Genomic DNA, 144179 nt, shown 5'->3' with positions numbered 1-144179 from the left:
GTTATTGTCATGGGACATGTAATTAACCTAGTTAGAGTGTTATTGTCATGGAACATGTTATAAACCCAGTTAGGGTGTTATTGTCATGGGACATGTAATAAACCTAGTTAGAGTGTTATTGTCATGGGACATGTTATAAACCCAATTAGAGTGTTATTGTCATGGAACATGTTATTAACCCAGTTAGAGTGTTATTGTCATGGAACATGTTACAAACCCAATTAGGGTGTTATTGTCATGGAACATGTTATAAACCCAGTTAGAGTGTTATTGTCATTGGACATGTAATAAACCTAGTTAGAGTGTTATTGTCATGGAACATGTTATAAACCCAGTTAGGGTGTTATTGTCATGGAACATGTTATAAACCCGGTTAGAGTGTTATTGTCATGGAACATGTTATAAACCCAATTAGAGTGTTATTGTTATGGAACATGTTATAAACCTAGTTACAGTGTTATTGTCATGGAACATGTTATAAACCTAGTTACAGTGTTATTGTCATGGAACATGTTATAAACCCAGTTAGGGTGTTATTGTCATGGAACATGTTATAAACCTAGTTAGAGTGTTATTGTCATGGAACATGTTATAAACCCAGTTAGGGTGTTATTGTCATGGGACATGTTATAAACCCAGTTATGGTGTTATTTTAATGGAACGTGTAATAAATTCAGTTAGAGTGTTATTGTCATGGAACATGTTGTAATCCCAGTTAGGGTGTTATTGTCATGGAACATGTTATAAACCCGGTTAGGGTGTTATTGTCATGGAACATGTTACAAACCCAATTAGATTGTTATTGTCATGGAACTTGTTATAAACCCAGTTAGAGTGTTATTGTCATGGAACTTGTTATAAACCCAGTTAGAGTGTTATTGTCATTGGACATGTAATAAACCTAGTTAGAGTGTTATTGTCATGGAACATGTTATAAACCCAGTTAGGGTTTTATTGTCATGGAACATGTTATAAACCCGGTTAGAGTGTTATTGTCATGGAACATGTTATAAACCCATTTAGAGTGTTATTGTCATGGGACATGTAATTAACCTAGTTAGAGTGTTATTGTCATGGAACATGTTATAAACCCAGCTAGGGTGTTATTGTCATGGGACATGTAATAAACCTAGTTAGAGTGTTATTGTCATGGGACATGTTATAAACCCAATTAGAGTGTTATTGTCATGGAACATGTTATTAACCCAGTTAGAGTGTTATTGTCATGGAACATGTTACAAACCCAATTAGGGTGTTATTGTCATGGAACATGTTATAAACCCAGTTAGAGTGTTATTGTCATTGGACATGTAATAAACCTAGTTAGAGTGTTATTGTCATGGAACATGTTATAAACCCAGTTAGGGTGTTATTGTCATGGAACATGTTATAAACCCGGTTAGAGTGTTATTGTCATGGAACATGTTATAAACCCAATTAGAGTGTTATTGTTATGGAACATGTTATAAACCTAGTTACAGTGTTATTGTCATGGAACATGTTATAAACCCAGTTAGAGTGTTATTGTCATTGAACATGTTATAAACCCAGTTAGAGTGTTATTGTCATGGAACATGTTATAAACCTAGTTAGAGTGTTATTGTCATGGAACATGTTATAAACCTAGTTACAGTGTTATTGTCATGGAACATGTTATAAACCCAGTTAGGGTGTTATTGTCATGGAACATGTTATAAACCTAGTTAGAGTGTTATTGTCATGGAACATGTTATAAACCCAGTTAGGGTGTTATTGTCATGGGACATGTTATAAACCCAGTTATGGTGTTATTTTAATGGAACATGTAATAAATTCAGTTAGAGTGTTATTGTCATGGAACATGTTGTAATCCCAGTTAGGGTGTTATTGTCATGGAACATGTTATAAACCCGGTTAGGGTGTTATTGTCATGGAACATGTTACAAACCCAATTAGAGTGTTATTGTCATGGAACTTGTTATAAACCCAGTTAGAGTGTTATTGTCATGGAACATGTTATAAACCCAGTTAGGGAGTTATTGTCATGGAACATGTTATAAACCTAGTTAGAGTGTTATTGTCATGGAACATGTTATAAACCCAGTTAGGGTGTTATTGTCATGGGACATGTAATAAACCCAGTTAGGGTGTTATTGTCATGGAACATGTTACAAACCCAGTTAGGGTGTTATTTTAATGGAACATGTAATAAACTCAGTTAGAGTGTTATTGTCATGGAACATGTTATAAACCCAGAGAGTGTTATTGTCATGGAACATGTTATAAACCCAGTTAGAGTGTTATATTCATGGAACATGTTATAAACCCAGTTAGGGTGTTATTGTCATGGAACATGTTATAAACCCAGTTAGAGTGTTATTGTCATTGGACATGTAATAAACCTAGTTAGAGTGTTATTGTCATGGAACATGTTATAAACCCAGTTAGGGTGTTATTGTCATGGAACATGTTATAAACCCGGTTACAGTGTTATTGTCATGGAACATGTTATAAACCCAGTTAGAGTGTTATTGTCATGGGACATGTAATTAACCTAGTTAGAGTGTTATTGTCATGGAAAATGATATAAACATAGTTAGAATGTTATTGTCATGGAACATGTTATAAACCCAGTTAGGGTGTTATTGTCATGGGACTTGTAATAAACCCAGTTAGGGTGTTATTGTCATGGAACATGTTATAAACCCAGTTAGAATGTTATTGTCATGGAACATGTTATAAACCCAGTTAGGGTGTTATTGTCATGGGACATGTAATAAACCTAGTTAGAGTGTTATTGTCATGGAACATGTTATAAACCCAGTTAGGGGTGTTATTGTCATGGGACATGTAATAAACCTAGTTAGAGTGTTATTGTCATGGGACATGTTATAAACCCAATTAGAGTGTTATTGTCATGGAACATGTTATTAACCCAGTTAGAGTGTTATTGTCATGGAACATGTTACAAACCCAATTAGGGTGTTATTGTCATGGAACATGTTATAAACCCAGTTAGAGTGTTATTGTCATTGGACATGTAATAAACCTAGTTAGAGTGTTATTGTCATGGAACATGTTATAAACCCAGTTAGGGTGTTATTGTCATGGAACATGTTATAAACCCGGTTAGAGTGTTATTGTCATGGAACATGTTATAAACCCAGTTAGAGTGTTATTGTCATGGGACATGTAATTAACCTAGTTAGAGTGTTATTGTCATGGAAAATGATATAAACATAGTTAGAATGTTATTGTCATGGAACATGTTATAAACCCAGTTAGGGTGTTATTGTCATGGGACTTGTAATAAACCCAGTTAGGGTGTTATTGTCATGGAACATGTTACAAACCCAGTTAGAGTGTTATTGTCATGGAACATGTTATAAACCCAGTTAGGGTGTTATTGTCATGGGACATGTAATAAACCTAGTTAGAGTGTTATTGTCATGGAACATGTTATAAACCCAGTTAGGGGAGTTATTGTCATGGGACATGTAATAAACCTAGTTAGAGTGTTATTGTCATGGGACATGTTATAAACCCAATTAGAGTGTTATTGTCATGGAACATGTTATTAACCCAGTTAGAGTGTTATTGTCATGGAACATGTTACAAACCCAATTAGGGTGTTATTGTCATGGAACATGTTATAAACCCAGTTAGAGTGTTATTATCATGGAACATGTTATAAACCCAATTAGAGTGTTATTGTCATGGAACATGTTATTAACACAGTTAGAGTGTTATTGTCATGGAACATGTTATAAACCCAATTAGGGTGTTATTGTCATGGAACATGTTATAAACCCAGTTTGAGTGTTATTGTCATGGGACATGTAATAAACCTATTTAGATTGTTATTGTCATGGAAAATCATATAAACATAGTTAGAATGTTATTGTCATGGGACATGTAATAAACCCAGTTAGGGTGTTATTGTCATGGAACATGTTATAAACCCAGTTAGAGTGTTATTGTCATGGAACATGTTATAAACCCAGTTAGGGTGTTATTGTCATGGGACTTGTAATAAACCCAGTTAGGGTGTTATTGTCATGGAACATGTTATAAACCCAGTTAGAGTGTTATTGTCATTGGACATGTAATAAACCTAGTTAGAGTGTTATTGTCATGGAACATGTTATAAACCCAGTTAGGGTGTTATTGTCATGGAACATGTTATAAACCCGGTTAGAGTGTTATTGTCATGGAACATGTTATAAACCCAATTAGAGTGTTATTGTTATGGAAGATGTTATAAACCCTAGTTACAGTGTTATTGTCATGGAACATGTTATAAACCCAGTTAGAGTGTTATTGTCATGGAAGATGTTATAAACCCAGTTAGAGTGTTATTGTCATGGGACATGTAATAAACCTAGTTAGAGTGTTATTGTCATGGAACATGTTATAAACCCAGTTAGGGTGTTATTGTCATGGGACATGTAATAAACCTAGTTAGAGTGTTATTGTCATGGGACATGTTATAAACCCAATTAGAGTGTTATTGTCATGGAACATGTTATTAACCCAGTTAGAGTGTTATTGTCATGGAACATGTTACAAACCCAATTAGGGTGTTATTGTCATGGAACATGTTATAAACCCAGTTAGAGTGTTATTGTCATTGGACATGTAATAAACCTAGTTAGAGTGTTATTGTCATGGAACATGTTATAAACCCAGCTAGGGTGTTATTGTCATGGAACATGTTATAAACCCGGTTAGAGTGTTATTGTCATGGAACATGTTATAAACCCAGTTAGAGTGTTATTGTCATGGGACATGTAATTAACCTAGTTAGAGTGTTATTGTCATGGAAAATGATATAAACATAGTTAGAATGTTATTGTCATGGAACATGTTATAAACCCAGTTAGGGTGTTATTGTCATGGAACATGTTATAAACCCAGTTAGAGTGTTATTGTCATGGAACATGTTATAAACCCAGTTAGGGTGTTATTGTCATGGGACATGTAATAAACCTAGTTAGAGTGTTATTGTCATGGAACATGTTATAAACCCAGTTAGGGTGTTATTGTCATGGAACATGTTATAAACCCAATTAGAGTGTTATTGTCATGGAACATGTTGTAAACCCAGTTAGGGTGTTATTGTCATGGAACATGTTATAAACCCAGTTAGGGTGTTATTGTCATGGAACATGTTACTAACCCAGTTAGAGTGTTATTGTCATGGAACATGTTATAAACCCATTTAGAGTGTAATCGTCATGGAACATGTTATAAACCCAGTTAGGGTGTTATTGTCATAGAACATGTTATAAACCTAGTCAGAGTGTTATTGTCATGGAACATGTTATAAACCCAGTTAGGGTGTTATTGTCATGGGACATGTAATAAACCCAGTTAGGGTGTTATTGTCATGGAACATGTTACTAACCCAGTTAGAGTGTTATTGTCATGGAACATGTTATAAACCCATTTAGAGTGTAATCGTCATGGAACATGTTATAAACCCAGTTAGGGTGTTATTGTCATAGAACATGTTATAAACCTAGTCAGAGTGTTATTGTCATGGAACATGTTATAAACCCAGTTAGGTGTTATTGTCATGGGACATGTAATAAACCCAGTTAGGGTGTTATTGTCATGGAACATGTTATAAACCCAGTTAGGGTGTTATTTTAATGGAAAATGTAATAAACTCAGTTAGAGTGTTATTGTCATGGAACATGTTATAAACCTAGTTAGAGTGTTATTGTCATGGAACATGTTATAAACCCAGTTAGAGTGTTATTGTCATGGAACATGTTATAAACCCAGTTAGGATGTTATTTTAATGGAACATGTAATAAACTCAGTTAGAGTGTTATTGTCATGGAACATGTTATAAACCCAGTTAGAGTGTTATTGTCATGGGACATGTAATAAACCTAGTTAGAGTGTTATTGTCATGGAACATGTTATAAACCCAGTTAGAGTGTTATTGTCATGGAAGATGTTATAAACCCAGTTAGGTGTTATTGTCATGGGACATGTTATAAACCCAGTTATGGTGTTATTTTAATGGAACATGTAATAAATTCAGTTAGAGTGTTATTGTCATGGAACATGTTGTAATCCAAGTTAGGGTGTTATTGTCATGGAACATGTTATAAACCCGGTTAGGGTGTTATTGTCATGGAACATGTTACAAACCCAATTAGAGTGTTATTGTCATGGAACTTGTTATAAACCCAGTTAGAGTGTTATTGTCATGGAACATTTTATAAACCCAGTTAGAGTGTTATTGTCATGGAACATGTTATAAACCCATTTAGAGTGTAATCGTCATGGAACATGTTATAAACCCAGTTAGGGTGTTATTGTCATAGAACATGTTATAAACCTAGTCAGAGTGTTATTGTCATGGAACATGTTATAAACCCAGTTAGGGTGTTATTGTCATGGGACATGTAATAAACCCAGTTAGGGTGTTATTGTCATGGAACATGTTATAAACCCAGTTAGGGTGTTATTTTAATGGAAAATGTAATAAACTCAGTTAGAGTGTTATTGTCATGGAACATGTTATAAACCCAGTTAGAGTGTTATTGTCATGGAACATGTTATAAACCCAGTTAGGATGTTATTTTAATGGAACATGTAATAAACTCAGTTAGAGTGTTATTGTCATGGAACATGTTATAAACCCAGTTAGAGTGTTATTGTCATGGGACATGTAATAAACCTAGTTAGAGTGTTATTGTCATGGAACATGTTATAAACCCAGTTAGAGTGTTATTGTCATGGAACATTTTATAAACCTAGTTACAGTGTTATTGTCATGGAACATGTTATAAACCCAGTTAGAGTGTTATTGTCATGGAACATGTTATAAACCCAGTTAGAGTGTTATTGTCCTGGAACATGTTATAAACCCAATTAGAGTGTTATTGTCATGGAACATGTTATAAACCTAGTTACAGTGTTATTGTCATGGAACATGTTATAAACCCAGTTAGAGTGTTATTGTCATGGAACATGTTATAAGCCCAGTTAGAGTGTTATTGTCATGGAACATGTTATAAACCTAGTTAGAGTGTTATTGTCATGGAACATGTTATAAACCTAGTTACAGTGTTATTGTCATGGAACATGTTATAAACCCAGTTAGGGTGTTATTGTCATGGAACATGTTATAAACCTAGTTAGAGTGTTATTGTCATGGAACATGTTATAAACCCAGTTAGGGTGTTATTGTCATGGGACATGTTATAAACCCAGTTATGGTGTTATTTTAATGGAACATGTAATACATTCAGTTAGAGTGTTATTGTCATGGAACATGTTGTAATCCCAGTTAGGGTGTTATTGTCATGGAACATGTTATAAACCCGGTTAGGGTGTTATTGTCATGGAACATGTTACAAACCCAATTAGAGTGTTATTGTCATGGAACTTGTTATAAACCCAGTTAGAGTGTTATTGTCATGGAACTTGTTATAAACCCAGTTAGAGTGTTATTGTCATTGGACATGTAATAAACCTAGTTAGAGTGTTATTGTCATGGAACATGTTATAAACCCAGTTAGGGTTTTATTGTCATGGAACATGTTACTAACCCAGTTAGAGTGTTATTGTCATGGAACATGTTATAAACCCATTTAGAGTGTAATCGTCATGGAACATGTTATAAACCCAGTTAGGGTGTTATTGTCATAGAACATGTTATAAACCTAGTCAGAGTGTTATTGTCATGGAACATGTTATAAACCCAGTTAGGGTGTTATTGTCATGGGACATGTAATAAACCCAGTTAGGGTGTTATTGTCATGGAACATGTTATAAACCCAGTTAGGGTGTTATTTTAATGGAAAATGTAATAAACTCAGTTAGAGTGTTATTGTCATGGAACATGTTATAAACCTAGTTAGAGTGTTATTGTCATGGAACATGTTATAAACCCAGTTAGAGTGTTATTGTCATGGAACATGTTATAAACCCAGTTAGGATGTTATTTTAATGGAACATGTAATAAACTCAGTTAGAGTGTTATTGTCATGGAACATGTTATAAACCCAGTTAGAGTGTTATTGTCATGGGACATGTAATAAACCTAGTTAGAGTGTTATTGTCATGGAACATGTTATAAACCCAGTTAGAGTGTTATTGTCATGGAACATGTTATAAACCCAGTTAGGGTGTTATTGTCATGGGACATGTTATAAACCCAGTTATGGTGTTATTTTAATGGAACATGTAATAAATTCAGTTAGAGTGTTATTGTCATGGAACATGTTGTAATCCAAGTTAGGGTGTTATTGTCATGGAACATGTTATAAACCCGGTTAGGGTGTTATTGTCATGGAACATGTTACAAACCCAATTAGAGTGTTATTGTCATGGAACTTGTTATAAACCCAGTTAGAGTTATTGTCATGGAACATTTTATAAACCCAGTTAGAGTGTTATTGTCATGGAACATGTTATAAACCCATTTAGAGTGTAATCGTCATGGAACATGTTATAAACCCAGTTAGGGTGTTATTGTCATAGAACATGTTATAAACCTAGTCAGAGTGTTATTGTCATGGAACATGTTATAAACCCATTTAGAGTGTAATCGTCATGGAACATGTTATAAACCCAGTTAGGGTGTTATTGTCATAGAACATGTTATAAACCTAGTCAGAGTGTTATTGTCATGGAACATGTTATAAACCCAGTTAGGGTGTTATTGTCATGGGACATGTAATAAACCCAGTTAGGTGTTATTGTCATGGAACATGTTATAAACCCAGTTAGGGTGTTATTTTAATGGAAAATGTAATAAACTCAGTTAGAGTGTTATTGTCATGGAACATGTTATAAACCTAGTTAGAGTGTTATTGTCATGGAACATGTTATAAACCCAGTTAGAGTGTTATTGTCATGGAACATGTTATAAACCCAGTTAGGATGTTATTTTAATGGAACATGTAATAAACTCAGTTAGAGTGTTATTGTCATGGAACATGTTATAAACCCAGTTAGAGTGTTATTGTCATGGGACATGTAATAAACCTAGTTAGAGTGTTATTGTCATGGAACATGTTATAAACCCAGTTAGAGTGTTATTGTCATGGAACATGTTATAAACCCAGTTAGGTGTTATTGTCATGGGACATGTTATAAACCCAGTTATGGTGTTATTTTAATGGAACATGTAATAAATTCAGTTAGAGTGTTATTGTCATGGAACATGTTGTAATCCAAGTTAGGGTGTTATTGTCATGGAACATGTTATAAACCCGGTTAGGGGTGTTATTGTCATGGAACATGTTACAAACCCAATTAGAGTGTTATTGTCATGGAACTTGTTATAAACCCAGTTAGAGTGTTATTGTCATGGAACATTTTATAAACCCAGTTAGAGTGTTATTGTCATGGAACATGTTATAAACCCATTTAGAGTGTAATCGTCATGGAACATGTTATAAACCCAGTTAGGGTGTTATTGTCATAGAACATGTTATAAACCTAGTCAGAGTGTTATTGTCATGGAACATGTTATAAACCCAGTTAGGGTGTTATTGTCATGGGACATGTAATAAACCCAGTTAGGGTGTTATTGTCATGGAACATGTTATAAACCCAGTTAGAGTGTTATTGTCATGGAACATGTTATAAACCCAGTTAGAGTGTTATTGTCATGGAACATGTTATAAACCCAGTTAGGATGTTATTTTAATGGAACATGTAATAAACTCAGTTAGAGTGTTATTGTCATGGAACATGTTATAAACCCAGTTAGAGTGTTATTGTCATGGGACATGTAATAAACCTAGTTAGAGTGTTATTGTCATGGAACATGTTATAAACCCAGTTAGAGTGTTATTGTCATGGAACATTTTATAAACCTAGTTACAGTGTTATTGTCATGGAACATGTTATAAACCCAGTTAGAGTGTTATTGTCATGGAACATGTTATAAACCCAGTTAGAGTGTTATTGTCCTGGAACATGTTATAAACCCAATTAGAGTGTTATTGTCATGGAACATGTTATAAACCTAGTTACAGTGTTATTGTCATGGAACATGTTATAAACCCAGTTAGAGTGTTATTGTCATGGAACATGTTATAAGCCCAGTTAGAGTGTTATTGTCATGGAACATGTTATAAACCTAGTTAGAGTGTTATTGTCATGGAACATGTTATAAACCTAGTTACAGTGTTATTGTCATGGAACATGTTATAAACCCAGTTAGGGTGTTATTGTCATGGAACATGTTATAAACCTAGTTAGAGTGTTATTGTCATGGAACATGTTATAAACCCAGTTAGGGTGTTATTGTCATGGGACATGTTATAAACCCAGTTATGGTGTTATTTTAATGGAACATGTAATACATTCAGTTAGAGTGTTATTGTCATGGAACATGTTGTAATCCCAGTTAGGGTGTTATTGTCATGGAACATGTTATAAACCCGGTTAGGTGTTATTGTCATGGAACATGTTACAAACCCAATTAGAGTGTTATTGTCATGGAACTTGTTATAAACCCAGTTAGAGTGTTATTGTCATGGAACTTGTTATAAACCCAGTTAGAGTGTTATTGTCATTGGACATGTAATAAACCTAGTTAGAGTGTTATTGTCATGGAACATGTTATAAACCCAGTTAGGGTTTTATTGTCATGGAACATGTTATAAACCCGGTTAGAGTGTTATTGTCATGGAACATGTTATAAACCCATTTAGAGTGTTATTGTCATGGGACATGTAATTAACCTAGTTAGAGTGTTATCGTCATGGAACATGTTATAAACCCAGTTAGGGTGTTATTGTCATGGGACATGTAATAAACCTAGTTAGAGTGTTATTGTCATGGGACATGTTATAAACCCAATTAGAGTGTTATTGTCATGGAACATGTTATTAACCCAGTTAGAGTGTTATTGTCATGGAACATGTTACAAACCCAATTAGGGGTGTTATTGTCATGGAACATGTTATAAACCCAGTTAGAGTGTTATTGTCATTGGACATGTAATAAACCTAGTTAGAGTGTTATTGTCATGGAACATGTTATAAACCCAGTTAGGGGTGTTATTGTCATGGAACATGTTATAAACCCGGTTAGAGTGTTATTGTCATGGAACATGTTATAAACCCAATTAGAGTGTTATTGTTATGGAACATGTTATAAACCTAGTTACAGTGTTATTGTCATGGAACATGTTATAAACCTAGTTACAGTGTTATTGTCATGGAACATGTTATAAACCCAGTTAGGGTGTTATTGTCATGGAACATGTTATAAACCTAGTTAGAGTGTTATTGTCATGGAACATGTTATAAACCCAGTTAGGGTGTTATTGTCATGGGACATGTTATAAACCCAGTTATGGTGTTATTTTAATGGAACATGTAATAAATTCAGTTAGAGTGTTATTGTCATGGAACATGTTGTAATCCCAGTTAGGGTGTTATTGTCATGGAACATGTTATAAACCCGGTTAGGGTGTTATTGTCATGGAACATGTTACAAACCCAATTAGATTGTTATTGTCATGGAACTTGTTATAAACCCAGTTAGAGTGTTATTGTCATGGAACTTGTTATAAACCCAGTTAGAGTGTTATTGTCATTGGACATGTAATAAACCTAGTTAGAGTGTTATTGTCATGGAACATGTTATAAACCCAGTTAGGGTTTTATTGTCATGGAACATGTTATAAACCCGGTTAGAGTGTTATTGTCATGGAACATGTTATAAACCCATTTAGAGTGTTATTGTCATGGGACATGTAATTAACCTAGTTAGAGTGTTATTGTCATGGAACATGTTATAAACCCAGCTAGGGTGTTATTGTCATGGGACATGTAATAAACCTAGTTAGAGTGTTATTGTCATGGGACATGTTATAAACCCAATTAGAGTGTTATTGTCATGGAACATGTTATTAACCCAGTTAGAGTGTTATTGTCATGGAACATGTTACAAACCCAATTAGGGTGTTATTGTCATGGAACATGTTATAAACCCATTTAGAGTGTTATTGTCATGGGACATGTAATTAACCTAGTTAGAGTGTTATTGTCATGGAACATGTTATAAACCCAGTTAGGGTGTTATTGTCATGGGACATGTAATAAACCTAGTTAGAGTGTTATTGTCATGGGACATGTTATAAACCCAATTAGAGTGTTATTGTCATGGAACATGTTATTAACCCAGTTAGAGTGTTATTGTCATGGAACATGTTACAAACCCAGTTAGGGTGTTATTGTCATGGGACATGTAATAAACCCAGTTAGAGTGTTATTGTCATGGGACATGTTATAAACCCAATTAGAGTGTTATTGTCATGGAACATGTTATTAACCCAGTTAGAGTGTTATTGTCATGGAACATGTTACAAACCCAATTAGAGTGTTATTGTCATGGAACATGTTATAAACCCATTTAGAGTGTTATTGTCATGGGACATGTAATTAACCTAGTTAGAGTGTTATTGTCATGGAACATGTTATAAACCCAGTTAGGGTGTTATTGTCATGGGACATGTAATAAACCTAGTTAGAGTGTTATTGTCATGGGACATGTTATAAACCCAATTAGAGTGTTATTGTCATGGAACATGTTATTAACCCAGTTAGAGTGTTATTGTCATGGAACATGTTACAAACCCAATTAGGGTGTTATTGTCATGGAACATGTTATAAACCCAGTTAGAGTGTTATTGTCATTGGACATGTAATAAACCTAGTTAGAGTGTTATTGTCATGGAACATGTTATAAACCCAGTTAGGGTGTTATTGTCATGGAACATGTTATAAACCCGGTTAGAGTGTTATTGTCATGGAACATGTTATAAACCCAATTAGAGTGTTATTGTTATGGAATATGTTATAAACCTAGTTACAGTGTTATTGTCATGGAACATGTTATAAACCTAGTTACAGTGTTATTGTCATGGAACATGTTATAAACCCAGTTAGGGTGTTATTGTCATGGAACATGTTATAAACCTAGTTAGAGTGTTATTGTCATGGAACATGTTATAAACCCAGTTAGGGTGTTATTGTCATGGGACATGTTATAAACCCAGTTATGGTGTTATTTTAATGGAACATGTAATAAATTCAGTTAGAGTGTTATTGTCATGGAACATGTTGTAATCCCAGTTAGGGTGTTATTGTCATGGAACATGTTATAAACCCGGTTAGGGTGTTATTGTCATGGAACATGTTACAAACCCAATTAGATTGTTATTGTCATGGAACTTGTTATAAACCCAGTTAGAGTGTTATTGTCATGGAACTTGTTATAAACCCAGTTAGAGTGTTATTGTCATTGGACATGTAATAAACCTAGTTAGAGTGTTATTGTCATGGAACATGTTATAAACCCAGTTAGGGTTTTATTGTCATGGAACATGTTATAAACCCGGTTAGAGTGTTATTGTCATGGAACATGTTATAAACCCATTTAGAGTGTTATTGTCATGGGACATGTAATTAACCTAGTTAGAGTGTTATTGTCATGGAACATGTTATAAACCCAGCTAGGGTGTTATTGTCATGGGACATGTAATAAACCTAGTTAGAGTGTTATTGTCATGGGACATGTTATAAACCCAATTAGAGTGTTATTGTCATGGAACATGTTATTAACCCAGTTAGAGTGTTATTGTCATGGAACATGTTACAAACCCAATTAGGGTGTTATTGTCATGGAACATGTTATAAACCCAGTTAGAGTGTTATTGTCATTGGACATGTAATAAACCTAGTTAGAGTGTTATTGTCATGGAACATGTTATAAACCCAGTTAGGGTGTTATTGTCATGGAACATGTTATAAACCCGGTTAGAGTGTTATTGTCATGGAACATGTTATAAACCCAATTAGAGTGTTATTGTTATGGAACATGTTATAAACCTAGTTACAGTGTTATTGTCATGGAACATGTTATAAACCCAGTTAGAGTGTTATTGTCATTGAACATGTTATAAACCCAGTTAGAGTGTTATTGTCATGGAACATGTTATAAACCTAGTTAGAGTGTTATTGTCATGGAACATGTTATAAACCTAGTTACAGTGTTATTGTCATGGAACATGTTATAAACCCAGTTAGGGTGTTATTGTCATGGAACATGTTATAAACCTAGTTAGAGTGTTATTGTCATGGAACATGTTATAAACCCAGTTAGGGTGTTATTGTCATGGGACATGTTATAAACCCAGTTATGGTGTTATTTTAATGGAACATGTTATAAACCCAGTTAGGGTGTTATTGTCATGGGACATGTAATAAACCCAGTTAGGGTGTTATTGTCATGGAACATGTTACAAACCCAGTTAGGGTGTTATTTTAATGGAACATGTAATAAACTCAGTTAGAGTGTTATTGTCATGGAACATGTTATAAACCCAGAGAGTGTTATTGTCATGGAACATGTTGTAATCCCAGTTAGGGTGTTATTGTCATGGAACATGTTATAAACCCGGTTAGGGTGTTATTGTCATGGAACATGTTACAAACCCAATTAGAGTGTTATTGTCATGGAACTTGTTATAAACCCAGTTAGAGTGTTATTGTCATGGAACATGTTATAAACCCAGTTAGGGAGTTATTGTCATGGAACATGTTATAAACCTAGTTAGAGTGTTATTGTCATGGAACATGTTATAAACCCAGTTAGGGTGTTATTGTCATGGGACATGTAATAAACCCAGTTAGGGTGTTATTGTCATGGAACATGTTACAAACCCAGTTAGGGTGTTATTTTAATGGAACATGTAATAAACTCAGTTAGAGTGTTATTGTCATGGAACATGTTATAAACCCAGAGAGTGTTATTGTCATGGAACATGTTATAAACCCAGTTAGAGTGTTATATTCATGGAACATGTTATAAACCCAGTTAGGGTGTTATTGTCATGGAACATGTTATAAACCCAGTTAGAGTGTTATTGTCATTGGACATGTAATAAACCTAGTTAGAGTGTTATTGTCATGGAACATGTTATAAACCCAGTTAGGGTGTTATTGTCATGGAACATGTTATAAACCCGGTTACAGTGTTATTGTCATGGAACATGTTATAAACCCAGTTAGAGTGTTATTGTCATGGGACATGTAATTAACCTAGTTAGAGTGTTATTGTCATGGAAAATGATATAAACATAGTTAGAATGTTATTGTCATGGAACATGTTATAAACCCAGTTAGGGTGTTATTGTCATGGGACTTGTAATAAACCCAGTTAGGGTGTTATTGTCATGGAACATGTTATAAACCCAGTTAGAATGTTATTGTCATGGAACATGTTATAAACCCAGTTAGGGGTGTTATTGTCATGGGACATGTAATAAACCTAGTTAGAGTGTTATTGTCATGGAACATGTTATAAACCCAGTTAGGGTGTTATTGTCATGGGACATGTAATAAACCTAGTTAGAGTGTTATTGTCATGGGACATGTTATAAACCCAATTAGAGTGTTATTGTCATGGAACATGTTATTAACCCAGTTAGAGTGTTATTGTCATGGAACATGTTACAAACCCAATTAGGTGTTATTGTCATGGAACATGTTATAAACCCAGTTAGAGTGTTATTGTCATTGGACATGTAATAAACCTAGTTAGAGTGTTATTGTCATGGAACATGTTATAAACCCAGTTAGGGTGTTATTGTCATGGAACATGTTATAAACCCGGTTAGAGTGTTATTGTCATGGAACATGTTATAAACCCAGTTAGAGTGTTATTGTCATGGGACATGTAATTAACCTAGTTAGAGTGTTATTGTCATGGAAAATGATATAAACATAGTTAGAATGTTATTGTCATGGAACATGTTATAAACCCAGTTAGGGTGTTATTGTCATGGGACTTGTAATAAACCCAGTTAGGGTGTTATTGTCATGGAACATGTTATAAACCCAGTTAGAGTGTTATTGTCATGGAACATGTTATAAACCCAGTTAGGGTGTTATTGTCATGGGACATGTAATAAACCTAGTTAGAGTGTTATTGTCATGGAACATGTTATAAACCCAGTTAGGGTGTTATTGTCATGGGACATGTAATAAACCTAGTTAGAGTGTTATTGTCACGGGACATGTTATAAACCCAATTAGAGTGTTATTGTCATGGAACATGTTATTAACCCAGTTAGAGTGTTATTGTCATGGAACATGTTACAAACCCAATTAGGGTGTTATTGTCATGGAACATGTTATAAACCCAGTTAGAGTGTTATTATCATGGAACATGTTATAAACCCAATTAGAGTGTTATTGTCATGGAACATGTTATTAACACAGTTAGAGTGTTATTGTCATGGAACATGTTATAAACCCAATTAGGGTGTTATTGTCATGGAACATGTTATAAACCCAGTTTGAGTGTTATTGTCATGGGACATGTAATAAACCTATTTAGATTGTTATTGTCATGGAAAATCATATAAACATAGTTAGAATGTTATTGTCATGGGACATGTAATAAACCCAGTTAGGGTGTTATTGTCATGGAACATGTTATAAACCCAGTTAGAGTGTTATTGTCATGGAACATGTTATAAACCCAGTTAGGGTGTTATTGTCATGGGACTTGTAATAAACCCAGTTAGGGTGTTATTGTCATGGAACATGTTATAAACCCAGTTAGAGTGTTATTGTCATTGGACATGTAATAAACCTAGTTAGAGTGTTATTGTCATGGAACATGTTATAAACCCAGTTAGGGTGTTATTGTCATGGAACATGTTATAAACCCGGTTAGAGTGTTATTGTCATGGAACATGTTATAAACCCAATTAGAGTGTTATTGTTATGGAAGATGTTATAAACCTAGTTACAGTGTTATTGTCATGGAACATGTTATAAACCCAGTTAGAGTGTTATTGTCATGGAAGATGTTATAAACCCAGTTAGAGTGTTATTGTCATGGGACATGTAATAAACCTAGTTAGAGTGTTATTGTCATGGAACATGTTATAAACCCAGTTAGGGTGTTATTGTCATGGGACATGTAATAAACCCAGTTAGAGTGTTATTGTCATGGGACATGTTATAAACCCAATTAGAGTGTTATTGTCATGGAACATGTTATTAACCCAGTTAGAGTGTTATTGTCATGGAACATGTTACAAACCCAATTAGGGGTGTTATTGTCATGGAACATGTTATAAACCCAGTTAGAGTGTTATTGTCATTGGACATGTAATAAACCTAGTTAGAGTGTTATTGTCATGGAACATGTTATAAACCCAGTTAGGGTGTTATTGTCATGGAACATGTTATAAACCCGGTTAGAGTGTTATTGTCATGGAACATGTTATAAACCCAGTTAGAGTGTTATTGTCATGGGACATGTAATTAACGTAGTTAGAGTGTTATTGTCATGGAAAATGATATAAACATAGTTAGAATGTTATTGTCATGGAACATGTTATAAACCCAGTTAGGGTGTTATTGTCATGGAACATGTTATAAACCCAGTTAGAGTGTTATTGTCATGGAACATGTTATAAACCCAGTTAGGTGTTATTGTCATGGGACATGTAATAAACCTAGTTAGAGTGTTATTGTCATGGAACATGTTATAAACCCAGTTAGGGTGTTATTGTCATGGAACATGTTATAAACCCAATTAGAGTGTTATTGTCATGGAACATGTTGTAAACCCAGTTAGGGTGTTATTGTCATGGAACATGTTATAAACCCAGTTAGGGTGTTATTGTCATGGAACATGTTACTAACCCAGTTAGAGTGTTATTGTCATGGAACATGTTATAAACCCAGTTAGGGTGTTATTGTCATGGAACATGTTATAAACCCGGTTAGAGTGTTATTGTCATGGAACATGTTATAAACCCAATTAGAGTGTTATTGTTATGGAACATGTTATAAACCTAGTTACAGTGTTATTGTCATGGAACATGTTATAAACCCAGTTAGAGTGTTATTGTCATGGAACATGTTATAAACCCAGTTAGAGTGTTATTGTCATGGAACATGTTATAAACCTAGTTACAGTGTTATTGTCATGGAACATGTTATAAACCCAGTTAGGGTGTTATTGTCATGGAACATGTTATAAACCTAGTTAGAGTGTTATTGTCATGGAACATGTTATAAACCCAGTTAGGGTGTTATTGTCATGGGACATGTTATAAACCCAGTTATGGTGTTATTTTAATGGAACATGTAATAAATTCAGTTAGAGTGTTATTGTCATGGAACATGTTGTAATCCCAGTTAGGGTGTTATTGTCATGGAACATGTTATAAACCCGGTTAGGGTGTTATTGTCATGGAACATGTTACAAACCCAATTAGAGTGTTATTGTCATGGAACATGTTATAAACCCAGTTAGGGAGTTATTGTCATGGAACATGTTATAAACCTATTTAGAGTGTTATTGTCATGGAACATGTTATAAACCCAGTTAGGGTGTTATTGTCATGGGACATGTAATAAACCCAGTTAGGGTGTTATTGTCATGGAACATGTTACAAACCCAGTTAGGGTGTTATTTTAATGGAACATGTAATAAACTCAGTTAGAGTGTTATTGTCATGGAACATGTTATAAACCCAGAGAGTGTTATTGTCATGGAACATGTTATAAACCCAGTTAGAGTGTTATATTCATGGAACATGTTATAAACCCAGTTAGGGTGTTATTGTCATGGAACATGTTATAAACCCAGTTAGAGTGTTATTGTCATTGGACATGTAATAAACCTAGTTAGAGTGTTATTGTCATGGAACATGTTATAAACCCAGTTAGGGTGTTATTGTCATGGAACATGTTATAAACCCGGTTAGAGTGTTATTGTCATGGAACATGTTATAAACCCAGTTAGAGTGTTATTGTCATGGGACATGTAATTAACCTAGTTAGAGTGTTATTGTCATGGAAAATGATATAAACATAGTTAGAATGTTATTGTCATGGAACATGTTATAAACCCAGTTAGGGTGTTATTGTCATGGGACTTGTAATAAACCCAGTTAGGGTGTTATTGTCATGGAACATGTTATAAACCCAGTTAGAATGTTATTGTCATGGAACATGTTATAAACCCAGTTAGGGTGTTATTGTCATGGGACATGTAATAAACCTAGTTAGAGTGTTATTGTCATGGAACATGTTATAAACCCAGTTAGGGTGTTATTGTCATGGGACATGTAATAAACCTAGTTAGAGTGTTATTGTCATGGGACATGTTATAAACCCAATTAGAGTGTTATTGTCATGGAACATGTTATTAACCCAGTTAGAGTGTTATTGTCATGGAACATGTTACAAACCCAATTAGGGTGTTATTGTCATGGAACATGTTATAAACCCAGTTAGAGTGTTATTGTCATTGGACATGTAATAAACCTAGTTAGAGTGTTATTGTCATGGAACATGTTATAAACCCAGTTAGGGTGTTATTGTCATGGAACATGTTATAAACCCGGTTAGAGTGTTATTGTCATGGAAAATGTTATAAACCCAGTTAGAGTGTTATTGTCATGGGACATGTAATTAACCTAGTTAGAGTGTTATTGTCATGGAAAATGATATAAACATAGTTAGAATGTTATTGTCATGGAACATGTTATAAACCCAGTTAGGGTGTTATTGTCATGGAACATGTTATAAACCCAGTTAGGTGTTATTGTCATGGAACATGTTATAAACCCAGTTAGGTGTTATTGTCATGGGACATGTAATAAACCTAGTTAGAGTGTTATTGTCATGGGAACATGTTATAAACCCAGTTAGGGGTGTTATTGTCATGGAACATGTTATAAACCCAATTAGAGTGTTATTGTCATGGAACATGTTGTAAACCCAGTTAGGGTGTTATTGTCATGGAACATGTTATAAACCCAGTTAGGGTGTTATTGTCATGGAACATGTTACTAACCCAGTTAGAGTGTTATTGTCATGGAACATGTTATAAACCCAGTTAGGGTGTTATTGTCATGGAACATGTTATAAACCCGGTTAGAGTGTTATTGTCATGGAACATGTTATAAACCCAATTAGAGTGTTATTGTTATGGAACATGTTATAAACCTAGTTACAGTGTTATTGTCATGGAACATGTTATAAACCCAGTTAGAGTGTTATTGTCATGGAACATGTTATAAACCCAGTTAGAGTGTTATTGTCATGGAACATGTTATAAACCTAGTTACAGTGTTATTGTCATGGAACATGTTATAAACCCAGTTAGGGTGTTATTGTCATGGAACATGTTATAAACCTAGTTAGAGTGTTATTGTCATGGAACATGTTATAAACCCAGTTATGGTGTTATTTTAATGGAACATGTAATAAATTCAGTTAGAGTGTTATTGTCATGGAACATGTTATAAACCCAGTTAGAGTGTTATTGTCATGGAACATGTTATAAACCCAGTTAGGATGTTATTTTAATGGAACATGTAATAAACTCAGTTAGAGTGTTATTGTCATGGAACATGTTATAAACCCAGTTAGAGTGTTATTGTCATGGGACATGTAATAAACCTAGTTAGAGTGTTATTGTCATGGAACATGTTATAAACCCAGTTAGAGTGTTATTGTCATGGAACATTTTATAAACCTAGTTACAGTGTTATTGTCATGGAACATGTTATAAACCCAGTTAGAGTGTTATTGTCATGGAACATGTTATAAACCCAGTTAGAGTGTTATTGTCCTGGAACATGTTATAAACCCAATTAGAGTGTTATTGTCATGGAACATGTTATAAACCTAGTTACAGTGTTATTGTCATGGAACATGTTATAAACCCAGTTAGAGTGTTATTGTCATGGAACATGTTATAAGCCCAGCTAGAGTGTTATTGTCATGGAACATGTTATAAACCTAGTTAGAGTGTTATTGTCATGGAACATGTTATAAACCTAGTTACAGTGTTATTGTCATGGAACATGTTATAAACCCAGTTAGGGTGTTATTGTCATGGAACATGTTATAAACCTAGTTAGAGTGTTATTGTCATGGAACATGATATAAACCCAGTTAGGGTGTTATTGTCATGGGACATGTTATAAACCCAGTTATGGTGTTATTTTAATGGAACATGTAATAAATTCAGTTAGAGTGTTATTGTCATGGAACATGTTGTAATCCCAGTTAGGGTGTTATTGTCAAGGAATATGTTATAAACCCGGTTAGGGTGTTATTGTCATGGAACATGTTACAAACCCAATTAGAGTGTTATTGTCATGGAACTTGTTATAAACCCAGTTAGAGTGTTATTGTCATGGAACTTGTTATAAACCCAGTTAGAGTGTTATTGTCATTGGACATGTAATAAACCTAGTTAGAGTGTTATTGTCATGGAACATGTTATAAACCCAGTTAGGGTTTTATTGTCATGGAACATGTTATAAACCCGGTTAGAGTGTTATTGTCATGGAACATGTTATAAACCCATTTAGAGTGTTATTGTCATGGGACATGTAATTAACCTAGTTAGAGTGTTATTGTCATGGAACATGTTATAAACCCAGTTAGGGTGTTATTGTCATGGGACATGTAATAAACCTAGTTAGAGTGTTATTGTCATGGGACATGTTATAAACCCAATTAGAGTGTTATTGTCATGGAACATGTTATTAACCCAGTTAGAGTGTTATTGTCATGGAACATGTTACAAACCCAATTAGGGTGTTATTGTCATGGAACATGTTATAAACCCAGTTAGAGTGTTATTGTCATTGGACATGTAATAAACCTAGTTAGAGTGTTATTGTCATGGAACATGTTATAAACCCAGTTAGGGTGTTATTGTCATGGAACATGTTATAAACCCGGTTAGAGTGTTATTGTCATGGAACATGTTATAAACCCAATTAGAGTGTTATTGTTATGGAACATGTTATAAACCCTAGTTACAGTGTTATTGTCATGGAACATGTTATAAACCTAGTTACAGTGTTATTGTCATGGAACATGTTATAAACCCAGTTAGGGTGTTATTGTCATGGAACATGTTATAAACCTAGTTAGAGTGTTATTGTCATGGAACATGTTATAAACCCAGTTAGGGTGTTATTGTCATGGGACATGTTATAAACCCAGTTATAGTGTTATTTTAATGGAACATGTAATAAATTCAGTTAGAGTGTTATTGTCATGGAACATGTTGTAATCCCAGTTAGGGTGTTATTGTCATGGAACATGTTATAAACCCGGTTAGGGTGTTATTGTCATGGAACATGTTACAAACCCAATTAGATTGTTATTGTCATGGAACTTGTTATAAACCCAGTTAGAGTGTTATTGTCATGGAACTTGTTATAAACCCAGTTAGAGTGTTATTGTCATGGGACATGTAATAAACCTAGTTAGAGTGTTATTGTCATGGAACATGTTATAAACCCAGTTAGGGTTTTATTGTCATGGAACATGTTATAAACCCGGTTAGAGTGTTATTGTCATGGAACATGTTATAAACCCATTTAGAGTGTTATTGTCATGGGACATGTAATTAACCTCGTTAGAGTGTTATTGTCATGGAACATGTTATAAACCCAGCTAGGGTGTTATTGTCATGGGACATGTAATAAACCTAGTTAGAGTGTTATTGTCATGGGACATGTTATAAACCCAATTAGAGTGTTATTGTCATGGAACATGTTATTAACCCAGTTAGAGTGTTATTGTCATGGAACATGTTACAAACCCAATTAGGGTGTTATTGTCATGGAACATGTTATAAACCCAGTTAGAGTGTTATTGTCATTGGACATGTAATAAACCTAGTTAGAGTGTTATTGTCATGGAACATGTTATAAACCCAGTTAGGGTGTTATTGTCATGGAACATGTTATAAACCCGGTTAGAGTGTTATTGTCATGGAACATGTTATAAACCCAATTATAGTGTTATTGTTATGGAACATGTTATAAACCTAGTTACAGTGTTATTGTCATGGAACATGTTATAAACCCAGTTAGAGTGTTATTGTCATTGAACATGTTATAAACCCAGTTAGAGTGTTATTGTCATGGAACATGTTATAAACCTAGTTAGAGTGTTATTGTCATGGAACATGTTATAAACCTAGTTACAGTGTTATTGTCATGGAACATGTTATAAACCCAGTTAGGGTGTTATTGTCATGGAACATGTTATAAACCTAGTTAGAGTGTTATTGTCATGGAACATGTTATAAACCCAGTTAGGGTGTTATTGTCATGGGACATGTTATAAAACCCAGTTATGGTGTTATTTTAATGGAACATGTAATAAATTCAGTTAGAGTGTTATTGTCATGGAACATGTTGTAATCCCAGTTAGGGTGTTATTGTCATGGAACATGTTATAAACCCGGTTAGGGTGTTATTGTCATGGAACATGTTACAAACCCAATTAGAGTGTTATTGTCATGGAACTTGTTATAAACCCAGTTAGAGTGTTATTGTCATGGAACATGTTATAAACCCAGTTAGGGAGTTATTGTCATGGAACATGTTATAAACCTAGTTAGAGTGTTATTGTCATGGAACATGTTATAAACCCAGTTAGGGTGTTATTGTCATGGGACATGTAATAAACCCAGTTAGGGTGTTATTGTCATGGAACATGTTACAAACCCAGTTAGGGTGTTATTTTAATGGAACATGTAATAAACTCAGTTAGAGTGTTATTGTCATGGAACATGTTATAAACCCAGAGAGTGTTATTGTCATGGAACATGTTATAAACCCAGTTAGAGTGTTATATTCATGGAACATGTTATAAACCCAGTTAGGGTGTTATTGTCATGGAACATGTTATAAACCCAGTTAGAGTGTTATTGTCATTGGACATGTAATAAACCTAGTTAGAGTGTTATTGTCATGGAACATGTTATAAACCCAGTTAGGGTGTTATTGTCATGGAACATGTTATAAACCCGGTTACAGTGTTATTGTCATGGAACATGTTATAAACCCAGTTAGAGTGTTATTGTCATGGGACATGTAATTAACCTAGTTAGAGTGTTATTGTCATGGAAAATGATATAAACATAGTTAGAATGTTATTGTCATGGAACATGTTATAAACCCAGTTAGGGTGTTATTGTCATGGGACTTGTAATAAACCCAGTTAGGGTGTTATTGTCATGGAACATGTTATAAACCCAGTTAGAATGTTATTGTCATGGAACATGTTATAAACCCAGTTAGGGTGTTATTGTCATGGGACATGTAATAAACCTAGTTAGAGTGTTATTGTCATGGAACATGTTATAAACCCAGTTAGGTGTTATTGTCATGGGACATGTAATAAACCTAGTTAGAGTGTTATTGTCATGGGACATGTTATAAACCCAATTAGAGTGTTATTGTCATGGAACATGTTATTAACCCAGTTAGAGTGTTATTGTCATGGAACATGTTACAAACCCAATTAGGGTGTTATTGTCATGGAACATGTTATAAACCCAGTTAGAGTGTTATTGTCATTGGACATGTAATAAACCTAGTTAGAGTGTTATTGTCATGGAACATGTTATAAACCCAGTTAGGGTGTTATTGTCATGGAACATGTTATAAACCCGGTTAGAGTGTTATTGTCATGGAACATGTTATAAACCCAGTTAGAGTGTTATTGTCATGGGACATGTAATTAACCTAGTTAGAGTGTTATTGTCATGGAAAATGATATAAACATAGTTAGAATGTTATTGTCATGGAACATGTTATAAACCCAGTTAGGGTGTTATTGTCATGGGACTTGTAATAAACCCAGTTAGGGTGTTATTGTCATGGAACATGTTATAAACCCAGTTAGAGTGTTATTGTCATGGAACATGTTATAAACCCAGTTAGGGTGTTATTGTCATGGGACATGTAATAAACCTAGTTAGAGTGTTATTGTCATGGAACATGTTATAAACCCAGTTAGGGTGTTATTGTCATGGGACATGTAATAAACCTAGTTAGAGTGTTATTGTCATGGGACATGTTATAAACCCAATTAGAGTGTTATTGTCATGGAACATGTTATTAACCCAGTTAGAGTGTTATTGTCATGGAACATGTTACAAACCCAATTAGGGTGTTATTGTCATGGAACATGTTATAAACCCAGTTAGAGTGTTATTATCATGGAACATGTTATAAACCCAATTAGAGTGTTATTGTCATGGAACATGTTATTAACACAGTTAGAGTGTTATTGTCATGGAACATGTTATAAACCCAATTAGAGTGTTATTGTCATGGAACATGTTATAAACCCAGTTTGAGTGTTATTGTCATGGGACATGTAATAAACCTATTTAGATTGTTATTGTCATGGAAAATCATATAAACATAGTTAGAATGTTATTGTCATGGGACATGTAATAAACCCAGTTAGGGTGTTATTGTCATGGAACATGTTATAAACCCAGTTAGAGTGTTATTGTCATGGAACATGTTATAAACCCAGTTAGAGTGTTATTGTCATGGGACTTGTAATAAACCCAGTTAGGGTGTTATTGTCATGGAACATGTTATAAACCCAGTTAGAGTGTTATTGTCATTGGACATGTAATAAACCTAGTTAGAGTGTTATTGTCATGGAACATGTTATAAACCCAGTTAGGGTGTTATTGTCATGGAACATGTTATAAACCCGGTTAGAGTGTTATTGTCATGGAACATGTTATAAACCCAATTAGAGTGTTATTGTTATGGAAGATGTTATAAACCTAGTTACAGTGTTATTGTCATGGAACATGTTATAAACCCAGTTAGAGTGTTATTGTCATGGAACATGTTATAAACCCAGTTAGAGTGTTATTGTCATGGGACATGTAATAAACCTAGTTAGAGTGTTATTGTCATGGAACATGTTATAAACCCAGTTAGGGTGTTATTGTCATGGGACATGTAATAAACCTAGTTAGAGTGTTATTGTCATGGGACATGTTATAAACCCAATTAGAGTGTTATTGTCATGGAACATGTTATTAACCCAGTTAGAGTGTTATTGTCATGGAACATGTTACAAACCCAATTAGGGTGTTATTGTCATGGAACATGTTATAAACCCAGTTAGAGTGTTATTGTCATTGGACATGTAATAAACCTAGTTAGAGTGTTATTGTCATGGAACATGTTATAAACCCAGTTAGGGTGTTATTGTCATGGAACATGTTATAAACCCGGTTAGAGTGTTATTGTCATGGAACATGTTATAAACCCAGTTAGAGTGTTATTGTCATGGGACATGTAATTAACCTAGTTAGAGTGTTATTGTCATGGAAAATGATATAAACATAGTTAGAATGTTATTGTCATGGAACATGTTATAAACCCAGTTAGGGTGTTATTGTCATGGAACATGTTATAAACCCAGTTAGAGTGTTATTGTCATGGAACATGTTATAAACCCAGTTAGGGTGTTATTGTCATGGGACATGTAATAAACCTAGTTAGAGTGTTATTGTCATGGAACATGTTATAAACCCAGTTAGGGTGTTATTGTCATGGAACATGTTATAAACCCAATTAGAGTGTTATTGTCATGGAACATGTTGTAAACCCAGTTAGGGTGTTATTGTCATGGAACATGTTATAAACCCAGTTAGGGTGTTATTGTCATGGAACATGTTACTAACAGTTAGGAGTGTTATTGTCATGGAACATGTTATAAACCCAGTTAGGGTGTTATTGTCATGGAACATGTTATAAACCCGGTTAGAGTGTTATTGTCATGGAACATGTTATAAACCCAATTAGAGTGTTATTGTTATGGAACATGTTATAAACCTAGTTACAGTGTTATTGTCATGGAACATGTTATAAACCCAGTTAGAGTGTTATTGTCATGGAACATGTTATAAACCCAGTTAGAGTGTTATTGTCATGGAACATGTTATAAACCTAGTTACAGTGTTATTGTCATGGAACATGTTATAAACCCAGTTAGGGTGTTATTGTCATGGAACATGTTATAAACCTAGTTAGAGTGTTATTGTCATGGAACATGTTATAAACCCAGTTAGGGTGTTATTGTCATGGGACATGTTATAAACCCAGTTATGGTGTTATTTTAATGGAACATGTAATAAATTCAGTTAGAGTGTTATTGTCATGGAACATGTTGTAATCCCAGTTAGGGTGTTATTGTCATGGAACATGTTATAAACCCGGTTAGGGTGTTATTGTCATGGAACATGTTACAAACCCAATTAGAGTGTTATTGTCATGGAACATGTTATAAACCCAGTTAGGGAGTTATTGTCATGGAACATGTTATAAACCTAGTTAGAGTGTTATTGTCATGGAACATGTTATAAACCCAGTTAGGGTGTTATTGTCATGGGACATGTAATAAACCCAGTTAGGGTGTTATTGTCATGGAACATGTTACAAACCCAGTTAGGATGTTATTTTAATGGAACATGTAATAAACTCAGTTAGAGTGTTATTGTCATGGAACATGTTATAAACCCAGAGAGTGTTATTGTCATGGAACATGTTATAAACCCAGTTAGAGTGTTATATTCATGGAACATGTTATAAACCCAGTTAGGGTGTTATTGTCATGGAACATGTTATAAACCCAGTTAGAGTGTTATTGTCATTGGACATGTAATAAACCTAGTTAGAGTGTTATTGTCATGGAACATGTTATAAACCCAGTTAGGTGTTATTGTCATGGAACATGTTATAAACCCGGTTAGAGTGTTATTGCCATGGAACATGTTATAAACCCAGTTAGAGTGTTATTGTCATGGGACATGTAATTAACCTAGTTAGAGTGTTATTGTCATGGAAAATGATATAAACATAGTTAGAATGTTATTGTCATGGAACATGTTATAAACCCAGTTAGGGTGTTATTGTCATGGGACTTGTAATAAACCCAGTTAGGGTGTTATTGTCATGGAACATGTTATAAACCCAGTTAGAATGTTATTGTCATGGAACATGTTATAAACCCAGTTAGGGTGTTATTGTCATGGGACATGTAATAAACCTAGTTAGAGTGTTATTGTCATGGAACATGTTATAAACCCAGTTAGGGTGTTATTGTCATGGGACATGTAATAAACCCTAGTTAGAGTGTTATTGTCATGGGACATGTTATAAACCCAATTAGAGTGTTATTGTCATGGAACATGTTATTAACCCAGTTAGAGTGTTATTGTCATGGAACATGTTACAAACCCAATTAGGGTGTTATTGTCATGGAACATGTTATAAACCCAGTTAGAGTGTTATTGTCATTGGACATGTAATAAACCTAGTTAGAGTGTTATTGTCATGGAACATGTTATAAACCCAGTTAGGGTGTTATTGTCATGGAACATGTTATAAACCCGGTTAGAGTGTTATTGTCATGGAACATGTTATAAACCCAGTTAGAGTGTTATTGTCATGGGACATGTAATTAACCTAGTTAGAGTGTTATTGTCATGGAAAATGATATAAACATAGTTAGAATGTTATTGTCATGGAACATGTTATAAACCCAGTTAGGGTGTTATTGTCATGGAACATGTTATAAACCCAGTTAGAGTGTTATTGTCATGGAACATGTTATAAACCCAGTTAGGGTGTTATTGTCATGGGACATGTAATAAACCTAGTTAGAGTGTTATTGTCATGGAACATGTTATAAACCCAGTTAGGGTGTTATTGTCATGGAACATGTTATAAACCCAATTAGAGTGTTATTGTCATGGAACATGTTGTAAACCCAGTTAGGGTGTTATTGTCATGGAACATGTTATAAACCCAGTTAGGGTGTTATTGTCATGGAACATGTTACTAACCCAGTTAGAGTGTTATTGTCATGGAACATGTTATAAACCCAGTTAGGGTGTTATTGTCATGGAACATGTTATAAACCCGGTTAGAGTGTTATTGTCATGGAACATGTTATAAACCCAATTAGAGTGTTATTGTTATGGAACATGTTATAAACCTAGTTACAGTGTTATTGTCATGGAACATGTTATAAACCCAGTTAGGGTGTTATTGTCATGGAACATGTTATAAACCTAGTTAGAGTGTTATTGTCATGGAACATGTTATAAACCCAGTTATGGTGTTATTTTAATGGAACATGTAATAAATTCAGTTAGAGTGTTATTGTCATGGAACATGTTGTAATCCCAGTTAGGGTGTTATTGTCATTGAACATGTTATAAACCCGGTTAGGGTGTTATTGTCATGGAACATGTTACAAACCCAATTAGAGTGTTATTGTCATGGAACTTGTTATATACCCAGTTAGAGTGTTATTGTCATGGAACATGTTATAAACCCAGTTAGGGAGTTATTGTCATGGAACATGTTATAAACCTAGTTAGAGTGTTATTGTCATGGAACATGTTATAAACCCAGTTAGGGTGTTATTGTCATGGGACATGTAATAAACCCAGTTAGGGTGTTATTGTCATGGAACATGTTACAAACCCAGTTAGGGTGTTATTTTAATGGAACATGTAATAAACTCAGTTAGAGTGTTATTGTCATGGAACATGTTATAAACCCAGAGAGTGTTATTGTCATGGAACATGTTATAAACCCAGTTAGAGTGTTATATTCATGGAACATGTTATAAACCCAGTTAGAGTGTTATTGTCATGGAACATGTTATAAACCCAGTTAGAGTGTTATTGTCATGGAACATGTTATAAACCCAGTTAGAGTGTTATTGTCATGGAACATGTTATAAACCTAGTTACAGTGTTATTGTCATGGAACATGTTATAAACCCAGTTAGGGTGTTATTGTCATGGAACATGTTATAAACCTAGTTAGAGTGTTATTGTCATGGAACATGTTATAAACCCAGTTAGGGTGTTATTGTCATGGGAAATGTTATAAACCCAGTTATGGTGTTATTTTAATGGAACATGTAATAAATTCAGTTAGAGTGTTATTGTCATGGAACATGTTGTAATCCCAGTTAGGTGTTATTGTCATGGAACATGTTATAAACCCGGTTAGGGTGTTATTGTCATGGAACATGTTACAAACCCAATTAGAGTGTTATTGTCATGGAACTTGTTATAAACCCAGTTAGAGTGTTATTGTCATGGAACATGTTATAAACCCAGTTAGGGGAGTTATTGTCATGGAACATGTTATAAACCTAGTTAGAGTGTTATTGTCATGGAACATGTTATAAACCCAGTTAGGGTGTTATTGTCATGGGACATGTAATAAACCCAGTTAGGGTGTTATTGTCATGGAACATGTTACAAACCCAGTTAGGGTGTTATTTTAATGGAACATGTAATAAACTCAGTTAGAGTGTTATTGTCATGGAACATGTTATAAACCCAGAGAGTGTTATTGTCATGGAACATGTTATAAACCCAGTTAGAGTGTTATATTCATGGAACATGTTATAAACCCAGTTAGGGTGTTATTGTCATGGAACATGTTATAAACCCAGTTAGAGTGTTATTGTCATTGGACATGTAATAAACCTAGTTAGAGTGTTATTGTCATGGAACATGTTATAAACCCAGTTAGGGTGTTATTGTCATGGAACATGTAATAAACCCGGTTAGAGTGTTATTGTCATGGAACATGTTATAAACCCAGTTAGAGTGTTATTGTCATGGGACATGTAATTAACCTAGTTAGAGTGTTATTGTCATGGAAAATGATATAAACATAGTTAGAATGTTATTGTCATGGAACATGTTATAAACCCAGTTAGGGTGTTATTGTCATGGGACTTGTAATAAACCCAGTTAGGGTGTTATTGTCATGGAACATGTTATAAACCCAGTTAGAATGTTATTGTCATGGAACATGTTATAAACCCAGTTAGGGTGTTATTGTCATGGGACATGTAATAAACCTAGTTAGAGTGTTATTGTCATGGAACATGTTATAAACCCAGTTAGGGTGTTATTGTCATGGGACATGTTATAAACCCAATTAGAGTGTTATTGTAATGGAACATGTTATTAACCCAGTTAGAGTGTTATTGTCATGGAACATGTTACAAACCCAATTAGGGTGTTATTGTCATGGAACATGTTATAAACCCAGTTAGAGTGTTATTGTCATTGGACATGTAATAAACCTAGTTAGAGTGTTATTGTCATGGAACATGTTATAAACCCAGTTAGGGTGTTATTGTCATGGAACATGTTATAAACCCGGTTAGAGTGTTATTGTCATGGAACATGTTATAAACCCAGTTAGAGTGTTATTGTCATGGGACATGTAATTAACCTAGTTAGAGTGTTATTGTCATGGAAAATGATATAAACATAGTTAGAATGTTATTGTCATGGAACATGTTATAAACCCAGTTAGGGTGTTATTGTCATGGGACTTGTAATAAACCCAGTTAGGGTGTTATTGTCATGGAACATGTTATAAACGCAGTTAGAGTGTTATTGTCATGGAACATGTTATAAACCCAGTTAGGGTGTTATTGTCATGGGACATGTAATAAACCTAGTTAGAGTGTTATTGTCATGGAACATGTTATAAACCCAGTTAGGGTGTTATTGTCATGGGACATGTAATAAACCTAGTTAGAGTGTTATTGTCATGGAAAATGATATAAACATAGTTAGAATGTTATTGTCATGGAACATGTTATAAACCCAGTTAGGGTGTTATTGTCATGGGACTTGTAATAAACCCAGTTAGGGTGTTATTGTCATGGAACATGTTATAAACCCAGTTAGAATGTTATTGTCATGGAACATGTTATAAACCCAGTTAGGGTGTTATTGTCATGGGACATGTAATAAACCTAGTTAGAGTGTTATTGTCATGGAACATGTTATAAACCCAGTTAGGGTGTTATTGTCATGGGACATGTTATAAACCAATTAGAGTGTTATTGTCATGGAACATGTTATTAACCCAGTTAGAGTGTTATTGTCATGGAACATGTTACAAACCCAATTAGGGTGTTATTGTCATGGAACATGTTATAAACCCAGTTAGAGTGTTATTGTCATTGGACATGTAATAAACCTAGTTAGAGTGTTATTGTCATGGAACATGTTATAAACCCAGTTAGGGTGTTATTGTCATGGAACATGTTATAAACCCGGTTAGAGTGTTATTGTCATGGAACATGTTATAAACCCAGTTAGAGTGTTATTGTCATGGGACATGTAATTAACCTAGTTAGAGTGTTATTGTCATGGAAAATGATATAAACATAGTTAGAATGTTATTGTCATGGAACATGTTATAAACCCAGTTAGGGTGTTATTGTCATGGGACTTGTAATAAACCCAGTTAGGGTGTTATTGTCATGGAACATGTTATAAACCCAGTTAGAGTGTTATTGTCATGGAACATGTTATAAACCCAGTTAGGGTGTTATTGTCATGGGACATGTAATAAACCTAGTTAGAGTGTTATTGTCATGGAACATGTTATAAACCCAGTTAGGGTGTTATTGTCATGGGACATGTAATAAACCTAGTTAGAGTGTTATTGTCATGGGACATGTTATAAACCCAGTTAGAGTGTTATTGTCATGGAACATGTTACAAACCCAATTAGGGTGTTATTGTCATGGAACATGTTATAAACCCAGTTAGAGTGTTATTATCATGGAACATGTTATAAACCCAATTAGAGTGTTATTGTCATGGAACATGTTATTAACCCAGTTAGAGTGTTATTGTCATGGAACATGTTATAAACCCAATTAGGGTGTTATTGTCATGGAACATGTTATAAACCCAGTTTGAGTGTTATTGTCATGGGACATGTAATAAACCTAGTTAGATTGTTATTGTCATGGAAAATCATATAAACATAGTTAGAATGTTATTGTCATGGGACATGTAATAAACCCAGTTAGGGTGTTATTGTCATGGAACATGTTATAAACCCAGTTAGAGTGTTATTGTCATGGAACATGTTATAAACCCAGTTAGGGTGTTATTGTCATGGGACATGTAATAAACCTAGTTAGAGTGTTATTGTCATGGAACATGTTATAAACCCAGTTAGGGTGTTATTGTCATGGAACATGTTATAAACCCAATTAGAGTGTTATTGTCATGGAACATGTTGTAAACCCAGTTAGGGTGTTATTGTCATGGAACATGTTATAAACCCAGTTAGGGTGTTATTGTCATGGAACATGTTACTAACCCAGTTAGAGTGTTATTGTCATGGAACATGTTACAAACCCAATTAGGGTGTTATTGTCATGGAACATGTTATAAACCCAGTTAGAGTGTTATTGTCATGGAACATGTTATAAACCCAGTTAGAGTGTTATTGTCATGGGACATGTAATAAACCTAGTTAGAGTTTTATTGTCATGGAAAATGATATAAACCTAGTTAGAGTGTTATTGTATTGGAACATGTTATGAACCCAGTTAGGGTGTTATTGTCATGGGACATGTAATAAACCCAGTTAGGGTGTTATTGTCATGGAACATGTTATAAACCCAGTTAGAGTGTTATTGTCATGGAACATGTAATAAACCCAGTTAGAGTGTTATTGTCATGGAACATGTTATTAACCCAGTTAGAGTGTTATTGTCATGGAACATGTTATTAACCCAGTTAGAGTGTTATTGTCATGGAACATGTTACAATCCCAATTAGGGTGTTATTGTCATGGAACATGTTATAAACCCAGTTAGAGTGTTATTGTATTGGAACATGTTATGAACCCAGTTAGAGTGTTATTGTCATGGAAATACAAATAAATAACCGAAAAGTGGTGCGTGCAAAGTGGTGCTTCGCTATGTAGCCCCTAAATAAGATCTGGTGTAACCAATTACCTTCAGAAGTCACATAATTTGTTAAATAAAGTCCACCTGTGTGCAATCTAAGTGTCACATGATCTCAGTATATATACACCTGTTCTGAAAGGCCCCAGAGTCTGCATCACCACTAAGCAAGGGGCACCACCAAACAAGCGGCACCATGAAGACCAAGGAGGTCTCCAAACAGGTCAGGGACAAGTTGTGGAGAAGTACATATCAGGGTTGGGTTATAAAAAAATATCAGAAACTTTGAACATCCCACGGAGCACCATTAAATCCATTATTAAGAAATGGAAAGAATATGGCAACAAACTTGCAAGAGAGTGCCGCCCACCAAAACTCACGGACCAGGCAAGGAGGGCATTAATCAGAGAGGCAACAAAGAGACCAAATATAACCCTGAAGGAGCTGCAAAGCTCCACAGCGGAGATTGGAATATCTGTCCATAGGACCACTTTAAGCGTACACTCTACAGAGCTGGGCTTTACGGAAGAGTGGCCAGAAAAAAGCCATTGCTTAAAGACAAAATCAGCAAACACGTTTGATGTTCGCCAAAAGGCATGTGGGAGACTCCCCAAACATATGGAAGAAGGTACTCTTATCAGATGAGACTAAAATCGAGCTTTTTGGCCATCAAGGAAAATACTATGTCTGGCGCAAACCCAACACCTCTCATCACCCCGAGAACACCATCCCCACAGTGAAGCATGGTGGTGGCAGCATCATGCTGTGGAGATGATTTTCATCGGCAGGGACTGGGAAACAGAATTGAAGGAATGATGGATGGCGCTAAATACAGGGAAATTCTTGAGGGAAACCTGTTTCAGTTTTCCAGAGATTTGAGTCTGGGATGGAGGTTCACCTTCCAGCAGGACAATAGCATACTGCTAAAGCAACAATCGAGTGGTTTAAGGGGAAACATTTAAATGTCTTGGAATGGCCTAGTCAAGGCCCAGACCTCAATCCAAATGAAAATCTGTGGTATGACTTAAAGATTGATGTACACCAGCGGAACCCATCCAACTTGAAGAAGCTGGAGCAGTTTTACCTTGAAGAATGGGAAAAATCACAATGGCTAGATGTGCCAAGCTTATAGAGACATACCCCAAGAGACTTGCAGCTGTAATTGCTGCTAAAGGTGGCTCTACAAAGTATTGACTTTGGGTGTGAATAGTTATGCACGCTCAGGTTTTCAGTTTTTTTGTCTTATTTCTTGTTTGTTTCACAATAAAAAATATTTTGCATCTTCAAAGTGGTAGGCATGTTGTGTAAATAAAATGATACAAAAATATACCCCCCCAAAAATCAATTTTAATTCCAGGTTGTAAGGTAACAAAATAGGAAAAATGCCAAAGGTGGTGAATACCACTGTATGTGCGCATACATGTTTGTGTGTGTGTGTGTGTTAGTGAGGTATGTGTGTGGTATGCATGACCATAGGGGGTTGAATGTCTCTCGTCTCCTCCCCGTCTGCCCTCTGTGACTCACTGTTTCATTCTGACTAGGCACAAATACCCAGAAAAGATTCCAAAATAACTACTCGCAATACTTCAAAAATGAATCATGTTTACAACTCCCACTTCTTAATTAATTCGTTTTCCATATCCTAGTGGCCCCGTGTAGCTCAGTTGGTAGAGCATGGCACTTGCAACGCCAGGGTTGTGGGTTCGTTTCCCATGGGGGGCCAATATGAAAAGAAAAATAAATAAACTGAATGCACTCACTAACTGTAAGTCGCTCTGGATAAGAGTGTCTGCTAAATGACTAAAATGTTAATGTAAATATCCAGTGTACCAGATGTACAGTAGCCTTTGCTCTGGTGTGTGAGTGACTTTACAGTAGCCTGCTATAGTATGTGAGTGACTACAGTAGCCTGCTATAGTATGTGAGTGACTTTACAGTAGCCTGCTATAGTATGTGAGTGACTTTACAGTAGCCTGCTATAGTATGTGAGTGACTTTACAGTAGCCAGCTATAGTGTGTGTGACTTTACAGTAGCCAGCTATAGTGTGTGTGACTTTACAGTAGCCAGTTATGGTGTGTATGTGACTTTACAGTAGCCAGCTATAGTGTGTGTGACTTTACAGTAGCCAGCTATAGTGTGTTAGTGGGGCAGCAGGTACTCCTTGGCCTTGGACTCCACATATGTTATTGAGATGCCAGACCCTAAACCTCTGGGTCAGGGGTCAGACTTCTCCTTTACTGTGATGGGCATGCAGGGAGTATGGGAGTACGTGTGTACTTGCAGATGAGTGTGTCTGTGTGTGTTTCCCGTTGCCTGAACGCAGCTGCCCGATGAGCTGATCCATTCTGACTGGGCAGAAGGACAGACAATAGAAATGCCTATTTTCACTCTCTCTCTCTCTCTCTCTCTCTCTCTCTCTCTCTCTCTCTCTCTCTCTCTCTCTCTCTCTCTCTCTCTCTCTCTCTCTCTCTCTCTCTCTCTCTCTTTCTCTCTCTCTCTGTCTGTCTGTCTCTCTCTCTCTCACTCCCTCAAACATGTGATTGGTTGACATTCATGTATTACAATGTGCCAAATAAAACCAGTTAAAATCCTCTCTCCCTTTACGTTTTTGTTCCCGTCTGACTCTTGCAAGAAGATCCCTTAGCCCTGAGCCCAGCGACAGCGATAGACAGAGACAGCAAGACAGTGAGACTGAGAGCGGAGAGCGAGAGAGAGAGAGAGGGAGAGGGAGAGGGAGAGAGAGAGAGCGAGAGGGAGAAGGAGAGCGAGTAAGAGAGAGCGAGTAAGAGAGAGAGAGAGAGAGAGAGAAAGAGAGAGAGAGTGCGTGAGAGAGGGAGAGAGGAGAGAGAAGAGAGAGAGAGAGAGAGAGAGAGAGAGAGAGAGAGAGAGAGAGAGAGAGAGAGAGAGAGAGAGAGAGAGAGATTGAACATGGATGTAGAGGGATATACAGTGCATTCGGAAAGTATAGGCAAAGAGAGAGAGTGAGAGGGATATACAGTGAGTAAGAGAGAGAGAGAGAGAGAGAGAGAGAGAGAGTGAGAGAGAGGCAAAGAGAGAGAGTGAGAGAGAGAGAGAGAGAGAGAGATGCTCACACTGAGAGAGACTCACTCTGTAAAAGAGGCAGAGTCAACAGCTACAGCAACAGAGCTCCCTTTCTCTCACACACACACACAGACAGAGAACCAGACCCATGCCAGTGGAGACGGTGAGCACACACCCCCACTGAGGAGCACCGTCTCTTGGGAGGAGATCCCACACACCCCCCTCCACCTGGATCTCTGGGGCTCATTTTTGAATAACAGGGTGTGCATCTGTGTGTCTTTGCAAAAAAAAAAAAAAACAGGAAGAGAGACGTAGGAGAGAGTGAAGGAAGGAGGGATGAGATGCTTGTTTGGCACAGCTGCTGATGCTAGAGGCTGAGAACGAGGGAGGCTGACGAAGAGAAAGAGAACAAGGGATCTGAAGACCAGAGGATTGGAGGAGAGGAAGACTGGCACGTGTAGAGCTGCTCAAACGTATGGACAGAGAGGAGAGAGGGACACAGTGCCGGCGAACACACACACACACACACATCACATCACTCACACACAGGCACCGATGAGGAGGGAACAGGGACCACACTTCAGTCCTGGGTGAGTTAACTTCTACTGACAGTAACCATGAGCCAAACACACACACACACACACGTGCACACACACAGATGCAATCACATATTTGCACATACTCATACACACACTGAGGTCAATATATGACTGTCTGTGGATCTCTGCCTACCCTGACCAGTCTCATTCTGTATCTCCAGGGTTAGGAGAGAGAGAACAGATCAGAGAGGGAAAGAGGAGTGTGCTCGTTTACCTGTGGATGAATGTGAGCGAGTGTGTGTGTGTGTTTACCTGGGGGGTTATATTGGATGGTTGTCTGCAGTGGATTGGGTTAGTTGTAGTCGTATTCAACCAGAGAAGTGATTGGTAGCCTACTGTATGGGGAGTTGGTAGAGTTGTTTTCAGGCAGCTCAACCCTCTGTCATAAACACTATGTTATACTGCCAGCAGCGTTTCAGAACTGATTTCCTGTCGTGATGATGTATGTAATGATGTACGTGTCATAACGCTGAGTGTAAACACATATGTCCCGTGGCTGTAACACTGCCATATTTCATGTAGCACTTTATGAATATGAATTATAGCCTATAAAATAGTGCTTGTAGGCTTTCCTCTGTTATGTTGTTGTAGCTGTCTCTCTCTTAGTTGTTGCACTGTATTAGCTCTGAAATTGAAATGTGGTCAAGCCGTAATGCTGTGTGCTCCTTTGGGTCAGCTCATTGTGATGAGTATATAGTAGCCTTTACTTACTAGGTAGGCTAAAATTGCTAGCTTTATTGTATTTATATTATTGCAAATAATCCTTAATGATATTCTGCTCCTGCAGATTCTGTCCAGCCCTGATTTAAAACATGATAATAGGCCAGTAATAATACACTGCATTCCATGTAGTTTTGTGTGATAAAGCAACAATATCGGCTTACTGTGTTTAAACGTATGGTTTGGGGCTGAAGCGATACTAACCATGGCTGGATTGGTGGCTGCTAATGACCTAACCTGACTTCGTTAAGGTCAGCTGTCGTAACCTGGCGTAAGTGATCATGATATGTTATGACAGTGGCAATCAGGTTTTTTCTCCTTGCTGCCAGAAGCACTGTTACATCACACATCATTGTCCCTCACTCCCTTTCTCAATCTCCATCTCCATTCCTTTCTCTTCCTCTCTCTCTCTCCCCCCCTCTCTCTCTCCCCCCCCCCCTCTCTCTCTCGCACTCTCTCGTTCTTTCTCTCCATCTCTCTTACTTTCAAATTCAGAACACATCTCTCTCTCTATCCATCCTCTCTCTAGCTCTGTTTCTCCCCCCTCTCTCTCTCCCTCTCCTCTCCCTCTCTATCTGGTCAGTTCTCATCTCCTCTCTCTATCTAGTGTTGTGTGTTAGAGTGTTTCCCTGTGTGTTGCCAAGGCTCATGAGGGGTTAGTCTGGCTGGAGAAATTTAACATCCACCCCCAAAATACACACCAATTACTGAAGCTGGCCAGCCCTACAACCATATGGTCAGACTGACTGTGGGTCCCAAACTGGAGAGTTGTACCTAATTAGAAATCTGCTTTGCAATGTCCCTAACAGAAAGACAAACACGTTAATGGATGCCCGGATCCTCCCCAACAATCTGCAACCTGTTTTTTGTATTCTTATATCAAGTCATTGTTTTGCCAGACATTTCCCTTTGAGATAGAGATCTCCACTAGAAAGAAGTCCAGGCCAACTCTGCTCTCCTCTCAGATCCAGCCCTCCATCTGGTAAACCCTGAACCGTCACACACACACACACACACACACACACACACACACACTGTAGTAGAAAAATTAATTTAGACATACTATACTGTTTTTCCTTAGAGAATTGTCCATTGTTATATGTTAGTGTTTTTCTGCTGATACAGGCTTGTCTTGTGTGACTTAGTCATAAGTCTAGGCATACAGATAAGAGCCGTTTGGGTGTGACCGCAGTATGTGACATGCTGTTTTCACAATCTACAGGAATTTAGCTGTTTGGAAACTTGCAGGAAGGAACAGACAATGGTGGCAACGTCAGCTACATGAATCTGCACAGACAAGCTAAATCACCTTTTACACACCATGTTCTGTCCCTGTTTCCACACATCTGCTAAACTGCCGTGCAGACAAAAGAGGTTGTACTTTCTATAATAGCTGAAAGCCAACTCTGTTCGTTGGGCATTTAACTCTGCACTATTTGAGTGATCGTTGATTGCTCCATTTTTGCAAATCTCATAATAAAGTTGCTGTTTGAAGAATCTACAGTCTCTCTTCTTCTGGTTGGAGTTTCCACTACAACACACACTGCATAGTCACACTTAGTGGAGTCCTACCAGTGAACTGGCGGTCTCTCCCTCTTTTTTGACTTCCTCTTTGGACATGGTGTGAGAAAGCCTCTCCGGAGCCTAATGCATTTCCCTCTCTCCTTATCGCTGCATCCTTCTCTACTTGTCTTGCCCTCTCTCTCTCTGTGTGTGTGCCAGCTGGAGAGCGTGAAACAGTAAAGTGATTACAACTGGCCCCAGAAGTAATGAGCAACCTATAACCCTGTTAGTACAGAACTGTATCACACACACACAGACAGAGACACACACACACACACACCCCTTTAGTGGAGTTAGTGTGAAGGCTGCCTGGGCCATGCTGTTCCTGCTGCTGAGAGGGAGGATGATAGAAAATGATGGAGTGAAAAGGTGGAAAAAGAAAGAGAGAGAGAGAGAGAGAGAGAGAGAGAGAGAGAGAGAGAGAGAGAGAGAGAGAGAGAGAGAGAGAGAGAGAGAGAGAGAGAGAGAGAGAGAGAGAGAGAGAGAGAGAGAGAGAGAGAGAGAGAGCAAAAACAGTTGTTGCAAATGTATAAAACATATTTAACTGAAATAATACATTTACATAAGTATTCAGACCCTTTACCCAGTACTTTGTTGAAGCACCTTTGGCAGCGATTACATCCTTGAGTCTTCTTGGATATGACGCTAAAAGCTTGGCCACCTGTATTTGGGGAGTTTCTCCCATTCCTCTCTGCAGATCCTCTCAAGCTCTGTCAGGTTGGATGGGGAGCAATGCTGCACAGCTATTTTCAAGTCTCTCCAGAGATGTTCGATCGGGTTCAAGTCCGGGCTCTGGCTGGGCCACTCAAGGACATTCAGAGACTTGTCTCGAAGCCACTCATTGTCTCCGTTCATCTTTCCAATCCTGACTAGTCTCCCAGTCCCTGCCGCTGAAAAACATCCCCACAACATGATGCTGCTACCACCATGCTTCACCGTAGGGATGGTGCCAGGTTTCCTCCAGATGTGACGCTTGGCATTCAGGCCAAAGTGTTCAATCTTGGTTTCATCAAACCAGGGAATCTTGTTTCTCATGGTCTGAAAGTCCTTTAGGTGCCTTTTGGCAAGCTCCAAGAAGCCTGTCATGTGCCTTTTACAGAGGAACTTTGGAGCTCTGTCAGCATGACCTTTGGGTTCTTGGTCACCTCCCTGACCAAGGCCCTTCTCCTCCGATTGCTCAGTTTGGCCAGGCGGCCAGCTCTAGGAAGGGTCTTGGTGGTTCCAAACTTCTTCCATGTAAGAATGATGGAGGCCACTATGTTCTTGGGGACCTTCAATGCTGCAGACATTTTGTGATACCGTTCCCCAGATCTGTGCCTTGAAAATATCTTGTCTTGGAGCTCTACTGAGAATTCCTTCGACCTCATGGCTTGGTTTTTGCTCTGACATGCACTGTCAACTGTGGGGCCTCATATAGACAGGTGTGTGCCTTTTCAAATCATGTCCAATCAATTGAATTTACCACAGGTGGACTCCAATCAAGTTGTAGAAACATCTCAAGGAGGATCAATGGAAACAGGACGCAACTGAGCTCAATTTTGAGTCTCATAGCAAAGGGTCTGAATACTTATGTAAATAAGGTATTTCTGTTTTTTTTATTTTATAAATTTGCTAAAATTTCGAAAAACCTGTTTTCGCTTTGTCATTGTGTTTTGATGAGGGGACAAAAACATTTAAGCAATTTTACAATAAGGCTGTAACGTAACAAAATGTGGAAAAAGGGAAGGGGTCAGACCCTTTACCCAGTACTTTGTTGAAGCACCTTTGGCAGCGATTACATCCTTGAGTCTTCTTGGATATGACGCTAAAAGCTTGGCCACCTGTATTTGGGCTCAGCTGGTAGAGCACGGCGCTTGTAACGCCAAGGTAGTGGGTTCAATCCCCGGGACCACCCATACACAAAAAATGTATGCACGCATGACTGTAAGTCGCTTTGGATAAAAGCGTCTGCTAAATGGCATATTATTATTATTATTATTATAGTACTTTCCGAATGCACTGTATAACAGAAACAGAGGAAATGATTGAGAACACTGGAAAAAGAGAGAGGAAAGTGGGACGAGGAATGGTAATAGGAAAGGACAGAGGAAAGGACAGAGGAAAGGACAGAGGAAAGGACAGAAGAAAAGACAGAGGAAAGGACAGAGGAAAAGACAGAGGAAATGACATAGGAAATGACATAGGAAAAGACAGAGGAAAGGACAGAGGAAAGGACAGAGGAAAGGACAGAGGAAAAGACAGAGGAAAAGACAGAGGAAAGGACAGAGGAAAGGACAGGGGAAAGGACAGAGGAAAAGACAGAGGAAAGGACAGAGGAAAAGACAGAGGAAATGACATAGGAAAAGACAGAGGAAAGGACAGAGGAAAGGACAGAGGAAAAGACAGAGGAAAAGACAGAGGAAAGGACAGGGGAAAGGACAGAGGAAAAGACAGAGGAAAGGACAGAGGAAAGGACAGAGGAAAGGACAGAGGAAAAGACAGAGGAAAGGACAGAGGAAAGGACAGAGGAAAGGACAGAGGAAAGGACAGAGGAAAAGACAGAGGAAAGGACAGAGGAAAGGACAGAGGAAAGGACAGAGGAAAGGACAGAGGAAAAGACAGAGGAAAGGACAGAGGAAAGGATGTGAAATGCTTAGCCTCAGTATTGGCAGGCAGAGAATACTGATGTCTCTCTCTGGTCTCAGGGCACAGCGGGGAGGTGACGATTTTTTTACCCACCCAAGGGGAGAAAGGGGAGGGGGTAGAGAGAGAGATGTGATGGGGAGAGAGGGGGAGAGAAATTAGGGAGGAGAGAGAGAAAGGAGGGAGGACAGAGAGAAAGGAGGGAGGACAGAGAGTGTTCTAGGGAGTCAGTAGAGAGAATGGTTTTAGCCAACCTGCAGAGACCTCACACATAAACCACCACAGAGAATTAGGCTTTATGAGAAGGGATATGCAGAGAGAGAGAGAGAGAGAGAGCGTGCGAGAGAGAGAATGAGAGTGAGTGAGGTATAGAAAAAATGGTGAAATCCTCTCGTTCCATTGTGGTGGTCTCCTCTGTCCCCAGGAGCTGTGAAAACCTCAATGGGAGAAAACTGTTAGAACCATGAAGGGATGTGGAGTGGAGGGACGAAGGAAGAGGGAGTTTAAAGGGAGGGGTGTATCTGAAGGTTTCCTAGATAAGGGAGGGATGGAGGGGGAAAAGAGGTAGGGGAGGTGGGGAATTGAAAGAGGGAGGATGTTAAAAGGAGGAAAGGTTGAAAGGGGTGTTGACTGAGATTATATGGGTCTGTGTGGATAAGCTGTTTGTGTGTGTGTGTGTGTGTGTGTGCGTGCGTGCGTGCGTACGTGTGTGCACGTGTGTGTATTCATGCGTGTGTGTGTTTGTGAGTCTGACCTTGAAAACATGCTGAGGTCATCCCCTGTGTGGAGGATTATACAGTTAGTCTGGCAGGCGCAGAGATGGAAACTGACAGTCTGTCTGATGTCTTATGGGAGAGGATGCTATCCAGACACAGGAAGGTCAATAACACACACACACGCACGCACAGTCACACACACACACACACACACACATTTTATAATGTTTTATTAGAATTTGAAAATCACACTACTTTCAAGAAGGATTCAAGCATTTCAAAGGTCACCCATGATATGCATGGTACTTAAAGAAAAGATTCACCCATTTTGAATGTTAAATCATATTTTTGCATCTTTGAGCAATGTTCTATCGATTCCTGGGGTCATTTCATGTTCATGCAAAACTTGTCATACCGGATCTATTTCTGCCTGCTTGAACGGCAATAGCTCAGATACACGTGAAAACATGAAATGACCCTGGGAATTGATAGAACATCGCTCAGAGATACCCATTTTGAATGATATATCGTATCTGTGTAAGTATTTTCTTTAAGGATAGCACCTTCTTCTCCAAACAGCTAGGCTGCCCATAACAGCTGAAAGAGCCACGTAATGGAAGCCTATGACTGCCAAATATCCAACTAGCTCTCACAGTCTCACGTCAGAATTAGTCGTTCATCCATGTGTCAAATTTTAAGTTGTTCCAAACGTCACATTTTGAAGAGTTTAAGGTTAAGTTTAGACATTAAGTCAGTTTAGTGGCCGGTTTAGTGGCCGGTTTCCACGTCATCTCCTGACGTCCTCCGACATGGATGAACGTTGAATACTGACTTGTATCATGGGTGACCTGCCTGAAATATCAGTGCTACTAACTTCCACCTTTCACACACACACACACACACAAACGCACACACACGCAAACACTCACACACTCACACACTGCCTGTAAACCACTTTAATTAGGTCTTTACCAGCCTCATGGTTGTGGTGTAGAGTTGGTATGGAATGCCCTTAAAGAGGAGTTTTATGATCCCAGCTTTTCACTTCATTCACCACAATCACAGAAGAACTCACAGGGTGTGTGTGTATGTGTGTGTGTGACCCTGTGGTAAGCATTGCTAAGACGTGTGTGGGTGTGAGGTAAATCTTCAGCGATGAACATAACGGTCCACTGGTTCTTACTCTTTCACACTGAATGAAAGGCTGGATGAGGGGACTCTTGTCTTTGCTCAACTCTTGGCATTGCAGGGCTTGGTAATGATATGAGAGGCGGTCACTCTATGTTAGATGTTTCCAAAACTGAATCGCTATTTTTTGAGTTTTTATTATTAGTGTATCTCTCTGTCTTTCTTTGTATCTCTGTCTCTCTCTCTCTCTCTCTCTCTCTCTATCAATTAAATTCAATTCAATAGACTTTATTGACATGGCAAGTTAAATTACTTACATTGTCAAAGTATACATAAAACAAAAATGGTGGGACCAACAACAGTAATAATAGTAGTAGTGGAAATGGGATTACCATTAACAGCAACTACAACAACAATATTAATGAGAATAATAATACATTAAAGCAATTCTTTGTACTGAATGATATTTTTGGGAAAGAAAGATTCTCTTAGGTCTGAGTATTTGTCACAGTGTAATAGGAAATGCAGCTCTGTCTCTACATCTCCCCGGGAGCAGAGTGAGCACAGCCTGTCCTCTCTGGGCAGCCAGGTTTGCCTGTGACGACCGGTCTCTATAGCCAGACTGTGCTCACTGAGTCTGTACCTAGTCATTGTTTTCCTCAGTTTTCTATCAGTCACGGTGGTCAGATAATCTGCCACCATGTACTGTCTGTTTAGAGCCAAATAACATTGAAGTTGACTTAGATTTTTTGTGGTGTCTTGTGGTGTCTTTTCAATAGGTGATAGGTTTTTTGGTTGATTTGGTTGGGCCAGATTTTCTGAGTGCTGTCCTGAGTCTCTATGAGGTTGGTTTGGGTTAGTGAACTGAGCCTCAGAACCAGCTGGCTGAGGGGACTCTTCTCTTGTTTCATCTCTTGACATAGTAGACCTGTGTGATGGAATGTTTTGGGGTCACTTGTTTTTAGATGGTTGTAAAATTTGATGGCTCTTTTTTCTATCTGAATAGGACGGGGTATTGGCCCAATTCTGCTCTACATGCGTTATTTTGAGTTTTTCTTTGCACTTGCAATACAGTCTTGCAAAACTCTACATGCAGTATTTTGATTGGATGTTTGTCCCATTTGGTCAATTCATTATTAGAGAGCGGACCCAATACTTCGCTGCCATAAAGAGCAATTGGTTCTATAACTGACTGGAACATTTTGAGCCAGATTCTAATTGGAATTTCGATTTTAATATTCCTTTTAATGGCATAGAATGCTCTTCTTGCTTTGTCTCTCAGCTCATTCACAGCCATGTGAAAGCTACCTGTGTTGCTGATATTTAGTCTTAGATACGTGTAATTTTTGGTACGATCTAATAGAACTGTGTCCAAATATAATTTATATTTGTCATCCTAATTTCCGGACCTTTTTTGGAATCTCTCTCTCTGTCTCTCTGTCTGTCTCTCTGTATCTCTCTCTGTATCTCTCTGTCTCCCAATTCAATTCAATTCAATTTAAGGGCTGTATTGGCATGGGAAACGTATGGTAACATTGCCAAAGCAAGTGAAGTAGATAGTAAACAAAAGTGAAATAAACAAAAACAATTTATTTAACCTTTATTTAACCAGGTAAGCCAGTTGAGAACAAGTTCTCATTTACAACTGCGACCTGGCCAAGATAAAGCAAAGCAGTGCGGAAAAAACAACAACAACACAGAGTTACATATGGAATAAACAAAACGTACAGTCAATAACACAATATAAAATCTATATACAGTGTGTGCAAATGTAGTAAGTTATGGAGGTAAGGCAATAAATAGGCCATAGTGTAAAATAATTACAATTATAATTTAGTATTAACACTGGAGTGATAGATGTGCAGAAGATGATGTGCAAATAGAGATACTGGGGTGCAAATGAGCAAAATAAATAACAATGTAAATAACAATATGGGGATGAGGTAGTTGGGTGGGCTAATTACAGATGGGCTGTGTACAGTTGCAGTGATCGGTAAGCTGCTCTGACAACTGAAGCTTAAAGATAGTGAGGGAGATAAGTGTCTCCAGCTTCAGAGATTTTTGCAGTTCGTTCCAGTCATTTGCAGCAGAGAACTGGAAGGAATGGCGACCAAAGGAGGTGTTGGCTTTGGGGATGACCAGTGAGATATACCTGCTGGAACGTATACTACGGGTGGGTGTTGCTATGGTGACCAATGAAATAAGATAAGGCAGGGATTTGCCTAGAAGGGATTTATAGATTACCTGGAGCCAGTGGGTTTGGCGACGAATATGTAGTGAGGGCCAGCCAACGAGAGCGTAGAGGTCACAGTGGTGGGTAGTATATGGGGCTTTGGTGACAAAACGGATGGCACTGTGATAGACTACATCCAATTTGCTGAATAGAGTGTTGGAAGCTATTTTGTAAATGACATCGCCGAAGTCAAGGATCGGTAGGATAGTCCGTTTTACGAGGGCATGTTTAGCAGCATGAGTGAAGGAGGCTTTGTTGCGAAATAGGAAGCCGATTCTAGATTTAGCTTTGGATTGGAGATGCTTAATGTGAGTCTGGAATGAGAGTTTACAGTCTAACCAGACACCTAGGTATTTGTAGTTGTCCACATATTCTAAGTCAGAGCCGCCGAGAGTAGTGATTCTAGTCGGGCAGGCGGGTGCAAGCAGCGTTCGATTGAAGAGCATACATTTAGTTTTACTAGCGTTTAAGAGCAGTTGGAGGCCATGGAAGGAGTGTTGTATGGCATTGAAGCTCGTTTGGAGGTTTGTTATCACAGTGTCCAATGAAGGGCTAGATGTATACAAAATGGTGTCGTCTGCGTAGAGGTGGATCTGAGAGTCACCAGCATCAAGAGCGACATCATTGATATACACCGAGAATAGAGTCGGCCCGAGAATTGAACCATGTGGCACCCCCATAGAGACTGCCAGAGGTCCAGACAACAGGCCCTCCGATTTGACACATTGAACTCTATCTGAGAAGTAGTTGGTGAACCAGGCGAGGCAGTCATTTGAGAAACTAAGGCTATTTAGTCTGCCAATAAGAATGTGGTGATTGACAGAGTCAAAAGCCTTGGCCAGGTCAATGAAGACGGCTGCACAGTACTGCCTTTTATCGATCGCGGTTATTATATCGTTTAGGACCTTGAGCGTGGCTGAGGTACACCCATGACCAACTCGGAAACCAGATTGCATAGCGGAGAAGGTACGTGGGATTTTAAATGGTCGGTGATCGGTTTGTTAACTTGGCTTTCAAATACTTTTGAAAGGCAGGGCAGGATGGATATAGGTCTGTAACAGTTTGGATCTAGAGTGTCACCCCCTTGGAAGAGGGGGATGACCGCGGCAGCTTTCCAATCTCTGGGGATCTCAGATGATACGAAAGAGAGGTTGAACAGGCTGGTGATAGGGGTTGCGACAATTTCGGCTGCTAATTTTAGAAAGAAAGGGTCCAGATTGTCTAGCCCAGCTGATTTGTAGGGGTCCAGATTTGCAGCTCTTTCAGAACATTAGCTATCTGAATTTGGGTGAAGGAGAAGTGGGGGGGGATGGGCAAGTTGCAGCGGAGGGTGCAGAGCTAGTGGCCGGGTTAGGGGTAGCCAGGTGAAAAGCATGGCCAGCCGTAGCAAAATGCTTGTTGAAATTTCCGATTATCGTAGATTTATCGGTGGTGATAGTGTTTCCTAGCCTCAGTGCAGTGGGCAGCTGGGAGGAGGTGCTCTTATTCTCCATGGACTTTACAGTGTCCCAAAACTTTTTGGAGTTAGTGCTACAGGATGCAAATTTCTGTTTAAAAAGTTAGCCTTTGCTTTCCTAACTGATTGTGTATGTTGGTTCCTGACTTCCCTGAAAAGTTGCATATCGCGGGGGCTGTTCAATGCTAATGCCATACGCCACAGGATGTTTTTGTGCTGGTCAAGGGCAGTCAAGTTTTGGGTGAACCAGGGGATATATCTGTACTTAGTTCCGCATTTTTTGAATGGGGCATGTTTATTTAAGATTGAGAGGAAAGCACTTTTAAAGAACAACCAGGCATCCTCTACTGACGGAATGAGGCCAATATCCATCCAGGATACCCGGGCCAGGTCAATTAGAAAGGCCTGCTCGCTGAAGTGTTTTAGGGAGCGTTTGACAGTGATGAGGGGTGGTCGTTTGACCGCGGACCTATTACGGACGCAGGCAATGAGGCAGTGATCGCTGAGATCCTGGCTGAAGACAGCGGAGGTGTATTTAGAGGGTAAATTAGTCAGGATGATATTTATGAGGGTGCCCATGTTAACGGATTTAGGGTTGTACCTGGTAGGTTCCTTGATAATTTGTGTGAGATTGAGGGCATCTAGTTTAGATTGTAGGACGGCCGGGGTGTTAAGCATATCCCAGTTTAGGTCACCAAGCAATACGAACTCTGAGGATAGATGGAGGGCAATCAATTCACATATGGTGTTCAGGGCACAGCTGGAGGCTGAGGGGGGTCTGTAGCAAGCGGCAACAATGAGATACTTATTTCTGGAAAGGTGGATTTTTAGAAGTAGAAGCTCAAACTGTTTGGGCACAGAAATGGATAGTATGACAGCCTGCAGAGCTCTATCTCTACAGTAGATTGCAAATCCACCCCCTTTGGCAGTTCTAGCTTTGCCACTGGAGATCCTGGTTTGAATCCAGACTCTGTCGTAGCCGGCCGCGACCGGGAGACCCATGGGGTGGCGCACAATTTGCCCAGCGTCGTCCAGGGTAGGGGAGGGAATGGCTGGCAGGGATGTAGCTCAATTGGTAGAGCATGGCGTTTGCAACGCCAGGGTTGTGGGTTCGATTCCCACGGGGGGCCAGTATGAAATAATGTATGCACTGTAAGTCGCTCTGGATAAGAGCGTCTGCTAAATGACTAAAATGTAAATGTAATGTAAATGAAAATGTTGTAGTTGGGAATGGAAATGACAGAATCTTTGGTGGCCTTCCTAAGCCAGGATTCAGACACTGCTAGAACATCAGGGTTGGCTGAGTGTGCTAACGCAGTGAATAAATCAAACTTAGGGAGGAGGCTTCTGATGTTAACATGCAAGAAACCAAGACTTTTGTGATTACAGAAGTCAACAAATGATAGCGCCTGGGGAGCAGGAGTGATACTGGGGGCTACAGGGCCTGGGTTAAGCTCTACATCACCAGAGGAACAGAGGAGGAGTAGAATAAGGATATGGCTAAAGGTTTTAAGAACTGGTCTTCTAGTGCGTTGGGTACAGAGAAAAAAAGGGTCCGATTTCCGGGCATTGTAGAATAGATTCAGGGCATTATGTACAGACAAGGATATGGAAGGATATGAGTACAGTGGAGGTAAACCTAAGCGTTGGGTAAAGATGAAAGAGATAGCATCACTGGAGGCACCGATTGAGCCAGTCTCCGCGTGTGTGGGGGGTGGGACAAAGGATCTATCTGAGACAGGTTGAGCAGGACTGGGGGCTCTACATTGAAAAAGTACAGTTAGAACTAACCGAAACAGCAATAGGCAAGGCATATTGACATGGGAGATAGGCATTAAGCAGTCACAGGTGTTATTCGAGAGAGCTAAGACAATGGCGACAATGGTTTGAGCTGAGGCTAAACAGATCAACAGGATGGGGTACCGTATAAAGGAACAGTCCAGCAGGCATCAGCTGTGTAGCTGAGTGATCATAAGGTCCAGTGAACAGCAATAAAAAAGTCTGGGAGCCGTTCAGTGGCTGCTACGATACAGGCACGGTGTCACGTTCGTTTAAGGACGGGTCAGACCAAGGCGCAGCGTGATATGCATACATGTTTATTTCCGATAAACATACAACAAAACAACAAACCAAACGAAACGTGAAGTCCAAAGGCTGAACACAAAACTGGCCTAAACACGGAACAAGATCCCAAAACTAACAAGTGCCAATAGGCTGCCTATGTATGATCCCCAATCAGAGACAACGAGCGACAGCTGCCTCTGATTGGGAACCACATCGGCCAACATAGATCTACACCATCTAGAATATACACATAGATATACACACATAGAAAACCACACCCTGACTCAACATATAAGAGTCCCCTGAGTCAGGGCGTGACAGTACCCCCCAAAGGTGAGGACTCCAACCGCACAACCTTTACATAACAGGGTAGGGGCCGGGCGTGACGACCACATACTCTCCGCCTCCCTGTTGCGCCCCTGGTCTGGTCTGGACCTCTGTGCGCGGCTTCCCCTCTCCTTCCTCCCACGAAGTACCAAGCCCTGTCTGGACCCTGGTGTGGGAGACCCCGAACCTGGAGAGGGGCTGACGTCTGGGACTGGACTGGAGCCGCTGACTGGAGCTGGACTGAGCACCGGTGGAGCGGACTGCTCTGGCTCCGGACTGGAGCCGCTGACCGGAGCTGGACTTGGCACCGGTGGAGCGGACTGCTCTGGCTCCGGAGTAGAGCAGCTGACCGGAGCTGGACGCTGCTTGGTCCGTGTTTGGTGGGATCTTCTGTCACGTTCATTTAAGGACGGGTCAGACCAAGGCGCAGCGTGATATGCATACATATTTATTTCCAATAAACATACAACAAAACAACAAACCAAACGAAACATGAAGTCCAAAGGCTGAACACAAAACTAGCCTAAACACGGAACAAGATCCCACAACTAATGAGTGCCAATAGGCTGCCTATGTATGATCCCCAATCAGAGACAACGAGCGACAGCTGCCTCTGATTGGGAACCACACCGGCCAACATAGATCTACACAATCTAGAATATACACATAGATATACACACATAGAAAACCACACCCTGACTCAACATATAAGAGTCCCCTGAGTCAGGGCGTGACACACGACTGTTGATTGCGTGTGCTAGCGGGCCGGGGCTAGCAGATGGCTCTTCGTGGTCGTCGCAACGGGAAACCACATCAGACGATTACGTCGGCAGACCAGTCGTTATGGATCGGCGGGGCTCCGTGTCAACACTAGGAGGCCCCTAACCCCTAACTGGGGTTAGCTTCAGGACAGTAGTGATTAGTGGTGATTAGCCAACAACGACAACAGCCATTCGGTTGCAGCTAGCTAGTTGCGATGATCCGGTATTAAGATCCAGTGATTCAGTGATTCTGGCAGAAAATCTGATATGCTCTGGCTCGATAGTGTGATCTGCAGACTGTGCAGACTGGACGATAATTGTCCAGGCTAGAGCTGGCTGGTAGGTAGTGCAGGCCACGGCCACGCACAATGGTGAAAACGGCTAACGGTGGCTAATAGCAAGTAGCTAGTTAGCTGGCTAGCTGGCTAGTTTCAGCCAGAGGTTCTGGATAAAAATGTATGAAGAAATAATAGAATCCGTTCCACATTGGGTGAGGCGGGTTGCCGGAAAGTATATTTAGTTAAATGATGGAAAGTGAGATCGAGAAATATCCTCCTGAGACCCAGCCCATTGACTTATGTCCACTGTAGTGGACATTTGAGTTTCATCCCTCTTCTTGGAATCTTTTGTGCAAGTCTCTTAATTCCTGATGTACTGTACAGAGGACATCCTGGGCTTTTCAGTGATATGTCATTTGATTGGCTGGGAGGCCGGTAACCGCCTCTATCTTTCCTTTCAAAATGGACGGCATAGGAACAAGCACATTTTATGGAAAGATGAGAGGTAAGTCAAATATTGTTTGTCTCTGGTTTTGTTACTATGATAATCATATATTTTCTTGTTCATGAAGGTGTTAGGAATCATATATTTAGTTCTGATAGCAACTAAATTATGTATCTTTTGAAAGATTTGCCATTTTATGAATGTCAATTATAGTGGACATCAGGACTATCTTCATGTAAATAATGACTCCACATTGTCGTAGGAAACAGAACTGAAGCAGAAAGAATTCTTTACCGAATAGTTGAGGGAGATTCAGATTTGGAGTTGTCAGATGATGAGAGAGATGAGGATAAGTTTCAACCAGTGATACAAAGCGGTGATGAAGAAGAGGAAGACAATGCAGAAGGCTCAGTTGAAGGGACAGATGCAGACACAGACACAGATACAGACAGGGATGAACAGGAAACTCGTCGCCCTCTGTGGGCCAGGAGTAACATGTATGTTTGATGCAGTTCCACAATTTTAAATTCAGCTGCATTGAGTATTTAAACTGTTATTACTTATCATTTATTATTCTTTTTTCCTTCATATCAGATTTGCACCTGTGTTACCTGGGCTTCCTGTGTGTCAAGATGACCCTACAACACGTGCAGACTGGAGTCCAATTGAATACTTTTCACAGTACATTGACAACAAGGTCTTTGAAGATTTGGCAACATACACAAATCAAAGAGAGCTGCAAATCAAAGGAGTGTGCATGAACACCACGCCACAAGAAATAAAAATATTCTTGGGCATTTCAGTCCACATGGCCTGCCTTGGCTATCCCAGAATTAAAATGTTTTGGGCCAACAAAACTAAAGTGCCAGTCATAAGTAGCAAAATGACTAGGGATAGATTCTTCAGGATAAGAAATTCCCTCAAGATTGTCAATGACCTGGCTGTAACAGAGGAAACAAAGAAGGCAGATATTCTTTGGAAAGTCAGGCCAATACTCGATCGTGTGCGCCAAGGCTGTCTCAGCCTTGCAAAGCCAGAAAGGGTCTGCATTGATGAGCAAATCATCCCATTCACAGGCCGTTGTCCAGTCAGGCAATATGTTCCCGGCAAGCCAAACCCTACTGGCCTAAAGGTCTTTGTCCTTGCATCCCCAAATGGTCTGATGCTTGATTTTAAAGTCTACCAAGGGAAGAATACCTTTACAGTCCAAAGGTTAGGAGTTGGAGCTGCAGCAGTTCTACGCATGGTTGAATCTGTTCCAACAGGAAGCCACATATTCTTTGACAGGTACTTCACAACCATAGATCTATTGGATGCATTGCTGGCAAAGGGCCTTCCTGCAACTGGAACTATAATGAAGAACCGTGTCCCAAAGCTGTGCCAGCTGCCAGTAGACAAACAGTTGAAAAAAGAGGGGAGAGGAACATCAGTGTCAGTGGCCAGAAAGAGTCCTGAGCTGGCCATCACAAAATGGTTCGACAACAAACCAGTGCTCATGGCATCCACTGTACATGGGAAAGACCCAGAAGACATCTGTACCAGATGGTCCCAGAAAGAAAAGCACCTGGTCCAGGTTAAAAGACCAGCAGTAATTAAGCAGTATAATGATAACATGGGTGGCGTAGATCTTTGTGATCGCATGCTTAGCTTCTATCGTATGTCAAGCAGGACTAAGAAGTGGACATCGCACGTGATCAGTCACTTCTTTGATGTTGCCATCACCAACTCCTGGATACAATACCAGTCTGACAGCAAAGCTCTGCACAGACCATCCAAGAACACACATCAGTACCTGGACTTCAAACTACTCCTAGCTGAGGAGCTGTTGGAGAGTCCGGAACTGGAAAACAGCTGTGAAGAGAGTGAGGATGAGTATGAGCCACCATCTAAAATGAGGATCCCACAACCAGAGCCATCTGTGCGCAGACTAGGAGCCATGCACATGCCTGAGATGATGGATACCAAGCATGCAGAAAGATGCAGAAATAAGGGCTGCAAGAGCAAGACGTACATGAGATGTACCAAATGCAAGATGTTCCTCTGCATTACCAAAAAGAGAAATTGCTTCCAGGACTTTCACCACTAACAAAGAAAATACTAAGAACAAAATGAAGAGTGAAGGAAAAAGCTAGATTGGATTCAGTTTGACAGAAGGAAAAAATCCAAAATAAATCTGTTACACATTAGTTATATGTTCATTGTTCAAATAACACTGAAAGGATTCAAGGGGACCAATCAAAGGATATGGACATAACAAAGTGTTAAGCTTTAATAGTAAAGCTATCCTTGCGAAATGTAAGGAAAAGGATTCAAGAATGATTAATGTGTATTGTATAATCAAAATGTCTGTATTCTTGGATAATAATCAATCTACATGTCACGAGTTGCTAAGCCAGAACCCAGAAGCAGACCAGGACAAGGTAAGTTGAAACGAAGGTGAGAGTTTATTTACAAGTTCAAGGGTGATGCTGAATAATCCAGGGAACAGAGCGGGCGGCGTTGATTAGTTGTTGGGGGTGCAGTGGTTGATCCCATCCTGGGTCGGCAGCCGCCGACCACCAGGCAGAGGTTGGATGAAGGTTCCGGACGGGTGACTGCAGATGGAACAAAACGGGGGTAAGTAAGCAACAAACCAACAAGGTGCAAAAACAACAAAACTAACGCTAGGCTCTAAGACTGATACTCTGGTAAACCTACTGTTCATGGCTAACGATCCGGCAGGGAATGGATGTTAGGCCAGAGCCTAAGAAGGGTGATGATCAGGACCAGGTGTGCAGATTGCTGATGGGATGCAGGTGCGGAAATCAAGAGAGCTCCCCGGAGCGTTCCCGAACCCTCGGGAAACTGGAGATCACGAACAGAAAACTAGTCACCAGACAGGACCCGACTCAGACTGCCGGGATCGTTACAGTACCCCCCCTCCGACGAACGCCACCGGGCGGACTCCCCGGAGCGCCAGGATGGAGGCGGTAGAAGTCACTGATGAGGTCAGCATCTAGGACCTGTCGCCGCGGAATCCAACTCCTCTCTTCAGGACCATACCCCTCCCAGTCCACGAGATACTGGAAACCCCGGCCCCGCCGTCTGGAATCCATGATGCGACGCACCGTGTAGGCAGGACCACCTCCGATCATCCGAGGAGGAGGAGGAGGAGGCGGAGGAGGCAACAGAGGACTGAGGAAAACAGGCTTGAGGCAGGAGACATGAAAGGTGGGATGGACTCTGAGCGTCCTCGGGAGTTTGAGTCGAACTGCCACCGGATTGATCACCTTCTCCACCACAAACGGACCAATGAACTTCGGTAACAACTTCCTAGACTCAGTCCGTAACGGAAGATCCCGTGTGGCCAACCAGACCCTATCTCCGATGGAATAGGTGGGAGCGGGGATCCGGCGACGATTCGCCTGGAGCTGATACCGGTCCGAAACTCTAAGGAGTGCCTTTCTGGCCCGATGCCAGGTCCGGTGGCAACGACGAATATGGGCCTGAACAGAAGGCACTGAGAGCTCCTTCTCCTGAGAAGGGAACAGGGGAGGTTGGTAGCCATACAGGCACTGGAAGGGAGACATCCCAGTGGCAGATGTAGGGAGAGTATTGTGGGCATACTCAACCCAAGGCAACTGAGAGACCCAGGAGGTGGGGTTGGAAGAGACCAGGCAGCGTAGCGTGGATTCCATCTTCTGGTTGGCTCTCTCCGCCTGACCATTGGATTGGGGGTGAAAACCAGATGTGAGACTGACTGTAGCTCCAATGGCCAAACAGAAGGACTTCCAGACAGCAGAGGTAAACTGAGGGCCACGGTCGGAAACGATATCACTGGGCAAACCGTGGACCCTGAAAACCTCCCTAACCAGGATCTCGGACGTCTCCGAGGCAGAGGGAAGCTTGGCAATTGGCACAAAGTGGGCGAACTTGCTGAATCTGTCCACGATAGTCAGAACGACCGTGTTCCCCTCAGAAGCGGGCAGCCCAGTGACGAAGTCCAGGGCCAGATGCGACCATGGTCGCCGGGGAATAGGAAGGGGGTGAAGTAGTCCAGAGCTGGGCCGATTGGTACTCTTATTCTGCGCACACACTGGACAGGCAGCAACAAAACCCCGAGTATCCTCGGCCATGGCAGGCCACCAAAACGTCTGCGAAGAAACGCCATTGTCCGAGCCACGCCAGGGTGACAAGCCATCTTGCTGGCGTGGGACCATTTGAGGACAGCAGGACGAACCGACTCAGGCACAAACAACCGACCGGGTGGACCGTTACCGGGACCGGGCTGAGTCCGAAGGGCCGCCAGCACCTCCTCCTCAATCTTCCACATAACTGCTCCCACGACGCAGTTCCGGGGGAGAATTGTCTCGGTCTTGGACCCACTCTCCTCCGTCTTGGAGAACATCCGGGACAAGGCGTCCGCCTTGCCGTTCTTAGATCCAGGTCGGAACGTCAGGGAAAACTTGAATCGTCCGAAAAACAACGCCCACCTGGCCTGACGGGAGTTGAGACGTTTAGCCGATTGCACGTAAGCAAGATTCTTGTGGTCAGTCCAGACAATAAACGGTTGCTCCGCCCCCTCCAACCAGTGGCGCCACTCCTCCAAGGCAAGTTTCACCGCGAGAAGCTCCCGGTTACCCACATCGTAATTCCTCTCCGCAGGCGAAAGGCGACGAGAGTAGTAGGCGCAGGGATGGAGTTTACTGTCCGTGGAGCATCGCTGCGACAGGATGGCGCCAACTCCCACATCAGACGCGTCCACTTCAACGACGAACTGACGGGCCGTGTCCGGTTGAGAGAGAATCGGTGCGTTGGTGAATCGCCTCTTCAAATCCAGAAACGCCGATCCGCCTCCGGATTCCACTTGAAGGTCCTGATACTGGAAGTCAAGGCAGTTAACGGAGCGGCCACACGGCTGTAATCCCGGATGAATCTGCGGTAGAAATTCGCAAACCCCAAAAAATCTCTGGAGCTGCAATCTCGTACCGGGCTGGGCCCATTCCAGAACCGCTCTAACCTTCTCCTGGTCCATCCTAATCTCTCCCCTGGAGATGATGTACCCGAGAAAGGATGTCGTGTGGGCGTGAAACTCGCACTTCTCGGCCTTCACGAACAGGCGATTCTCCAACAATCGCTGCAGAACCTGCCGGACATGCTGGACGTGGTCGGAAGGTTCCTTCGAGAAGATCAGAATGTCATCCAGGTAAACAAACACAAAGAGACCGATCATATCTCTCAGGACGTCGTTCACCATACTCTGGAATACCGCTGGAGCATTGGTCAGTCCAAACGGCATCACCTGATACTCGAGTGACCCATCGGTGTATTGAAACCCGTCAACCACTCGTCCCCCTCTCTGATCCGGACCATGTGATACGCATTGCGTAGGTCTAGCTTGGTGAACACCGTAGCACCCTGTAAGGAGTCGAAGGCAGAACTCATCAAGGGCAGGGGATACTTGTTCTTGACCGTGATGTCATTCAACCCCCCGATAATCAATACACGGTCGAAGAGAGCCATCCTTCTTACCCACAAAGAAGAATCCTGCCCCCCAGGGGTGATGACGAGGGACGAACGAGACCAGCAGCTAGGGACTCCTTGATGTAGGTCTCCAAAGCCTCACGTTCAGGTCGGGAGATACTGTATAACCTTCCCTTGGGGTAGACAGCTCCAGGGAACAGGTTGATGGCACAATCATATGGTCGGGTGGGGAGGGAGTGACAGAGCCTTCTGCTTACTGAAAACTTCCCCCAAATCGTGATATGTCTCGGGAACCAGGGACAAATCTGGGGGTTTAGCCTCAATCACCTGACTGGGAACCGAATGGGGGCAGGCAGTCTTGAGACAGTTAGCATGACAATCAAGGCTCCAACTCGTTACCTTGCCCGTCACCCAATCGAACGTGGGATTGTGCTCCTTCAGCCAGGGGTATCCAAGGACCAGAGGAACATGGGAAGACGGCAGAATGAAGAATGAAATCATCTCAGAATGATTCCCCGACAACCGCATCTTAACCGGTTCAGTCCTCATCGTGATACGTGCCAGACTACTGCCGTTCAGAGTGGTCGCTTCAATGGCTTCCGGCAATTGCTCCTTGGAAAGCCCCAGCTGTTCCACCAACTCGGCATCAAGAAAGCTTCCATCGGCACCTGAATCGATAAAAGCGTTAATCGCTAAGCTCTGATTCCTGTTCACAAGGGTAGCCGGGAAACGGGGTCTGACAGAGGTACTGAGAGGTTGAAACTGGCTCGCTAAAAGTCCTCCCAACTTTAGCGAGCCGGGCAGTTTGACGACCGCCGGGAACAAGTGGAGATGTAATGTCCCGAGCTACCACAGTAGAGGCAGCAGTTGGTCTTACGTCTATGTTGACGCTCCTCCTTGGTTAACCCGTGCCGCCCCACTTGCATGGGTTCAGAATCGGGAGAGAGGACCTCTCCACTAATCCTTTGTGGTGGAGAATGATCGACGTGTTCTGGTCCACCACCCGACCCGACTGGGAACTGAAAAGCTGATCGATTGGACGGACCCCATTGCTTCTCCCTCCCTTCGCTCTCGGACTCGATTATCCACCCGAATAGACAAGGCTACCAAGCTGTCCAGGTCACTAGGGCTCCGGATAGGAGATCAACTCATCCTTGAGCTGCTCCGACAGACCCTGGTAAAAGGCCGCTTGCAGAGACTCCTCGTTCCACCCACTCTCCACAGCCAACGTCTTGAACTCGATCACGAAGTCGGCCACGCTGCGAGTTCCTTGGTGAAGCGAAAACAGGCGCCTAGCTGCGTCCCTCCCTCGGACGGAATGGTCGAAGAGCTTCCTCATCTCGGCCGTGAACCCCTGGTATGAAGCCATGCAGGGGTCTTGTCGTTTCCCAAACGGCTGAAGCCCACTCCAGCGCTCGACCACGCAGCAACGCAATCACAAAGGCTATCCTAGCCTTGTCTGTGGCATAAGAGTAGGGCTGTAGATCGAACACTAATCCACACTGCATAAGGAAGGAACGGCATCTTCCCAGCTCCCCTCATATTTATCCGGCGCCGGAACCTTGGGCTCACGGAAGGACACAGCTCCAGAAGCGGCAGGCGAGATGGGTGAAACCGGTAGTGGATCCTCCACCGGAAACTTGCGTTGGTTCTGGACCTCCGTCAGACCGGTAGAAAGGTTCCGAACTGACAACGCGATCTCCTGTAGTACCGTGCTATGATGGCCCAACATCTTCTCCTGCTGGGTAATGGCATGGCGAACAGAGTCCAGGTCCGCTGGGTTCATTACTGGCCGGATCGTTCTGTCACGAGTTGCTAAGCCAGAACCCAGAAGCAGACCAGGACAAGGTAAGTTGAAACGAAGGTGAGAGTTTATTTACAAGTTCAAGGGTGATGCTGAATAATCCAGGGAACAGAGCGGGCGGCGTTGATTAGTTGTTGGGGGTGCAGTGGTTGATCCCATCCTGGGTCGGCAGCCGCCGACCACCAGGCAGAGGTTGGATGAAGGTTCCGGACGGGTGACTGCAGATGGAACAAAACGGGGGTAAGTAAGCAACAAACCAACAAGGTGCAAAAACAACAAAACTAACGCTAGGCTCTAAGACTGATACTCTGGTAAACCTACTGTTCATGGCTAACGATCCGGCAGGGAATGGATGTTAGGCCAGAGCCTAAGAAGGGTGATGATCAGGACCAGGTGTGCAGATTGCTGATGGGATGCAGGTGCGGAAATCAAGAGAGCTCCCCGGAGCGTTCCCGAACCCTCGGGAAACTGGAGATCACGAACAGAAAACTAGTCACCAGACAGGACCCGACTCAGACTGCCGGGATCGTTACACTACAGCCCAAAATGTATGTATTCTTAGTTCATAAAAACTCTGTAATCTGTAAGAACTCTGTAAAAATGTGTATCTACCAAATGTGTCTCTTTTCGTACTCAAATGATCCTGTTGTCCACTACAGTGGACATGCTGTAAAATAAAAAATAAAATTTAAAATTTAAATGTGGAAATTGTAGGATGCTTTTTTTAACCCTAAACAGTTATTGAATCACAAAAAATATGATTATGAAAAACAATTTTTTCCTTGGTTCTCAGGAAAAATAAAATAAAATAAAAAATAAAATAGGCTATTTACATGAGGACACTACAGAAAACACGACTGCACTGCTATGCCATCTTGGATTGCAATAAATATTAACAGTAAACATTACACTCAGAAGTTCCAAAAGAATAAAGACATTTCAAATGTCATATTATGTATGCATATATATATATATATATATATATATATATATATGTGTGTGTGTGTGTTGTAACAATGTGCAAATAGTTAAAGTACAAATGGGAAAATAAACAAACATAAATATGGGTTGTATTTACAATGGTATTTGTTCTTCAGTGGTTACCCTTTTCTTGTAGCAACAGGTCACAAATCTTGCTGCTGTGATGGCACACTGTGGTATTTCACCCAGTAGATAAGGGAGTTTTTCAAAATTGGGTTTCGAATTCTTTGTGGATCTCTGTAATGTGAGGGAAATGTGGATCTCTAATATGGTCATACATTTGGCAGGAGGTTAGGCAGTTGTGATGCATGTGATAGAAGGAGTCATACGCAGGAGAGTAATATGCATCCGTCGATACACAGTTGGGCAAGGATGCGACAACAAAACTCAGGCACAGGGGAAATATCTATCCTGGCAACAACAAGGTAGGGGTAGCTCAACCGAGCTACACACAGCTCACTACAAACAGATAAGGAAGCTGAGGGAACACTTATACAATGACTAATTGGGGATAAGGACCAGGTGTGTGTGATAAATTAGACAAGACAAGTGGAGTGATGATAAATGGATCGGCAGCAGCTAGTAAGCCGGTGACGACGAACGCCGAAACCTGCCCGAACAAGGAGGGGAGGCAGCCTTGGCGGATGTCGTGACAGTACCCCCCCCCCCTTGACGCACGGCTCCAGCAGCGCGCCGACCCCAGCCTCGGGGACGGCCAGGAGGACGCGGAGCAGGGCGAGCAGGGCGAGCCGGATGGCGAAGATGGAAATCCTGTAACATGGAGGGATCGTGGATATCCCTCACCGGAACCCAGCACCGTTCCTCCGGACCGTACCCCTCCCACTCCACGAGGTACTGAAGGCCCCCCACCCGACGCCTCGAATCCAGGATGGAACGGACAGAGTACACCGGGGCCCCCTCGATGTCCAGAGGAGGAGGAGAAGTGGGATGCTGCCCACCACCGCATTCTTATTGGCAGACTAAATAGCCTTGGTTTCTCAAATGACTGCCTTGCCTGGTTCACAAACTACTTCTCAGATAGAGTTCAATGTTTCAAATCGGAGGGCCTGTTGTCTGGACCTCTGGCAGTCTCTATGGGGGTGCCACAGGGTTCAATTCTTGGGCCGACTCTTTTCTCCGTGTATATTAATGATGTCGCTCTTGCTGCTGGTGACTCTCAGATCCACCTCTAGGCAGACGACACCATTTTGTATACATCTGGCCCTTCAATGGACACTGTGTTAACAAACCTCCAAACGAGCTTCAATGCCATTCAACACTCCTTCAGTAGCCTCCAACTGCTCTTAAACACTAGTAAAACTAAATGCATGCTCTTCAATCGAACGCTGCTGGCACCCGCCCACCCGACTAGAATCACTACTCTCGACGGGTCTGACCTAGAGTATGTGGACAACTACAAATACCTAGGTGTCTGGTTAGACTGTAAACTCTCCTTCCAGACTCACATTAAGAATCTCCAATCCAAAGTTAAATCTAGAATTGGCTTCCTATTTCGCAACAAAGCCTCCTTCACTCATGCTGCCAAACATGCCCTCGTAAAACTGACTATCCTACCGATCCTTGACTTCGGCGATGTCATTTAAAAAATAGCCTCCAACACTCTACTCAGCAAATTGGATGTAGTCTATCACAGTGCCATCCGTTTTGTCACCAAAGCCCCATATACTACCCACCACTGTGACCTGTACGCTCTTGTTGGCTGGTCCTCACTACATATTCGTCGCCAACCCACTGGCTCCAGGTAATCTATAAATCCCTTCTAGGCAAATCCCCGCCTTATCTTAGCTCATTGGTCACCATAGCAACACCCACCCATAGTATGCGCTCCAGCAGGTATATCTCACTGGTCATCCCCAAAGCCAACACCTCCTTTGGCCACCATTCCTTCTAGTTCTCTGCTGCCAATGACTGGAACGAATAGCAAAAATCTCTGTAGCTGGAGACTCTTATCTCCCTCACTATCTTTAAGCTTCAGTTGTCAGAGCAGCTTACCGATCACTGCACCTGTACACAGCCCATCTGAAATTAGTCCACCCAACTACCTCATCCCCATATTGTTATTTATTTTGCTCATTTGCACCCCAGTATCTCTATTTGCACATCATCTCTTGCACATCTATCATTCCAGTGTTAATACTAATTGTAATTATTTTGCGCTATAGCCTATTTATTGCATTACCTCCATAACTTGCTACATTTGCACACACTGTATATATATTTTCTGTTGTATTTTTGACTTTATGTTTTGTTTACCCCATATGTAACTCTGTGTTGTTGTTTTTATCGCACTGCTTTGCTTTATCTTGGCCAGGTCGCAGTTGTAAATGAGAACTTGTTCTCAACTGGCTTACCTGGTTAAATAAAGGTGAAATAAAAATAAAATAAAAAATACCTAATACCACAGGGAAAGCAGGAGACTCAATAATGGAAAAAGTAACCTGCTCACAATGAGTGTCCTGGGTAATCATGGTGACTGGTGCAGTAACTTCCTTAACCAACCCGGACCCTAATGGTTGACTATCAAGTGCTCTGATGGGGCGTGGAATGGATAGGGGAATCAATGGAATGCCTGTACGGTGTGGGAATGCCTTGTCCATAACGTTCCCAGCTGCGCCTGAATCGACTAGCGCCTTACACTGGGGAACATCCATGTGCTCAGGAAAGGAGACAAGTATTTTACAGTGCACAGCAGAGGGCTCTGAACGAGTGTGGGTGTTCGATACCTGGGGTAATGCGAGAGTGCCCTGCCTGCCGCCTCCAGACCCAAAAGAACGTTGACGACTACGTGTGGTGTACTGTCCCTTCGTGCCACCAGAGTGGCACTGTCGCTGTCCTCCTCCGCTCTCTCGGCCAGCGGCTCCACCCAGCTCCATCGGCTCGAGGTCCGAGTCTTCTGGGGTGGAAACGGGCAGACACCTACCAGGACGTCCTCTGGCTGCCAGCAGGTTGTCCAACCGAATGGCCATGTCCACCAGTTTATCGAAGGACAACATGGTGTCCCGGCAGGCTAGCTCCCGTCGGACGTCCTCCCGCAGATGGCACCGGAAATGGTAGATCAGAACCCGTTAATTCCACCCGGACCCCGCTGCCAGCGTCTGGAACTCCAACGCAAAGTCCTGCGCGGTCCTCGTCCCCTGCCTCAGGTGGACCATTCGCTCACCCGCCTCTCGACCCTCGGGCGGTTGGTCGAATACCGCCAGAAAGAGGCGAGCGAACTCCCTGTAGTCCTCCAACGCGGCTCCTCCTTCGTTCCACACCGCGTTGGCCCACTCCAGGGCTTTCCCACAGAGGCAGGAAACGAGGACGGACACCTTCTCCCGCTCCGATGGTGCCGGCCTGATGCTGGCGAAGTAAACCTCCAATTGGAGGAGGAATCCCTGGCACAGCGCCGCTGTCCCCTCAAACGCCTGTGGTCGGGATATCTGGATCCCTCCTGGTGCTGGGGTGTAGGTGGCTGGATCCGGTTGGCCAGCTGGTCTCGACAGATCGGCTCTGCTCCTCTCCAGGCATTGGACGACCTAAAGAACCCGATCCATCTCTTCCCCCAAGCAGGCCAGCATCGTGGAGTGCTCCTGGACCCGTGCCACGACTCCAGGCATGCGCTCTTCTCCCGCTGACTCCATAGCGGGTGGGTGATTCTGTGATGCGTGTGATAGAAGGAGTCAGGTGCAGGAGAGTACTACGCATCCAAAGAGTTTATTCCGTCGATAAACAGTTGCGCAAGGATGCGACAACAAATCTCAGGCACAGGGGAAATATCTATCCTGGCAACAACAAGGTAAGGGTAGCTCAACCGAGCTACACACAGCTCACTACAAACAATCACCCACACAGACAAGGAGGCAGAGGGAACACTTATACAATGACTAATTGGGGATAAGGACCAGGTGTGTGTGTGATTAATTAGACAAGACAAGTGGAGTGATGATAAATGGATCGGCAGCAGCTAGTAAGCCGGTGACGACGAACGCCGAAACCTGCCCGAACAAGGAGGGGAGGCAGCCTCGGCGGAAGTCATGACAGAAGTGCAGCTCAGTTTCCACCTCATTTTGTGGGCAGAGTGCACATAGCCTGTCTTCTCTTGAGAGCCAAGTCTGCCTACGGAAGCCTTTCTCAATAGCAAGGCTATGCTCACTGAGTCAGTACATAGACAAAGCTTTCCTTAACTTTGGGTCAGTCACAGTGGTCAGGTATTCTACCACTGTGTACTCTCTGTTTAGGGCCAAATAGCATTCTAGTTTGCTTTGTTAATTCTTTCCAATTTGTCAAGTAATTTTCGTTTTTGTTTTCTCATGATTTGGTTGGGTCTAACTGTTTTGCTGTCCTGGGGCTCTGTGGGGTCTGATTGTGTTTGAGAACAGAGTCCCAGGACCAGCTTGCTTAGGGTATTCTTTATGAATTTAACGTCTCTTTTCTGGATTTTGATAATTAGTGGGTATCAGCCTAATTCTGCTCTGCATGCATTATTTGGTGTTTTACGTTGTACACGGACAGTCCTTTTTGCAGAATTCTGCATACAGAGTCACAATTTGGTGTTTTTTCCATTTTGTGAATTCTTGATTGGTGAGCAGACCTCACAAACGTAAAGGGCAATGGGTTATATAACTGATTCAAGCATTTTTTGCCAGATCCTAATTGGTATGTTGAATTTTATATTCCTTTTGATGGCGTAGAAGGCCCTTCTTGCCTTGTCTCTCAGATCGTTCACAGCTTTGTGGAAGTTACCTGTGGCGCTGATGTTTAGGCCAAGGTAGGTATAGTGGTAGGTATAGTGTCTAGATGGAATTTGTATTTGTTGTCCTTGCAACTGGACCTTTTTTGGAAAACCATTATTTTTGTCTTACTGAGGTTTACTGTCAGGGCCCAGGTCTGACATTATCTGTGCAGAGATATAGGTGCTGCTGTAGGCCCTCCTTAGTTGGGGACAGAAGCACCAGATCATCAGCGAACAGTAGAGATTTGACTTCAGATTCTAGTAGAGTGAGGCTGGGTGCTGCAAACTGTTCTTGTGCCCTCGCCAATTCGTTGATATACAGTGCCTTCGGAAAGTATTCAGACCCCTTGAATGTTTTCACATTTTGTTAGGTTACGGCCTTATTCTAAAATTGATTAAATCATATTTTATCCTCATCAATCTACACACAGTACCCTATAATGTCAAAGCAAAAACAGGTTTTTAGAAATGTTTGCAAATGTATTAAAAATAAAAAACAGAAATATCACATTTACATAAGTATTCTGACCCTTTACTCAGTACTTTGTTGAAGCACCTTTGGCAGCGATTACAGCTTTGAGTCTTCTTGGGTATGACGCTACAAGCTTGGCACACCTGTATTTGGGGAGTTTCTCCCATTCTTCTCTGCAGATCCTCTCAAGCTCTGTCAGGTTGGATGGGGAGCATTGCTAAACAGCTATTTCAGGTCTCTCCAGAGGTGTTCGATCAGGTTCAAGTCCGGGCTCTGGCTGGGCCACTCAAGGACATTCAGAGACTTGTCCCGAAGCCACTCCTGCGTTGTGTTGGCTGTGTGCTTAGGGTCGTTGTCCTGTTAGAAGGTGAACCTTCGCCCCAGTCTAAGGTCCTGAGCGCTCAGGAGCAGGTTTTCATCAAGGATCTCTCTGTACGTTCATCTTGCCTCGATCCTGACTAGTCTCCCAGTCCCTGCCGCTGAAAAACACCCCCACAGCATGATGCTGCCACCACCATGCTTCACCATAGGGATGGTGCCAGTTTTCCTCCAGACGTGATGCTTGGCATTTAGGCCAAAGAGTTTAATCTTGGTTTCATCAGACCAGAGAATCTTGTTTCCCATGGTCTAAGAGTCTTTAGGTGCCTTTTGGCAAACTCCAAGCGGGCTGTCATGTGCCTTTCACTGAGGAGTGGCTTCCATCTGGCCACTACCATAAAGGCCTCATTGGTGGAGTGCTGCAGAGATGGTTGTCCTTCTGGAAGGTTCTCCCATCTCCACAGAGGAACTCTAGAGTGACCATCGGGTTCTTGGTCACCTCCCTGACCAAGGCCCTTCTCCCCCGATTGCTCAGTTTGGCCGGGCGGCCAGCTCTAGGAAGAGTCTTGGTGGTTCCAAACTTCTTCCATTTAAGAATGATGGAGGCCACTGTGTTCTTGGGGACCTTCAATGCTGCAGAAATGTTTTGGTACCCTTCCCCAGATCTGTGCCGTCGACACAATCCTGTCTCAGAGCTCTACGGACAATTCCTTCGACCTCATGGCTTGGTTTTTGCTCTGACATGCACTGTCAACTGTGGGACCTTATATAGACAGGTGTGTGCCTTTCCAAGTCATCTCCAATCAATTGAATTTATCACAGGTGGACTCCAATCAAGTTGTAGAAACATCTCAAAGATGCTCAATGGAAGCAGGATGCACCTAAACTCAATTTCGAGTCTCATAGCAAAGCGTCTGAATACTTATGTAAATCATTTTATTTTGTATTTAACATTTTTGTGAATTTGCAAAAAGATTATAAAAACCTGTTTTCGCTTTGTCATTATGGGGTATTGTGTGTAGATTGATGAGGATTTGTATTTATTTAATCCATTTTAGAATAAGGCTGTGACGTAATAAAATGTGGAAAAGTCAAAGGGTCTGAATACTTTCCGAATGCACTGTATATGTTGAAGAGGGTGATGCTCAAGCTGCATCCCTGTCTCACTCCACGGCCCTGTGGAAAGAAATGTGCATGTTTTATACCAATTTTAACCGCACACTTGTTGTTTGTGTACATGGATTTTATAATGTCGTATGTCTTTCCCCCAATACCACTTTCCATCAATTTGTATAGCAGATCCTAATGCCAAATTGAGTCAAAAGCTTTTTTGAAATCAACAAAGCATGAGAAGGCTTTGCCTTTGTTTTGTTTTGTTTGTTTTTCAATTAGTGAGTGCAGGGTGAATATGTGGTCTGTCGTATTGTAATTTGGTAAAAAGCCAATTTGACATTTGGTCAGTACATTGTTTTCACTCAGGAAATGTACTGAGGATTTTCCAAAGGTTTCTGTTGACGCATATCCTATGGTTGTTATTGGGGTCAAATTTGTCTCCACTTTTGTGGATTGGGGTTATCAGTCCTTGGTTCCAATTGGGGAAGATGCCAGAGCTAAGAATGATGTTAAAGAGTTTAAGTATAGCCAATTGGAATTTGTGGTCTGCATATTTTATCATTTCATTTAGGATACCATCAACACCACAGGTCTTTTTGGGTTGGAGGTTTTGTATTTTGTCCTGTAGTTCATTCAATTCACTCACTCTCTCTCTCAATTTCAATTTCAATTTCAGGGCTTTATTGGCATGTGAAACGTATGTTAACATTGCCAAAGCAAGTGAAGTAGATAGTAAACAAAAGTGAAATAAACAATAAATATTAACAGTAAACATTACACTCAGAAGTTCCAAAAGAATAAAGATATTTCAAATGTCATATTATGTATATATACAGTGTTGTAACAATGTGCAAATAGTTAAAGTACAATTGGGAAAATAAATAAACATAAATATGGGTTGTATTTACAATGGTGTTTGTTCTTCACTGGTTGCCCTTTTCTTGTGGCAACAGGTCACAAATCTTGCTGCTGTGATGGCACACTGTGGTTTTCACCCAGTAGATAAGGGAGTTTATCAAAATTGGGTTTGTTTTCTAATTCTTTGTGGATCTGTAATCTGAGGGAAATATGTGTCTCTAATATGGTCATACATTTGGCAGGAGGTTAGGAAGTGCAGCTCAGTTTCCACCTCATTTTGTGGGCAGTGTGCACATAGCCTGTCTTCTCTTGAGAGCCAGGTCTGCCTACGGCGGCCTTTCTCAATAGCAAGGCTATGCTCACTGAGTATGTACATAGTCAAAGCTTTCCTTAAGTTTGGGTCAGTCACAGTGGTCAGGTATTCTGCCACTGTGTACTCTCTGTTCAGAGCCAAATAGCATTCTAGTTTGCTCTGTTTTTTTGCTAATTCTTTCCAATGTCTCAAGTAATTCTCTTTTTGTTTTCTCATGATTTGGTTAGGTCTAATTGTGTTGTTGTTGTTGTCCCAGGGCTCTGTGGGGTCTGTTTGTGTTTGTGAACAGAGCCCCAGGACCAGCTTACTTAGGGGACTCTTCTCCAAGTTCATCTCTCTGTAGGTGATGGCTTTGTTATGGAAGATTTGGGAATCGCTTCCTTTTAAGTGGTTATAGAATTTAACGGCTCTTTTCTTGATTTTGATAATTAGCGGGTATCAGCCTAATTCTGCTCTGCATGCATTATTTGGTGTTTTTCGTTGTACGCTGAGGATATTTTTGCAGAATTCTGCATGCAGAGTCTCGATTTGGTGTTTGTCCCATTTTGTGAATTTTTGGTTGGTGAGCGGACCCCAGACCTCACAACCATAAAGGGCAATGGGTTCTATTATTTTTCTCTCTCTCTCTCTCTCTCTCTCTCTCTCTCTCTCTCTCTCTCTCTCTCTCTCTCTCTCTCTCTCTCTCTCTCTCTCTCTCTCTCTCTCTCTCTCTCTCTCTCTCTTTTCTCTTCTCTCTCTCTCTCTCTCTCTCTCTCTCTCTCTCTCTCTCTCTCTCTCTCTCTCTCTCTCTCTCTCTCTCTCTCTCTCTTCTCTCTTCTCTCTTCTCTCTTCTCTCTTCTCTCTCTCTCTTCTAGCTATTGTGTTATTGGATGACAACTAAGTCACAATAAAAACAGAGACGGAAGAACAGACTATAAACTCTCTCCATCTCCCTCGGATTCCCCCTATTTTTCCATTCCGTTTACTTTCTTGGCTGCCTTTTCTCAGATGTCATTCACAGGCCAGAGAATCTCTCCATTTCTCTATTTTTCTTCTTTCTGTTGTTCATTCAGGTTTTCTGGGCTGGTTGGTCTAATCATTGGGCATTATTAGACCATTGTATCTTTTCAGTCTGTGGTGGTGGGACACTCAGCTGTCAAAAATTGACTCCCAGTCACCCTATACATTCAGTGTCCAGTAATGTTATCTCATGGCCTATCACTTATTTACAAAGAGTGAAGGCCTCAGCTCACCTCTCTGTCACACGGGGGTGTCTGGCAGCCTTCCTTTTCCCTCATCACCTGTTCTCTGGAAGTAAGGACTCGTGTTCCTCGTCCTTCATTGCATGATTAATGTGGGTCGAGCAGTTTCACCTGTTTAACTAGGCTGTGTGTGTGTGTGTGTGTGTGTGTGTGTGTGTGTGTGCATGTGTGTGTGTGTGTGTGCATGTGTGTGTGTGTGTGTGTGTGTGTGTGTGTGTGTGTGTGTGTGTGTGTGTGTGTGTGTGTGTGTGTGTGTGTTCCTCATCCCTCATCGAATGTTAATGCAGGTCAAGTAGTTTCACCTGCCTCTTTAATAATGCAACTCAATTAATGACCATCCAAAGGAACCAGTGGCTCAACTCTCCTCTCTCCTCTCATGATCTCTCCTCTCATCCTCTCTCCTTTCCTCTCCTCTCTCCTTTCCTCTCCTCTCTCCTCTCTCCTCTCTCCTCTCTCCTCTCTCCTCTCTCCTCTCCTCCTCTCTCCTCTCCTCTCTCCTCTCTCCTCTCCTCTCTCCTCTCTCCTCTCCTCTTCTCTCCTCTCTTCTCCTTCTCTCTCCTCTCCTCTCCTCTCTCCTCTCCTCTCTCCTCCTCTCTCCTCCTCTCTCCTCCTCTCTCCTCTCTCCTCTTCTTCTCTTTCCTCTTCTCCTCTCTCCTCTCTTCTCCTTCTCTCTCCTCTCCTCTCCTCTCTCCTCTCCTCTCTCCTCCTCTCTCCTCCTCTCCTCTCTCCTCCTCTCTCCTCCTCTCTCCTCTCTCCTCTTCTTCTCTTTCCTCTTCTCCTCTCTCCTCTCCTCTCTCCTCTCTCCTCTCCTCCTCTCCTCCTCTCTCTCTCCATTCCTCTCCTCTCTTCTTTCCTCTTACCACCCTCCCCTCCTCTCATTTCCTCTCACTCTCCTCTGTGTGTGTGTGTGTGCATCCTTGTGTATGTGTGTGTGTGTGTTTGCGCGTCTGTGTGTGTGTGTGTGTGTGTATATGTGTGTGCGCGCAAGTGTGTTCTAACCCTGCCTGCCATTTGATAAGCCCAGGGTTAGTGATCAGATCTGGTATGCTGTCAGTAAGCTGTGGCAAATTAATAGAAATGTTTAACCAAAATAGCTTTTGGCCATTTGGATTACTGTACAAAGTGTCCTGGCTGGCTGACGTGGTGATGAATGTTGTGTTTGTGTAGCAGGAGAGGGACAGTAGATATAAGTAATAAGGCACGAGGGGGTATGGTATATGGCCAATATACCATGGCTAAGGGATGTTCTTACGCACGACGCAATGTGGAGTGCCTGGATACAGGGCGGCAGGTAGCTTACTGAGTAAGAGCATTGTGCCAGTAACCAAAAGGTCACTGGTTCTAATACCCGAGCTGACTAGGTGAAAAATCTGTCGATGTGCCCTTAAGCAAGGCACTTAACCCTAATTGCTCCTGTAAGTCGCTCTGGATAAGAGCGTCTGCTAAATGACCAAAAAATAAATAAATAAAATACAGCTCTTAGCCGTGGTATATTGGCCATATATCACAAGGTGCCTTATTGCTATTATAATCTGGTTACCAACGTAATTAGAGCAGTAAAAATAAATGTTTTGTCATACCCGTGGTATACCACGGCTGTCAGCCAATCAGCATTCAGGGCTCGAACCAGTTTATAAACCCAGTTTATAATTTATACTATCTTCTGGCTTGGAATTTCTTTCCAATTATATATTTGTGTTTGTGTGTGTGTGTGTCTGTGTGTGTGTGTCGCTCTGAGGAAGGTGCCATCCGATGCCATCTGTTGGTCAGGAGAGGAGGGCAGGGGGTGAGAGGCTGCCCTGGGGCTCTTAATTATCTCAAACCACATGACACTATAGGCCAGGGCTCGGCCTCTCATACAAGGGTTTTCTGGTGTGTATGTGTGTGTCTGGTTGCATTTCCCTGTGTGTGTGTGTGTGTATGTGTATGTGTGTGTGTGTGTGTGTGTGTGTGTGTGTGTTTTCCCCCTTGGAATAGTAAAGAGCTGAGTACCAAGAATAGGTGTGTGTGGTGCTGTGGTTGTTGGATATACAGGCAGGTCACCAGTGATACAAGTCAGTATTCGACGTCCATCCATTTTCTGAGGCCGTCAGGAGATGACGTGGAAACCGGCCACTAGGGGCAACAGTGAGCGCTGTTACCTTCAAGTAGGTTTCAGGTTTTGCTAGGCCATTGTGGAAGGGGATAGCAGATGAGTGTAAGCAACTGCCTCTGATTCCAAATGTTGCAAGTTCAAATCCAGCAATAGAAGGATTCTGTCCAAACCTTACCTTAACCATTCAGAGTTAATGCCTAACCTTAAGAATTTGGAGTTCATCCCTGAATTTAACCTTAAAAATTCAGAGTTAATGCTTAACCTTAAACACTTTTACATTTTACGTTTGGAACAACTTTTACATTTTACGTTTGAGAAACATGGATGAATGTCTAATTTTGACGTGAGACTGGGAGAGCTGGTAGTAGATATAACTGGCAAGGATACTCAGCTGTAAAGCATCGATTGTCACCAGGGATACGCACACGCACGCATGCACACACACACAAACACACACACACTTGCCCTGTTCCTCTCTCTCAAACATCCACACCTCAGTGTTAGTGTCAGCGTTATCGACAAGACGATGTTTAAACACACCGTCTGTGTGTTTTCCCTCTCCCCTGTTTGCTGGGTTATTTAGCTGTAGGCATTCAACCTTATCCTCTCTCTCTCTCTCTCTCTCTCTCTCTCTCTCTCTCTCTCTCACACTCTCTTTCTCTCTCTCTTGCTCACTCTCTCTCTCTCTCTCTCTCTCTCTCTCTCTCTCTCTCTCTCGCTCTCTCTCTCTCTCTCTCTTTTCCTCTCTCTGTCCCCCATCCCCCTTCTCTCAGTAGATGAATGGCTCTTTAAGGACTAGCAGAGCTTAAAGGAGAGTGTTAATCAGTGTTCAATATCTATGACCTGTCCGCTCTGATACACTGTCCTCCGATGGCTTGTTGTTTATAAGTAATGTAATAGACTGATTTCTTCCATTACAGTTCAGAGGTTCATCCTCACAATTAGAAACGTGCAGTGACAAATGGATGCGTTGTGTGTCCCAAATGGCACCCTGTCGCAATGTAGTGGGCTCTGGTCCAAAGTAGTGCACTATGTAGGGAATAGGGTGCTATTTGGGATGCAGTCTGGGCAGTTTTGTAGAACTCAGCTCCGTAGTATCCTTTGACGCCCCCAGCTGAAAGACGCAATCACACACGTACGCACGCACACAACGCTGTGAGGGAGCAGCCCTTCAGCCATTAGTTCTGCCTCACTGCTTCACAAGTAGGCCCTTTGAAAGCCTGAGGACAGTTCACCAATGGTGAATACACACACACACACACACACACACACACACACACACACACACACATCATACTCTGTCAGGGACCATACAGCGGTCACAGAGGAACCGACACATACAGAATGTGTTGCTATATGTCCTTTTGATGTGTCACATACTAAAGTGCAGGTCACACACACACACACACACACATACACACGGACGAGTGCGCACACACACACACGCTTTGGTTTTGCAAGGAAAGCTTATCCATTTTCCTTGCACTATATCATTATCTGCCTACCTGCTCCACTTGATATAAAATACAATTGTGTCAAATCATACACAGTAAACTCTTATTTGTAATTTTCAAAGCCTTTCTCTCTCTCTCTCTCTCTCTCTCTCTCTCTCTCTCTCTCTCTCTCTCTCTCTCTCTCTCCCCTCTCTCTCTCTCTCCCTCTCTCTCTCTCTCCCCCTCTCTCTCTCTCTCCCCCTCTCTCTCTCTCTCTCTCTCTCCCCCTCTCTCTCTCTCTCTCTCTCTCTCTCTCTCTCTCTCTCTCTCCCCCCTCTCTCTATCTCTCTCTCCCCTCTCTCTCTCTCTCTCTCTCTCTCTGTCTTTTCTCTCTATCAGGACTTCATAGATTTAACATTTGATATACACTGAATGTAGTACAAAACATAAACACCTTCCTAACTTTCATTAAAAAATAAAAATGTGTCCTTTTTAGATAAAACTATACTAAAAATATTCACGTCACCAAATAATTGATTAAAACACACTGTTTTGCAATGAAGGTCTACAGTAGTCTCAACAGCACTCTGTAGGCTAGAACCATGATGTAGCCGGAGGACAGCTAGTTTCTGTCTTCCTCTGGGTACATTGACTTCAATACAAAATCTAGGAGGGTCGTGGTTCTCACCCCCTTCCATAGACTTACACAGTAATTATGACAACTTCCGGAGGACGTCCTCCAACCTAGTATTCAGACCCCTTGACTTTTTCCACATTTTGTTACATTACAGCCTCATTCTAAAATTGATTAAATAAAACATTCCCCTCATCAATCTACACACAATAACCCATAATGACAAATCAAAAACATGTTTTTAGAAATGTTTGCAAATATATAAAAAATTAAAAACAGAAATATCTTATTTACATAAGTATTCAGACCCTTTGCTATGAAACTCGAAATTGAGCTCAGGTGCATCCTGTTTCCATTTATCATCTACAACTTGATTGGAGTCCACCTGTGGTAAATTCAATTGATAGGACATGATTTGGAAAGGCACACACCTGTCTATATAAGGTCCCACAGTTGACAGTGCATGTCAGAGCAAAAACCAGGCAATGAGGTCGATGGAATTGTCCGTAGAGCTCCAAGACAGGATTGTGTCGAGGCACAGATCTGGGGAAGGGTACCCAAAAATGTCTACAGCATTGAAGGTCCCCCTCCATCATTCTTAAATGGAAGACGTTTGGAACCACCAAGACTTGTCAGGATAAACGTGTATGCGGTGAACGAAGTCAAGCGCAGGACACCGAGAGACTGGCAGATGTACTCCGGGGACGACGAACGCCGAAGCCTGCCCGAGCAAGGAGGAGGAGCAGCCTCGGCTAAATCCGTAATTAATTGGCAGTTGTAATCTATAGCATACCTCGTTCAATCTCCTCAGGACTTTAAATGGCCCCACAAACCGCCGACCCAGCTTCCGGCAGGGCAGGCGAAGGGGCAGGTTTCGGGTCGAGAGCCAGACCCGATCTCCCGGTGCATACACCGGAGCCTCACTACGGTGGCGATCGGCGCTCGCCTTCTGCCGCCTGATGGCCCGTTGCAGATGGACATGCGCAGCGTTCCATGTCTCCTCCGAGCGCCGAAACCACTCATCCACCGCAGGGGCTTCGATCTGGCTCTGATGCCAAGGTGCCAGAACCGGCTGATAACCCAGCACACACTGAAAAGGCGTAAGGTTAGTGGAGGAGTGACGGAGTGCCCTGAAGCGGCGGGTGAACTCCGCATAGTTGACATTAGCGCCGTCTATTCCCCCACACTCGGCGTTGGCCCACTCCAGCACCTTGCCGGACAGACAGGAGATGAGGGCGGACACGCTCTCGTATCCCGAGGGCACCGGGTGGATGGTTGCCAGGTAGAGTTCAACCTGGAGCAGGAAACCCTGACACCCGGCAGCTGTGCCATCATAAGCCCTCGGGAGCGAGAGCCGAATCCCACTGGACCCCGGAGGAGAAACGATGGGTAATGCCGATGGTGGTGGTATCGTAGGAGGAGGTGTAGGCAGACCCCCTCTTTCCCATCGCTCCATAGTGCTCACCACCCGTTCCATGGCGGTGCCGAGAGCCTGGATCATGGCCGCTTGTTGTTCAACCCGTTCCTCCACTGATCCAGCTGGCACCGCTGCTCCTGCTGACTCCATGGATGGTGTGTGATTCTGTCAGGATAAACGTGTATGCGGTGAACGAAGTCAAGCGCAGGACACCGAGAGACTGGCAGATGTACTTTACTAATAAACGTAATGAAAAGTACAAAACAACAAGAACCTCCAAAACAGGGAGGAACAATAATCGCCATACACAGTCCTGCCGAAAGCAAACAGAGAACAATCACACACAACAAACGAATGACAGACAGGGGTTATAAAGGGAAACCATCAACACTAATGGGAAACAGGTGTACACAAAGCAGACCAATCTAGATGATTGCTGAAACCTAGATCGGTGGCAGCTAGTACTCCGGGGACGACGAACGCCGAAGCCTGCCCGAGCAAGGAGGAGGAGCAGCCTCGGCTAAATCCGTGACAAGACTCTTCCTAGAGTTGGCCAACCAGCCAAACTGAGCAATCAGGGGAGAAGGGCCTTGGTCAGGGAAGTGACCAAGAACCCGATTGTCACTCTGACAGAGCTCCAGAGTTCCTCTGTGGAGATGGGAGAACCTTCCAGAAGGACAACCATCTCTGCAGCACTCCACCAATGAGGCCTTTATAGTAGAGTGCCCAGACAGAAGTTACTTCTCAGTAAAAGGCACATGACAGCCCACTTGGAGTTTGCCAAAAGGCACCTAAAGACTCTTAGACCATGAGAAACCTGATGAAACCAAGATTGAACTCTTTGGCCTGAATGCCAAGTGTCACATCTGGAGGAACCCTGTCACTGTCCCTACGGTGAAGCGTGGTGGTGGCAGCATCATGGCAGGGACTTGGAGACTAGTCAGGATCAAGGGAAAGATGAACGGAGCAAAGTACAGAGCGATCCTTGATGAAAACCTGCTCCAGAGCACTCAGGACCTCAGACTGGGGCGAAGGTTCACTTTCCAACAGGACAATGACCCTAAGCACACAGCCAAGACAACGCAGGAGTGGCTTTGGGACAAGTCTCTGAATGTCCTTGAGTGGCCCAGCCAGAGCCTGGACTTGAACCCGATCGAACATCTCTGAAGAGACCTGAAAATAGCTGTTTAGCAATGCTCCCCATCCAACCTGACAGAGCTTGAGAGGATCTGCAGAGAAGAATGGGAGAAACTCCCCAAATACAGGTGTGCCAAGCTTGTAGCGTCATACCCAAGAAGACTTGGGGCTGTAATCACTGCCAAAGGTGCTTCAACAAAGTACTGAGTAAAGGGTCTGAATACTTATGTATTAATTGAATGTATCATCACAATGAATGTGATATTTCCGTTGTTTATTTTTTATAAATATGTAAAAATTTGTAAAAACCTGTTTTTGCTTTGCCATTATGGGGTATTGTGTGTAGATTGATACTTTTTTATTAATCCATTTTAGAATACATCTGTAACGTAACAAAATGTGGAAAAAGTCAAGGGGTCTGAATACTTTCCGAATGCACTGTATCAGAGCTCTTGCAGCATGAACTGACATGTTGTCCACCAAATCAAATGATCAGACAATGAATCGGGTACTGAATGCATACGCTACAGCTAGCTAGCACTGCAGTGCATAAAATGTGGTGAGTATTGAGTCAAGGCGAGAGAAAGACAATAGTTGAACAGTTTTGAAAAATTAATTTCTTCAAAAAGGAAGGAGAAGCAAGAGAGCGACAGAGAGAGAGAGCAAGAGCTAGCTATATATATATAATGTTTTTTTTTTCACTTTAATTTTCACTTACTTAGCTAGCAAATGCAGCTAGCTAGCTAGTTTAGCCTAATCAAACACATGGCTCAAACAGAGATGGATGCTATGTTACCTAGCTATGTTACACTGGAACTCTTCCAAGTCAAAGTAAGCTTTTGGTTTTATTCATTTATTGCCACCAGGGGCCCACCGGTGTAATTGCTAAACTGCTTGCTAACTGTACACTATACTGCATGGTTGTAGCGGGTTTACTAACACTTTAGTTCTGGTAGCTATTTTTTTGACTTGACGTTAACTAATATGGTGACAACGATGTAGGCTGTGTGTAGTGTAGCGGTTAGCGTTTATGATATGAAGGTTTGGCTTGGAAAGGTTTTTTCGCCTGGTCACAGACAGCTGATGTGTTGTGCACTGAAGTCCACAAGCGAAGGGAAAAGGTGAGGGGAGGAGAGAGCATAGGTGCGAGAAGGAATTATACAATTATACAACAATCTGGGTGCTATGAAAGTGAACTGCTTTTGCATGTGATCAGGGTTGTATTCATTCCGCCGATTCTGTTGAAAAACGTTTATTAAAACGGAAGCAAACGGAATGAAACAGGGATAAACTTACCTGAATTTGTCCAATAGAAACTCTCGTTTGCAACTGTTGGCTAATGATTACACCCTAGATCAGCTAGATCCAGGCAAGATTGTTTAAGGCGATATTGAATGTGTCACCTTGATTAAGCAAATTTCTCTCGACCTGGGCACCTATGTTGTAAACTTTAATTCATAGGCTAGGTTGTAGCAACCTCATGATGGGTATGGGAAAAATGTTTGTATCATGTAGTAAGTAGCCTTAACCTATCCATGTTACATTGAGCTGGGTGAATGGAATATGAATGACAGCCATCCAATATGCTGTAATAGAAATAAGGCCATGCTCATAAAAAACATTATCGTCCTCCCTCATCTTAAATGGCACCGACAGCCACTGGTACTCAAACATCTCTTTTAGCTTCTTACTTTATCTGTGTTACCCAGATCTGCACTTGTAGACAAGATCAATTCACCCTCTCTCGCTCTCTCTTCATCTGTTTCTACACAGCTCTCTCTTCATCTGTTTCTACACAGCTCTCTCTTCATTTTAGCCAGTCTTCTCTACTCTTTCTAGCTCCCTCCTCTCTCCCTCCAATCCTCGGCTTTCTCTTCGCTTCCCTCTCCTCCTCCTTATTTTAACAGTGAGTCATGAATTTATTATGTGAATCAGAATAGAGCCTCGACTCTTTGACCCTCTCTCCGTGTGTCATTGGTCCACAATGAATAATTCACGTGTTCCGGGTGAAATTAGGATCACGAAAAAAATTCTTTTCGGAACACCGCTATTCAGGCTATTTTAAACACATTGAGCTGTCAGCGTCTTTCCTGCAGCTCTCACTCTTTCTTTTCTCCGTCTCTCTCGCTCTTCTCTCTCTCTCTCTCTCTCTCTCTCTCTCTCTCTCCCTCCATCCTCCCACCACCGCATTGTTTGTCTCACTTTTAGATGGGAGAGATAATGTTTTATTTTATCTGTCCTTGGGAAGGAGTTCATACGAGGAAGAAGAAGAAGAAGAATGGAGGGATTGGTTGTTTGTGTGCATATGTCTGTGGTGCATCAATACATCCATGTGTGTACATACGTGCGTCAACATGTTTTTGTCACTGTTTGTGCGTGCCTCCCTCTGGGTGTGCATATGTGGATTTTTTTCATGTGTATAACATCTTATGGCATCTGTGTTTGTGGTTATTTTATGCTATGTGAGTAGTTTATGGGTATGTGCAAAAAAAGCACCTCATCATTCTTTACCTAAAATAAAACGTATTCCATTATTCATTAGTGTTCTCCCTACACCAAAAGCCTTTCATCTGATTTAGGAAAAACGTGTTTTATTCTGTTTAAGAAGTCTTTTAGAAGTCTTGAGTTTCTAAGACATGAAGTAAAGAAACATGAGTGAGAGGTGTTCTTTCCATACCTGATCTTCATTGGCCATTATGACATTGCAAACACACCCAAAGTTTAAATATTAAATGGCCAATATGACATCACACACCCAGAGTTCTAATATTACATACTCTGAGTCGATATTCACATAATAATAAGGAATTCCCCTCAACCACTCCCACAACTTGGGGAAAACAAACATTCTTTCCCATTATGACATCACACTCAGAGTTCTAATCTTAAAAGGCCATTATGACATCATCAACACAGGGCAAGTTCTAAAAATGACCTCTATGAAAGCACACAAAAAAACAGAAATCTAATGGTCATTATGACATTACAAATACACAGGCAGAGTTCTACAGGGACTCATTGCTGAAAGACAAATCTGTAAAGTTAAGTGGAAGGGAGTGGAGGAGTGGAAAAAGGGAGGGACAGATTAATGCTTATAGCCCCTTATCAAATGTCCTGGTCATAATAAAAAATCCCCTCTTGACAGGCCACTTGTGAATCTGATACCCCTGTTCATTTAGACAGACACTTATAGAGGGCTTACAGATGATTACACACACACACACACACACACACACACACACACACACACACACACATAGAATGGAACTGGGATATATTGCGATTTTGTGTTTATTTTGCACTGATATTAACTGTTTTTGTACATAATGTTTCTTCCATCGTTTCCTATGACCGAAAATAGCTTCTGGACAGAAGAAACAGCGGTCACTAACCTTGATTTGGATGAAGAATTCTACTTCAGTGACTCGGCCAAACAGGACATACTGCTCACCCGGGACCAGGCCCTAATCCCCGACACTCGGAAGAGGAAAAGATGGCGAGATAGAGGCCAACGTGGGGGTAGCCTGATGAAACTACGATGGCGAGTAAATAACCCGCCTCTACCCTCTGTTCTACTGGCGAATGTACAATCACTGGAGAACAAACTAGATGATCTCCGTTCGAGACGCTGCTATCAACGGGACAGGAAGAACTGTAATATTCTATACTTCAAGGAATCGTGGCTGAACGAGGACATGGTTAATATACGGAGCCTTCAGATAGTATTCACACCCCTTTACTTTTTCCACAATTGGTTGTGTTGCAGCCTGAATTTCAAATGGATTAAATTGAGATTTTGTGTCACTGGCCTACACACAATACCCCATAATGTCAAAGTGGAATTATGTTTTTAGGCATTCTTACAAATTAATACAAAATTGAAAGCTGAAATGTCTTGAAGTCAATAGGTGTTCAACCCTTTTCTTATGGCACGTTTAAATAAGTTCAGGAGTAAAAATGTGCTTAACATAATAAGTTACATGGACTCACTCTGTGCACAAAAATGGTGTTTAACACACATAGAATTATCTGTAAGGTCCCTCAGTTGAGCAGTGAATTTCAAACACAGATTCAACCACAAAGACCAGGGAGGTCTTCCAATGCCTCGCAAAGAAGGGCACCTATTGGTAGATGGGTAAAAATAAAAAAGCAGACACTGAATATTCCTTTGAGCATGGTGAAGTTATTAATTACACCTTGGATAGTGTATCAATACACCCAGTCACTACAAAGATACAGGCGTCCTTCCTAACTCAGTTTCCGGAGTGGAAGGAAACCGCTTCCTAACTCAGTTGCCGGAGAGGAAGGAAACCGCTCAGGGATTTCACCATGAGGCCAATGGTGACTTTAAAACAGTTGCAGAGTTGAATGTCTGTGATATGAATAACTGAGGATGGATCAACAACATTATATTTACTCCACATTACTAACTTAAATAACAGAGTGAAAAGAAGGAAGCCTGTAAAGAATACAAATATTTCAAAACATGCATCATCATAAGGTACGAAAGTAAAACTGCACTCTTCATATATTCATGCATGGTGGTGGTTGCATGATGTTATGGGTATGCTTGTCATCAGCAAGGAGTAGGGAGTCTTTTTTAGGATAAAACGAAATGGCATAGAGCTAAGCACAGGAAAAATCCTAGAGGAAAACCTGGTTCAGTCTGTTTTCCAACAGACACTGGGAGACAAACTCAGCTTTGAGCAGAACAGTAAACTAAAACAGAAGGCCAAATATACACTGGAGTTGCTTACCAAGACGGCATTGAATGTGCCTGATTGGCCTAGTTACAGTTTTGACTTAACTTAAATCGGCTTGAAAATCTATGGCAAAATTTGAAAATGGCTGTCTAGCAATGATCAACAACCAATTTGAGAGCGCTGCAAGAATTCCAAAAAGAATAATGTGCAAATATTGTATAATCCAGGTGTGCAAAGCTCTCAGAGACTTACCCAGAAAGACTCACAGCTATAATTGCTGTATTGACTTAGGGGGTTGAATACTTATGTAATGAAGATATATACAGTACAAGTCAAACATTTGGACACACCTACTCAGTCAAGGGTTTTTCTTCATTTTTTACTATTTTTTAAATTGTAGAATAATAGTGAAGACATCAAAACTATGAAATAACACATATGGAATCATGTAGTAACCCAAAAAGTGTTGAACAAATCAAAATCTGTTTTATCTTTGAGATTCTTCAAATAGCAACCCTTTCCCTTGATGACCGCTTTGCACACTCTTGGCATTCTCTCAACCAGCTTCACCTGGAATGCTTTTCCAACAGTCTTGAAGGAGTTCCCATATATGCTGAGCACTTGTTGACTGCTTTTCCTTCACTCTGCGGTCCGACTCATCCCAAACCATCTCAATTGGGTTGAGGTCGGGGGATTGTGGAGGTCAGGTCATCTGATGCAGCACTCCATCACTCTCCTTTTTAGTCAAATAGCCCTTACACAGCCTGGAGGTGTGTTGGGTCATTGTCCTGTTGAAAAACAAATGATAGTCCCACTAATCCCAAACCAGATGGGATGGCGTATCGCTGAAGAATGCTGGGGTAGCCATGCAGGTTAAGTGTGCCTTGAATTCTAAATAAATCACAGACAGTGTCACCAGCAAAGCACCCCCTCACCATCACACCTCCTCCTCCATGCTTTACGGTGGGAAATACACATGCGGATATCATCCGTTCACCCACACCACGTTTCACAAAGACACAGAGGTTTGAACCAAAAATCTCCAATTTGGACTCCAGACCAAAGGACACATTTCCGCCAGTCTAATGTCCATTGCTCATGTTTCTTGGCCCAATCAGGTCTCTTCTTCTTATTGGTGTCCTTTAGTAGTGTTTTCTTTGCAGAAATTTGCCCATGAAGGCCTGATTCACACAGTCCCCTCTGAACAATTGATGTTGAGATGTGTCTGGCTGGTAACTCTAATGAACTTACCCTCTGCAGCAGAGGTACAGTGCCTTGGAAAAGTATTCATCCCCCTTGGTGTTTTTTCTATATTGTTGCATTACAACCTGTAATTTAAATCGATTTTTATTTGGATTTCATGTAATGGACAGACACAAAATAGTCCAAATTGGTGAAGTGAAATGAAAAAAACTAACTTGTTTCAAATAATTCTTAAAAATAAATAACGGAAAAGTGGTGCGTGCATATGTATACACCCCCTTTGCTATGAAGCCCTTAAATAAGATCGGGTGCAACCAATTACCTTCAGAAGTCAAATAATTAGTTAAATAAAGTCCACCTGTGTGCAATCTAAGTGTCACATGATCTCAGTATATATACACCTGTTCTGAAAGGACCCAGAGTCTGCAACACCACTAAGCAAGGGGCACCACCAAACAGACAAAGGAGCTCTCCAAACAGGTCAGGGACAAAGTTGTGGAGAAGTACATATCAGGGTTGGATTATAAAAAAATATCAGAAACTTTGAACATCCCACAGAGCACCATTAAATCCATTATAAAAAAATTGAAATAATATGGCACCACAGCAAACCTGCCAAGAGAGGGCCGCCCACCAAAACTCGCGGTCCAGGCAAGGAGGGCATTAATCAGAGAGGCAACAAAGAGACCAAAGATAACCCTGAAGGAGCTGCAAAGCTCCACAGCGGAGATTGGAGTATCTGTCCATAGGACCACTTTAAGCCGTACACTCCACAGAGCTGGGCTTTACAGAAGAGTGGCCAGAAAAAAGCCATTGCTTCAAGAAAACAATAAGAAAACACGTTTGGTGTTCGCCAAAAGGCATGTGGGAGACTCCCCAAACATATTGAAGAAGGTACTCTGGTCAGATGAGACTAAAATTTAGCTTTTTGGCCATCAAGGAAAACTCTATGTCTGACGCAAACCCAACAACTCTCATCACCCCGAGAACACCATCCCCACAGTGAAGCATGGTGGTTACAGCGTCATGCTGTGGGGATGTTTTTCATCGGCAGGGACTGGGAAACTGGTCAGAATTGAAGGAATGATGGATGGCGCTAAATACAGGGAAATTCTTGAGACCTGTTTCAGTCTTCCAGAGATTTGAGACTGGGACGGAGGTTCACCTTCTAGTGTACGCCCCTGAAAAAGGGGAGAAATAATCACGAGAGTGATGCAGTTATGTTTCCTCAATGAAAACTTTAGTATAATCCTTTTACAAAAATACCACATTTTACAGAACAACAGATCTACAGGAACCTGAGTTTTGTAGGGTACAAAGCTTATTCAAGTCACAACAGCATAAACTGTAATTCACTAAAACATATACAAATGTTTCAATATAACTGTCAAACACAAAGTAGCTTTAGCTCAGTAACCCATAACGACATTTATCAACCATGTCAACAAAGTATTCGAAACACATTATACAAATAACCCCAAAATATATTATTAACAGCGCACATGTTCATTCACAATTAACATAAAATGGCAGCTACTCTCAGTACGAAGCTATTCTTCACTGCAACCAAGCAGGTTTCACTCACAAACGCACCTAATAACTCTCTTCAACTTAACTCTAACTTACTCAAGATGTTACTAACACATACATTAAACTCTCTTGACATGTTAGCAAGTTATTACATTCAAATTAACTCATTTTATATCAATAACGTACCTGAAAAAGGGGAGAAATAATCACGAGAGTGATGCAGTTATGTTTCCTCACTGAAAACTTTAGTATAATGAGGAAAAAGACTGCGATTTCTCCAGAAAGTTGGGTGGAGACCAGAGCAATCGATCTCAGGCTCATAGATTAAGAGCATTTAGTAGATCACAGATTAACACTTTTACCCTTAAATTAGGCACCACAAAATAAAGTAGTCAATATAACGTTTACACATTCCTCTTACAATATTTACCCTTTGTACACCCTTTGTACATTTTAACACAATTATGAATTTTATCAATCTCTATGAACTAGTACTGAATGCATGATCTTTTTAACCTTAGATATTTTAAGATCCTTACATACCATGAACTTACTAATACTTTTTAGTGTATAACAGGCTATGAATATGTCCTTTAACCTGTCACACTAGCAGGATAATGACCCTAAGCATACTGCTAAAGCAACACTCGAGTGGTTTAAGGAGAAACATTTAAATGTCTTGGAATGGCCTAGTCAAAGCCCAGACCTCAATCCAATTGAGAATCTGTGGTATGACTTAAATATTGCTGTACACCAGCGGAACCCATCCAACTAGAAGGAGCTGGAGCAGTTTTACCTTGAAGAATGGGCAAAAATCCCAGTGGCTAGATGTGCCAAGCTTATAGATACATACCCAAAGAGACTTTCAGCTGTAATTGCTGCAAAAGGTGGCTCTACAAAGTATTGACTTTGGGGAGGTGAATAGTTGTGCAAGCTCAAGTTTAGCAGTTTTTTTGTCTTATTTCTTGTTTGTTTCACAAAAGAAAGTGGTAGGCATGTTGTGTAAATCAAATGATACAAACCCCCCAAAAATCCATTTTAATTCCAGGTTGTAAGGCAACAAAATAGGAAAAATGCCAAGATGGGTGAATACTTTCGCAAGCAACTGTAACTCTGGGTCTTCCATTCCTGTGGCGGTCCTCATGAGGGCCAGTTTCATCATAGCGCTTGATGGTTTTTGCAACTACAGTTGAAGAAACTTTCAGTTAAATTTTTTGGTATTGACTGACCTTCATGTCTTAAAGTAATGATGGACTGTTGTTTCTCTTTACTTATTTGAGCTGTTCTTTCCATAATATGGACTTGGTCTTTTACCAAATAAGGCTATCTTTATTTTTACTATTTTCCACATTGTAGAATAATATTGAAGATATCACAAATATGAAATAACACATATGGAATCATGTAGTAACCAAAAAAGTGTTAAACAAATCAAAATATATTTTATATTTGAAATTCTTCAAATAGAAACCCTTTGCCTTGATGACAGCTTTGCACACTCTCAAAATAAAGAAAAACCCTTGAATGAGTAGGTGTTCTAAAACGTTTGTGTGTATATATATTTTTTATACATATTCAACCCCCGCCATACTTCTATAAATGTTTTAAACCGGTACCGGGTTACCTTCAGACGAGTCTCGTGACACTTGTGAGGGTCATAGAGCACAACGGAAAACTTCAGCTGTGACCTCTCTGGCAGAGAGGTGTGTGTGTGTGAGAGAGAGAGAGAGAGAGAGAGAGAGAGAGAGAGAGAGAGAGAGAGAGAGTAATGTAATGTAATGACTATAAAACCAAGAGTGAAAGAGAGAGACAGAAGAGGATATGGGGAAAGCGAGCAACTCGGTGAGTGAGTGAAAGAGTACGAATTCCAGCCAGTGACTTTTCAGTCAACAGATTGTCCCCTGGAGAGTAGCCTCATCTCTCAGTGTCTCTCAGTGTGTCTGCTGGGGCCAGGTCCCTGAGCTCTCATCAACATGTGTCGAGTGTAATAAGTACAGTCTGACTACTGTACTATCTCCCCTGGGCTGCCTGCCTGTCTGCCTGCCTGCCACAGCTCTGGAGCCTCAGAGCCTTAGCCATTTCTGAGGTTGGATGTCACATCCACTTATCAGTGCTAATGAGGGACCCACAGGGTAATCTGGATCAGGATTCTACTGGTTAGTGTGTGTGTATGTGTGTGTGTGTGTGTGTGTGTGTCAGCGTGCGTGTTTGTGTATGCGTGTGTGTGTGTGTGCGTGAGCTTGTGTGTGTCTAATAGTGGGACTGGAGATTCTAATGGGGATTGGCAGTTATGCTGTGTTTCCAGAATGTCTACAATATTTCTCTAGTCTGCTCTCTTTCAGCAAGCCATCCCTGACCTCCCGATAACCCCACTACTGTGCACAGAACAGAATAGAATGTAGCCCCAAGCTTCCTCTCCTCTACTCCCACCTCTTCCCCTATTTTCCCACCTTTTTCTTCCACTCCTCTTTTCCATATCATTCAATCCCTTCCCTCCTTTCCTGAACCCTTACCCTTTTTCCCTTCTGTCTTTCTATATACCCCCTGCTCGCCTGGCTGAGTGTTTGCGAAGGTCCTTGTTTACCAAATCTCCACAACTGTGTGCATGCGTGTAGGCATGCGTGCTTGTGCGTGTGCATGTTAGTGTGTGTGTGTGTGTTTGTGTTTTAAAGGAACCCTGGGGTGATGGAGATTCAGGCATTGTGTCAATCAAAACCCACACACACTTACACACACACACTCACACAGACACATACGCAAACACACACGGCCCATGTCTTACAACCACAAGCTAAAGGATGTAATCAGCCCTGAGTGAATGTCGTCTTTGTTTCCTCAGCTGTAAAAAGGGCTCAGCAATCCCCTCCCCTCCCCTCCCCTCCCCACATCCACTCCATTATTTTATTCTCCCGCTTTCTCTCTCTCTCTCTCTCGTTCTCTCTCTCTTGTTCTCTCTCTCTCCTTTATCCTTACCTCTGAAACCCTAGCGACGGTTCCTATTGGCTGAGCCTTTACAGCTTTTGAGCAAGGGAGCCAATCTGCTCACAGTTCAACGGGATCACCATTACCCATAGAGCAGTGCAATTACACAGAGCAGTCGACATCCCATCCACATACACCAACTGATACAGCTGTACCTGCACACTGTGTCTAACATCCCATCGGCTATACTGCTTACATACCCTGTCAAACATCCCATCCACGTACACATACCTCTCTATACCACTTATACTGCAGTGCACTGTGGGCTACATCTCAAACCACATGAGGTGTAGCTCCCGGTCTAATAGTGTTGAGGCACAGTAGCCTATCATTGAACTGCAATATACCGTCAGACGCATTGTGAAGTACATTTACATTATCCATTCTTGTCTCACTTTATATGCTAAAAAAGGGGAGTCTACAAGGTAGTATTTTTTTTTACAGTAGCCTTTTATAAAATATATGATTTTATTTAACCATGGGGAAAAGAGATGCACTGTAAATACCACAATGCAGGTTTGATTGAATAGAAGCCTTGGTGTTGTGGCAGGACACTGCTCTGCTGTAGTATGAGGGATGATTTACAAGCTGTTTTGCATCATTAGATTGGCTCTGTCTGGAATGGAGTTGACCTTCCCCTGTCATTACTCACTCACTCTCTCTCTCTCTCTCTCTCTCTCTTTCTCTCTCTCGCTCTCTCTCTCTCTCTCTCTCTCTCTCTCTCTCTCTCTCTCTCTCTCTCTCTCTCTCTCTCTCTCTCTCTCTCTCTCTCCAGCTGCAGTGAGAAGCTGATTGTCTCTGGTTTAAAATTTCCCGTTTGGCATTCACCTGTCTAAGAGAGTTTTTCTCAATTGCTAAAACACAATTTCTGAAACCTTGCTCCATTTCCTGAAAACATTAAACACAAAACCTCATCTTCAAGCACTATTTACAAAACCTCTGACTCCTCTCGCAAAATGAAACATTCGCCTCAAAACAGTTTTACCTGTGTTCAAAATCAAACACTGCTCTCAAATCATAAACAAAGTGATCAAAATGATATACACTCTCAAGCAGTCAGTAAACAATACACCGAAAAATAGAAAACATATTGTTCAAAACATACAGTTCTCAGGGAGAAGTACATTTTTAATCTCAAAACAAATTTCATATTTTTCCGTCATTGTCTTTTGATGAACGAAAACATGTTCTATCATAGTAGCTCAAAATTGATCAGAAATTACTACTCTGCTTTGCTCTTTGCAATTTTGTTTTTTGTTCTTCCTCCTCCTTGTACCCCTATTTTTATAGTACTGTACCCTGCATTTCACAAATTTGTCCTTTGTCTCTGTGATACTGTAATTCTTGTTATTTGTTGATATGAACCTGCAACCAATCAAAATCTATTGAGCAGTCAGTACTGTTAACAAATGGAAAGCACAATGTTCAGGGCCATACAATTTGTCCATTGTACAGTATACAGCCTACAATGCACTGTACTACAGTATACAATACTAAAAGGGACAAAAATCAAAGGAGTAAACATGTGATCAATGTGCTTCTTCTTGTCTTTGGGCTGGGTCAGGCCAGAGCACTTCGTCGACATCACAAGCAATATTGTCCCTCCTGAGGCAACGGGGGAAGAAGCCTCTTGTGTGCCGTATCCAGCCCTGACATGATTCCTCACCTATATCACCACAGGCTAAATCCATGGCTTGCAGCAGATTTACTCTGGTGTAGGGTTGTCTATCATACACTTTCCATCTCCAAGAGGAGAAAAACTCCTCAATCGGATTCAGGAAAGGCGAGTATGGAGGGAGGTACATGTTCATAAACTGCCCATTGATGTTAAACCATTCCCTTACCTGAGCAGCTCGGTGGAAACTGACATTGTCCCACACTATCACATAGGTGGGAATGGGATTCTCATTTAGCTCTTGACCCTGCTGCTCTTGAACCTGCTGCTCAAATAAAATATATCTTAGATTGGCAATAAATCTTAGAAGGTGCTGGGTGTTATATGGCCCGAGTGTAACATGGTGATGTAGAACACCATGGTTGCTGATAGCAGCACAGATTGTGACATTGCCACCTCGTTGACCAGGGACTTCAACAATGGCTTGCTGTCCAATCATGTTTCGGCCTCTCCTTCTCCTCTTTGTTAGATTGAAGCCTGCTTCATCGACAAAGATTAACTCATGGGGTCTGTCCAAGGATTCCAAGTCAAATATTGTCTGTGTAGAAATACAAGATAATATATGTAGGATTTTGTAAGTCGTACAGAGACAGTGCTATCCTGTAGAGTACAATTAGGCCTACTGTATGCACTTCTGATTCACATACATTGTATGTACTGAAGAGTAATGTCATTCACATAGTATGTGTTGGTACTGTAGACAATCTGGATTACAGTAAATGTTTCTGAATGTACACTTACTTGCACATACTGAGCTCGCAGTTCTTTCACCGTTGGTGAGTTGCGCTCAAAGGTACTCTGTATACTTGTTTCATTCGCATCCTGTTACGATGGAGGACACGGTCAATTGTGGAAATGCTCACACTGTCGATTCCCTGGAAGTGTGTGTTGTCTTGTATCACTCGTTCCTGGATTTCTCTGAGTCGTATTGCATTATCTTGAAGGACCATGCCAACTATAACGGCCTCTTGCTCCCAAGTGAATATAGCTGTCCTTCCACCTGCATGTAGTAGCCTTGCAATTCTACAAAATGTAGTTGTGCAGTTACAAAACATATTCATGCAGTACAATACATACAGTGATAAACTTTATAAATGTCTATTGAAACAGCTGCATATAGTGTAGTACAGTAAATTTGCAATTACAAAAATACAGTAGTATACTGTACCTGTTCTCTTCTCTGAATGTCCTTACTATGGTGGACACAGAAAATCGGCTCAAATTGAGTTGCACTCTAAGTCCTGCTTCCCTCATTGTCAGTCCATGGACAAGAACATGGTATATGACTGTTGCTCGAATTTCATCAGATATTTCCACTCTTTGTCTTCCTCTTCCTCTTCGTCCTCCTCTTCCTCTTTCTTGCCCTCCTCCTCCTCGTCCTCCTCGTTGCCCACCTCGCATACGCACTCGTCCTCGTCCTCTCACATTGTTTCTTCTATCCATTCTCAGACTTTCTCCTTCCCACCTTCAACAACCTGTTTGCTCTCTGAACTGGCTTATATTGATTGTGTCACATCATTTGAAACAGGTTAAATCAATTTTGAGTGGTTGTGTTCAATCAATGACATGTGTTCTCTATTTGTATTTGATTGTTGCCACTTGTGTTTACCAGTATGGATGACATGTGCATTAGAGTGCAGAATGTGTTTTGAGAATGAGAATGTGTTTAGAGTTTTGCTGAAAAGTCTAAGTGAGATCTGCAAATGTTGTTTTACCATGTGAAATGGTTTAAGGTATTGACAACAGACTGCATAATTAGCTAAATGAGTCCAGGCAACTGATAACTTTGTTCAGCCAATGGGTTTTAGTGTTTTAGCAATTGAGAAAAACTGTAATTCATTTTCTCCACAGGGAAATGAGCACACACACAGGCACACACACACACACACACACACACACACACACACACACACTCACAAGGTGTTAGAGGGGCAACTCTCTTTGAGGTAAAAAAAAAATAAAAATCCTGAGGGAAATGAACATGCACACACACATGCACACACATACAGACAAACAGAAACACAGATACACACACACTTGCACGCACACACACACACAATTTCACACACACAAGGGGAATAGGACTCGTCTCTTTCAGGTGAAATCCCTCAAGGTAAATGTTTTCTTACCCAGAATTCCTCTTATCATCAATCTATAGCTGGTCTGTTGGTAAAGTGAGAACGTGAAGTTTTTGCAAATGACCACTCTCTCACCTCACCCACCATTTTGTTACTAATCAGTCATTAGTCATTTACAAGGAAATGACATCAGATAGGAACTCTGTCATTTCCTGTCACAGCATTGTAGATCACAGCAATCAGTTTGGTGTTTGACAGATCCTAATTCCCTGTCCTGTTTTCTCTCTCTCAGACCATTTCATCAGTGATAGGCTTTTGTGTTTAGTCACAACCTTGTCTTTCTTGTGTTTTAGAATGATAACTTCAGGGTAACTTCAGAGTTTGTCAGGGGTTCTGTTTGTCTCTCTGTCTCTCACACTTTCTCTCTGCCTCACTCTCTCTGTATCCCTCTCTCACGCACTCTCTCTCTGTGTATGTATCTCTCTTTCTGTATCTCTCTTTCTCGCTCTCTGTATCTCTATCTCTCTGTATATCTCTCTATATCTCTATCTCTCCATCTCTCTATCTCTCTGTATATCTCTCTATATCTCTATCTCTCCATCTCTCTATCTCTCTGTATCTCTATGTCTGTCTCTATCTCTCTGTATCTCTATCTCTCTGTATCTCTATCTCTCTATCTCTCTGTATCTCTGTATCTCTGTATCTCTATCTCTCTGTATCTATATCTCTCTATCTCTCTGTATCTATATCTCTCTATCTCTCTGTATCTCTATCTCTCTATCTCTCTATCTCTCTGTATCTCTGTATCTCTATCTCTCTATCTCTCTGTATCTCTATCTCTCTATCTCTCTATCTCTCTATCTCTCTGTATCTCTATCTCTCTGTATCTCTATCTCTCTATCTCTCTGTATCTCTGTATCTCTATCTCTCTCTGTATCTCTCTTTCTCACTCTCTGTCTTCCTAATTGTATTAAGAGTCTAAATAACCTCCGCTCTCACTAGCTAATTAGACTTCAGCACAAACAATTGCGTGCCAGAATAAATGACTTAATCACGACACACACACACACACACAGACACACACACATGCACACACACTAACGCCTGCAAACACACACTAGAGTTAATGGCCTGTAAGTCTGTTATCTATCTGTGTACCAATGGGCACCACGCCAACCCACTGATCATAGAGATCTCTTCATCTCATCCAGAAAGACTTGCTTACTTTCTTATGGCAGCGCAATGCCTTGAATGATGTTCTTCATGGAAGATGCAAGAGATCCCAAAAGACATAGACATAGTGTGCACAGCTTTTACTCTTCATCCCTCTCTCCTTATCTCTCTCTCCTTTTATATCTCTCCTTCGTCACTCTCTCCTTTTCTCTTTCTGCCTGTCTCTCTCTCTGTTTTCTCTCTATCTCTCTCTGCCTATCACTAAGCACATAACCCATTTACAACGCTCTCTCTCTGCCTGTCACTAAGCACATAACCCATTTACAACGCTCTCTCTCTGCCTGTCACTAAGCACATAACCCATTTACAACGCTCTCTCTCTGCCTGTCACTAAGCACATAACCCATTTACAACGCTCTCTCTCTGCCTGTCACTAAGCACATAACCCATTTACAACGCTCTCTCTCTCTCTGCCTGTCACTAAGCACATAACCCATTTACAACGCTCTCTCTCTCTCTGCCTGTCACTAAGCACATGACCCATGTACAACGCTCTCTCTCTCTGCCTGTCACTAAGCACATAACCCATTTACAACATTTTGACCTTTCCTTTTACAGTGTTGGATTCGAATTTCTAACTTGAAATATCTTACACTATTAGAACTGAGTGGATGGAAATCTACTGAGTGAGTCAGGGGAGTGCAGAAAGTTTACATTCTGTTAGAACATGTTATGGTTAAATGTCATGTATCCTATGGAGAGGAGAAGGGCAACTGTCTGGTTTCAGTCACTGATAAGGTTGTATAGCCGTGGATTAGGGAGGAGTGAGGAATGTGGGCCGAGGTCAGGTTCTTGTTTACAACTTCGTTTTCAGTCTGCCCAGCGACTGGTGTATTTACGGTAAAAGAGCCCCGGCTTGACCTCTGAACCCACCAATCACGTGACTGCTTTAGGCACCGGAGGGGAAAAAGTGATGTCACGGTGTAGAAATAGAATGTAAGGAACAGTGCTGTTTCAGATGAGGGAGGACAATTTTTTTTAATGGACATGGCCTTATTTTTATTACAGCATATTGGATGACTGTCATTCATATTCCATTCACCCAGTTAAATGTAACAGCGATAGATTTAGGCTACTACATGATACTCAAATTTTCCCTATACCAATCATGAGGTTTCTACAACCTAGCCTATGAATTGAAGTTTACAACATAGGTGCACACAGGTCGAGAGACAGATTTGATGTGACAGACAGTGACACATGGACAGACAGTGACATTCAACACCGCCTTGCACATTCTTGCCTGCAGCTAGCTGATAGTGGGTGTAATCATTAGTCCAACAGTTGCAAACAAGAGTTTCTATTGGACAAATTCAGGTATGTTTATCCCCATTATGTTCCGTTTGCTTCTGTTTAAGAAACGTTTTTCAACAGAATCGGCGGAATGAATACACCACTGATCACGTGTAAACACAGTTCCCAGTTTCATAGCAGCCACGTTGTATTCCTTCTCGCATTTTTTTTTTTCACCTCTTCCCTTCGCTTGTTGACTTCAATGCACAACACATCAGCTGTACGCGACCAGGCGAAAAAACCTTTCTCATGCAGTAACGTTACAGTGTACAGTCAGTAAGCAGTTACACCGGCGGGCCCCGGTGGCAATAAATTTGTCACGGTTCTCTAAGACCGAACCCAGAAGCAGACCAGGACAAGGTGAGTTGAACGAATGAGAGTGTTTATTTACAGGGAAAAGATGCAGAATAGTCCAGTAGACAGAGCGGGTGGCGGAGATGAGTAGGTGGTGGTGAAGTAGCAGATGAACTGATGGCACGGCAGGGGTTGGGTGAAGGTTCCGGGAGAATGACTGTAGACAGAACAAACGGAGGTAAGTACAAGGCAGGTCAACAAGATGCAAAAAACAACAAAACTAACGCTAGTACTCTGAGGCTGATACGCTGGCAAAACATACTGTTTATGGCTAACGATCCGGCAGGGAATGGATGTTAGGCCAGAGCCTAAGAAGGGTGATGATCAGGACCAGGTGTGCAGATTGCTGATGGGATGCAGGTGCGGAAATCAAGAGAGCTCCCCGGAGCGTTCCAGAACCCTCGGGAAACTGGAGATCACGAACATAAAAACTAGTCCACAGACAGGACCCGACTCAGACTGCCGGGATCGTTACAGTACCCCCCCTCCGACGAACGCCACCGGGCGGACTCCCCGGAGCGCCAGGATGGAGGCGGTAGAAGTCACTGATGAGGTCAGCATCTAGGACCTGTCGCCGCGGAATCCAACTCCTCTCTTCAGGACCATACCCCTCCCAGTCCACGAGATACTGGAAACCCCGGCCCCGCCGTCTGGAATCCATGATGCGACGCACCGTGTAGGCAGGACCACCTCCGATCATCCGAGGAGGAGGAGGAGGAGGCGGAGGAGGCAACAGAGGACTGAGGAAAACAGGCTTGAGGCAGGAGACATGAAAGGTGGGATGGACTCTGAGCGTCCTCGGGAGTTTGAGTCGAACTGCCACCGGATTGATCACCTTCTCCACCACAAACGGACCAATGAACTTCGGTAACAACTTCCTAGACTCAGTCCGTAAAGGAAGATCCCGTGTGGCCAACCAGACCCCTATCTCCGATGGTGTAGGTGGGAGCGGGGATCCGGCGACGATTCGCCTGGAGCTGATACCGGTCCGAAACTCTAAGGAGTGCTTTTCTGGCCCGATGCCAGGTCCGGTGGCAACGACGAATATGGACCTGAACAGAAGGCACTGAGAGCTCCTTCTCCTGAGAAGGGAACAAGGGAGGTTGGTAGCCATACAGGCACTGGAAGGGAGACATCCCAGTGGCAGATGTAGGGAGAGTATTGTGGGCATACTCAACCCAAGGCAACTGAGAGACCCAGGAGGTGGGGGTTGGAAGAGGCCAGGCAGCGTAGCGTGGATTCCATCTTCTGGTTGGCTCTCTCCGCCTGACCATTAGATTGGGGGTGAAAACCAGATGTGAGACTGACTGTAGCTCCAATGGCCAAACAGAAGGACTTCCAGACAGCAGAGGTAAACTGAGGGCCACGGTCGGAAACGATATCACTGGGCAACCCGTGGACCCTGAAAACCTCCCTAACCAGGATCTCGGACGTCTCCGAGGCAGAGGGAAGCTTGGCAATTGGCACAAAGTGGGCGAACTTGCTGAATCTGTCCACGATAGTCAGAACGACCGTGTTCCCCTCAGAAGCGGGCAACCCAGTGACAAAGTCCAGGGCCAGATGCGACCATGGTCGCCGGGGAATAGGAAGGGGGTGAAATAGTCCAGAGCTGGGCCGATTGGTACTCTTATTCTGCGCACACACTGGACAGGCAGCAACATAACCCCGAGTATCCTCGGCCATGGCAGGCCACCAAAAACGTCTGCGAAGAAACGCCATCGTCCGAGCCACGCCAGGGTGACAAGCCATCTTGCTGGCGTGGGACCATTTGAGGACCGCAGGACGAACCGACTCAGGCACAAACAACCGACCGGGTGGACCGTTATCGGGACCGGGGCTGCGTCCGAAGAGCCGCCATCACCTCCTCCTCAATCTTCCACCTAACAGCTCCCACGACGCAGTTCCGGGGGAGAATTGTCTCGGTCTTGGACCCACTCTCCTCCGTCTTGGAGAACATCCGAGACAAGGCGTCCGCCTTGCCGTTCTTAGATCCAGGTCGGAACGTCAGGGAAAAATTGAATCGTCCGAAAAACAACGACCACCTGGCCTGACGGGAGTTGAGACGTCTAGCCGATTGCACGTAAGCAAGATTCTTGTGGTCAGTCCAGACAATAAACGGCTGCTCCGCCCCTCCAACCAGTGGCGCCACTCCTCCAAGGCAAGTTTCACCGCGAGAAGCTCCCGGTTACCCACATCGTAATTCCTCTCCGCAGGCGAAAGGCGACGAGAGTAGTAGGCGCAGGGATGGAGTTTACTGTCCGTGGAGCATCGCTGCGACAGGATGGCGCCAACTCCCACATCGGACGCGTCCACTTCAACGACGAACTGACGGTCCGTGTCCGGTTGAGAGAGAATCGGTGCGTTGGTGAATCGCCTCTTCAAATCCAGAAACGCTCGATCCGCCTCCGGATTCCACTTGAAGCTCCTGATACTGGAAGTCAAGGCCGTTAACGGAGCGGCCACACGGCTGTAATCCCGGATGAATCTGCGGTAGAAATTCGCAAACCCCAAAAATCTCTGGAGCTGCAATCTCGTACCGGGCTGGGCCCATTCCAGAACCGCTCTAACCTTCTCCTGGTCCATCCTAATCTCTCCCCTGGAGATGATGTACCCGAGAAAGGATGTCGTGTGGGCGTGGAACTCGCACTTCTCGGCCTTCACGAACAGGCGATTCTCCAACAATCGCTGCAGAACCTGCCGGACATGCTGGACGTGGTCGGAAGGTTCCTTCGAGAAGATCAGAATGTCATCCAGGTAAACAAACACAAAGAGACCGATCATATCTCTCAGGACGTCGTTCACCATACTCTGGAATACCGCTGGAGCATTGGTCAGTCCAAACGGCATCACCTGATACTCGAAGTGACCCATCGGTGTATTGAAACCCGTCAACCACTCGTCTCCCTCTCTGATCCGGACCATGTGATACGCATTGCGTAGGTCTAGCTTGGTGAACACCGTAGCACCCTGTAAGGAGTCGAAGGCAGAACTCATCAAGGGCAGGGGATACTTGTTCTTGACCGTGATGTCATTCAACCCCCGATAATCAATACACGGTCGAAGAGAGCCATCCTTCTTACCCACAAAGAAGAATCCCTGCCCCCAGGGGTGATGACGAGGGACGAACGAGACCAGCAGCTAGGGACTCCTTGATGTAGGTCTCCAAAGCCTCACGTTCAGGGCGGGAGATACTGTATAACCTTCCCTTGGGGTAGACAGCTCCAGGGAACAGGTTGATGGCACAATCATATGGTCGGTGGGGAGGGAGTGACAGAGCCTTCTGCTTACTGAACACTTCCCCCAAATCGTGATATGTCTCGGGAACCAGGGACAAATCTGGGGGTTTAGCCTCAATCACCTGACTGGGAACCGAATGGGGACAGGCAGTCTTGAGACAGTTAGCATGACAATCAAGGCTCCAACTCGTTACCTTGCCCGTCACCCAATCGAACGTGGGATTGTGTTCCTTCAGCCAGGGGTATCCAAGGACTAGAGGAACATGGGAAGACGGCAGAATGAAGAATGAAATCATCTCCGAATGATTCCCCGACAACAGCATCTTAACCGGTTCAGTCCTCATCGTGATACGTGCCAGACTACTGCCGTTCAGAGTGGTCGCTTCAATGGCTTCCGGCAATTGCTCCTTGGAAAGCCCCAGCTGTTCCACCAACTCGGCATCAAGAAAGCTTCCATCGGCACCTGAATCGACAAAGCGTTAATCGCTAAGCTCTGATTCCTGTTCACAAGGGTAGCCGGGAAACGGGGTCTGACAGAGGTACTGAGAGGTTGAAACTGGCTCGCTAAAAGTCCTCCCAACTTTAGCGAGCCGGGCAGTTTGACGACCGCCGGGAACAAGTGGAGATGTAATGTCCCGAGCTACCACAGTAGAGGCAACAGTTGGTCTTACGTCTATGTTGACGCTCCTCCTTGGTTAACCCGTGCCGCCCCACTTGCATGGGTTCAGAATCGGGAGAGAGAACCTCTCCAATAATCCTTTGTGGTGGAGAATGATCGACGTGTTCTGGTCCACCACCCGACCCGACTGGGAACTGAGAAGCTGATCGATTGGACGGACCCCATTGCTTCTCCCTCCTTCGCTCTCGGACTCGATTATCCACCCGAATAGACAAGGCTACCAAGCTGTCCAGGTCACTAGGCTCCGGATAGGAGATCAACTCATCCTTGAGCTGCTCCGACAGACCCTGGTAAAAGGCCGCTTGCAGAGACTCCTCATTCCACCCACTCTCCACAGCCAACGTCTTGAACTCGATCACGAAGTCGGCCACGCTGCGAGTTCCTTGGCGAAGCGAAAACAGGCGCCTGGCTGCGTCCCTCCCTCGGACGGAATGGTCGAAGAGCTTCCTCATCTCGGCCGTGAACCCCTGGTATGACGCCATGCAGGGATCCTGTCGTTCCCAAACGGCTGAAGCCCACTCCAGCGCTCGACCACGCAGCAACTCAATCACAAAGGCTATCCTAGCCTTGTCTGTGGCATAAGAGTAGGGCTGTAGATCGAACACTAATCCACACTGCATAAGGAAGGAACGGCATCTTCCCAGCTCCCCCTCATATTTATCCGGCGTCGGAACCTTGGGCTCACGGAAGGACACAGCTCCAGAAGCGGCAGGCGAGATGGGTGAAACCGGTAGTGGATCCTCCACCGGAGACTTGCGTTGGTTCTGGACCTCCGTCAGACCGGTAGAAAGGTTCCGAACTGACAACGCGATCTCCTGTAGTACCGTGCTATGATGGCCCAACATCTTCTCCTGATGGGTAATGGCATGGCGAACAGAGTCCAGGTCCGCTGGGTTCATTAATGGCCGGATCGTTCTGTCACGGTTCTCTAAGACCGAACCCAGAAGCAGACCAGGACAAGGTGAGTTGAACGAATGAGAGTGTTTATTTACAGGGAAAAGATGCAGAATAGTCCAGTAGACAGAGCGGGTGGCGGAGATGAGTAGGTGGTGGTGAAGTAGCAGATGAACTGATGGCACGGCAGGGGTTGGGTGAAGGTTCCGGGAGAATGACTGTAGACAGAACAAACGGAGGTAAAGTACAAGGCAGGTCAACAAGATGCAAAAAACAACAAAACTAACGCTAGTACTCTGAGGCTGATACGCTGGCAAAACATACTGTTTATGGCTAACGATCCGGCAGGGAATGGATGTTAGGCCAGAGCCTAAGAAGGGTGATGATCAGGACCAGGTGTGCAGATTGCTGATGGGATGCAGGTGCGGAAATCAAGAGAGCTCCCCGGAGCGTTCCAGAACCCTCGGGAAACTGGAGATCACGAACATAAAAACTAGTCCACAGACAGGACCCGACTCAGACTGCCGGGATCGTTACAAAATTAGTAAAACCAAAAGCTTACCTTGACTTGGAAGAGTTCCAGTGTTGTGTTGGATAGTCATAGCCAGCTAGCTAACATAGCATCCCTCTGTTTGAGCAGGATGTTTCAATAGGCTAAACTAGCTAACTGCATTTAGTAAGTGAAACTGAAAGTGAAAAAAAATGATGAAATCTCTCTCTCTCTCTATTTCTCTCTTGCTTCTCCTTCATTTAGGAATAAATTAATTGGTTAAAAACTGTTCAACTATTTTCTTTCTCTCTCTTTGAGTCAACTACTCACCACATTTTATGCACTGCCGTGCTAGCAGCTGTAGCTTATGCTTTCAGTAGTAGATTTATTCTCTGATCCTTTGATTGGGTGGACAACATGTCAGTTCATGCTGCTATGATAGGTTGGAGGACGTCCTCCGGAAGTTGTCATAATTACTGTGTAAGTCTATGGAAGGGGATGAGAACCTTGAGCCTCCTAGGTTTTGTATTGAAGTCAATGTACTCAGAGGAGGACGGAAGTTAGCTGTCCTCCAGCTACACCATGGTGCTACCCTACAGAGTGCTGTTGAGGCTACTGTAGACCTTCTTTGCAAAATAGTGTGTTTTAATCAATTATTTGGTAACATGTGATAATATTTAGTATAGTTTTATCTAAAAAGGATAACTTTTTTATTGTTTTAAATTTTAAAATTTTAATGAAATTCACTGAGGAGGATGGTCCTCCCCTTCCTCCTCTGAGGAGCCTCCACTGGTAAGGAATTATCCATGTGTGTCATTGAGAGTGGCGATCAGCTGTGTGACAGCTTAAGCGTGTCATCTTGGAGGAATGTTGAGGAGTTCTTGTTATGTTTCTATTCTCAGAAAAAGCAGTGTTTTACTTTACTTAACGGCTCAGCAAAAAACTATGTCCAACCACACAGGGCTCTGTTTTAACAAGTAACACTTTTAGTTTTTTTCCTAATTACTCAGAGATCGCTAGAGGCACCCCAAGGGGATGTCCGCTCACTGTTTTGCTGCTGCCAACTTGATCTTTTAATAAAGCTTTGGTGATGAAGATTTATTTCAAAGCGGTCTCACGAGCAGAACCCTTTGTTGATTGTCTTGACTATTTGGCGACATGGCCGTAACTACATATGAGGACACTGAGGTCCGGACCTCTGTAATTTGTTCTAATTTAAAATATATACACTATTGGTCAAAAGTTTTAGAACACCTACTCATTCAAGGGATTTTCTTTATTTTCACTATTTTCTACATTGTAGAATAATAGTAAAGACAACAAAACTATTAAATAACACATATGGAATCATGTAGTAACCAAAAAAGTGTTAAACTAATCAAAATATATTTTATATTTGAGATTCTTCAAATAGCCACCCTTTGCCTTGATGACAGCGTTGCACACTCTTGGCATTCTCTCAACCAGCTTGATGAGGTAGTCACCTGGAACGCATTTCAATGAACAGGTGTGCCTTCTTAAAAGTTAATTTGTGGAATTTATTTCCTTCTTAATGTGTTTGAGCAAATCAGTTGTGTTGTGACAAGGTAGGGGGGTTTACAGATGATAGCCCTATTTGGTAAAAGACCAAGTCCATATTATGGCAAGAACAGCTCAAATAAGCAAAGAGAAACGACAGTCCATCATTACTTTAAGACATGAAGGTCAGTCAATACGGAACATTTCAAGAATTTGAACGTTTCTAAAGTTGAGTCGCAAAAAGCAGTAAGCGCTATGATGAAACTGGCTCTCATGAGGACCGCCACAGGAATGAAAGACCCAGAGTTACCTTTGCTGCAGAGGATAAGTTCATTAGAGTTACCAGCCTCAGAAATTGCAGCCCAAATAAATGCTTCACAGAGTTCAAGTAACAGACACATCTCACCATCAACTGTTCAGGAGGAGACTGTTTTAATCAGGCCTTCATGGTCGAATTGCTGCAAAGAAACCACTACTAAAGGACACCAATAAGAAGAAGAGACTTGCTTGGGAAAAGAAACACGAACAATGGACATTAGACCGGCGGAAATTTGTCCTTTGGTCTGGAGTCCAAATTGGAGATTTTTGGTTCCAACCGCCGTATCATTGTGAGATGCGGTGTGTGTGAACGGATGATCTCTGCATGTGTATTTCCCACCGTAAAGCATGGAGGAGGTGTTATGGTGTGGGGGTGCTTTGCTGGTGACACCCTCTGTGATTTATTTAGAATTCAAGGAACACTTAACCTTCATGGCTACAACAGAATTCTGCAGCGATACACCATCCCACCTGGTTTGGGCTTAGTGTGACTATCATTTGTTTTTCAACAGGACAATTACCCAACAAACCTCCAGGCTGTGTAAGGGCTATTTTACCAAGAAGGAGAGTGATGGAGTGCTGCATTAGATGACCTAGCCTCCACAATCCCCCGACCTCAACCAATTTGAGATGGTTTGGGATGAGTCGGACGGCAGAGTGAAGGAAAAGCAGCCAACAAGTGCTCAGCATATGTGGGAACTCCTTCAAGACTGTTGGAAAAGCATTCCAGGTGAAGCTGGTTGAGAGAATGCCAAGAGTGTGCAAAGCTGTCATCAAGGCAAAGGGTGGCTATTTGAAGAATCTCAAATAAATAATAATTCAAATATATTTTTATTTGTTTAACACATTTGTTTAATATGTGTTATTTCATAGTTTTGATATATTCACTATTATTCTACAATGTAGAAAATAGTCAAAATAAAGAAAAACCCTTGAATGAGTAGGTGGTCTAAAACTTTTGACCGGTAGTGTATATATATTGTATTGTACATAGGGCTGTTGCGGTGACCGTATTACCGCCACACCGGCGGTCACGGTAATTAGGCTTCTCCAAGCTCTGATTCTGCTGATGGTCATTAGTAGCCTACCAAACTTGCTAACTGCCTGGTACTCAGCACTCTATTGTCCCTCTAATCACTCTGATATCAATGCAAATGTAATCAAAAATCTAATCAAACACTTAATGAGAGCCCATGAGCTCATGTTGCACAACATTTCTATAGGCTATGCAATTGCGCGAGAAAACAGAGTGATGGCCTCTATTAAAAAGAGGAGGATCCCATCAGCTTTCTATAGGCTAGGCCTACTACATTTATGTCTCTACTTTCCTAATATTAAGCACATTGCTTATCTTTACAACAGGAGTATAGCCTAACCTACCAGGCTGGCATGAAAATGAACCACGGGAAAAGCTATTTAAGTGTATAGATGACATGTATTTTTCCCCCTGCCCCTGTTTCGAGACAGGTGCAGGTGCATGATAATGATCCATTCTAAAACAAAACAAATTTCACACATATATTAGCAGGAGCAAAAAATACCCTACTAAGTTTTCACAACTTTGCTTGACAGAGAATAGGCTACTGAGACAGACAGTGATGTGGCGCTCAGTGGTGAGGCTGAGGCAGGCTGCAATACATGCAGGAGGAAGCAGAGGAGACAGAGAGAGAAAGGAAGCAAGCAGAGAGAGAGGTTAGTACAGTGGTTCCCATGTGGGGTCCCTTGAGAAAATCTGTACTAATGTTATCAAACAAGTTAGGAACTTAAAAAGAAGAAGATCTGTTTCAATATGAACATCTAGACATGGCCTATATTCCCTATAGGCCTACATTAAAATGAAATCAACATGCAAACAATACAGTTCTAAAAATGTAATAGGTTTTCGTTCCGTCGCTGATGCTACGTGTCAGTGTGAATCATTTCCCATGGTTCCCCCCTTTCAGAGGTATAACATTACAATTATATAGCTAATATGCTATGTGTTTGTAGATGGACTGAGGTGAATGAACCTACAGCAGCCAAGGTGATAATGGATGGGGTCATTTTTGCTTGTTTTTGCTGTTCTCCTAATAGCGTATAAACGTTTTTTAATTGTATAGAAATGCAGTAAATTGACATTTTTTAAACGTTGAAGCTCATTTACTGCATTTCTATACAATTAAAAAACTTTTGCTATTTGGAGAACAGAAAAACAAGCAAAAATGACCGCAGCCATTATCACCTTGGCTCCCACCTCAGCGCAAGCAAACTAATTTAAAACAGGTCAATTACCAGGCGGTAAATTAGTTAATAGACCAATAAGAAAGAGAGTTCCAAACCTTTCTGCCAATAACAGCTAGTTTTCCATTTTCCCCTCCCCACACAGACCACCCACAGACAGTCCAAAATTCGCGCTTGAGAAATTGCTCTTTGCCATTTTAATTGAAAACAATCACAGTAAGGTACTTAATTGTTACAGAGAAATGATTGGATATTGAGATAAAAACGGCTGCATTGGACCTTTAACAAACGAGCGCTGGCTTAACGCCAGCCGAAAATAGAGCCCTTAGTGTCTGCATGAGTGAGTCTTCTTGTTTATACTGTAGGCTATCGGGTAATCTGGCTATCTGGTGTCCCAAAGCTGCTACGTTGGGGTGATCTCCCTTCCATTTTACCTCGGATATATAATGTCTCCAAACCCCCTTATTTGTGTGTGGCTGAGTGCAAGTCAGCGTGTGTGTGTGTGTGTGTGTGTGTTTGTTTCTGGCACTGTGCGTGTATACAGTATGTGTGTGTGAGTCATAGAGAACAGGTCACACCACTGCACCACTGTAAGTCACCCAAAGCTAGTGAAATGTTCCCTTCTACAGGCGTTACCTCCAACCCTGCTCTGAAAGGACGTGTTCCACAACGTGCTCTTAATGTAGCACCACTGACTGCAGCTATGGACTTACTCAGCGCAGGGTAAAATGGCCTTGTCTCCTTCATCTGCACTGATCTGACAACACAGGCAAACGTTAAAGTAACGTGGATGCATAATACGAATTTGCTTTCAACCATCCAGTTATTTCATGTCAGTTCAAATGGAGGAGAGGATCATTTTTATTTTAAAATCCCCTTTATTGGGTCAAGACCCTACAGTACATGAACATTCCACCCTCAGAAATCACGCACCACTGCGCTCGTGTACCAGGCTGTAAGAAAAAACTGAAGTTTGAGAGGGTTTTAAAGGACAACTCCAGATCCCTCTCATCATCAACAGAGCACAACGCCCCCTGAAGACCCCATGTCTGGATGAAGAGCCTAAGGTTCCCCACCAATCTGTAGTAAGCAAACTCCACCTTCAGTCTGGCTGCCACTAACCCCTTGAGCATGTCCACCACATCCACAAACCCCTGTCCCTGTATACAGTTATTTCTGGTCGTCCATATGGCCATCGTGGCTACTCCTGACAAAAGGTTTAGCAGGACTATCACGCCCCTGTGCCTGAACCTGTACTTCAGCAGCTTGTCCAGCGACTGCCAGCAGCCTTTTGGGGAAGTGCCTGGACCAAACAACTTGGCCCACCTCATTGACCCTTTCCAGAGAAAGCGTGTTGTGTTCATCACCTTCTTCCCAACTGCCTTGAACTCCCCCAGTTCTGGGGTCTTGAACAGCAGCCCTTCACTCTCCTGAACCGCCCCCGCAGCAGGGTGGGGAGGATGTGTGTTGTGGGACACAAAAGCTTGATAGGTTGCTGGCATGGACTTACAGACCACCGTTTCAATCTGCTTCAGCAGGCGGGATGACCAGATCCACACTCCCCCTATCTCCCAGCTCCACCACTGATCTGGGTGTGCTCTGCATCATTTGTCCCAGCTCTGCACACCCTGCAGTCAACAGGCTTGAACTCAGGCTGGCTGAAAACAAAGTTTGTGACTATAGAATGGGGTTATGGAACAGTGGTTATTCAAACAGCCACATCCCTGGGGGTGTGCTGGCCATCGGGGATGTTGAGAAAACTTGCCAAACTTGTAGGACAGACTCCAACCTTTTCTCTTACCCATCACCCCCCTCTCTCCTCCTGGACCCATCACCCCCCTCTCTCCTCCTGGACCACCATCTTTGTGTAACCTCAGTGTTTCTATGGCCCTGTAGATGAAGTAGGTATCTAAATGCATATTACAGTTTTTCTCCATTGGTTTGGCTCATTTCTTGAAACAGAAATTACATTCTCAAAACTACATGGACAAACCTCCAAACCACTTGGCAATTGTTCACAACAGAATTGAATTTCTCATTCATTTCATCAAATTGCAAATGTCTAAGTACATGTCTCAATGTCTCAGTACATCTTTGCAAATGATTAAGTACAGGTAGCCTACATTTAGCACAATTTCCAAGTGAATAGATCTTGTTGATCTAAACTGATTGTTGATTCTCAGTCTAATGGTTGTTCGCTCCAAAACGTGTCAGCGTCATTTCATTGTATAAGTCATCACATGCACAATAGTCTGTTCAATTGTCAAAATTAGTCAATAACATAATACCATGAATACCATATATGAATCCCTTGGAACATTTGATAAATTTATTACAGCAATTGACAGTCAGGTGAAACTAGAACTTGACTAACGAAGGAGGAGTTTCACACATCTCAGATGACCAATCAAACAGTATGTTTAGTTACCTGACAGGTGCTGTCCATGACTGTGAATGCTGCCAAACATGTATGTAAAGAGCTTGACCATGCAGGACCAGTACAATTTCTGAACATGGAGGCACCTGGCCAAGTAAATGAACAAGGGCAACTGCCTGCTCGAGGAAGAGGAAGAAGAAGAGGAGGAGGAGGAGTAAGGGTGCGTGGTGGTGGAATAGGGGAAGAGGCCGAGGAGCACGAAGACACCATGCTGTCCCGGATGAAATTCGGGCCACAATTATAGACCATGTCATCAACCATGGCCTCACAATGGCGGAGGCAGGTCGCCGAGTGCAGCCTAATGTGCCTCGCTCAACAGTCTCCTCCATCATCCAAACCTTTCGCAGGGAAAACAGGTATGTAGTCAGTCAATGATGGAATTATATGTTGTATAGGACAGGACACTGTGCATAGAGCAATAAATATATTTATTTACATATTTACCTATTCATTTAGTGTGTGTGTGTGATAGGCCTACAGTAATATCTTACCTCAATGGGATGTTATGATACTAAAAATGACAAGAAAAACATTGGAGAAAATAAACTATGGAATAGTTTATTTTCTACAGTATTGATGATACAGTTTACAGTAGTATTCCAGTCACTGTGCAGTGATGCATTAGAATTGTGGTAAAGTTACTGTAAGTAAAACAACAATACAATTACATAGGTAACTCATTCTGTAAGGAATACATAAGGTATACATTACGAATGGAGTGTTGTCCTTTGACTTCTATATCTAGGATTGGACGACAACCTTGCACAGGTGGCAGAGGAAAACTTCTCAATGAACAACAGAACAAGAGATCTGTAACATGGTGATGGCAAATAATGCCATCACATTGAGATAGATCCGCGCTGCAATCCTACAAGACAATGCCATATTCCAAAATGTCAACTCTATAAGCATCTCCACAATAGACCGGATATTGAAGAAGCATCAGATGACAATGAAGCAAATTTACAGGGTACCATTTGAGAGGAACTCTGATAGAGTGAAAGAGCTGCGGTACCAGTATGTACATGTAAGTCAGTTACTGGTTGTCCATCATTATAACATTTTTACAATTAAGCAGTGGTTCCCAAACTTTTTTGGCTTCAGTACCCACTTTACCTGATTTGTGTATCCAGGTAATCCAGGTATGGAAGTATTTGATTTATCTGACTTCAACATTTCGCCTAAAAACTGCAGCTTACTGTATGATGCAATTATCATTATAATCCTTATTTTGAAGAATATAACATATAATAAGAAAAAGGGGTCAAAGAGCTGCAATTAGTGCCTCCCATGTAAATCTATCTAATACTGTGGGTTTTACTGTAACATTTCAGTAAGTCTAGTCATTGATGATTTCCCCCTCCCCTTTCTGTCAAATACCCCCTGTAGTACCTCTGCATAGGGGTACATGTACCCCAGGTTTGGAACCACTGGAGTAGTGGCCAGTAGTATATTGAACTTGTGGAGAACATAGAACATTCCTATGTAATTGTCTGTAACTGTAGTGTATGACTCTTCTGTATGACTGATTTGATGTTTTCTTTTTTACGCTATTGTAGAGAATAATGGCATTGGAAGGAAAACGAGACCCATCACATCCTCGTGTTTGTGGATGAAGCTGGCTTCAACCTGGCCAAGGGCCGAAGACGTGGCCGTAATATTATTGGCCACCGGGCCATGGTGGATGTCCCAGGCCAGCGAGGGGGCAATATAACTATGTGTGCTGCCATATCGGAGAATGGTGTGGCCACTCACATCCCCAGTCTTGGCCCATACAATACACAGAAGCTCCTCATCTTCTTGGACCGCCTTCATGTTGATTTGATCCCTGAAAATGAGAGCGGTCTCGTAGGGCCTCACCTACCACAATATGTCATTGTATGGGACAATGTGAATTTCCACCGTGGCCCGCTCATCAGGGCCTGGTTCACTACTCATCCAAGGATGGTCATGGTGTTCCTACCACCTTACTCTCCTTTCCTCAATCCTATTGAGGAGTATTTCTCCGCTTGGAGGTGGAGAGTGTATGAGCATCGGGCTCAAGATCAGAGGTCCCTGCTCCATGCAATGGACGCTGCGTGTGAGGATATTACAGGAGATCAGTGTAGGGGATGGTTGCGACATGCACGCCGTTTCTTCCCTCGTTGCATCGCAAGGGAGAATATACGCTGTGATGTGGACGAGAATCTGTGGCCAGACAGACAGCAGCGTGTGGATGGCCAGGAGGGTGAGGACAGCGACCAGTGAAGAACTGTTAGTTGTGAAACTCCAGCTTTATTTACAGCACTGTAGGCTGCATATAATTTTCATTGTTTTTTGTTTGTGTGTTTATATTACAGTATATTATGCTGTATACATTTTCTTTTACTCTGATGTATGGAAGTTACTTTATGTGTGTGAATGATAATGGTTACAATTTCCTTGGCAGTATGAGTGCAATGTGTGATGTCAAACCTTGGAGGCTACTCTTACCCTAAAATCCTATTTATTTTTTTCAGTTTTATACACAATTGTATTCTGTTAGCTAGACAAAAAACAGTACAGTAACCATTGTCAATGAAGGACTGGGCTAAGACTGAAAGGTGGACATGAGGGATATTTCAATGGTCCTCTGCCATAGTGACAAAACATCTAAACATTTTGACTTGCAGTGCTTACACAATGCCAAAGGGACGAAGCATTTTGGGGGCACTGACTGTTTAAATGAGAAGGAAATTTAGTTTTGACACATGCGTGAACTGTTTTGGGAGAGGTATGAGCTTTTGCAGGTGAACCATGGTGTTGTGCCGAACCATCCACGTTATTTTGGCTAAAGCACCAAGAGTGTTGAGAACGTCCGGTCTGTTTCAAGAAATGAGCCAAAGCAATTGAGAAGGATCTTTGCCATTTTCGTGGCACTGACTCCTTATATGGGAAAGGAATTTAGTTTTGAAGCATGAGTGAACAGTTTTAGGAGAGATATGAGCTTTTGCAAGTGAGCTATAGTGTTGTGCTGAACTGTAAGACTGTTTTGCCAAATGATCTTAGAGTTTTGAGAATGTAATTTCTGTTTCAAGAAATGAGCCAAACCAATGGAGAAAAACTGTAATACAGCAGCTACAGATGTTTGGACATGATGACCATCATTTTTATCAGTTGAGTAAACGCAGTCTGAATGTTCCCATCCAAACCTCATATTGCACATAGTCTTATATGCATATTAATATTGTGCGTATGTGGACGTGTGCCAGACACCAGCCACCCCAAATAGCCAGCCCCCTCATCAGCTGTCAGCTTAGAGACCTATAGAGAGAGAGAGAGAGAGAGAGAGAGAGAGAGAGAGAGAGAGAGAGAGAGAGAGAGAGAGAGAGAGAGAGAGAGAGAGAGAGAGAGAGAGAGAGAGAGAGAGAGAGAGATAATAGATAGATAGATAGATAGATAGATAGATAGATAGATAGATAGATAGATAGATAGATAGATAGATAGATAGATAGATAGATAGATAGATAGATAGATAGATAGATAGATAGATAGATAGATAGATAGATAGATAGATAGATAGATAGATAGATAGATAGATAGATAGATAGATAGATAGATAGATAGATAGATAGATAGATAGATAGGATAGGGGAGATTGATCCAATATTACTGGGGTAGTGGATTACAGATGAACAGAACTAGGCCAGACAAACAGACACAGCTCCCATATGAGGCTACACTCTAAGCAGACTAATAGGATAGGAAATAGTCTTTAGAAAGTGGAGAGGCACAATACGTTTCCACCTTAAGCAGAGCTCACAAGTTTGTTTTTTTCGTTTATGACAAACATTTAATGAGATTCTGTGACTTTTGAAGTGCTGAAGTTATCAACTTGATTGTAGACGTAACTTTGAGTGGAAACAAACAAATTTGACAACATTTCACCCTAAGTGTTTTTATCTTAGGTAACTGTAACTTTGTGGACCCAAACTACACCGAAGTTGTCATAAGAAAGTTGATGTTTTGCCAATTACACGCAGAGTGGAGAAGAGTGTGTGTGTGCACGTGTGTGTGGGGTGGTGCGGAATTGTCCTTATCTGTGTTGATGTGTCAGCACGTCTCCATAATGACAGACATTACCACGGTGTGCTCTGGCTCCCTGATCTGTTCTGAGTAGCTGTGACAACCACTAACAAACAACATTCTCTATATGAATCCTGATAGTAACATACACAGTGGTGTGTATTCTTGGATGCCAAGGGAAGCCAGGCTTCCCCAAACATTTGACCAATAAAAAAATAAAATGATAAAATAATTTCTCTTTCGTCTCTCTCTGTGGCTAAATCTCACCAGAGAAATCATCTGAGCGAGGGAAACAGTGCCCCTCTGTCTCAGTATGAGTAGCCCATGTATCTGATGCTGAATTAGCCAATCAGTGTTGAGCTGAGCTCAACTGTGGGTTGTCCTGGTGCAGCAGTTTGGATTTGGCTTCACACTAATCAAATCACTTCCTAAGCAAAACGTCATTTTCTGAAAAACGTGTCTGTTTCTGGTCTGCTTGTGTTGATGTCCTGCAGTAGCTAGCTTGCTAAATCGGCCCTTTCCTTAGCCATGGATGGAGATGGGGATTTGGACTTGTGGTTTTGACTTAATTCTCTGTACAGGCCAATGATTATGACGGCGATTCTGATCTAACCATAAATTAATATGTTGTGCCACTGGCCTGAGACGATTGAAGTTCAATATGTAGCCTAGATGTAGCCTAATAGGCTCACGTTAACTAGCTAGCTAACTTAGCTGGTTCACTGTTGCCCATGCGAGGAAGTCAGGCTAGCAAGCATTTTAGCTAGGTAGACTATGACAACAGAAACTAAACGTGTACTGTATGACAGAGCCATAGATTGTTTTGCCAACATGAAAGAGAGGAGGATGGCATTGGCGTTCAACTAGTCTACAAGTAGAGGGAGTCAACATTTTTTGTTTTACTTGCACACACACGCACGCACACACACACACACACACACACACACACACACACACACACACACACACACACACACACACACACACACACACACACACACAGAAATCAGTACCATGGACAGCCACATGATATTTAGCAACATTGATTGGACTAAATTGTTTTTGGTGTCTAAGTTTGTTTTCAGTTTATTAAACTAAGCATACATAGCCTCGTTGATTTGATGAAGTTTAAATGTTTAAGTTGAAATGGTGCTGGAATAGCGGAGGCAGTGCTCCTGTTGTCTTTGTGCTGATTTGAGGTAACTCTGTGGTTCTATCAGTAGTTGTTTAGTAAACTGTCAAACATTGACTTGCTTGACCATGCTGCAGGTGATATAACTGTTTGCTACATGCAATATTTGCTTTGTGGACTTCACCGGACAGATGTTGCTCTCCGGTTTGTGATGAAACAAACGTATGTGTAGTTGAATTTATTCCGCCACTGTGTGACTGTTGTCTTTTTGTTGTCACGGCCTTATTGTATATCAAGGTGGCATATGAACGACTGGGTTATAGAGAAAACAACGCAATTATCACAACATAGGTTGTAATATGGCTTTTTTACTGGCTTGGCTTGGCTTCCTCAGTGATTTTACCCACGCACCGCTACTGAACACAGAGATATAGTATTGTATGTGAAGAGTGAGAAGTTGTCTTATTTTGTCAGAGTAATACATATTGAATTACTTTATCATTGTTTAGGAGGATATCTCACAGCATTTACAAATAAAAACATATTCATCATTCATACAAGATTGAAAATACAAACATTCAGCAATACACACACACAATTAGAACAGACTTGTATTGTGAATGGTATCGCACATCCACCCAGAGACAATTATATATATTTGGAAAAATTGACAGATAGATTAATTCAGCCCTGCACACAGGGAGAAAGTGATGACTGAATGAGGAATGGATGGTGCTCCACAGGGTTGATTACCTGTTTGTCATCCTCTGAAGGTGACACAAACACAAACACCCCATTCCCCGCCGGGCCTACTAACGCAATGAGACAGTAATGGTTTCGTATGACGAGTGAGAAATGAGCACAGACACTGAGACACTGCTTACAGGGTGAGAAATAGACAGTGATGTTCCTGTGAGCTTATAGGACGCCCAGTGATAACTGGGTGAGGAATGGGTGTATTGAGACACTCGCAGCATGTGTGTGTGTGTGTGTGTGTGTGTGTGTGTGTGTGTGTGTGTGTGTGCATGCGTGTGAGATAACTGAGTGAGGAATGGGTATTGAGACGCTGGCGGAGAGACAATGATAGCCCAATGAGAAATGGAAGGTCCTGTTCCCATACAGAGCGGTTGATAAACTGGAAGGGTGAAGGAACACACAGCTAGGAGCTGATAGCTTCTTACTGTTCTCAGGCTCATTACTGAGAGTTATGGGACGGGGGGAGCTCCGCTCTAAATCTTTCTAGGCTTGTTACAACACAAGGAGAGAGGAGGGGGGAGAGGACACATTGGGACACACAACTCACTTAGTTCATTTTTGTCTTGGGATGTGTACTCCTCTTAGAGTGCTGTATTCAATAAGAAAACATGCCACTTTTATGCTTACCACCACAATCTACACACACACACACACACACACAGTCAACCTTTCAACTAATCCACTTCTTGTAGCGGACCAAAGGCCAGATAATATATTTCTGAATATAGACACGGTTGTTTCCTGTGTGCGTGTGTGTGTGTGTGTGTGTGCGTGTGTGAGATGATTTAAAGTGCATTTTCTATTGTTCAGATGTAGAATCATCACTTTTAAATGAAAGACATTGAAGAAGATCTCAGAGAGAATATTGTTGTTGTTTACACAGAAACCTCTCCTCCCTGTGAGCTCTGCCTTTGTTTGTTGACTGTTGTTTTCTGCTCTTCTGTGGATGTCAGGAGTTTTACTTGATGTGTCAGACATCCAAGCTGATGTCTAGTTCCAGTGTGATTTGCTGACTTTGATGCTGCAGGTTTATTGTCTGACTCTTGTGCTAGTTTCTGAAACCCCCAACCTTCATAACCTGACCCGCTCTATGTTAGTTTCTGAAACCCCCAACCCACATAAACTGACTCGCTCTATACTATTTTCTGAAACCCCCAACCCACATAAACTGACCCACTCAATGTTAGTTTCTGAAACCACCAACCCACATACACTGACCCGCTCTAGACTTCTCATATAGACGCCTCAAAAAATAGGTTTTGAAATGGAACAGAACCAATGGTTTTTGTTACGCTATCAGAGATGTGGTATGCTAGCCTATCAAAGTTGTGATGAAAGAGAGAGAGAGAGAGAGAGAGAGAGAGAGAGAGAGAGAGAGAGAGAGAGAGAGAGAGAGAGAGAATGGTGTGTAAATGCAGTCCATTATAACATTGTCTATCATCTCCCCTCAAAGAGGTTTGTGTCATCAGCACATGAGCATTCCACGATGGCCTTCTGTCCTTACATTCCTCTCTCTCCTTTCTCAATTCCCCATCTCTCTCTTTCCCTCTTACAACCCCCCATCTCTCTCTCTCTCCATTTCTGCCACGCACTCTCTTTCGCTCTCACATGACTAGACTGGGAGCATGCGTGCGTCCGCCATCACGCGCATCTTGATTTTGTCCATCCACACCAGACGCGATCAGGACACGGAGGTTGAAATATCAAAACAAACTGAACCAACTATAGTAATTTGGGGACAGGTCGAAACACATGAAACATTCATGGCAATTTAGCTAGCTAGCGTGCTGTTGCTAGCTAATTTGTCCTGGGATATAAACATTGGGTTGTTATTTTACCTGAAATTCACAAGGTCCTCTGTTGTTTTCTGCTCTTCTGTGGATGTCAAGAGTTTTACTTGATGTGTCAGACATCCAAGCTGATGTCTAGTTCCAGTGTGATTTGCTGACTTTGATGCTGCAGGTTTATTGTCTGACTCTTGTGCTAGTTTCTGAAACCCCCAACCTTCATAACCTGACCCGCTCTATGTTAGTTTCTGAAACCCCCAACCCACATAAACTGACCCGCTCTATACTATTTTCTGAAACCCCCAACCCACATAAACTGACCCACTCAATGTTAGTTTCTGAAACCACCAACCCACATACACTGACCCGCTCTAGACTTCTCATATAGACGCCTCAAAAAATAGGTTTTAAAATGGAACAGAACCAATGGTTTTTGTTGCGCTATCAGAGATGTGGTATGCTAGCCTATCAAAGTTGTGATGAAAAGAGAGAGAGAGAGAGAGAGAGAGAGAGAGAGAGAGAGAGAGAGAGAGAGAGAGAGAGAGAGAAATGGTGTGTAAATGCAGTCCATTATAACATTGTATATCATCTCCCCTCAAAGAGGTTTGTGTCATCAGCACATGAGCATTCCACGATGGCCTTCTGTCCTTACATTCCTCTCTCTCCTTTCTCAATTCCCCATCTCTCTCTTTCCCTCTTACAACCCCCCATCTCTCTCTCTCTCCATTTCTGCCACGCACTCTCTTTCGCTCTCACATGACTAGACTGGGAGCATGCGTGCGTCCGCCATCACGCGCATCTTGATTTTGTCCATCCACACCAGACGCGATCAGGACACGGAGGTTGAAATATCAAAACAAACTGAACCAACTATAGTAATTTGGGGACAGGTCGAAACACATGAAACATTCATGGCAATTTAGCTAGCTAGCGTGCTGTTACTAGCTAATTTGTCCTGGGATATAAACATTGGGTTGTTATTTTACCTGAAATTCACAAGGTCCTCTACTCCGACAATTAATCCACAGATAAAAGGGTAAACCGGGTTTGTTTCTAGTAATCTCTCCTCCTTCAGGCTTCTTCTTCTTCTGTGGACTTTATATCTCCCGAGTGGCGCAGTGGTCTACTGCATCGCAGTGCTAGCTGTGCCACTAGAGATCCTGGTTTGAATACAGGCTCTGTCCTGGAGACCCATGGGGCGGCGCACAATTGGGCCAGGGTAGGGGAGGGAATGGCCGGCAGGGATGTAGCTCAGTTGGTAGAGCATGGCGTTTGCAACGCCAGGGTTGTGGGTTCGATTCCCATGGGGGGTCAGTATGATTTTATTTATTTTTTTAATAATGTGTGCACTCACTAACTGTAAGTCGCTCTGGATAAGAGTGTCTGCTAAATTACTTAAATGTAAATGTTATATGGCGGGTGGCAACCAACTTTAAGGTGCATTACCACCACCAACTGGACTGGAGTGTGGACCTCAGTTCATCTTTCAATCAACCACATGGGTATATGCTCCTAAAAACCAATGAGGAGATGAGAGAGGCGGGACTTGCAGCGCATCAAGCGTCACAAATAGAACCAAGTTCTATTTTAGCGTCTGGCTACACAGACGCTCGTTGACGCGCACCAGCAGTTTGGATGCAATGATTGAATAACATGTATGTGTACATTTATTTTGCAACGTGTGGTCAGCATGTTACTCTCACTCATTGTGTGACATGGAGCGTATACAGATTAAACCTCATATAGAGCGATGCTATTACATTGCGGTGTGTGTCCATGTCTACATTCTTAGAAAAAAAGCTATCTATAACCTAAAAGGGTTCTTTGGCTGTCCCCATAGGAGAACCCTTTGAAAACCCCTTCTTGGTTCCAGGTTGAACCCTTTTGAGTTGCATATAGAACTCTTTACACGGATGGTTCTACATGGAACGCAAAAGAGTTCTACCTGGAACCAAAAATGGTTCTCCTATGGGGACAGCCGGATAACCCTTTTGGAACCCTTTTTTCTAAGACTGTATACAGTGCATTTGGAAAGTATTCAGACCCCTTAACCTTTTCCACATTTTGTTACTTTACATTTTAGTCATTTTAGCAGAGGCTCTTATCCAGAGCGACTTACAGTTAGTGAGTGCATACATTTTTTGTAAAAATAAAAAATCATACTGGCCCCCCCGTGGGGATCGAACCCACAACCCTGGCGTTGCAAGCGCCATGCTCTACCAACTGAGCTAAACGGGACCAAGACTTTACAACCTTATTCTAAAATGGATACAATTGTTTTTTTCCCTCATCAATCTACACACAATACTCCATAATGACAAAGCAAAAACAGGTTTTTAGTTGAAATAGTTGCAAATGTATTAAAAATATATATATATAAATATCACATTTACGTAAGTATTCAGACCCTTTACTCAGTACTTTGTTGAAGCGATTACAGCCTCGAGTCTTGGGTATGACGCTACAAGCTTGGCACACATGTATTTGTGGAGTTTTTCCCATTCTTCTCTGCAGATCCTCTGAACCTCTGTCAGGTTGGATGGGGAGCGTCGCTGCACAGCTATTTTCAGGTCTCTCTAGAGATGTTAGATCGGGTTCAAGTCCGGGCTCTGGCTGGGCCACTCAAGGACATTCAGAGAATTGTCGCGAAGCCAGTCCTGCGTTGTCTTGGCTGTGTGCTTAGGGTCATTGTCCTGTTGGAAGGTGAACCTTCGCCCCAGTCTGAGGGGCGAAGGTTCATCGAGGATCTCTTTGTACTTTGCTCCGTTCATCTTTCCCTCAATCCTGACTAGTCTCCCAGTCCCTGCTGCTGAAAAACATCCCCACAGCATGATGCTGCCACCACCATGCTTCACCATAGGGATGGTGCCAGGTTTCCTCCAGACGTGACGCTTGGCATTCAGGCCAAAGAGTTCAATCTTGGTTTAATCAGACCAGAGAATCTTGCTTTTCATGGTCTGAGAGTCCTTCTGGTGCCTTTTGGCAAACTCCAAGCAGGCTGTCAATGTGCAGAACTCCATGTGCCTTTTACTGAGGAGTGGCTTCCATCTGGCCACTCTACCATAAAGGCTTGATTGGTGGAGTGCTGTGGAGATGGTTGTCCTTCTGGAAGGTTCTCCCATTTCCAGAGAGGAGCTCTGGATCTCTGTCAGAGTGACAATCGGGTTCTTGGTCATCTCCCTGACCAAGGCCCTTCTTCCCCGATTGCTCAGTTTGGCCGGGCGGCCAGCTCTAGGAAGAGTCTTGGTGGTTCCAAACTTCTTCCATTTAAGAATGATGGAGGCCACTGTGTTCTTGGGGACCTTCAATGCTGCAGACATTTTTTGGTACCCTTCCCCAGATCTGTGCCTCGACACAATCCTGTCTCGGAGCTCTACAGACAATTCCTTCGACCTCATTGCTTAGTTTTTGCTCTGACATGCACTGTCAACTGTGGGACCTTATCTAGACAGGTGTGTGCCTTTCATGTCCAATCAATTGAATTTACCACAGGATGCACCTGAGCTCAATTTCGAGTCTCATAGCAACGGGTCTGAATACTTATGTAAATAAGGTATTTCTGTTTTAGTTTTTTTTATACATTTGCTACAATTTCTAAAAACCTGTTTTAACTTTGTCATTATGGGGTATTGTGTGTAGATTGATGAGGGGAAACATTAATTTAATCAATTTTTGAATAAGGCTGTAATGTAACAAAGGGGTGTGAATACTTTCCGAATGCACTGTATGTGTGGGTGTGTGTGCAGTATGTGTGGGACCATGTGTGACCATGTTACTCAGTAGTTAGTACGTAAGCCTTGTTACCTATGGCTGTGGGCAGTCTCAGTGCAGCCAGAGAAACAATGAAGTGATTGAATCTGGCAGGGTGGAAATGCTACAGTGCATCCTCACCTCAACACCCTGACCACTGCACGGCAGTGTGTGTGTGTGTTCTCTTTGCTGAAAGCGAGGAGTCGAGGTTAACTACAGCTGACAGCATGCCCCCTGACAAAACCTGGCTCTCTTCTCTACACCCCTTTCTTAAAACACAATGCAGGTCGGCATTTAGCAAGCCTGCAAATATGTAATCTTCGGAATGTCAATGACAGCTTTTGGACACCTGCCTTGGATCAATATACAGTAATTAATATTCAAGATACAGGCACTCTTCAATCAAATATAGATAGAAATCGATCGTACCCCAAAATGTAACGCACAAAAACTTGGACTGTGACATTGCATTAATAGTTATTACAGGCTTTCTGGCCAAACTAGAAGAGGAAGGTAGAGCTATCTCTCTCTTTAAAAATGACATTTTATTGATTTATTTTACCCTTCATCAGAATGTCTGATTAATGGACATATGCATCACCGTTATGGCAGCCTGTCACTGACTTTACTCTGGATTCAGTTACTATGGCTCGCTACTGTTTGTTTCTGTAATGAGCTGAGGGTCATGTGAGGACTCATGTCCGTCTTGGTTATAGCTTATGTCCTCCGGCTAGGTTGCTCAGAGCTCTCTCCCTCTCCCTCTCCTTCTCTCTCTCTCTCTCTCTCTCTCTCTCTCTCTCTCTCTCTCTCTCTCTCCCTCTCTCTCTCTCTCTCTCTCTCTCTCTCTCTCTCTCTCTCTCTCTCTCTCTCTCTCTCTCTCCTTTTCCTTCTCTATCTGTCCCTCCCTCTCCTTCTCTCTCTCCTTCTCTCTCTCTCTCTGCTTCTCTCTCTCTACTGTATGTGACTTCATATTGAGGTCATAGTCTGCCACAGTAAAGCTATGGGGATGCGCTGCTAAGCCTTGTGCTACGCTTGACTTGGGCTTGAAAATGGGCAAACTGAGCACGGATTGAATATTGGACTTACTGGTACTTAGCTATAGAAAGCACAAACTGACAGCTTTCCTGGGGAAAGCACAGACTCGACAAGATTCCACCTCAATTTGTTTTGTGACAATAAAAGTAGAAGTTCTCCTAATATCCTGCAGACTGGATGACTGCTGCTAAATTGTGTTTGTGTGAAAGGTTTAGGAGGCTCATAAAGTGGATGTGTTTACTGTGTGGTTGTGTATTTGTGGAAGGTTGAGCAGGCTGCTGTCTCTAAACCCAGGCAGGGCTTACAGGGAGAGAAGCTGGGCTTTAGGGAGGAACATGCTCTACTGCCTACATACCAGCCCTGCCAGTCAACATGTCTGACCTATTTACACACACAGACACACAGACACACAGACACACAGACACACAGACACACAGACACACAGACACACAGACACACAGACACACAGACACACAGACACACAGACACACAGACACACCAGCACAGGGATGAACACTGGACACAGACCGACAGGCTGACTAATGTCGTTTAGGTCTTTCTCAGAAAGATCTTGTGGATCTCAAGTATTCATCCCAATGAGCTAACCTGGATAAATAAAGGTTAAAGGCCCAGTGCAGGCAAAAACGTGATTTTCCTGTGTTTAATATATATTTCTTGTCACACCCTGGCTCTGGGACTCATTATGTTGAGCCAGGGTGTGTTCATTTCTATGTGTGTATTTCTATGTTGGTGTTCATTCTAGTTTGTTGTATTCTATGTTTGCCTGAGTGACTCCCAATCAGAGGCAACGAGTGTCAGCTGTTGGCTGGTTGTCTCTGATTGGGAGCCATATTTAAACTGTATGTTTTCACTTTGTGGTTGTGGGTTTTTGTTCCGTGTTCGGTCATTGATACCGTGGACGTCACGAGTCGTTTCTTGTTTTGTATTCATGTTTTATACTTTAACTAATTAAAGTATGTTTGTTCATCACGCTGCGCCTTGGTCTACTCCTTACCTCGATCGTGACATTTCTACACTATGAGGTTGGGACAATAGTGTTGGGGGAAGTGTAGGATCATGCTGTTCAATGTGTTAGGGATCTAGTGGTGTGTCTGTACATCAGGCCAGTGTTGGGGGAAGTGTGGGATCATGCTGTTCAATGTGTTAGGGGACTAGTGGTGTGTCTGTACATCAGGCCAGTGTTGGGGGAAGTGTGGGATCATGCTGTTCAATGTGTTAGGGGACTAGTGGTGTGTCTGTACATCAGGCCAGTGTTGGGGGAAGTGTGGGATCATGCTGTTCAATGTGTTAGGGGACTAGTGGTGTGTCTGCTCCACTTCCCCCTCTCATCACTCTCAGCTGGAGTCTTAACATCTGGCCGAACCGGTGTTACAATCTGAATACTGTGTGAGTTTGGGGACCCATGGCCAACAGACGGGCACAGCTGGGCGGTGTGTGTGTGTGTGTGTGTGTGTGTTTGCGTAGGCAGGTGGTGGATCCAGCTGTCAAACTGACCCACAGCTCAGTAGTGAGGAGGGCCAGACAGAAACTGTAGGGAAGTTTTCTCATCAATATTTTCACAGCCTTGTAGCTCAGTTGGGTTTGATTTGAATTAGATTTCCATATGTATGATTTGCAAATGTTCTTATTGGGACATAATGATATTGTGCCTCCATCTGGCTGCACTAATGAGGCATGTTAACAGGTTTTTGGATGGAGACCTGTATGTTAATAGGGTTAGGGATGGAGACCTGTATGTTAATAGGGTTAGGGATGGAGACCTGTATGTTAATAGGGTTAGGGATGGAGACCTGTATGTTAACAGGTTTTTGGATGGAGACCTGTATGTTAACAGGGTTAGGGATGGAGACCTGTATGTTAATAGGGTTAGGGATGGAGACCTGTATGTTAACAGGTTTTTGGATGGAGACCTGTATGTTAATAGGGTTAGGGATGGAGACCTGTATGTTAACAGGTTTTTGGATGGAGACCTGTATGTTAATAGGGTTAGGGATGGAGACCTGTATGTTAATAGGGTTAGGGATGGAGACCTGTATGTTAACAGGTTTTTGGATGGAGACCTGTATGTTAATAGGGTTAGGGATGGAGACCTGTATGTTAACAGGATTAGGGATGGAGACCTGTATGTTAATAGGGTTAGGGATGGAGACCTGTATGTTAATATGATTAAGGATGGAGACCTGTATGTTAATAGGATTAGGGATGGAGACCTGTATGTTAATAGAGTTAGGGATGGAGACCTGTATGTTAATAGGATTAGGGATGGAGACCTGTATGTTAATAGGGTTAGGGATGGAGACCTGTATGTTAATAGGGTTAGGGATGGAGACCTGTATGTTAATAGGGTTAGGGATGGAGACCTGTATGTTAACAGGTTTTTGGATGGAGACCTGTATGTTAATAGGGTTAGGGATGGAGACCTGTATGTTAATAGGGTTAGGGATGGAGACCTGTATGTTAACAGGTTTTTGGATGGAGACCTGTATGTTAATAGGGTTAGGGATGGAGACCTGTATGTTAACAGGTTTTTGGATGGAGACCTGTATGTTAATAGGGTTAGGGATGGAGACCTGTATGTTAACAGGATTAGGGATGGAGACCTGTATGTTAATAGGGTTAGGGATGGAGACCTGTATGTTAATATGATTAAGGATGGAGACCTGTATGTTAATAGGATTAGGGATGGAGACCTGTATGTTAATAGAGTTAGGGATGGAGACCTGTATGTTAATAGGGTTAGGGATGGAGACCTGTATGTTAATAGGGTTAGGGATGGAGACCTGTATGTTAACAGGTTTTTGGATGGAGACCTGTATGTTAATAGGGTTAGGGATGGAGACCTGTATGTTAATAGGGTTAGGGATGGAGACCTGTATGTTAACAGGTTTTTGGATGGAGACCTGTATGTTAATAGGGTTAGGGATGGAGACCTGTATGTTAACAGGTTTTTGGATGGAGACCTGTATGTTAATAGGGTTAGGGATGGAGACCTGTATGTTAACAGGTTTTTGGATGGAGACCTGTATGTTAATAGGGTTAGGGATGGAGACTGTATGTTAACAGGATTAGGGATGGAGACCTGTATGTTAATAGGGTTAGGGATGTAGACCTGTATGTTAATATGATTAAGGATGGAGACCTGTATGTTAATAGGATTAGGGATGGAGACCTGTATGTTAATAGAGTTAGGGATGGAGACCTGTATGTTAATAGGATTAGGGATGGAGACCTGTATGTTAATAGGGTTAGGGATGGAGACCTGTATGTTAATAGGATTAAGGATGGAGACCTGTATGTTAATAGAGTTAGGGATGGAGACCTGTATGTTAATAGGATTAGGGATGGAGACCTGTATGTTAATAGGGTTAGGGATGGAGACCTGTATGTTAATAGGATTAAGGATGGAGACCTGTATGTTAATAGGATTAGGGATGGAGACCTGTATGTTAATAGAGTTAGGGATGGAGACCTGTATGTTAATAGGATTAGGGATGGAGACCTGTATGTTAATAGAGTTAGGGATGGAGACCTGTATGTTAATAGGATTAGGGATGGAGACCTGTATGTTAATAGAGTTAGGGATGGAGACCTGTATGTTAATAGGATTAGGGATGGAGACCTGTATGTTAATAGAGTTAGGGATGGAGACCTGTATGTTAATAGGGTTAGGGATGGAGACCTGTATGTTAATAGGGTTAAGGATGGAGACCTGTATGTTAATAGGGTTAAGGATGGAGACCTGTATGTTAATAGGGTTAAGGATGGAGACCTGTATGTTAATAGGGTTAAGGATGGAGACCTGTATGTTAATAGGGTTAAGGATGGAGACCTGTATGTTAATAGGGTTAGGGATGTGGGAGTCAGCAAATGAATAGATAGATAGTGTATAGATAGAGAGTTACCCTGAGGCAGAGCCATGTATTTCTGCCCTGAGGTATCTTACAGATGGACAGGCTAGTGATACGAGAGTGCTAACAACATCGGATCAACAACAGTAACAACACATACATCAACAAGACAGACAACACTACATCAACAAGACAGACAACACATACATCAACAAGACAGACAACACATACATCAACAAGACAGACAACACTACATCAGCAAGACTGACAACACTACATCAGCAAGACAGACAACACTACATCAACAAGACAGACAACACATACATCAACAAGACAGACAACACTACATCAACAAGACAGACAACACTACATCAACAAGACAGACAACACTACATCAACAAGACAGACAACACTACATCAACAAGACAGACAACACTACATCAACAAGACAGACAACACTACATCAACAAGACAGACAACACTACATCAACAAGACAGACAACACTACATCAACAAGACAGACAACACTACATCAACAAGACAGACAACACTACATCAACAAGACAGACAACACATACATCAACAAGACAGACAACACTACATCAACAAGACAGACAACACTACATCAACAAGACAGACAACACATACATCAACAAGACAGACAACACTACCTCAGCAAGACAGACAACACATACATCAACAAGACAGACAACACTACATCAACAAGACAGACAACACTACATCAACAAGACAGACAACACTACATCAACAAGACAGACAACACTACATCAGCAAGACAGACAACACTACCTCAGCAAGACAGACAACACTACATCAACAAGACAGACAACACTACATCAGCAAGACAGACAACACATACATCAACAAGACAGACAACACTACATCAGCAAGACAGACAACACATACATCAACAAGACAGACAACACTACATCAGCAAGACAGACAACACTACCTCAGCAAGACAGACAACACATACATCAACAAGACAGACAACACTACATCAACAAGACAGACAACACTACATCAACAAGACAGACAACACTACATCAACAAGACAGACAACACTACATCAGCAAGACAGACAACACATACATCAACAAGACAGACAACACTACATCAGCAAGACAGACAACACTACCTCAGCAAGACAGACAACACATACATCAACAAGACAGACAACACTACATCAACAAGACAGACAACACTACATCAACAAGACAGACAACACTACATCAACAAGACAGACAACACTACATCAGCAAGACAGACAACACTACCTCAGCAAGACAGACAACACTACATCAACAAGACAGACAACACTACATCAACAAGACAGACAACACTACATCAACAAGACAGACAACACTACATCAGCAAGACAGACAACACTACCTCAGCAAGACAGACAACACTACATCAACAAGACAGACAACACTACATCAGCAAGACAGACAACACTACATCAACAAGACAGACAACACTACATCAGCAAGACAGACAACACTACATCAGCAAGACAGACAACACTACATCAACAAGACAGACAACACTAGATCAACAAGACAGACAACACTACATCAACAAGACAGACAACACTACATCAACAAGACAGACAACACTACATCAACAAGACAGACAACACTACATCAACAAGACAGACAACACTACATCAACAAGACAGACAACACTACATCAACAAGACAGACAACACTACATCAACAAGACAGACAACACTACATCAACAAGACAGACAACACTACATCAACAAGACAGACAACACTACATCAACAAGACAGACAACACTACATCAACAAGACAGACAACACTACATCAACAAGGCAGACAACACTACATCAGCAAGACAGACAACACTACATCAGCAAGACAGACAACACTACATCAGCAAGACAGACAACACTACCTCAGCAAGACAGACAACACTACATCAACAAGACAGACAACACTACATCAGCAAGACAGACAACACTACATCAGCAAGACAGACAACACTACCTCAGCAAGACAGACAACACTACATCAACAAGACAGACAACACTACATCAACAAGACAGACAACACTACCTCAGCATGACAGACAACACTACATCAACAAGACAGACAACACTACATCAACAAGACAGACAACACTACCTCAGCAAGACAGACAACACTATATCAACAAGACAGACAGCACTTCATCAACAAGACAGACAACACTACATTAACAAGACAGACAACACTACATCAGCAAGACAGATAACACTACATCAACAAGACAGACAACACTACATTAACAAGACAGACAACACTACATCAACAAGACAGATAACACTACATCAACAAGACAGACAACACTACATCAACAAGACAGACAACACTACATCAACATGACAGACAACACTACATCAACAAGACAGATAACACTACATCAACAAGACAGACAACACTACATCAACAAGACAGATAACACTATATCAACAAGACAGATAACACTACATCAACAAGACAGACAACACTACATCAACAAGACAGATAACACTTTATCAACAAGACTGACAACACTACATCAACAAGACAGACAACACTACATCAACAAGACAGACAACACTACATCAACAAGACAGATAACACTTTATCAACAAGACGGACAACACTACATCTACAGTACTGACAAAACTACATCCACAGCACTGACAACACTACATCAACAGCACTGACAACACTACATCAACAGCACTATTTATATATGTATAGTTTGCGACAGCAGATAAAGATATATCTGATAAATACCCACAAGCACCAGCCTTCACATACAGAGGGCCCCACTTTCTCCATCACTCACCCCACAAACGGAGCAGTGATCTGGGAGAGGAGAAGTGGAAGTGATGGGGTGGAGTATGGAGCCTGTGGAGGAGGTCTGCCCTTGGCCCCGTTCACAGTCCTCATCCATGCAGTGAATCAGACAGTGATCCGTAGGATGACAGTCAGGGGAGAGGAGACCCACAGACCTCATCCATCACACTAAGAGCCAGAACGGCCCGGCAGGGGCACACACACACCAACACACACACCAACACACACACACACACACACTAACACACAGGCACACACACACACACTAATGTACACACACACACACACTAACGCGCAGGCACACACACACACACAAAAGCTGGTCATGAGAGTCATGAGCGGGTTAGTGGTTGTGCAGTGATCTTGCTGAGCTGGTTGGCATAGCGGCGAGAGTGAATTTCTGCCGGCTATTTTGATTGCTTATCTGCTGCAGCAGAGGTTGTGTCCTGAAGTTGAAATAGCTGTATTTGACACCAGACACAGAGAGGCAACAGGCAGAGAGTTTTGAGTCACGCTCTCCTCAGATATTGCAGTATCAAAATATTCCCAGCTATCGTAAAGCAGGACATCATCCAGACCCTTCAGATACAGTATTGCAGCTGCCGGGCTGTGCTTTGTTTTGACAGGGGAGGGGAAAGGTGTGTATGTGTGTGTGTGTGTGTGTGTGTGTGTGTGTTACACCATCTATGTGGGTTTACCAATGCCTCTGTATGGAAAGCAGGCTATTAATAGTAAATGTGGAGGATACACATTCTCTGTCTTAAATCTCTAGGAACCTTAGAGAATATATGGCATAATGTATAGCATATAATACCATATAGAACATGCACCTCGTAATCCTACCTCATATTTCCTCCTCATCTAAGGAGAATGTTGATTGGGTTTGTTGATATTCAGAAGATCAAGTAAGCCTATACTGGGATCTAATACAAATCCGCAAATGTGATTGTTTTTCCGTGATAATTTTACAGAAAAGGGTATAGCAATTAATTTTAGTTAGAGGAAAGGTAATCTCCAGTGAGCGTTGTCTCTCATCCAAAAGTGGTGGAACTCTGCTTGCCCAATGTTCAACCTCTGTTTATACAGTTTTTAATCATAGTTGCAATAAAATAGTATATAGGAAATAACTATGCAACAAGGGAATATTTTTCATCTCTTTGAGACAGAGACAGACACACAAATCCTGAGGAGAGTCTGGCTCTTCTCCCCGTGACTCAAACCCTGAACGGCGCCCAGTAAACACAAACTACAACATGTATTATTTATCTGTTTAGCTCTGCCTGAAACACAACCAATCTTCGGAGTGCTTTTTAACATCCCTCCACGAAAGGCCCTGTGATATGTTACATTAACTTCTCCTTCTCATTCATCTTAAAATTCCAACTTTTAAAGCAGCGCAAACTTGGTTTAATGTCTGCTTCTTTCATGATGTTTTGCCGCTAAAAACAGCTAAGTAAACATGATATGTTGCATTATCAACCCTTTTATCATTTAAAATAGCAACCTTTAGATTTTAGAGAACATATTTAGTATCTCTTGAGTGTCTCTTTATAATAAGATACTTAGCATGGCCCTTTACTCTACCTGTTTTATCTTTGATTCCTGACAGGTACTCCTCAAGGGTCAGTGTCAGTCCCGCTCGTATATTTGTCTCTGATGGGCTAATTGTGTTGAGCTGATCTCAGCTCGCTTCACATAAATATTTTTATTTTTATATATTTTTAAAGTAATTTAGCACAAGGTTTCCCAAACTCAGTCCTGGGGCCCCCCTGGGTGCACGTTTTGGTTTTTGCCCTAGCACTACACAGATGATTAAAATAATCAAAGCTTAATGACAAGTTAGTTATTTAAGACAAAAATCAAAACATGCACCAAGTTTAGGAAACCCTGACTTAGCAGATGCTCTTATCCAGAACGACTTACAGGAGCAATTAGGGTTAAGTGCCTTGCTCAAGGTCACATGGACAGATTTTTCACCCAGTCGGCTTGGGGATTCAAACCTGCAACCTTTCAGTTACTGGCCCAACGGTTTTAACCTCAAGGCTACCTGCCACACTTCCAGTGTTAGGCTGAAGATGTGGAAGGAATGAGATAGAGGGCTAATGAGATAGAGCTCTAGTGTGTGAGCCTGGGGCCTGGTGAAGTCTGGGTCCTAGCCCCAATATGAAAACACTAACCTGTCATCACTCCATGTGTACTTGAAGAGGCATCACATACTCTTCATCACTGCCTGACTTTCCGACTGTTCATAAAAGGTCCCGTGGCACTTGTCACGAATGTAGGGCTGTTAACCCTGGGGCCTCTCTCTCTACTTCAGCAACCCAATCATATACTCTAGCTCCCTCCACTGTAACTCTTCCCCTTGATGAGAATGAGAATCAGTGCAGTCAATGTTGAACCTCCTTCGTGCGTGTGTGTGGGTGTATTAGTGATGGTGAATGTTCTGGACCTTTTGGCAGGTATCCTCTGATAAATCACTGGATGACAACATTGCGTGGGCGACTTGAAAGGTTGCTTCAAGGAATGTTTAAGCATTAGCTTTTCATCTCATGCTAGTGGAGAAGAAAAGCAAAATGATTATTCAATGGGAAATTGAAGACACACGGACAGAAACATACATACACGTTCCCACACAATGACTCATAGTGACATCAACACACAATTTAACATTTGACATACCTTTCACGGGTATCGGAGGGATGGTTTTTAGGCAAACCCTGTTGTCTCTTTGCATGGCGTCTGATGTATTCAGTGTGTCGAGGTGTGAACAAAGCACATGGCAAGCAGGAGAGAAGGGGAGGAAACATTCATGAACTCAGACGGGATGCTTCTCACTCACGTGACTCCCAATGCCCTAGTTCTGCTGCAACACTCATAGATAAATGAACACGTATCTTCCACCATCTTAAATATTGTCAACAGAATAGTGTGCCTGTAATGGGATGGTGTCAGTGGTGGTTTAATGCCTTGTTAAGTAGATGTGACATGTCTAAGCTCTCTGGTTATGTGTGGGTGTGGGTTGATAGGTGTTTTAAAAGACCTCCATCTGTCTTCCTCTTCTCCCTTCATCCCCACTTCCCTTATTCCTTCCCTTTATTCTCCTCACACATTTTCTCCCTTTTCTACTCCTCTACTCTCTATTCCCACTCTTTCTCACTGACCTCTCCTCCATCTCTCTCTCTCCCTCTCTCTATAGGTGTGTGGTAAACTGACCCGGCCTGGGATAGGCTAGGAGCCAGCACTGATCTGGCCTGTGATAGGCCAGGAGTCAGAGCATGACCACCAGGGCCATGATTGGCTCCCCGGGCCCCAGTGGGCTGTCCCTGTCGCTGTGGCGGTGGGCGAGTCTCTGTGGGCCGGTCCTGCTGCTGGTTGCCATGACAACCCTACTGCCAGGTTGTTGCCAGGCATGCCCTCCACGGTGCGAGTGCTCGGCCCAAATCCGTTCCGTCTTGTGCCAGCGGCGGCGCCTCACCGGCATCCCAGAGGGCATCCCCACGGAAACGCGCCTCCTGGACCTCAGCCGGAACCGGCTCCGCTGGGTGGAGATGGGCGACCTGGCGCCGTATCCGCACCTTGAAGAAGTGGACCTGAGTGAGAACCTCATCGCCACACTGGAGCCCAAAGCGTTCGCCAACCTGCAGAGTCTCCGGGTGTTACGGCTGAGGGGGAATCAGCTGAAGCTTGTACCCATGGGGGCCTTCGCCAAGCTGGTCAACCTGACCACGCTGGACCTGAGCGAGAACAAGCTGGTGATTCTGTTAGACTACACCTTCCAGGACCTGAGGAGTCTAAGACACCTGGAGGTGGGAGACAACGACCTGGTCTACATCTCTCATGAGGTATTATAATAATAATATAATAATATGCCATTTAGCAGACGCTTTTATCCAAAGCGACTTACAGTCATGTGTGCATACATTTTTACGAATGGGTGGTCCTGTGGATCAAACCCACTACCCTGGCGTTACAAGCGCCATGCTCTACCAATTGAGCTACAGAGGTATTGAGCTGGTATCCATTTCATCATTCATTTTTCAAACACTATATTGTTCCTGATCTGTCTATAACCTTTTATTGATTCTACTATGTTTCCAAGATTGGAGCTCACATCTAATCAAATTTGATTTTATTATGTTTGAAGGCCTTCTCTGGTCTGCTAGGGCTGGAGGATCTGACCATCGAACGCTGCAACCTGACTTCCATCTCTGGCCAGACGTTGTCCTACCTACGCAGCCTGGTCACTTTGCGACTACGCCAGCTCAGCATCCCCACACTGGAGGACCAGAACTTCCGCAAGCTGACCAACCTGCGGGGGCTGGAGATCGACAACTGGCCCTACCTGGAGTACATCTCCCCCCTGAGCTTCCAGGGCCTGGACCTGTACTGGCTGTCCATCACCAACAGCAACATTACCTCCGTCCCCTCGTCCTCCTTCAGAAACCTGATCCACCTCACCCATCTCAACCTGTCCTACAACCCCATTACCACCCTGGAGCCTTGGGCCTTCAGGGACCTGCTGAGGCTCAAAGAGCTGATCATGGTGAACACAGGCTTGGCTACGGTGGAGCCCCACTCCCTGGGAGGCCTCAGACAGATCCGGGTCCTCAACTTCTCCTCCAACGACCTCCAGACCCTGGAGGAGCGATCGTTCCACTCCGTCAACAGCCTGGAGACGCTGCGGGTGGACGGGAACCCGTTGCTGTGTGACTGCCGTTTGTTGTGGATCCTGCAGAGACGCAAGACCCTCAACTTTGACGGCAGGGTGCCTGTGTGCGCTGGGCCGGTGGAGGTGCAGGGGAACAGCCTCAGCACCTTCACCGACTCAGCGCTCTTTGATCACTTCACCTGCCAGAAGCCCAAGATACGCAACCGCAAGCTTCAACAGGTAAGAGTTATTATCCCACTTTGCAGTACATGTAAGCATAGTGTAATTACAGTTTAGGTACACATTGATATGTAGTATTACAGCTTCGATGCCTGTTTCAGTTTTGTACCTAATACTTAATTCATTCATTTATCCATTCATTCATTCCTCCAAGGTGACGGCTCGTGAGGGCCAGCCAGTGAGTTTCCTCTGCAGTGCTGTAGGAGAGCCCACCCCCAACATCATGTGGATCTCCCCTCAGCGCAGACTAATCACAGCCAAGAGCAACGGCCGCATCACCGTCCTCCCAGGAGGGACTTTGGAGATCCGCTATGCCCAGGTCACCGACAGCGGCACCTACATGTGCATCGCCAGCAATGCCGGAGGCAACGACACCTACTTCGCGGTGCTCACCGTCCGGGGCGTGCCGCTGGATGCCGCGTCGGCCTTCTTCGCCAACCGCTCGATGTACGGCGGCGAGTTCTTCAACGACACAAACATGAATAGCACGCGCGTCTTCCTCAAGTTCACTCTGGACCTGACCACCATCCTGGTCTCCACGGCGATGGGCTGCATCACCTTCCTGGGCGTGGTGCTTTTCTGTTTCCTGTTATTGTTTGCATGGAGCCGGGGGCGGGGTCAGCGCAAGAACAACTTCACTGTGGAGACCCCTTTCCGGAAGGCCGAGGGGCCGGCGGCGGCGGGTGGCGCCGGAGGGGCCCGGAAATTCAACATGAAAATGATATGATACGACGCAGCCAGGGGTCACTCGGGGGAGGCATAAGCACGTCCTGGAAACGTGTTTGACAAGACACACACAGCGCTGACTCGCAAAGTGAATAAATAAAGAAAACTAAAATGCATACAGTATTTACACATGGCTGGTATTCACCAGGACCAGATTCGGTTTGAGTGAGAAAAAAAACATGATGACCTTTGATCTCACTGCCTCTTCCTGGTTTTACTCAGCTTGTGGTACAACTTTCCGTTTATCTTTTCAAATAAATATAACATCATCATTAACCAGGTTTCCATCCAACCTTTTTATGCCAGTAAAGTACACGTCGGATAAAACATGTCATGCCAGCCTGATGGAAAAATAACATTTGTCGGTAAACTTTCCAAATGTCGACAAAACTAAATAGGCTAGACAAGGTGGGATTTATTTGTTGGAGTCACGCGACATGTTGTGTGGTCCTCCCACTATGACTCGTCAGGAAAGCATGCAGTTTATTAGGCTACAGATGAAATAAATGATAAATTATGATACATTTCACAGGGTGGTGAAAGTGCAAGGTGATGAGCTTGATTTCCAATAAATATTGAGGGTCTTATTCTGGTGACATGATGATCGATGCTTGGCTGTGTCACGATCGTCTGAGGAAACGGACCAATACGCAGCGCGTGGAGTGAACATGATGACTTTATTTAAATAAAAGCAACCACGAAAACAACAAACAAATGACGATAGTGAAGTCCTACAGTGACTATGACTGAACCTGGAACAAAAACCCACAATGCCCACAGGAAAACAATCAGAATAAATATGGCTCCCAATCAGAGATAACGAGCCGACAGCTGACACTCGTTACCTCCGATTGGGAGTCATTGACCAAACCTAGAAAAGAACCCCACAGAACTGCAAACAAGAAATACACCCAAAACCCAACAAAACAAATACACCCTGGCTCAAATATAAAAGTCCCGGAGCCAGAGTGTCACAGTACCCCCCCCTAAAGGTGCGAACTCCGGGCGCACCAGCATACAGTCTATGGGAGGGTCTGGGTGGGCGTCTGTCCACGGTGGCGGCTCTGGCCCTGGTCGTGGTCCCCACCCCACCTTAGTCACTATCCGCTTCCGTAGCCTCCTCCATATGACCACCCCCCAACTAAACCCCACTGGATTAAGGGGCGGCACCGGATTAACGGGCAGCACCGGACTAAGGGGCAGCACCGGACTAAGGGGCAGTACCGGACTAAGGGGCAGCACCAGGATAAGGGGCAGCACCGGACTCAATGGCGGATCCTGGCTGGCTGGCTCTGGCGGATCCTGGCTGGACGGCTCTGGCGGATCCTGGCTGGACGGCTCATGGCAGGCTGAAGGATCTGGCTGCTCATGGCTGGCTGACGGATCTGGCTGCTCATGGCTGGCTGACGGATCTGGCTGCTCATGGCTGGCCGACGGATCTGGCTGCTCATGGCTGGCCGACGGATCTGGCTGCTCATGGCTGGCTGACGGATCTGGCTGCTCATGGCTGGCTGACGGATCTGGCTGATCCTGTCTGGCAGAAGGCTCTGGCTGATCCTGTCTGGCGGAAGGCTCTGGCTGATCCTGTCTGGCGAAAGGCTCTGGCTGATCCTGTCTGGCGGAAGGCTCTGGCTGATCCTGTCTGGCGGAAGGCTCTGGCTGATCCTGTCTGGCGGAAGGCTCTAGCGGCTCCTGTCTGGCGGAAGGCTCTGGCTGATCCTGTCTGGCGGACGGCTCTGAAGGCTCATGGCAGACGGGCGGCTTATGCAGCGCTTGGCAGACGGACAGTTCAGACGGCGTTGGGCAGACAGGCAGTTCAGGCGCCGTTGGGCAGACGGGCAGTTCAAGCGCCGTTGGGCAGACGGGCAGTTCAGGCGCCGTTGGGCAGACGGGCAGTTCAGGCGCCGCTGGGCAGACGGGCAGTTCAGGCGCCGTTGGGCAGACGGGCAGTTCAGGCGCCGTTGGGCAGACGGGCAGTTCAGGCGCCGTTGGGCAGACGGCAGACTCTGGCCGGGCGACGCGCACCGTAGACTTGGTGCGGGTGGCAGGAACAGGCCGGACCGGGCTGGCGACGCGCACCGTAGACTTGGTGCGGGTGGCAGGAACAGGCCGGACCGGGCTGGCGACAGCGCACCGTAGACTTGGTGCGGGGTGGCAGGAACAGGCCGGGTCGGGCTGGCGACGCGCACCGTAGACTTGGTGCGGGTGGCAGGAACAGGCCGGGTCGGGCTGGCGACGCGCACCGTAGACTTGGTGCGGGTGGCAGGAACAGGCCGGACCGGGCTGGCGACGCGCACCGTAGGTTTGGTGCGAGTGGCAGGAACAGGCCGGGTCGGGCTGGCGACGTACACCGTAGGCTTAGTACGTGGAGCAGGAACTGGCCGGGCTGGGCTGGCGACGCACACCGTAGGTTCTGTGCGTGGAGCAGGAACAGGCCGGGCTGGGCTGGCAACGCACACCGTAGGCCTTGTGCGAGAGGCAGGAACAGGTCGGACCGGGCTGGAGACGCGCACCGTCCCTTTGGTGCGAGGGGCCGTACCAGGCCGGACCGTACTGGGGACACACCCACTGGCTCTACCCCGGGAACTGGAACGGGCCGGACCGGACTGGATACACACCTCAGTCTCTCACGCCGTGCCTCTACATCTCCTTTCCCTCCTTTAACCAGTAGCCCCCGTAACCTGGTGGCCTCTTGAATTCGCCCCTTCTCTGCCTCCGTTAGCCCCGTCGTCCAAGCCATGTGCCCCCCAAAAAACTTTTTGGGGTTGCCTCTCGTCCTTCCAACGATGATGGCCCTGCTGACGCCGTTGCTCCCTCTCGCCAGGGCCTTGATCTTCCCCCAAGGTCCCTTGCCCCCGAGCATGTCCTCCCAGGACCACGATTTGCCCACCTGGGCCATCGCCAGCCTCTCGATCTCCTTACCAGGCGCTTCCTCCCATGTCCAGCTGTCTTGCTCCTGGACACGCTGCTTGGTCCTTCTATGGTGGGTTTTTCTGTCACGATCGTCTGAGGAAACGGACCAATACGCAGCGCGTGGAGTGAACATGATGACTTTATTTAAATAAAAGCAACCACGAAAACAACAAACAAATGACGATAGTGAAGTCCTACAGTGACTATGACTGAACCTGGAACAAAAACCCACAATGCCCACAGGAAAACAATCAGAATAAATATGGCTCCCAATCAGAGATAACGAGCCGACAGCTGACACTCGTTACCTCCGATTGGGAGTCATTGACCAAACCTAGAAAAGAACCCCACAGAACTGCAAACAAGAAATACACCCAAAACCCAACAAAACAAATACACCCTGGCTCAAATATAAAAGTCCCGGAGCCAGAGTGTCACAGGCTGCTGTTTGACCCCCCAAAAAAATCTCCCTCTTTTGTCCATAATAATCTCATCATGTAGGCTATAACCACACTGTATCTGCGAGCTGTTGGCACTATGTCATCACGCAAAGCCTTTTATCCGCAACAAGTCAATTTGATGGAAACACATCTCTGGTGGGAAAATGCACATATTGTTTTTATGCAGTTTTTAGAATATTCACATGAAAATCTGTCGCCAATTGGATGGAAACCTAGCTACTGAGCTTGATAAGGGGGTATTTTTGAAAAATATATAACATTGCCATTTAGCTTGATAAGAATGATAGAAGCTAAGAATTGAGTGTGATCTCTTATTGGGTGATTACTGTGCTGTGTAATGCTCATAGTTATGCCTCTCTCACAGGAAGTGACATCACAGGAAGTGAAAAGGACTTCCTGGACGCTATGCACTTGTAGTGGTCATTGCACACAGGGCATAGTTCTGACTAGAGGGAGTACAGCTACGACCGGAAGTTAGGAAAACGGTTAGGGTTAGATAAAATGCTTTCCTAATCTGCTATACAAACTATCTTCCGGTTGTAGCTGTACTCCCTCTAGTCACAGCCCATGGAGAGACATGGATATCAACTAATCACAGCATTTGTAGTCTTGCTTTCTTAAATTCTGCCTTTCCGAGAAATATTGCAATAGCATGTAAATATTGCAATTTAGAGTACGTTGTATAGTAATAAGATTACAGTATTGAATAAAAACAAGCCATTTTTGTAAGACATTTGGGATATGATTTCTATTTATAAGACACCATCAAGGCCACAGCTGAACTGAGGAAGGTTGTGCTGAGACAAGGACTCCAGATAGAGATTGAATCAAAGTGAAATAAACGCATGAAACCTATTTCAATTATTTGACCTAATAACATTTAAGGAAAAAAAAGATCAGAAGAAACTTTGGCCTATCTATTTGAGTTTTTGAATACCACATCATATAAACATCAAAATAAAGTATATTCTGAAAAATCTAAATTGGGCCCACTTCACTTTCAGACGTGACCGTTTGCGACAAGGTTAGCTGTGTGAGTTGGACCGAGCGCACTGGCCGACGGTTGCCATGACGGCCTGACGCCCCAAGGGTTTGTTTGAAAAGCCAAGCCCAGTGGGCACGGGCCGCATGGTAACCATGACAACCACCACAGCCCAGGGCGGGGGGGAGATGTTGGGATGGTGGGATGAGAGGAGAGGGAGTATGTCCTTCCACTAATACTACCACCCTACCACTGCCAGGAGGGAGGGATGTGGGAAGAGGAAGGTGGAGGGGAGGAGCGCAAGCCTCACCTCTATAACCTCCCTCATACACTGCTCTCTCCTACTGCCCTGGGCCGTGCTGGGGAAAGAACTGACCTCCACAGAGCTGCCAGGGGGGAGCAGCCTGGAAGTCAGGACACACTCAGAGTAATGTACTGTACTGTACTGTACAGAACAGACTCACCTTCACAAAGGTTCACACTCAGAGTCATGTACTGTACTGTACAGAACAGACTCACCTTCACAAAGATTCACACTCAGAGTAATGTACTGTACTGTACAGAACAGACTCACCTTCACAAAGATTCACACTCAGAGTGATGTACTGTACTGTACAGAACAGACTCACCTTCACAAAGGTTCACACTCATTCACACATGCGTAGGACCTTTTCTCAGGCCAACACAGAGTCATATATAGGGAAAACACACATAGATACCTATTCTGACGCACACAAACCGTTGACATTACAACATTCCAGCAACACTGCATGTAGAAACACAAATCCTGCATGAAGCAACTAATGCACAGTTTTCATTACAAAGCCATAGCATTAGAATAGATTAGTGCTGGTAGTTTTCATATCCTGCAATGGATAGGCGTATCTGTATGATACATCCACTAGTATAACGATCGTTGTTTTTACCGTTACCATCTTGTGAGCTGTCATAATGATCATAAGACCATCTGCTGTAGTTTGGCTGGGAGAGTTGCACAGTCAGTCAGATAGATAGTGAGACATCACCACTCACAACACTACAGATCTATAGTAACTAGAACGGCACACCACCCTATTACCACTCACAACACTACAGATCTATAGTAACTAGAACGGCACACCACCCTATTACCACTCACAACACTACAGATCTATAGTAACTAGAACGGCACACCACCCTATTACCACTCACAACACTACAGATCTATAGTAACTAGAACGGCACACCACCCTATTACCACTCACAACACTACAGATCTATAGTAACTAGAACGGCACACCACCCTATTACCACTCACAACACTACAGATCTATAGTAACTAGAACGGCACACCACCCTATTACCACTCACAACACTACAGATCTATAGTAACTAGAACTGCGTCCAGAAACAACCCCTCTTCTCTTTCTCTGAGACGGCCAGTGCGCGAATGTCTGTGCCCCCCTAGCCCAGTGCGTCCCCCCTCTATCCCACACCCCCCACCCCCACTGGGTCCTCCTATGGGAGGGGTCCCTGGCTGGAGAACGATAACAACAAATGTAAATGAAGTGGTGTGAACCCTGTCCACGCCATGTGCATCGTGTAGTGGAGAGTACTGTGGTATTGTTCTCATTAGTTTAGTTTAGTTGCCTCCTTTTTGCGTTACCTCAGTTGATGTTCTCCGTAAACCGTTTACCGTTAACCGTTTGAAGTCTGTGGCATCCGACAGAGACATTAGTCCTGTTTTCAACACCTAGAGGAGCTTCCATTCATTTCACCTTGAAGGTGTGTGTGTGTGTGTGTGTGTGTGTGTGTGTGTGTGTGTGTGTGTGTGTGTGTGTGTGTGTGTGTGTGTGTGTGTGTGTGTGTGTGTGTGTGTGTGTGTGTGTGTGTGTGTGTGTGTGTGTGTGTGTGTGTGTGTGTGTGTGTGTGTGGAGGGTTAACTATTTGCCATGATGTTTGCCATGATGTAGAAAAAAATGTAAGAAATTAGAAGGAGCTTGGTGTAGGACACAAGCTCACAATGCTTTCAAATCAGATGAATTCTGAAGGCTCTAAAATTATCCTCCAGTACATCTGTAGAACAAGCCGACCAAAGGCCTGTGTGATGATAAATAGTTCTGTATTTATTAAAGTTTAATGAGGCTGAATGGAAATAGATGAGGAAATTGGCCTGGTTTTCTCTCTGCCAGACGTGTGAGAATTCATCTTCGCTCCCATTGCTCCGGTCTTAAGAACAAAAGTAATAACTCTCTGGATGTTTCCCATTCCAATTCCATGGTTTTCCCATATCCCCGTTTTTGGTAATGTCTGTTGTGGTTGTTAATGGTGTGATGGTGTAAACGTCAATTACAGATGTAGGGATTAGATAAAGGTATTTCATTTAGTTATCTTTCCCTTCTTCTTCTTCTTCTTCTTCTTCTTCTTCTTCTTCTTCTTCTTCTTCTTCTTCTTCTTCTTCTTCTTCTTCTTCTTCTTCTTCTTCTTCTTCTTCTTCTTCTTCTTCTTCTTCAGTTTTCATTCCCAGACCTCGTTGTCCCCATTCACAGTAACTAGGCTGGAGTGTGGTTGTGTGGTAGCAGACACCTGTTCTATGTGGTCGGTGATTCGATTTTGTCATGTTTTCAGTTGTTGCTCTGAGTAATAATATCAACCATGGAGCAGGGACTTGTGCAACTGAAATAATGGTAAGGGGTGACCCAGGTTCTCTGAAACTTTGGTTCCTCTCTTGGAACCATCCTACCCCAACTTCTAGATTAGGACCTTCCATTCTAACTACGCACTGCATTCTGGGATATATCTCTGGGTAACAGAAACCTCTAGACTGTATGTAATGTCTCTACCAATATTCTGTCTGAGCCACTAACCCACAATAGTAAAGAAAGGGGGGAAATACTGTTCAAACACTCCAGAAATCTGGTCTGAACTGAAAACATTCTGTACTGATCCTAGACCAAAGCACATCTCCAGCTAGCCTCCTGTTAATTGAGTATTGTCGAGGGGGGAATGTTCTTTTTCTCGCCCTGGGAGGTATTGCTATGCTGTTCAGGTTTGAAGATAAGCATTTACATACATATGAAATCCATTCGACCTTCAGGGGTCCTTGACTGTAAGAGGAAGTAGAGTTGTAGTGTACTTCATTCGGTGCACTTCAAATAGAGAGCCCTTTGAACTTCTCTCAACCTGCTCTATCGCCATCCCTCTACCCCTCCACCTGAACGAGAGCACTCGTTTCCTAGGTTACCACTTCATTTAACCCTTTGCAGAGCGTGCTGCACATTCTAATTATTTCTAATGGATTACGTTCAAAGGAAGGACTGCCCATTAGTTTCCCTATTCAACTGAATAGAACACTGACAATACAGTGTTCTAGACGGGCTGTCCCTGTTGCCTTTCATGTTTCTGGGGGAGACTAGAATGGGAGACATCAGAGTGACTGAGCGAGTGTATCTTCTCGAGTAAGTCTTAAGAAACTAGGCTGAGCGCTCCCCTGCCTCCTGCCTCCAGTTTGTCCTTGCCTGCAGAGTGTGTGTGTGCGTGCATGCGTGCGTGTGTGTGTGTGTGTGTGTGCATTAGAGACAGAGAGGCGAGACGTCCCATTTTCAGCAGCCCCTGTTGTAGGGTATACCCCAATGGGAAACCCCTCTAAGCTTGGCCCAGAGAATACACTGACGATAATAAGACTAAAACCAGACTCAGATAAAGGGGGATCATTAGCAGCTACAACATTTGAATAATTTAATATTTTTTACATGCGTGTTCCCTGTTTTACACCAAGGTAAGGCAAAGCAGCGGGGTTCTGCCCTTGATTGCGGTGGCATAACTTTACCCCCAGCCCATTATTAAAACATCAAAGGAATTAGATTTGTAGTGCGCCCTTATTTGGGCCAACATAAAGTAGGATAGAAGCGTATTTTAACCACTCACCTCACACAATTTTAATGTTACCATTGCCCTTAGCTTCAATCAACCTGTCAACTACATTTTCAAAGGATTCGAGGTCTGATGTTAGACTCTTGTCATTCCAGATATCATTGAACTAATTGGGCTAAATGAGGATGACATATGATAGAGGGAAACAGATTGAAGGAGAGAAACAGAGCTGGTTGGGTGAACATTTGGGCTTCACAGGTTACTTCCTCTGACCATTGTCTTTACATTATAGAGAGCCATGTTCTCCAGAGACTCAAATATTTGTCAAGGTCTCAATTTCCTTGGGTCAACTTACCCATGACACAGGGTTCAAACTATCTATCCCCTTAAGAAATAAGGGCCCACTATTTTTAAGGAACCCACCAGAGTCAGTCTGTAATCGGAAGCCTGATATTTAACCCTGAAGGTTACAGCAACTTTGAGATTCCTTGTGTATTGAAAACCGCTATATAAAATGTATCTATTATTATTATTATTATTATTATTTGCATTAATAAAGGCTGGCGTGTCTTGACCAGAACTGCTTTGGACAGTAACCCCCCTTTCAGTATGGTCATACTGACCCCTGGTGGTGAAATGGGACACAGCAGATTATATGCGTTGACCATGTTCACAAACAACTGTTATTGATGGGAGCATTTCTGCCTGCACTGGATCTCAGATGATTACCCATGACAAAACACTATCATGGAAAACCAATTGACTGTTAGCTTGGCAAGTCGGTATTTTACTGATTTGATATCCTACTGATATCCTACTGAACATTAATTAAATGTAGTGTTGGGTATTTGACATCATAGCTGTGATTCTAAGCCTGTAGACCTGAGAGAGATGTATACATGAAATACAATGTGTTTATCTGAAACACAGACGCTGCGTTGGCTCCATGGACTGTAGCTCAGACTGTCTTTTAGTGTTTAAGAGTTGAACGCTTTTCTGACCCCCCTCGGGTTTCAATAGTAATGATAGCAACCATGAGTAACCATTACAATATGTAACACTGTATTACCCTTTCTGTAAGACTGATGATTCCTCTGAAGAGATGGATCAGTTCTTTCTCAAGCAAAACTTTTTTTTTTTTCTCTTGAGTTTAGCAGGTGTTATCTATGCATGCCTTTAATATACCTGGTCTTGCCAAACACTTAATTACATCTGTATGGAGAGAAATGTGTGCCATAGATGCTAGACATAGGACTGGGTGTAACCAACTGCCATAAGAAAACGGACTCCTGTCCTCAGCAACTGATACTCCCCTGTAGCTGAATACAGAGAGACTTTTTCTTCAAATTATTTTGATCTCATAGTACATCAGATCATGTATACTTTTTGTATCTTGAAAGGTTTTATATTATGTAAATGAAGGACTAAAGGAATCTTTTGTTTTTGCGGGACCATTGTGATGTTTCAACTTTCTATTCGCACCTTTTGACTTATTTTCATGACTGACAAATCAATGCTCTGTAAATATAGGATTCATAACTCATAACCCCCAGAATATCTCAGGCGTGGGATGAGGGACATGGTACGCTCTGACCTGGCCGACACTCATTCCTAGGTTTCTAATCTCCAGTATTATGAAAAAAGTTAAACGAGACGGTGCCAGGAACATAATCTCCCTCTACCAGGTCTGAGCTGACCAAGCCTCTCCCCACTCATAACAAGAGGTTAGATATGGAATTAAGTCTCTCTGTACAACAACATTCAAATTCCCACCATGGGACCACCATAGACATTCTTGAGATTCTTCTCTATTCTTTCATCTTTTCAAGTCTCTCTGAGGCCCCACAGTGGACCTTCCCAAGCAGTCACTGGGCAGCCTTATCAAAGAACCGCCATTTCAGGTTGTTGTGTGGAGCACCTTGAGACACTATAAAAAACACACACATTGTGGCTTCTCTGTTTCTCTCTATTTGTTTGTTTCATTGTGGTAAAGTCTTTATTCAACTACTGTTGAATGGTAAATGGTAAAGCTTCGCTGCATCCTGACACTATTGCCTCGCTAAGAAGTTTGGAATCTTTTTATTTTCTTCTGTGGTTTTATTTGTTGCATTGTTGTTCTATATATTACTGGAGAAACCTAGGAATGGGTCCTGAACCATGTCGCTCCACCTAAAGGCTCGCCCAGTGACACACACACACACACACACACACACACAGTTACAGGGGAAAGGTTATATTCCTGAAATCACAATTCTAATTCAGTGGAGTCTCAAATTCAAAACGCTATTCCACTTCCTACTGAAAATAGTGCTTGAACCCTTGGCTTTGGAGAACAGAACTGTACATGCTCAATATTAGCCATATCATGTCTTTTATCTGTAGACCTCTTCTGCCATGTCTGACAGAGTAAAATGACTGTTGATCATTTGTAAATACTGTAGGCATGGTTGTGTAGGAGATAGGAAGTCTTTGTGATATTCTAGTGTTTCTTCTCCAAGGGTCCAATCCGTTTCACCCAGGCACAAAGCAACTTGGTGTTGACTTGTAGGAGAGGTCAAAATATACAGTATGTACAGTGCATTTGGAAAGTATTCAGACCCCTTGACTTTTTCCACATTTTGTTACGTTACAGCCTCATTTTAAAATGGATTAAATCGTTTATTCCCCTTATCAATCTACACACAATACCCCATAGTGAAAATGCAAAAACTGTTTTTTAGAAATATCACATTTACGTAAGTATTCAGACCCTTTATACAGTACTTTGTTGAAGCACCACCTTTGGCAGCGATTACAGCCTTGAGTCTTCTTGGGCATGACGCTACAAGCTTGGCACACCTGTATTTGGGGAGTTTCTCCCATTCTTCTCTGCAGATCCTCTCAAGCTCTGTCAGGTTGGATGGGGAGCGTCGCTGCACAGCTATTTTCAGGTCTCTCTAGAGATGTTAGATCGGGTTCAAGTCCGGGCTCTGGCTGGGACACTCATAGACTTGCCCCAAAGCCACTCCTGCATTGTCTTGGCTGTGTGCTTAGGGTTGTTGTCCTGTTGGAAGGTGAACCTTCTCCCCAGTCTGAGGTCCTGAGCGCTCTGCAGCAGGTTTTCATCAAGGATCTCTCTGTACTTTGCTCCGTTCATCTTTTCCTCGATCCTGACTAGACTCCCAGTCTCTGCCGCTGAAAAACATCCCCACAGAATGATGCTGCCACCACCATGCTTCACCGTAGGGATGGTGCCAGGTTTCCTCCAGACGTGACGCTTGTCATTCAGGCCAAAGAGTTCAATCTTGGTTTCATCAGACGAGAGAACCTTGTTTCTCATGGTCTGAGAGTCCTTTAGGTGCCTTTTGGCAAACTCCAAGCGGGCTGTCATGTGCCTTTTACTGAGGAGTGGCTTCCGTCTGGCCGCTCTACCATATACGCCTGATTGGTGAAGTGCTGCAGAGATGGTTGTTCCTCTGAAAGGTTCTTCCATCTCCACAGAGGAACTCTGGAGCTCTGTCAGAGTGACCATTGGGTTCTTGTTCACCTCCAAGACCAAGGCCCTTCTCCCCCGATTGCTCAGTTTGGCCGGGCGGCCAGCTCTAGGAAGAGTCTTGGTGGTTCCAAACTTCTTCCATTTAAGAATGATGGAGGCCACTGTGTTCTTGGGGACCTGCAAAGCTGCAGACATTTTTTGGTACCCTTCCCCAGATCTGTGACTCGACACAATCCTGTCTCGGAGCTCTACAGACAATTCCTTCAACCTCATGGCTTGGATTTTGCTCTGACATGCACTGTCAACTGTGGGACCTTATATAGCCAGATGTGTGCCTTTCCAAATCATGTCCAATCAATTGAATTTACCACAGGTGGACTCCAATCAAGTTGTAGAAACATGATAAGGATGATACATGGAAACAGGATGCATCTGAGCTCAATTTCGAGTCTCATAGCAAAGGGTCTGAATACTTATGTAAATAAGGTATTTCTGTTTTTGTTTTTTTATAAATTTGCAAAGATTTCTAAAAATCTGTTTTCGCTTTGTCATTATGGGGTATTGTGTGTAGATTGATGAGGGGGTAAAAACAAATTGAATCAATTATAGAATAAGGCTGTAATGTAACAAAGTGTGGAAAAAGTAAAGGGGTTTGAATACTTTCTGAATGCACCGTATATCTGTCTCTCGACCATCTGGGGTCTTTTTTATTTGTGTTTTATACTGTCTGTCTTGTAAAAGAGGAACTCTTTTTCGTCATAAAAGCATGTTGTTACACTGTTACATCAGTCTCCTCTCTCTTTTTCACCTGTCTGTGTGTCTCAATATGAATTCACACTAACACACGCACAGACACACACAATATGGCTGATCATTCTGGAAGTTTGCCACTAGAGGGTACAGATGTAGGATCTTAATTTGAGCCAGTTTGCTACAGCAGGAAAATAATCCTGCAGCAAATGGAAATTTGAATTATTATGTGGATTATAAGAAATCTACATTTTTGTAGGGGTTCATATATTTTTTGTTAGGGCAAATGAAGTCTGACATTTCAAAGTGGAAATTACAAACGTTAGAAGCCTTTTTAAAACTCAGATACACTACAAGTTTGCATTTCCTGCTATGCAGGTAAATTCTCAGCAACAAAAAAAGTGATCAAATTAAGATCCTACATCTGTATAGTATTATTATAGGATAAGGCCCTCTATCCTGTATCTGTGCATCTCAATACTGAAACATCAACTATAGATGGCATGCAAGATCCCTGCAAAAAGATCCCTGGAAGAAGATCCCTGCAAAATGATCCCTGCAAAAAGTACTTCACTTTACAATTGAATCAATATTTCTTCCAATATCAATAAGGCCTAAGCAAGCCAGAAAACTCTACAATAAATTAGAATGTGTTGCATCGACAGAAAACATTTTTCACGTCTCTCTCATGTAAATGAAAATTAAAGATAGACTGCTATCCGATTGTTTGTTTCTTTATTTAATTACTCAAAACACACAGTTTACCCATACTGGTTTTCCACTTAGTGTATTTTCTGTTACAGTTATTACTCATTAAGGGTCTCAGCAGGACAACATCATGAGTAACTGCACAGGCTCTCTATGCTACTGTGGAATAGAGACGGGGGAATGGCTCTCAGGTTGTGTGTGTGTGTGTGTGTGTGTGTTCTGGTAAGTCTTGTGGTAAATCATCATTAGTCACCGTAGTCACTGAGTGAATGAAGCTAGCAGAAGGTAGAAGGGAACATTGTGGCGTTTGCACAGCACTCTGTGGTAAAGGGACCATTACCTGAACATTTATAACGCACATCTAGTCACAACACACATACTATGTGTCTAGAATTACTTCTGGAATCTGAAGAAACTCAATTTCTGAGACATTGGTTGCTAACCCCAGGGCCAATCAATCAATTAATCAATCAATCCATTAGTTAAGGGGTACTATGTGTTTGTTACAGGGCTTGATATGTGAGAGCAACACACTGGAGACTCCACACTGAAAGCCCTCAGCCTTATTGCTCTCACTTATCCAGTCCAGTCCAATTCCATGTGTGCTTGTGCGTGTGTGCGTGTGTGTGTGTGTGTGTGTGTGTGTGTGTGTGTGTGTGTGTGTGTGTGTGTGTGTGTGTGTGTGTGTGTGTGTGTGTGTGTGTGCGTGCGTGTGTCAGTGAGTGTGTTTGGGCATTTGATAAACATCTTCGATTAAACATCCAGTTAACCAGTCAGATTCTCCTTGGGGAGAGTCCCTGGCACCTTGGCCTCCACGGTAGAGGTCTTTCCTAAAGGTCGAAGGTCAATGGGGAGGGGGCACACACAGCAATGCCTGTTTCACCCTGAGAGCCATTCCTCCTCATATCCTTCCGTCTTTCCTGTTAAGCTGTTCTGTGCCTGCCTTTCCCCATCCCTCTATGTTTTCTCTCCTCTTTATTGGAAATTGATTGTCTTCTACCATCACAAAGACACTTGGTTTTGATTGATTGACAGGTAAGGGAAGAGGGAAAGAACATTTTGTACTGGAGCTGACTGAGAGAGAGCGCTGGGCCTCTCTTTCTCGCTGGAGGTGGAGAGTCAACCCTCCACAACATACATGAGCCTGTTGCAGTAGCCAGAGTGCCAGTCCATTTGTGTATTAGCCAACAGTTTATCTTAGCTGTGTTGAATGCAGAAACAGTCAGGCACCCAGGGCACTGCATCAGGACAGTTCTGGTTGGAGAGATACACACGGGTGCCTTCCGTTCAACAACTTGAAATAAGCAACGAATACACATACATACAGTACAATACACACAGGTCAAATGAAGGGTAATACAAACACGAATAGTACGGAGAAAAGACCAAAAGATCACCAGCATCCCTCACTAGCACACATCAGGACAGGGTTACATCCACAACGACAGAGACAACAGACCAGGGGGAAAGACAGAATGAGTGAGGAGGAGAGAACACCTCCACTCCACACATACAACCAGCACAAACCAAATAACAACCCCAAATAAAACATCAGATGGCTTCAGCCCTCTCTCTTAACTTCTCTTTTCCATCCCCAGGCGCGCTTTCCTTTTCTCCCCTCCCTTTACCCGGGAGTACAGTTCATCCTACAGTTTCTATACAGTTATATAATATCCATGCATAAAATAATCGCTTGCGTTGCCCCCGACAACAGAGGTGCTCTGGGGAGTCGGTTGTGTTTG

The 144179-nt window shown here is 42.7% G+C and overlaps 2 protein-coding genes across 4 annotated transcripts; both read left to right on the top strand.

The window, feature by feature from the left end:
• The first annotated feature begins 36651 nt into the window (after positions 1-36651).
• On the top strand, positions 36652-129725 carry LOC121535498 (leucine-rich repeat and immunoglobulin-like domain-containing nogo receptor-interacting protein 3). 3 transcript variants are annotated; one of them, XM_041842625.2, is made up of 5 exons: positions 36652-36829; positions 36968-37256; positions 126879-127524; positions 127827-128570; positions 128725-129725. In XM_041842625.2, exons 3-5 carry the CDS (start codon positions 126958-126960, stop codon positions 129295-129297), a joined length of 1884 nt encoding a protein of 627 aa, XP_041698559.1. In that variant the 5' UTR covers positions 36652-36829; positions 36968-37256; positions 126879-126957; the 3' UTR covers positions 129298-129725. The 3 variants fall into 3 exon arrangements, 1 of the variants encoding a protein (XP_041698559.1); XR_005994749.2 differs by lacking the exons at positions 126879-127524; positions 127827-128570; positions 128725-129725 and adding exons at positions 38885-38967; positions 39208-39484 and having other exon boundaries at positions 36652-37256; XR_006657177.1 differs by lacking the exons at positions 126879-127524; positions 127827-128570; positions 128725-129725 and adding an exon at positions 38795-38878 and having other exon boundaries at positions 36652-37256.
• LOC121535499 (piggyBac transposable element-derived protein 3-like) lies at positions 51585-53947 on the top strand. The gene is made up of 2 exons (XM_041842626.1): positions 51585-51638; positions 52173-53947. The coding sequence occupies exon 2, from the start codon at positions 52336-52338 to the stop codon at positions 53662-53664; it is 1329 nt and encodes a 442-aa protein (XP_041698560.1). The 5' UTR covers positions 51585-51638; positions 52173-52335; the 3' UTR covers positions 53665-53947.
• Positions 129726-144179: the final 14454 nt, after the last annotated feature.

This window comes from Coregonus clupeaformis, chromosome 21 (genome assembly GCF_020615455.1).
Source record: "Coregonus clupeaformis isolate EN_2021a chromosome 21, ASM2061545v1, whole genome shotgun sequence".
Taxonomy (NCBI): domain Eukaryota; kingdom Metazoa; phylum Chordata; class Actinopteri; order Salmoniformes; family Salmonidae; genus Coregonus; species Coregonus clupeaformis.
The sequence above is the reverse complement of the archived record's forward strand: the minus strand, read 5'-3'. Positions and strand labels throughout refer to the sequence as shown.

Coding starts and splice junctions, on each gene's coding strand:
- LOC121535499 (XM_041842626.1), top strand. CDS start 52,336: ATGAACACCACGCCACAAGAAATAAAAATATTCTTGGGCATTTCAGTC.
- LOC121535498 (XM_041842625.2), top strand. CDS start 126,958: ATGACCACCAGGGCCATGATTGGCTCCCCGGGCCCCAGTGGGCTGTCC. Junction 127,525..127,826: donor TGGTCTACATCTCTCATGAG/GTATTATAATAA, acceptor TTATGTTTGAAG/GCCTTCTCTGGTCTGCTAGG. Junction 128,571..128,724: donor GCAACCGCAAGCTTCAACAG/GTAAGAGTTATT, acceptor CATTCCTCCAAG/GTGACGGCTCGTGAGGGCCA.